This window comes from Aegilops tauschii, chromosome 4 (genome assembly GCF_002575655.3).
Source record: "Aegilops tauschii subsp. strangulata cultivar AL8/78 chromosome 4, Aet v6.0, whole genome shotgun sequence".
Classification (NCBI taxonomy): domain Eukaryota; kingdom Viridiplantae; phylum Streptophyta; class Magnoliopsida; order Poales; family Poaceae; genus Aegilops; species Aegilops tauschii.
The window spans coordinates 101068368-101212546 of record NC_053038.3 but is presented as its reverse complement, the minus strand read 5'-3'; the positions used below and the strand labels follow the sequence as shown (position 1 = coordinate 101212546).

The following is a 144179-nucleotide window of genomic DNA, read 5'->3' as shown; positions in this document are numbered from 1 at the left end:
TCCAGTTGCAAGTAATGGAGGCTTTGGGAGCTTTGGGAGGCATGGTGAAAGTCGGCAGTCTATGATAAAAGGGAAAACGTCCGGGTTAATTATAAGCCGGAAGAAATCTACAGTTCAATGCCAAGGTGGCGGTTTATGAAGGGGACTAATGGTATACACCTAAGTGCATCGGGCTATTTAAGCCGTCGAGGGATTGAGAGTAATTTGATTGCCTACAGGCCTTATCACAGCTAAGCCGGAAATTTTATGGCGCATGGTTTTCTTTAAGCCGGAAGGTTCTACGGCGCGTAGTTTCTTTAAACCGGAAATGTAAACCGCCGAGACTCAATGATTGCAGTTTTTACTAAGTGTGGTAAAACAGGTTTCACACATCGCAGTAAATATTTTGGATCAAAATGGTCGGGCAAAAGAAAAGTTTCTAGACCTAGAAACAGGCGCGAGGAAGTTCTTGAGCTCGAACAAGGCTCTTATGCAGTAAAAAGAGGGCTATTTACATGTGAAATGGGTCTTAAACATCTACCGCAGTGATTCTATACAGAGCTAAGATCAAAAAAGGGCAGTAAAACCCAAATCTACCAAGGGCCGCAACGAACTACGAAGAACAGAGGATGAACTACGGAACCCTAATGTAGATCTGTCCAATGGAGTATCGAGGACTTACTGGTGCTGAAGAGATGCAGAGATGGCTGCCGTTTGTCTGGACCGAGTCAGGGTGATGCAGCGGCCTGAGCTGGTGACGACGAGAAGACCCGCGGTGGCGACGGCGGCGGAGCTCGAGTGGCACGGGACAGTGAGAGGAAGGAGAGTGAGAAAGGCCCGTCGGGCCGGCCTATTTATAAGGCGAGCTCATAAGTGGGCGCGAGAATAAAGGAGACCACGGCGTGGTTATCTCCCCACGAAATGCCTCGATTTTCGGGATGACAGTAAATGTAAAGATCCGTTGCGAATCTGGCGGAGTAAAAAACGGGTTTAATGGAAGATGACGTCACGGCGGATTACCCGGAGTCCAGAGGATGATGTCACGCCGGGTTATGGCCTTCACACAATTGTGAGCCGGAGGTTTTCTGTCGAAGGAATGGGAGATTGGCATGAGCCGGCTCAAATCAATCTGGGGCCTAATGTTGAGGATATAGACCTTAGAGTCACCCGCCAGGAGGGGCCGGGTTACTCATATGGTCATTGTCAGAAGCCTGGCGCCAAGCTTGAAGACGGTGGGCCAAAGATGGGCTTAAGACCCGGATATGGCTTAAGGCCTGTAGTTGCAATCATTGTTATGGTAGAACTTGTAGTGTAAGGCAAGAATAGTTGAGAGTCCGAGCCGGACACTCTTATGAGCCGGCCGGGACTCTGAGAGCTGCAGGGCGTTAGCCTCCCTATATAAGGGGACGACCCGGCAGCGGTTTAAGGCAGAGACAATCTCATTGAGAGCCGGGGATAACAGTTTTGCTCCCTGGTGATCGTAACCCTAATCAATACCACCTCAAACTGGACGTAGGCTTTTACCTTCCACGTAAGGGGCCGAACCAGTATAAACCCTCGTGTTCCTTGTCCCGTATTAACCCCTTCAAGCTTCCTAGCTGCGATGGCTCCACGACGAAGTCCTAGCTCGAGGACATCTGCCGTGACAATTCCACGACATCCGGACCATTCCGGAACTCCTCGTGACGTCCGGGATCTCATCCGGGACTCCGAACAACATTCGGTAACCACGTATATCTATTCCCTATAACCCTAGCGTCATCGAACCTTAAGTGTGTAGACCCTATGGGTTCGGGAACCATGCAGACATGACCGAGACGTTCTCCGGTCAATAACCAACAGCGGGATCTGGATACCCATGTTGGCTCCCACATGTTCCACGATGATCTCATCGGATGAACCACGATGTCGGGGATTCAATCAATCCCGTATACAATTCCCTTTGTCTATCGGTATGTTACTTGCCCGAGATTCGATCATCGGTATCCCGATACCTTGTTCAATCTCGTTACCGACAAGTCTCTTTACTCGTTCCGTAACTCACATCATCCCGTGATCAACTCCTTGGTCACATTGTGCACATTATGATGATGTCCTACCGAGTGGGCCCAGAGATACCTCTCCGTTTACACGGAGTGACAAATCCCAGTCTCGATTCGTGCCAACCCAACAGACACTTTCGGAGATACATGTAGTGCACCTTTATAGCCACCCAGTTACGTTGTGACGTTTGGTACACCCAAAGCATTCCTACGGTATCCGGGAGTTGCACAATCTCATGGTCTAAGGAACTGATACTTGACATTAGAAAAGCTCTTAGCAAACGAACTACACGATCTTGTGCTAGGCTTAGGATTGGGTCTTGTCCATCACATCATTCTCCTAATGATGTGATCCCGTTATCAATGACATCCAATGTCCATGGTCAGGAAACCGTAACCATCTATTGATCAACGAGCTAGTCAACTAGAGGCTTACTAGGGACATGGTGTTGTCTATGTATCCACACATGTATCTGAGTTTCCTATCAATACAATTCTAGCATGGATAATAAACGATTACCATGAACAAGGAAATATAATAATAACCAATTTATTATTGCCTCTAGGGCATATTTCCAACAGTCTCCCACTTGCACTAGAGTCAATAATCTAGTTCACATCACCATGTGATTAACACTCACAGGTCACATCACCATGTGACCAACATCCAAAGAGTTTACTAGAGTCAACAATCTAGTTCACATCACTATGTGATTAACACTCAATGAGTTCTGGTTTGATCATGTTATGCTTGTGAGAGAGGTTATTAGTCAACGGGTCTGAACCTTTCAGATCCGTGTGTGCTTTACGAATATCTATGTCATCTTGTGGATGCTACCACGCGCTACTTGGAGCCATTTCAAATAACTGCTCTACTATACGAATCCGGTTTACTACTCAGAGTCATCCGGATTAGTGTCAAAGTTCGCATCGACGTAATCCTTTACGACGAACTCTTTTTCACCTCCATAATCGAGAAAATTCCTTAGTCCACTAGTTACTAAGGATAAGTTCGACCGCTGTCACGTGATCCATTCCTGGATCACTATTGTACCCCTTGTCCAACTCATGGCAAGGCACACTTGATGTGCGGCACACAACATAGCATACTGTAGAGCCTACGTCTAAAGCATAGGGGACGACCTTCGTCCTATCTCTCTCTTCTGCTGTGGTCAGGTCTTGAGTCTTACTCAATACTCACACCTTGTAACACAGCCAAGAACTCCTTCTTTGCTGATCTATTTTGAACTCTTTCAAAATCATGTCAAGGTGTGCGTTCTTTGAAAGTATCATCAGGCGTCTTGATCTATCTCTATAGATCTTGATGCCCAATATGTAAGCTGCTTTATCCAGGTCTTCCTTTGAAAAACTCCTTTCAAACAACCCTTTATGCTTTCCAAAATTTTTACATCATTTCAGATCAACAATATGTCATTCACATATACTTATCAGAAATGTTGTAGCGCTCCCACTCACTTTATTGTAAATACAAGTTTCTAACAAACTTTGTATAAACCCAAAAACTTTGATCACTCCATCAAAGCGTATATTCTGACTCCGAGATGCTTGCTCTAGTCCATGGAAGGATCGCTGGAGCTAGCATACCTTTTAGCATCCTTAGGATCGACAAAACCTTTCTGATTGTATCACATACAACCTTTCCTTACGAAAACTGGTAAGGAAACTTGTTTTGACATCCATCTGCCATATTTCATAAATGCAGCTAACGCTAACAAGATTCCGACGGACTTAAGCATCGCTACGGATGAGAAAATCTCATCGTAGTCAACTCCTTGAACTTGTGAAAATACCCTTTGCCACAAGTCGAGCTTCATAGACGGTAACATTACCGTCCATGTCCGTCTTCTTCTTAAAGATCCATTTATCTCAATGGCTTGCCGATCATCGGGCAAGTTCACCAAAGTCCATGCTTTGTTCTGATACATGGATCCTATCTCGGATTTCATGGCTTCTAACCATTTGTCGGAATATGGGCCCACCATCGCTTCTCCATAGCTCGTAGGTTCAGTATTGTCTAACAACATGATATCTCAGACAGGATCATGTACCACTCTGAAGTAGCACGCATCCTCGTCGTCCTACGAGGTTTGGTAGTGACTTGATCCGAAGTTTCATGATCACTATCATAAGCTTCCACTTCAATTGGTGTAGGTGCCACAGGAACAACTTCCTGTGCCCTGCTACACACTAGTTGAAGTGACGTTTCAATAACCTTATCAAGTCTCCACCATCCTCCCACTCAATTCTTTCGAGGGAAACTTTTCCTCGAGAAAGGAACCGTTTCTAGAAGCAATTACTTTTGCTTCCAGATCTGAATTAGGAGGTATACCCAACTGTTTTGGGTATTCTATGAAGATGCATTTATCCGCTTTGGATTCGAGCTTATCAGCCTGAAACTTTTTCACATAAGCATCGCAGCCTCAAACTTTTAAGAAACGACAACTTAGGTTTCTCTAAACGGTGTCGTCTCAACGGAATTGCGTGGTGCCCTATTTAAAGTGAATGCGGTTTTCTCTAATGCCTAACCCATGAACGATAGTGGTAATCGATAAGAGACATCATGGTATGCACCATATCCAATAGGGTGCAGTTATGATGTTCGGACACACCATCACACTGTGGTGTTCCAGGCGGTATTAATTGTGAAACACTTTCCACAATGTCTTAATTGTGTGCCAAACTCGTAACTCAGATATCTCTATGATCATATCATAGACATTTTATCCTCTTGTCACGACGATCTTCAACTTCACTCTGAAATTACTTGAACCTTTCAATAATTCAGACTTGTGTTTCATCAAGTAAATATTCTCAGCATCTACTCAAGTCATCTGTGAAGTAAGAACATAATGATATCCACTGCGTGCCTCAGCACTCATTGGACTGCACACATCAAATGTATTACTTCCAACAAGTTGCTCTCTTGTTCCATCTTACTGAAAACGAGGCCTTTCAGTCATCTTGCCCATGTGGTATGATTTGCATGTCTCAAGTGATTGTGAGTCCAAACGATCCATCTACATGGAGCTTCTTCATGCGTATATACCAATAGACATGGTTCGCATGTCTCAATCTTTTCAAAAACGAGTGAGTCCAAAGATCCATCTACATGGAGCTTCTTCATGCGTTCTATACCAATATGACTCAAATGGCAGTGCCACAAGTATGTGGTACTATCATTACTGTTTTATATCTTTTGGCACAAACATGTGTATCACTGCGATCGAGATTCATTTTAGGTGCAAGACCATTGAAGGTATTATTCAAACAAACAGAGTAACTATTATCCTCCTTAAATGAATAACCGTATTGCGATAAACATAATCCAATCATGTTTATGCTCAACGCAAACACCAAATAACAATTATTTAGGTTTAACACCAATCTCGATGGTAGAGGGAGCATGCGATGCTTGATCACATCAACCTTGGAAACACTTCCAACACATATCGTCGTCTCACCTTTAGCTAGTCTCCGTTTATTCCGCAGCTTTTATTTCGAGTTACTAACACTTAGCAACCGAACCGGTATCTAATACCCTGGTGCTACTAGGAGTACTAGTAAAGTACACATTCATATAATGTATATCCAATATACTTCTGTCGACCTTGCCTGCCTTCTCATCTACCAAGTATCTAGGGTAGTTTTGCTTCAGTGACCGTTTCCCTCATTACAGAAGCACTCAGTCTCGGATTTGGGTTCAACCTTGGGATTCTTCACTAGAGCAGCAAATGATTTGCTGTTTCATGAAGTATCCCTTTTGCCCTTGCCCTTCTAGAAACTAGTGGTTTTACTAACCATCAACAATTGACGCTCCTTCTTGATTTCTACTTTCGCGGTGTCTAACATCGCGAGTTGCTCAAGGATCATCATGTCCATCCCTGATATGTTATAGTTCATCACGAAGCTCTAATAGCTTGGTGGCATTGACTATGGAGAACCATCACTATCTCATTTGGAAGATTAACTCCCACTCAATTCAAGTGATTGTAGTACTCAGACAATCTGAGCACATGCTCAACGATTGAGCTTTTCTCCCTTAGTTTGCAGGCTTAGGAAACTTGTCAAAGGTCTCATACCTCTTGACGTGGGCAGTAGTCTGAAATCCCAATTTCAGTCTTCGAAACATCTCATATGTTCTGCGACGTTTCAAAACCGTCTTTGGTGCCACAATTCTAAACCGTTAGCATTGCGCACTGAACTATCACACAGTCATCAAAACGTGTATGTCAGATGTTTCGTAACATCTATAGACGACGCTCGAGGTTCAGCACACCGAGTGGTGCATTAAGGACATAAGCCTTCTGTGCAGCAATGAGGACAATCCTCAGTTCACGGACCCAGTCCGCATAATTGCTACTACCAACTTTCAACTAAATTTTCTCTAGGAACATATCTTAAACAGTAGAACTAAAGCGTAAGCTATGACATAATTTGCAAAGACCTTTTGACTATGTTCATGATAATTAAGTTCATCTGATTAATGAACTCCCACTCAGATAGACATCCCTCTAGTCATCTAAGTGATACATGATCCGAGTCAAACTAGGCCGTGTCCGATCATCACGTGAGACGGACTAGTCATCATCGGTGAACATCTCCATGTTGATCGCATCTACTATACGACTCATGTTCGACCTTTCGATCTCTTGTGTTCCGAGGCCATGTCTGTACATGCTAGGCTCGTCAAGTCAACCTAAGTGTTTTGCTTGTGTTCCGAGGCCATGTCTGTACATGCTAGGCTCGTCAACACCCGTTGTATTCGAACGTTAGAATCTATCACACCCGATCATCACGTGGTGCTTCGAAACAACGAACCTTCGCAACGGTGCACAGTTAGGGGGAACACGTCTCTTGAAATTTTAGTGAGGTATCATCCTTTTGGCCATATCACATCACATAGCATACCCTGCAAAAACAAGTTAGACGTCCTCTAATTGTTGTTGCATGTTTTACGTGGCTGCTATGGGATTCTAGCAAGAACGTTTCTTACCTACGCAAAAGCCACAACGTGATATGCCAATTTCTATTTACCCTTCATAAGGACCCTTTTCATCGAATCCGATCCGACTAAAGTGGGAGAGACAGACACCCGCTAGCCACCTTATGCAACTAGTGCATGTCAGTCGGTGGAACCTGTCTCACGTAAGAGTACGTGTAAGGTCGGTCCGGGCCGCTTCATCCCACGATGCCGCCGAATCAAGATAAGACTAGTAACAGCAAGTAAATTGACAAAATCGACGCCCACAACTACTTTGTGTTCTACTCGTGCATAGAAACTACGCATAGACCTGGCCCATGATGCCACTGTTGGGGAACGTAGCAGAAATTCAAAATTTTCTACGCATCACCAAGATCAATCTATGGAGTAATCAAGCAACGAGGGGAAGGGGAGTGCATCTACATACCCTTGTAGATCGTGATGCGGAAGCGTAGCAAGAACGCGGATGAAGGAGTCGTACTCGTAGCGATTCAGATCGCGGTTGATTCCGATCTAAGCACCGAGGAACGGTGCCTCCCCGTTCAACACACGTGCAGCCCGGTGACGTCTCCCACGCCTTGATCCAGCAAGGAGAGAGGGAGAGGTTGGGGAAGACTCCATCCAGAAGGAGCACGACGGCGTGGTGGTGATGGAGGAGCGTGGCAATCCTGCAGGGCTTCGCCAAGCACCGCGGGAGAGGAGGAGGAAGAGGGGTAGGGCTGCGCTATGAGGGAGATGTTCTCTCGTGTGTATGGCAGCCCCAAAACCTCAAGTATATATAGGGGAGGGGAGGGGCTGCGCCCCCATCTAGGGTTCCCCCCCAAGGGGTGCGGCCAGCCCTAGATGGGAGTTGGGGGGCGGCCAAAGGGGGGAGAGAGGGGGGCGCCCCACTAGATGGGCCTTAGGCCCATCTGAGCCTAGGGTTTCCCCCTTCCCCCCCTTCCTGCGCCCTGGGCCCCTTGTGGGAGGCGCACCAGCCCACCTAGGGGCTGGTCCCTTCCCACACTTGGCCCATGCAGCCCTCTGGGGCTGGTGGCCCCACCTGGTGGACCCCCGGGACCCTCCTGGTGGTCCCGGTACATTACCAATAGCACCCGAAACTTTTCCGGTGACCAAAACAGGACTTCCCATATATAAATCTTTACCTCCGGACCATTTCGGAACTCCTCGTGACGTCCGGGATCTCATCCGGGACTCCGAACAACATTCGGTAACCACGTATATCTATTCCCTATAACCCTAGCGTCATCGAACCTTAAGTGTGTAGACCCTACGGGTTCGGGAACCATGCAGACATGACCGAGACGTTCTCCGGTTAATAACCAACAGCGGGATCTGGAACCCATGTTGGCTCCCACATGTTCCACGATGATCTCATCGGATGAACCACGATGTCGGGGATTCAATCAATCCCGTATACAATTCCCTTTGTCTATCGGTATGTTACTTGCCCGAGATTCGATCGTCGGTATCCCGATACCTTGTTCAATCTCGTTACCGGCAAGTCTCTTTACTCGTTCCGTAACTCACATCATCCCGTGATCAAATCCTTGGTCACATTGTGCACATTATGATGATGTCCTACCGAGTGGGCCCAGAGATACCTCTCCGTTTACACAGAGTGAAAAATCCCAGTCTCGATTCATGCCAACCCAACAGACACTTTCGGAGATACCTGTAGTGCACCTTTATAGCCACCCAGTTACGTTGTGACGTTTGGTACACCCAAAGCATTCCTACGGTATCCGGGAGTTGCACAATCTCATGGTGTAAGGAACTGATACTTTGACATTAGAAAAGCTCTTAGCAAACGAACTACACGATCTTGTGCTAGGCTTAGGATTGGGTCTTGTCCATCACATCATTCTCCTAATGATGTGATCCCGTTATCAACGACATCCAATGTCCATGGTCAGGAAACCGTAACCATCTATTGATCAACGAGCTAGTCAACTAGAGGCTTACTAGGGACATGGTGTTGTCTATGTATCCACACATGTATCTGAGTTTCCTATCAATACAATTCTAGCATGGATAATAAACGATTACCATGAACAAGGAAATATAATAATAACCAATTTATTATTGCCTCTAGGGCATATTTCCAACAGGAGTTCGATGAGGAACGTGGTCGTTACTATGTGTCTTTTCCTGATGATCAGTAGTGGAGCCCAGTTGGGTCGATCGGGGATCTAGCATTTGGGGTTATCTTATTTTCATTTGGATCTTGACCGTAGTCGGTCTATGTGTGTATTTTGGATGATGTATGAATTATATTTATGTATTGTGTGAAGTGGCGATTGTAAGCCAACTCTTTATCCCATTCTTGTTCATTACATGGGATTGTGTGAAGATGACCCTTCTTGCGACAAGACCACAATGCGGTTATGCCTCTAAGTCGTGCCTCGACACGTGGGAGATATAGCCGCATCGTGGGCGTTACAAGTTGGTAATCAGAGCCATCCCCGACTTAGGAGCCCCCTGGTTGATCGAATCGCTGGCGTTGTTGAGTCTAGAACAAAAATGTTTTGAGTCTTAGGATTATATATATCGGAGAGTAGGATTCTTTTTACTCCTCAGTCCCTTCGTCGCTCTGGTGAGGTCTCCTGACGTAGAAGTTTTGATTCTTCTCTCCTCAAATTTCACTAAAATTTTTTTTAGGATCACGCGGGTTTCTTGGAATCATTCCGATGGTTTTGTGACGAGAACATTGTTCTTGGTGCCTCCTGACATTTAGGGGTTTTGGCAGTGTCCCGGGGAGTTGAGCTCCGAGGTGTTGTCGTCACAATTTTATCGTTGCAGTTCTGGAATACCTGAGTTTCGCCGACATCGAAATCTCTTTTATGCAGTTGTTGGTGAGATCACCTCGACGCCACCCAGTACTGGGGCGGGAGTTCGGGAGTATTGCCATAACTCGTATAACGGATGCTTTTCGAAGGTTGAGGTACACGATTTCCGAAGGTTTCTTGGTTATGTGTTGACGGATGGATACAGCTGGATCTAGGGATTGCTAGTTTGGGTGATATATTTTGTGTCCCCTGTATCCCCAACACTAGATTGCATAACTAGAAAGTTTCGGGAGTTTATAAGTGGGAATTCAAGTAGCTCTTAGGATATCTTTCCGATAGACGCATGATATGAGATTGGGGTTCGACGTCTAGTGGTCCGCCTTTCCACGGTTGGTTTTACAGTGGTCTCGTAGTGTCTTAAAGAGTCCTTGGCTATGCCGACTCGGGGACGCTTCGTATGTCATGTGCAAAGCCTTGTACATGATGGTGCTGTACGATCGAGCCCGTGTGGGCCCCACCACGAAAACTTCGGACGAAACCTTTATCATATGTTTGTTCCGGCTTATTCTACAAGCCAATACTTTGTTTTGTTTTGTATTGTGGTATTCGAGTTGCTTCGAAGCCAAATGTTGATTCCATATTTTTCTAAGTGGCTTCTCATTTAAACGGAAGTGCGATGATTTACTATGGAATTCATTCGTTCATCCTCGTTCGAATGTTTATTGTGAAGACTATATGTTGCAATTTCTATCCGTTGATTCAACTTGTCTATTTGTCTATCAAGATGCTAACGGATGTCACCCTCTTCAGGATGGCTCCGCCAACGCGTCAGAATCCGGAACGCAATAAAGGGAGTCAGGCGAACCCTCCGCCACCACCTCCGCCTCCGGAGGCATGGCAAGCTATCATGGCAGCCACTAACGCCAATGCTCAGATGATTCTGCAACTCTTGCAAGAACGCACCCAAGGGCAAGGCAATCAAGGGAATCAAGGTCAAGGCAACAATCAGCCTCACTTTGCTACCCTCAACCAGTTTCTCGCAAATCAGCCCAAGTCTTTCAGCTACTGTGCCGAGGCCACGGATGCCGATGATTGGCTCGTGGACATCAACAAGCATTTTGAATGTAGCAATGTCAGGCCTGAGGACTATGTCAAGTTCGCTTCTTTTCAGCTCAAGGACCAAGCTGCTGATTGGTATCAACAATACAAAGATTCCAGAGGAGGTCGTGTGATCACTTGGACTGACTTCTGTCGGGACTTCAAAGCGCACGACATTCCACAAAGTGTTGTTGAGAGCAAGCGTGAGGAGTTCCGCAATCTCAAGCAAGGCAACATGTCTATGTATCAATTCAACATCCAGTTTCAGAAACTTGCTCGCTTCGCTAAACAAGACGTTCCTGATGAAAAGAGCATGATCTATCACTTCAGAGGTGGCCTTAGAGAGGATCTGCAGTTAGCTCTCGTTCTTGTTGAGCCTACTCAGTTTGATCAATTCTACAATATGGCACTTAAGCAAGAGGCTGCTCAGCTCAAGTGTGAGGCTTCTAAGAAGAGAGTCAGGGACGCAGTTCAGTCTTCTTCTTCCTCACTTGTGGCAGCTAAGCAACAGAAGTTCTGGTTGCCTCCTCCTCCTCCGTTTCGTCAGCCTTACCAGCAGAAGAACAAAGGTGGCCATGGATCTTCCCACTCTTCCAACTCTGGCTATCAGAACAAGTCTCAGAATCAAGCTCCAAAGTCCAATGCTCCTTATCATCGTCCACTCTCAGAGGTGACTTGCAACAAGTGTCAGCAGAAAGGTCACTATGCTAACAAGTGCTTCAACCAAAGGCGCCTTCCGCCTCCTCCTCCTGTCAGATCTTCTAGCAATGCAGTGGTCAAGCATAATCCAAAGTCTGCAAAGGTGAACATGATGAATGCAGCTCAAGCAGAGGAGTCTACTGATGTGATAATGGGTAATCTTCCAGTTAATGATATTCCTGCAAAAGTCTTATTTGATACTGGTGCATCGCTTTCTTTCATTTCAAGACCTTTTGCATTCAAGCATGAGTTGGGTTTTCAAGATTTGCCTAGACCGTTATCAGTTGTCTCTCCGGGTAAATTCATGAATGCAAGCTCCATGGTTCCGGATGTTTCCATCAAGATGGGAAACTATAAATTTCTGTCTTCTCGAGTTGTTCTTGGTGACTCGGATATTGATCTAATTCTCGGGATGGACTGGCTTTCTAAGCACAAGGCTCAACTTGATTGTGCTGCCAGGGAAATTCAATTGACACACTCTTCTGAGGATGTTATCGTTTATGCCGCTCGTGATGAAACCATTCGGTTATTTTCTCTCAGTGAGAAGGGCGAATTGAATGCCATCTCTCAGATTCCAGTCGTTTGTGAGTACCAAGATGTCTTTCCAGAAGAGTTTCCGGGTATGCCTCCTCACCGGCCAGTTGAGTTCGTTATCGATCTTGAGCCAGGCACTGAACCCGTTTGCAAGCGTCCATACAAGCTTGGACCCAAGGAGCTGAAGGAATTGAAGAAACAGCTCGATGAACAAGAGCGTCTGGGTTTGATCAGACCGAGTTCATCTCCATGGGGTTGTGGTGTTCTGTTTGTCCAGAAGAAGGATGGCACGGACCGACTTTGTGTCGACTACCGTCCATTGAACAAGAAGACAATCAAGAACAAGTATCCACTTCCCAACATCAATGAGCTATTCGAGCAACTCAAAGGTGCTAAAGTATTCTCCAAGCTTGACCTTCGTATGGGTTATCATCAGATTCACATTCGTGAAGAAGATATTCCCAAGACAGCATTCAGAACAAGTTTTGGTTCTTATGAATATACTGTCATGTCTTTCGGCCTTGTCAATGCTCCTCCAACATTCTCTCGGATGATGAATTTCATCTTCAACCCCTATACCAATGAATTCGTCCTGGTGTATCTCGATGATATCTTGGTCTTCTCCAAGAATAAGAAGGATCATGCCAAACATTTGCGATTGGTGCTCGACAAGCTCAGAGAGTATCAATTCTATGCGAAGTTTTCCAAATGTGAGTTTTGGCTCGATGAAGTTCTTTACCTTGGTCACATCATCTCTGCCAAGGGCATCGCTGTTAATCCCGAGAAGGTGTCCGCAATTGTGAATTGGGAACCTCCTCAGAATGTCAAGCAACTCCGCAGTTTTCTTGGTCTTGCAAGCTATTGCCGAAGATTCGTTGAGAATTTCTCTAAGATTGCAAAGCCTCTTTCCAACCTCCTCCAGAAGCATGTGAAGTATGTCTGGTCTCCTGAGTGTGACGTTGCTTTCAACACTCTCAAAGAGAAACTCGTCACAGCTCCTGTCTTAACTCCTCCTGACGAATCCAAGCCTTTCGAAGTTTTCTGTGATGCTTCTCTTCAAGGTCTCGGTGCTGTGTTAATGCAAGAGAAGAAAGTTGTGGCCTATACCTCTCATCAGTTGAAGCCCAATGAAAAGAACTACCCCACTCACAATCTTGAGTTGGCGGCAGTTTTCCATGCATTAATAATGTGGAGACATCTCTTGTTGGGAAGACAAGTGGACATTTTCACCGATCACAAGAGTCTCAAGTACATCTTCACTCAGCCCAACCTCAACCTCAGGCATACTCGATGGGTCGAAATGATTCAAGAGTACAATCCGAGTATTGAATATACTCCAGGCAAAGCCAATGTCATTGCAGATGCTTTGAGCCGGAAGGCTTATTGCAACAGCTTAATTCTCAAGCCATTCCAACCGGAGCTTTGTGAAGCTTTCCGCAAGCTGAATCTCCAAGTTGTTCCTCAAGGCTTTCTTGCCAACCTCATAGTCTCTCCTACTTTGGAAGATCAAATTTGTGAGGCACAACTCCTGGATGCCATGGTGAAGAAGGTGAAACGTGGTATCGACAAGGGTCTTTCCAAATACAAGTGCTATCGCATTGATGACAGAGACACTTTTTATTCGAGGACCGGATTGTGGTTCCTAAAGGAGATCTAAGGAAAGTCATAATGAACGAGGCGCACAATTCTCTTCTTTCAATTCATCCTAGAAGTACGAAGATGTACCATGACCTCAAGCAGTCAATTCGTGAATGAATGTGATGTCTGTCGAAGAGTGAAAGCAGAACACCAACGACCAGCTGGTCTCCTCCAACCTCTTGCTATCCTAGAATGGAAGTTTGATCATATCGAAATGGACTTCGTGACTGGATTTCCCAAGTCCAAGCATGGAAATGATGCTATCTTCGTTGTCATCGACAAGCTTTCTAAAGAGGCTCATTTCCTTCCAATCAAGGAATCCATCACAGCAGCTCAGTTGGCAGAGCTATACACCTCCAGAATTGTCTCTTTGCACGGCACTCCATAATTGATTTCTTCAGATCATGGAAGCATCTTCACCTCTAAGTTCTGGGACTCCTTCCAGAAGGCCATGGGCACCAACATTCGCTTCAGCATAGCTTTCCATCCTCAAACTAGTGGCCAAGTCAAGCGGGTCAATCAAATTCTTGAAGATATGCTCAGGGCTTGTGTCATTTCTTTTGGCATGAAATGGGAAGATTGTCTTCCATATGCCGAATTCTCCTACAACAACAGCTTCCAAGCGAGTTCGGGCAAGGCCCCATTCGAGATTCTCTATGGCAGAAAGTGCCGTACTCCTCTCAATTGGTCAGAGACTGGTGAACGCCAACTTCTTGGCAACGACTTAATCACAGAAGCTGAAGAAATGTGTAAAGTCATCCGTGATAATCTCAAAGCCGCGCAATCGCGCTAGAAGAGTTACTATGATAGTAAGCACCGTGATTTGGCTCTTGAGATCGGAGATCGTGTCTACCTCTGCGTTCTCTCCAATGAAAGGCACTCGTCGCTTCGGTATCAAAGGGAAGCTTGCCCCTAGATACGTGGGTCCTTTCAAGATCATTGGCAAAAGAGGCGACCTCGCCTATCAACTTGAGCTTCCTTCCAACTTCGCGAACGTGCACGATGTGTTCCACGTGTCACAGCTCCGCAAGTGTTTCAAGACGCCTGAGCGCACCATCAACTTTGAAGAGATTGACCTCCACGAAGATCTGTCTTATCATGAGCACCCCGTTGCTATTCTTGAAGAAACTGAGCGCAAGACTCGCAACAAGTCAATCAAATTCCTGAAAGTGAAGTGGTCGCACCATTCCGACAGAGTAGCCACCAGGGAACGCGAGGACCATCTCCGTTCCGAATATCCGGAGTTCTTTCAGTCCTAGATCTCAGGACGAGATCCTCTCGTAGTGGTGGAGTGTTGTAACATCCCGGATGTAACTTTCCATATTTGTAACTCCTACTCTTGCCATTTCCGGCTATGTGTTATGATATTCCCTCCATGGTCGGGTTTTGTTTGTCGTTTTGCATTTTGTTCATGTCATGCATCTCATATCATGTCATCATGTGCATTGCATTTGCATACGTGTTCGTCTTTTGCATCCGAGCATTTTCCCCGTTGTCCGTTTTGCAATCCGGCGCTCCCACCTCCTCCGGCGCACCCCTCTTGTTTTCTTTTCGTGAGCGGGTGTTAAACGTTCTCGGAATGGACCGAGGCTTGTCAAGTGGCCTTGGTATACCACCGGTAGACCACCGGTCAAGTTTCGTTCCATTTGGAGGTCGTTTGGTACTCCAACGGTTAACCGGGTAACCGCAAAGTCCGTTTGTGTGTTGCAGAAAACCCCCTCTCTAAACAGCCCAAAACCCACCAAACTCTCTTCCATGCTCTAGGTCGTTCGATCACGATCGTGTGGGCGAAAACCGCACCTCATTTGGAGCCTCCTAGCTCCCTCTACCTATATATATATGCCTCCCCTCCCGAAATCATTCGCAGTCCAAACCCTAGTCCTCTCCCTCCGCGCCGCCGGACGCGTCTTCCTCAGCGCCGGACACGTCCGACGCCACCTCCTCGCCCAATCACACGCTGCCACGTCACCGCGCGCCGCCGCCCGGACGCCCGCGCCGCCCGCGGCCCGCCGAAGCCCGCGGGAGGCCCTCTCGGCCCGCGCGCCTGCCCGCGCCTCCCCCGCGAGCATGCGCGCCTCCGCCGCCAGCGTGCCTCCCCCACTCCCGTGCGCCACCGCCGCACCTCGCCCGCCTCGCCGTGCACGCCGCTGCTGCTCGCCGCCGTCCCCGCCGCCTCGCCCGTCGCCGGCGCCGCCCGAGCCGCGCCCGTCGCCGGCGCCTCCCTCCTCCGCCGCCCGCGGACCCGAGCGCCGCCTCCCTCCGGCCTCTCCCTCCTCTCCTCCGGCGTCGCCATCCACCGCCGGCGAGCTCGAAGCTCGGCCCCGGCCAGATCTGGATCGGACGAACCGTGGTTGACTTCTTTCTCCCTCTCCCGAAATCTCGAAGTCTTTAAGTTTTTACAATAACTTGTCCTGTTCATCGCATCATAACTCTCTGCATATAGCTCCGTTTCGCGCGTGTAATATATCAAAATGTTCACCTCTTGATGCTCTTCATTTTGTTCCATTGCAGCATGTTCATTAGAGTCCATCTTGATGCCCAAATCTCTGGTGCAAGAGTGCTAGTTGCTGTTAACTGCTGTTATTTATCAGAACTTGAGGATTTGTTATTTTTGTATCATTTAATCTGTGCATCTTATGGGCATAAGCTCTGCATGTGTTTTGTTTTATGCCATGCCATCTTTCCAGTGGTGTATGCCGTGTATTTTTTGTGATCTCTGTGGTGACTAGCACAAGCATGCAAACTAGGCTCCGTAATGTTTCTGATTTCAGGGACTTAGTAATTTCTTAAGTCCGTGACTGCTGTTATATTGTTGCTATGTGAACTTGTGGCTACAGAGAGATCCATGAATATTTTGGAGATGTTCCGTAAGGACGTTTTGTAGATATTGTTGTAATTGATCCATTCCTGCCCTTGCTTTCATTTATGGAGTGCCATAGAATGACTCAAGCTTGCTCTACTTTTGCTATCAAATATTTCTGGCAGATTGTTTACGTGTTATTCAATTTTGCCAAGCTTGTTGTAGTTGATCCATACATGCTATCCTCTTGCTCTTGCCATGGATAGCTTTATAAACATGCCATCTTGCTGTAGGTATGCTTGTTTTGTCATGAATTTCTTTGTGATGAGTGCATCAAGCTCACCAAGATGCCTTCATATTATTGTTTCTGCCATGCTCTGTTTTCTGCCAAGTCTGAAACCGGTTAACGAAACTTGCTATGTTTACATAGTTGCCATCATATCTTCTGTTCCTTTTTGGCTTATGGTCAGTAAGGGACTTTTGTGATATGCATTTAGTAGAATACTGCCATGCCTTGTTTTGCCATGTTAAGTTCTTGTAGCATGTTGATTTTGTGCTCTTAATATTGCTACCTGATGCTGTTTCTGCCATGTCCAGTAATTTCACCAAGTCTGTGAACCTGATATCTTTTTGCACTTTTGCCATGCTTGTTTGAGCTTGTTATGTTGTGATCTAGCCGTAGCTCAGTGTTCATCTTTTGTCAAGCATCTCCTGTAGATTACTGTCATATGCTTTGTTGATATGTTGGAGTGCTGTAGCATTGTTACTTGTTGCATTCTAAGTACTATCATGCCGTTTATCGCAGATTCGTGTCAGTCTTGTTTTGCTTGTCATTTGCAAACCGTGCATCCGTTTCCGGTGATCTTTATATCGATTTCAACCGAAATCATCTCATCTTTCCAGTGGCATGCTTGGTTCGCCAAGTAACTGCCTTGTTCATCATTTTCCTTCCGGAGCACGCATATGCATCGCATATCATACATGTTTTGCATCATGTTGCTTGTGCATTCCCCGTGATTGATTGTGGTTCCGTTGCTTGTGTTCTTGTTTTGGGTAGAGTCTGGAGACGAGTTCGTGAACGAGGAACCTGTTGAGTACGCTTACGAGGATCAAGCTTTCGACAACTCTGAGAACCTTGCAGGCAAGATGACCACCCCTCGAAATCACTTCTATCTTTGCTTTGCTAGTTGTTCGTTCTATTGCCATGCTGCGTTACCTACCACTTGCTATATCATGCCTCCCATATTTTGCCATGTCAAGCCTCTAACCATACTTTCCTAGCAAACCGTTGTTTGGCTAAGTTACCGCTTTTGCTCAGCCCTTCTTATAGCGTTGCTAGTTGCAGGTGAAGTTGAAGTTGGTTCCATGTTGGAACATGGATATTGTTGGGATATCACAATATCTCTTATTTAATTAATGCATCTATATATTTTGGTAAAGGGTGGAAGGCCCGGCCTTATGCCTGGTGTTTTGTTCCACTCTTGCCGCCCTAGTTTTCCGTCATACCGGTATTATGTTCCTTGAGTTTGCGTTCCTTACACGGTTGGGTGATTTATGGGACCCCCTTGACAGTTCGCCTTGAATAAAACTCCTCCAGCAAGGCCCAACCTTGGTTTTAGCATTTGCCGCCTAAGCCTTTTCCCCCGGGTTTTCGCGAGCCCGAGGGTCATCTTATTTAAACCCCCGGGCGAGTGTTCTTCTGAGTGCTGGTCCAAACTAGAGCGCTTTGCAACGCCACCTTGGGGAAACTCGAGGATTGGTTTTAGTTGTACGGACTGCTCATTCGGTGTGCCCTGAGAACGAGATTTGTGCAGCTCAATTCGGGATTTGTCGGCACATTCGGGCGGCTTTGCTGGTCTTGTTTTACCATTGTCGAAATGTCTTGTAAACCGGGATTCCAAGACTGATCGGGTCTTTCCGGGAGAAGGTTTATCCTTCGTTGACCGTGAGAGCTTATGATGGGCTAAGTTGGGACACCCCTGCAGGGTATTATCTTTCAAAAGCCGTGCCCGCGGTTATGAGGCAGATGGGAATTTGTTAATGTCCGGTTGTAGAGAACTTGTCACTTGACCCAGTTAAAATACATCAACTGTGTGTGTAGTCGTGATGGTCTCTTCTCGGCGGAGTCCGGGAAGTGAACACGGTTTGAGTTATGAATGACGTAAGTAGGAGTTCAGGATCACTTCTTGGTCATTGCTAGATGACGACCGTTCCGTTGCTTCTCTTCTCGCTCTCATTTGCGTATGTTAGCCACCATATATGCTTATTGCCTGCTGCAGCTCCACCTCATTACACCATTCTTTTCCTATAAGCTTAAATAGTCTTGATCTCGCGGGTGTGAGATTGCTGAGTCCTCGTGACTCACAGATTCTACCAAAACAGTTGCAGGTGCTGACGATGCCAGTACAGTTGATGAGATCGACCTCAAGTGGGAGTTCGATGAGGAACGTGGTCGTTACTATGTGTCTTTTCCTGATGATCAGTAGTGGAGCCCAGTTGGGTCGATCGGGGATCTAGCATTTGGGGTTATCTTATTTTCATTTGGATCTTGACCGTAGTCGGTCTGTGTGTGTATTTTGGATGATGTATGAATTATATTTATGTATTGTGTGAAGTGGTGATTGTAAGCCAACTCTTTATCCCATTCTTGTTCATTACATGGGATTGTGTGAAGATGACCCTTCTTCCGACAAGACCACAATGCGGTTATGCCTCTAAGTCGTGCCTCGACACGTGGGAGATATAGCCGCATCGTGGGCATTACACATCGACCACTTCGAGTGGACGGATTCGGCTACGGCCGGACTGGAAGAAATAAAGGCTCTTCTAGCAAGCAACCCAATCGTGGCCACGCCGAACGTCGGCGAACCCATGCTATTATACATATCGGCAACGCACCAAGTGGTGAGCGCGGTGCTCGTCGTCGAGCGAAAGGAGGACGGACACAAATTCTCGCTTCAGAAGCCGGTATACTACATATCCACCGTCCTCACACCATGCAAATCCCGGTACCCTCATTACCAAAAGATAGCATATGCGGTCTTCATGGCATCCCGGAAGCTGCCACACTACTTCCAAGAGTGCTCGATCACGGTGGCTTCCGAAGTACCACTGACTGACATAATAAACAACCACGATGCCACATGCCGGATTGCTAAGTGGGCCATTGAGCTCCTTCCATTTGACATAACATACAAACCGCGCCGAGCCATTAAATCCTAAGTACTGGCCGACTTCGTCGCCGAATGGACAGAGGCCGAACTCCCTAAAGAGTACGGCACATATTCAAACTGGGTCGTGCACTTCGATGGCTCCAAAATTCTGGCAGGCTTAGGAGCGGGAATTGTCTTAACAACCCCCACTGGAGACACAATTCAGTACGTACTCCAAATATTATACACAGACTCCAACAATGTAGCCAAATACGAGGCCTTACTGCATGCTCTTTGGATGGCCGTCTCCTTGGGCATACAACGCCTGGAGGTGCGCGGGGATTCAAACCTCGCAATATCCAAAATAAATGGAGACTTCGACGCCAAAGATCCGAAGATGGCGGCCTATCGTAACGCCGTTCTCAAAATGTCAGCTTGGTTCGAAGGGCTCAAGTTCCATCATGTGGCTCGAGAAAGTAATCAAGCGGCAGATGTCCTTGCTCGCATCGGCGCCAAGCGCGACCTCGTCCTGCCTAACATATTCCTGGAAAGGCTCTTCAAGCCATCCGTGGTGTGGCAAGGGGAGAGCGGCAACCCCACTCCAGACCCGATTATACCCCCAGATTCTGAACAAAATAACGATATCATCGGGGGCTCAACCACCGAAATAACACCATCGGCCCATCTTATCATGGCAGTCATTGCCCCATGGACCGAACCCTTCTTGGCCTACCTCAATAGGCGAGAGCTCCCGAGGATCAGAATGAGGCTCGCTGCATTGTCCGACGCTACAAAGCCTACAAGGTCCATGACGGAGAGCTCTACAAGAAAAGCGCTACTGGAGTACTCCAAAGATGTATCTCCGAAGAAGAGGGACGACAACTCTTGGCTGAAATTCATGCCGGTCTCGGTGGTCACCACGCCGCGGCTCAGGCCCTTGTAAGTAAGGCCTTTCGTACAGGTTTCTATTGGCCGACGGCCCGAGCAGATGCACAAGACCTTGTCCAACGTTGCGTCGGATGCCAACTTTTCGCCAACCAAAGCCATATGCCACCCACCGCTCTACAAACAATCCCCATCACTTGGCCTTTTGCGGTCTGGGGGCTTGATATGGTCGGACCCCTTAAAGGAGGAAGCCATAAGAAAAAATATCTGTTGGTCATGGTAGATAAGTTCACTAAATGGATAGAGGCCAAACCAGTCAAAACGGCTGAAGCCAGACCTGTGATAGACTTCATATATGGTGTTGTGCACCATTATGGCGTCCCACATAGCATCATCACCGATAACGGCTCCAATTTCACAGCCGATGAGGTGAAAACCTGGTGTGCTAATCTGGGCATTAAGCTCGATTACGCCTCCGTCTATCACCCGCAAACAAACGGTCAAGTCGAACGAGACCATGGTCTTATCATGAGCGGCATCAAGCCTAGACTAGTGCGGTCTTTGAAAGAATTAGACAAGCACTGGGTTGAGGAGCTCGACTCCGTACTCTGGGGGCTGCGGACCATGCCCAATCGCACTACCGGATACACACCCTTCTTTATGGTGTACGGCGCAGAGGCTGTATTACCCTGCGACATTATTCATGACCCACCTCGAGTGCGCATATATGAAGAGAGAGAGAGAGAGGCCGAGCTTGATCGGCAGGACTGCTTAGATGCCCTGGAGGAGGAGTGCGACGTCGCAAAAGCCCGTTCCGCATTTTATCAACAACAGGATCGCCGGTATCAAAGCAGAGAAGTGCGGGCCAAGACTTATAATGTTGGCGAACTCGTTCTACGCTTGCCAGAGAAGAAAAAGGACAAACTCAAGCCCAAGTGGGAGGGTCCCTTCATCATTGACGAAGTTCTGACAGGAGGAGCATACCACCTGCGTGATGCATCAGACAATCGCCTAGAGCCGAACCCATGGAACGCGGCCAGACTCCGAAGATTCTATGCCTAGAGCCGAACTCTTTGTTCGTCTTCTTCTCCTTTTTTCATTACTTTTTCCTCTCATTTCGCCTTTTTTTAGCTTTAAAGCTCTTGCGCAGCTAGACCACACACCTACGGCGTACACATCCTTAAATATGTACGCCCATAATACCTGGGGGCTTCTTGTACAGAAGCTTATTATTATTTTCTGGGCGTCAAGCTCACCACATATGTGTTCTTTCCTCATATGTACCTTTTCTCCGCCATTATATGCATCGTTATGACTTAAGTTTTGGCCAAGCTGGGTTGCCTGGCGCCTGTGCTTATGCCCTATGTTCCCGTTTGTTCGGCTAGGGCATAAAGGGAGCACCTCTGTGATTGTTACTGCCGGGTCATCCGGATGTGTACCTCAGACTGGGTGAAGCCGAAAGCTAGCGTTCTTAAGGGAATATTCGGTCGGTAGACTAAAGATGTTTTCACACTCATTACATTATGAACCCCCAGATGTCACATATACTGCGATTTTTCAATCACAGTTCAGACATGCATATTCACGCATGTTCACCCAGGGAAAGGAACCCTTAACGGAACTATTCTCTCTGGAAGATGTTTCTTACAATTACAATGTAATATAACATAGCTAGCCGGATACAACTTGTCTATTTAAGCAACTATGACCCCTACGCCTGGTTTTCACGCATACCACGGTCTATCTTGTCGCTCAGGTATTCGGAAACACTCCACACCTTCGGGTACAGAGGTTGAAACGAAAAGGTCTGCCATGACGATCGTTTTACAATCCGGCTAGGGACAAATATGTCAAGGAAAGTACATAGTCACCGCGACTCAATAATTTCCTCCTCTATGCCATCTAACAGGCTGTCTAACTTCCAATCCTGTTGGGAATATTTTGCGGCTACTTTTACTTGGTCATATACCAAACTAACGGGAATTTCCTTTCTGTCCGACCCTAGAGGTCCAACCCAGGCCATATGATTTGGATCAAGCTTGGTGTACCGTGTCTTCACCATGGCCCAGGCCTCTCGCGCACCTTCTCGGCAGGATGATATCTTCCATAATAGAATACGCCGCCGGGCTCCTTTGAATAGCTCCATGAGCTCCGCCACACTTCCTGGAGGGGAGGCGGATGGCCACAAAGCCTTGGCAACACTCCGCATTGCTTGCCTAACTTGTTCGTGCCTTTGGGAAAGCTCTTGTAGCAGGTCGCCTTGAGATCCGGACATTTCCTCTTCGGGACGGCCAGTGAGCATACCTGCAGACATAAATCTGTCAGCTCCTGCCCTCACCGAATTACAAGGAGATAAGTTCAGAACGCATACTGAATATGCCGCCTCATAGCTTTTTATTCTCCTTCACGGAGTCGGCTAGCTGGGCTCGCACCTCTTTTAGTTCTTCGCCCAGCAGAGTGTTGGAATCATGCAGCTTATTTTTCTCATCCCTGACCCGTGTCAGCACACGATCGCCTGCGGCCAGTTGCCTTTTGGCTTCTTGCGCGACTTGTAGGGCCTCCTTCAGTTGGTTTGATGATACTGCCATGAGAGATACAACAATTATTAATATTGTTGGTTCACGATTATATTTTCTCGATGGAGGGGAACATTACCAGGCGATGCCTCCTTGGATTTCTCCAGTTCGGCGGTAGCAGCAGCCAGCTGGGTCCGACATTTTTTCAGCTCTTGAGACAACAGGTTGTTCTTCTCTGTGAGCATCTGGGTATACAATGATCCTTAAAACAGTTGTATCACTTGCTTCAAGTCTCAGGGGCTACTGGTATATAATTATCAGATTTGTGCAAAAGTGTACTTACCCGCACATCTTTCAAATGCTGGTCGGTGGCTCTAGTAAGCCCGTGTCGAGCAGCTCGGATGTATGTATCAACTGAGCTGAAGGCATTGAAAGCCTCCTTAGTAAAGCCGGGGTCGCGAAGAGCGGCTCGCCGACGCCGATGGTTCATGGCGCTTACCACTTCAGAATTTGTGACGGATACATCATCCGACTCCTCTGCCGAAGGACAATCCGGCATCACTCCCGTATGAGCCCTCGCCTTTAAAGCAGGGTCGGGAACCTGGCTTGTGGAGGTACGGCCGGCGAGATCCCTGGATATAGTCCGGCGAACGTTTTTTCTGATAAGATATAACGGATAACGTCACAATTTGATGTAACTGCCAGGGGGCATGATCCGAAACCATACCTCTTTGTTGAAGGCTCTGCCGTTTTGTCATTCATTTTCTTCTTCGAAGATTTGCTTGGTGCGAGCGCCGCTCTCTTGAGATGCCTCTGGCGCACGTTGAGACATCGGGCGCCTCCCCTTTGGAGCACAAAATAGTGCGGTGAGTGAGGCATAATGAGGAAGCTCTCTCGAAGAAGGTGTCTCTTGATCACTTACATGCGAGGCAGGGAGGAGACCGGGATTGTCGGCGGTGATGGCCACTTCCGTGCTGTCATAGCTCGCCTGGTAGAACACCCCCTCCTAGAGCTCCACGAATATGTCCTGATCCTCTTCGAATCCGGGGTCAAGGTCCCGGTTGTGATCCTCTGGCTGTGGGGAGGGGCTATGGATCCCCTTGGTAACCTTCCGCCATTCCTGTTACAAGTGATTTAGGGAGAGGATTGAGTAACATAGTGGGATCAGAACTCACCCAGCTAGGAGGATTGTACATGGAAAATCCATCTCGATGCTTAATACGAGTGAACTCCTCTTCCTCCCCTTTGTACAGTTCGGCCAGTATTTTGGCTAAAGCGGCGGGGGTAACCGGACCCTTCCGACCACAGCGGGAGGCGTCATCTTCCCCATTATAGTGCCACATGGGAAGCCCTCTGTATTGGAGTGGCTGAACCCCTCGCACTATGGGAGTCGCCATTACCTCGACTATCGATAGTCCGGACTGGGCGAGCGCCTTTATCTTGCCCATGAATTGGCGGACCTCCACGCTATCTTCCTCCTCGAGGCTCCGAGGGCGCCAGCTGTGGCGTTTCTTCAACGGAGCGCTTGAAAATTTGGGAAGACCCATTCGGACTGGGTCGGAAGGGCGACGTCCTCAATATAGAACCACTTGGAAGGCCACTCTTCGGACGCCTTCTTCGGCGTGCCGGACAGGTATCCGGTCCCGGTGATGCGCCATACCTCGGCTCCACCCACTTCGAATATTGATCCCTCTTGGTTACGAGGGACGAGGCAGAATAGTTTCCTCCATAATTCAAAATGGGCCTCACAACCCAGGAATAGCTCACAGAGAGCAACGTAGCCCGCAATGTGCAGGATGGAGGCAGGAGTAAAATTGTGCAGTTGGAGGCCATAATACTCCAGAAGTCCTCGGAGGAACGGATGGATTGGAAATCCGACGCCTCTTAGAAAGTGGGGAACGAAGCACACTCGTTCCCCCCTGGATGGATTGGGGAATTCTCCGCTTGAGCCCCGCCGTTGAAGGAAGTCAATCCTGCTCGAACGGGGACTAGATCCGCGGGGGGAAGAAATCCCTATGTTTGCAGCTTCATTAGCTGACCGTGGGATATAGAACATCTCTCCCAATCGCCTTTTTCGTAGCCGTGGGGACGGGAGGAAGAACTGGGAGCGCTAGCCATGTTGGAATGGTTCCTCCTAGCCAGTTCTGAGGATTTTCCATGTGGTGGGGAATGGATCTAAGATCCAATCTCTTTAAATAGATGATTTTCTTACATGGCCGGGGTGTTATGTGCGAAAAATACCCTGACCTATCGTATTCACTCGACACGTGGAAGCTGAAGCCATGGATGCACAGAAGCCGAGGGGTACGACATTAAATGGAGGGCGGAATACAGCTCTTTGAAATCATCGGAGGAGGAACCCGCCTTGCAATGCCGAAGACAATCTACGCGCCAGACATATCGTCATTGAAAGCCCGGTTCGGGGGCTACCGAGGGAGTCCTGGATTAAGGGGTCCTCGGGCGTCCGACCTGTTGGACGTGGGCCGGAATGATGGGCTGTGAAGATACAAGACCGAAGACTCTCACCCGTGTCCGGATAGGACTCTCCTTGGCGTGGAAGGCAAGCTTGGCGACCGGATATGAAGATTCCTTTCTCTGTAACCGACTTTGTACAACCCTAGTCCTCTCCGGTGTCTATATAAACCGGAGGGATTAGTCCATAGGGATGATCATAATCATACAAGCTAGACTTCTAGGGTTTTAGCCATTACGATCTCGTGGTAGATCAACTCTTGTAATACTCATATTCATCAAGATCAATCAAGAAGGAAGTAGGGTATTACCTCCATAGATAGGGCCCGAACCTGGGTAAACATCGTGTCCCCTGTTTCCTGTTACCATCGACCTTAGACGCACAGTTCGGGACCCCCTACCCGAGATCCGCCAGTTTAGACACCGATAGTCATCAACAGGGAAGTAAACATGGTTGCTCCGGCAACAACGACATATTTGAAGTGGTCAAAGACTCCCATCACATTCGACCAGTCCGACCACCCTCCGCGCGTTGCCACTCCCAGGAGGCAAGCGTTGGTGGTCGACCCAGTCGTTTGGGGCACTCGACTGACCAATGTCTTAATGGATGGCGGCAGTGATTTGAACATTTTGTATGCTGAGACCCTCCAAGGGATGGGCATTCCGATGTCCAAGCTCAGCGAGAGCAACATGCGGTTCCACGGAGTCATCCCTGGAAAGAAAGCCGATTCACTCGGCCAGATCACTCTTGACGTGGTTTTCGGTGATTCAAAGAATTACCGTAAGGAAAAGTTGACATTTCAAGTTGTGGATTTTCACAGTGCTTATCATGCTATCCTGGGCAGAACTGCATATGCTCGTTTCATGGCTCGACCGTGTTACGTGTACCTCAAGCTGAAGATGCCTGGCCCTAGGGGCGTGATCACAGTCACTGGTAATCGGCAACGAGCAGAAGAGTGCCTCCAAAAGGGCTCAAAGATTGCCGATGAACAAATGGCAGCAGTAGAAATGGAAGAATACAAGAAGACTGCAGATCCGAGTGATTTGTTGAGAGCTAAGAAGCCTGCTTCAAACTCTGCATTTCAGTCGTCTGGTGAAACAAAGTCAGTTCATATTCACCCGACCGATCCCAATGCTGCTCCGACTCATATCTCAACAACACTCGACAATAAATAGGAAGAAGCGCTCATCCAGTTCCTCCGTGAGAACTGGGACATCTTCGCATGGAAACCTTCTGACATGCCAGGTGTACCCAGGGGACTGGCTGAGCATCGTTTGCGAGTCGAACCAAAGGCAAAACCTGTCAAAGAGCATCTCCGACGGTCCGCCGTGGAGAAAAGAAAGGCAATTGGCGAGGAAGTGGCTCGGCTTCTGGCAGCTGAGTTCATCAGAGAGATTTACCACTCCGAGTGGCTCACCAACGTCATCATGGTTCCCAAGAAAGATCATTCACTCCGTATGTGTATCGACTTCAAGCATATCAATCGGGCCTGGCCCAAAGATCACTTCCCTCTTCCCCGCATCGATCAGATAGTTGACTCGACTGCGGGATGTGAGCGTTTGTCCTTTCTGGATGCATATTCCGGGTACCACCAGATCCGACTGTATGGACCCGACAAAATAAAAACAGCTTTCATCACCCCATTCGGGTGCTTTTGCTATGTTACTATGCCCTTTGGTCTCAAGAATGCTGGTGCCACATTCATGCGCATGATACAGAAGTGCCTGCTCACTCAAATCAGTCGGAATGTGGAAGCATACATGGATGCCATCGTGGTTAAGTCATGTAAAGGTTCCGACCTGCTGACTGACCTCACTGAAAGCTTTGCCAATCTGAGGAGATATGATATGAAGCTTAATCCGTCGAAGTGTACATTCGGGGTTCCAGGTGGAAAGTTACTCGGTTTCCTTGTTTCTGAACGTGGGATCGATGCAAACCCAGAGAAAGTTGGTGCAATACTCCAAATGAAACGCCCTGTGCGCATACACGATGTTCAGAAGCTTACTGGTTGTTTGGCCGCTTTGAGTCGATTCATCTCTCGTCTCGGTGAAAAGGCATTGCCTCTTTACCGATTGATGAAGAAATCTGACAAGTTCGAGTGGACTCCTGAAGCTGACGCAGGGTTTGCAGAGCTCAAAACCCTGCTTTCCACCCAGCCGGTGCTCGCTGCTCCAATCAGCAAAGAGCCTTTACTGCTTTATATTGCAGCCACTAGACAAGTTGTCAGTACAGTACTCACGATCGAGCGGGAAGAAGAAGGTAAAGCCTACAAGGTTCAGCGCCCAGTGTACTATATTTCTGAAGTCCTAACTCCATCCAAGCAGAGATATCCGCATTATCAGAAGCTTGTCTATGGAATTTAGTCGACCACGAAGAAAGTTGCACATTATTTCTCAGATCATTCGATTACAGTCGTCAGCGGTGCTCCATTGTCAGAAATTCTGAACAACAGAGATGCAACTGGTCGAGTGGCAAAGTGGGCGATTGAACTCCTCCCGTTGGATATCAAGTTTGAGGCAAAGAAAGCAATCAAGTCCCAAGAAATAGCAAATTTCCTCGTCGAGTGGATTGAGCAGCAGCAACCGACTCAGATTCACTCAGAACATTGGACTATGTTCTTTGATGGATCCAAGATGCTGAATGGTTCTGGTGCTGGAGTAGTCCTGGTATCCCCGCGAGGCGACAAACTCAGTTACGTTCTCCAGATTCACTTTGATTCCTCCAACAATGAAGCCGAATATGAGGCACTTCTGTATGGGTTGCATATGGCCATTTCACTCGGCGTCCGTCGCCTAATGGTCTACATCGACTCAGATTTGGTGGTCAATCAAGTGATGGAGTGGGACATCAGGAGCCCAGCTATGACTGGCTATTGCAATGAAGTGAGAAAGTTAGAAAAGAAGTTTGAAGGGCTAGAGCTCCACCACATTCCCCGACTGAAGAACCAGGCAGTTGATGACCTGACAAAGATAGGTTCCAAGCGGGAGCCCATTCCCAGCAATGTGTTCTCGGAGCATCTTCACACACCATCAGTTCAAGAGGATCCCTTCACAGAAGAGCCCCCGCAGCCTAAGAGTTCTACTGATCTGACTGAAGTTGAAATCCCAGCCGTAGTCGACTTAATCATGGAGGTTTTGGTCACCATTCCTGATTTGACAGTACCGTATATTGCATATATTCTTAGGAAAGAGCTTCCAGAAGATGAAGATGAGGCACGCCAGATTGTTCGTCGATCCAAGGCCTTCACGGTAATAGGTGGACATCTTTATAGAGAGAGTGTTATTGGAGTTGCTCAGCGGTGCACCACGCCAGAAGAAGGTAGAATGATTCTCAACGACATCCACTTGGGGACCTGTGGTCACCATGCGTCCCCTCGGACCATTGTGGCCAAAGCATACCGAGCGGGATTCTATTGGCCGCGAGCAAATGAAATGGCAAAAGACATAGTCGACAAGTGTGAAGGCTGTCAGTTCTACTCCAACATGTCTCACAAGCCCGCGTCAGCCCTGAAGACCATTCCACTCGTCTGGCCCTTTGCAGTTTGGGGATTGGATATGGTTGGACCTCTGAGGACTGGCAGGAGTGGCTTCACTCATCTGCTTGTTGCAGTCGACAAGTTCACTAAGTGGATTGAAGCCAAACCCATCAAAAAACTCGACTCAAGTACCGCCATCGGCTTCATCAGAGAGTTAACATTCAGATATGGGGTCCCGCACAGCATCATCACGGACAACGGTTCAAACTTTGATTCAGATGAGTTCATGGCTTTCTGTGCTTCCCAAGGCACTCGGGTCGACTATGCTTCAGTCGCTCACCCGCAGTCGAATGGACAAGCAGAAAGGGCAAATGGTTTGATCCTCCAAGGGCTGAAGCCCAGGTTGATGCGTGACCTCAAACATGCGGCAGGTGCCTGGGTGGACGAGTTACCATCAGTACTGTGGGGTCTAAGAACAACGCCGAATCGGTCGACTGGTCGGACTCCCTTCTTCATGGTCTATGGAGCTGAAGCTGTGTTGCCGTCTGATTTACTCCACAATGCTCCGCGAGTAGAACTCTTCTCAGATGCAGAAGCAGAACAAGCCCAGCAAGATGTTGTTGATCTTCTGGAAGAGGAAAGAGAGATGGCCCTGATCAGGTCGACCATTTATCAGCAAGACCTCCGTCGATTCCATGCTAGAAACGTGAGAGGTCGAGCATTTCAGGAAGGAGACCTCGTGCTCCGAGTGGATCAGCAACGGCCTCACAAGCTTGCTCCCTCTTGGGAAGGCCCCTTCATCATCACCAAGGTGCTCCACAATGGAGCGTACCACCTGTACGATGTGGAACACAAGAAATACGAGCCACACACTTGGAATGCGGAGCTGCTCTGTCACTTTTATACTTAAGCATTCAGACTGTTGAGATGTAATAAGAAGTACCTTTCAGCTTGTTTATCAAAGACATGGTTTTACAGTCTCCTAAATGATTGTTGTTACTTATACATGCGTTCAAAATCCCCCAGTGGGTGGCTTAGCTGCGAATCCGATTCGCATAAGTTTCAAAAACAAACACCGAGTGAAGAGCAAGCCTCTAACTCGGGGGCTTAGCCGCGAACCCGATTCGCCTAAGTTTGAAAAATCCTACCGAGTGAAGAGCGACCCTCTCACTCCGGGGCTTAGCTGCAGTTCCGTACTCGCCTAAGTTTGAAAAATCCTACCGAGTGAAGAGCAACCCTCTCACTCGGGGGCTTAGCTGCAGTCTCATACTCGCCTAAGTTAAAACACGCCTCGAGTGAAAAGCGATTCTCTCGCTCGGAGACTTGGCCACACGCTCCATCCTGATCCGCAAGGACGACGAGGTGCAGGTTGTCTGCGACCTTCTCCTCAGAGCTGCACCACAAGTACAACGTGCGCTTCATCCCGATCCGCAAGGACGATGAGGTGCAGGTCGTGTACATCACCTAGTGCTCTTGTCCATGACCCACTCGACGGAGCAGCGCCACAAGTACAATGTGTGCTCCATCCTGATCCGCAAGGATGACGAGGTGCAGGTCGTCTGCGACCTTCTCCTCAGAGCCGCGCCACAAATACAATGTGCGATCCATCATGTGCAAGAACGATGAGGTGTAGGTCATCCGCGACCCTCTCCTCAGAACTACATCACAAGTACAAAAATCTGTTCCGAGTGAAGATGCAATTTCCACTCAGAAATGAAGGCAAACATATTCAAGGCAAAACCAAGATTCAGATAAATCCCAAGAGGTTCCGGACCGTGGATTAAAGTACTCAGGCATCAGACCCGAAGGAGTTTAAACGGATTACAAAACCACTCAGCATACCGAGGCAAATTTAATCAGGGCTTAAAAGTTTGTTCGCTCCGCAGGAGGAGGGCTAGCAGGCTCGACGAACTCGTCCAGGTCGATTCCGCCTGCTATGCGAGTGGCAGCAGCAATAAAGGTCTCCATGAAGGACTGGAAGTCAAGCCTCTTGGTGTTGGAAACCTTGATCACTGCGAGCTTCTCTTCCTTAGCTTCTTTGCAGTGGACACGGACCAAAGACAGAGCCACGTCAGCGCCACAGCGAGCAGACGACTTCTTCCATTCCTGCATTCGACCAGGGATCTCGTTAAGTCGAGTCATCAGAGACTCAAGATCATTCTGGAACGTCTCCCTTGGACAGAGGGCAGTATCAATCCGTGACACCGCCACTTTCAGTCGTGCAAGATAGTCCATGGCGCTGGAAAGGCGAGAGTCAAGCCGGAGCACATTCATGGCAGCTTCATCCTTAATGGGGGAGTTGATGGGATCCAAGCTCGTTTCAATTCGCCCAGTCTCTTCCTCGAAGCTCTGGCAAAACTCTGCACACACAGATGAATGGTGAGTCGACAGATTTAGGACGAGTCGACAATAGCAAATCAGTCGGAAGGGGAAAATACCTGCAAGCATAAGGAACAATTTCTTGGCGACTCCTCCCAGATAAGTCTCCAGCTCGTCTCTCCTCCGACTGAGATCACCGACCTTGTCAGTCAAAGCTCCCCTGTCCTTCTTCAGCCGAGTCACCTCCTTATTGGCCTCGTCAAGAGCAGTCTTCATCTTAGCATTTTCTTCTACTAACTTTCCGACTGAAGCCAGCTTCTGGTCAGCAAGTGTTGTTTTCTCTTCGGCCGATTTTTGTGTGGCCGCAAGGTCAAGATCCTTCTTCTCCAAAGCCTGTCTCATTTTTTCTGAAAGAAATAACGCTCGGTTCAGAGGAAGGAAATAACACTCGGTTCAGAAGAGAGTCAGTCGACAAGTTTTCCATACCAGCAGCATCATCCTTAGCCTTCTGCAAGTTCTCCTTGGCCAACTCCGGATCAAGATTGAGCTGGATTTGCTTCTGCTCCAAGTCAGCAAACCGAGCTCCAAGTTCACAAGATCTCAGCGGTCAGAGGATAGTCAGTCGGTAGAAACAAAGTTCAGTTGCTTCCGAGCAATAAAGTTCAAGTTCAAAGAGTTCTAAGACTACTACCGAATCAAACATTCAACAGTAGTCTCGGGGACTACACCCAGTGTGTGCACGGAGTGTGCCCCCACTAGTTTTGACTTTCCATTCGACTTGGTCCGTCCATTCGAGAAAAAAAGAGCAATAGTCATTCTCAGACCATAGCTGACTGCCCGCAGTCGACTGCGGTCTCGGGGACTACACCCAGTGGGTGCACTCAGCGTGCCCCCACTGGTCCGGATTTCACTTGACCAAGACATGTCTAGTCCGAGTGGAAGAACTGAACAGAGATATTTTTATCAAGACCCCCGCCGAATCACACATTCGACGGTGGCCTCGGGGACTACACCCAGTGGGTGCACTCTGCGTGCCCCCACTAGTTCAAAGACACAATTGACACAACCTAGTCGGATCAAGTGGAAAAACTACTCAGCGAAAATCAAAACACCCAGTGGGTGTACAGATGCAAAGTGCAGGCTGATAAATAGATGCACAATAAAGGTTTTCAGGTAGCATATCCTAACAGAACAAGCGTCAAGCTAGAAGATCAGTCGGAAATCAGCTAACCTGGACATTAGTCTAGAGTGCTGAGTTGGCGTCATAGGCAGCTTGACTGGCCTCACGCACCACCTTCATCTGTTCCATCATAAGGCCTGCCTAGCGTATGGCTTCCTTGGCAGCGCTCACTTGGTCCTCTGGGACATGATGGGCGGTGAAAAGTGGGGATGGTGGATCAGCTGCAGCAGCGTGAGAGTCTGAGGCATGGAGTTGCACAGATGAAACAGGGGCCTGTGCAGTCGACGCTGAAGGACGTTCACTCGACAAGGGAATCGCAAAAGTAACAGAAGCTCGGTTAAGGTCTCCGGACTGCTGGATCGCTGGTTCTGTCTCCGGCGTCGACTGGGGCGCCTTGCTAGCTAGTACCCTCCTGCTTGAGGTCCTGCTCCTCCTTCCCGTAGGCTTCTGTGGCTCATCTTCATCATCGTCTGGAAGCTCGATAACATTATGCGAAGCTACAAAAGAATCAACCACAAGAATTCAGTCGACGATGAAAGTAATCCGCAAATAAAGTCAAGATGGTAGGAGTCATACCCGCTTTGGATGTGACATGGAAGTCCCAGAAGTAGCAGCACTGCAAATTTCAGAATCCACTCGGTCAAAATAGGAGAGGGAGTCGACTGAGGGTCAAACTATGCAAAACTAAGAGATTGAGCACAATGATTACCCAAAAGCGATGGGGACGTCCACTTTGATGTTAGGCAAGGCCTTCCGAGGCTTTGAGGGTGCTACTTTGAGCTGCTTTGGAGCCTTTTTAGTCAGAATGGGAGAAGAAGTCCGAGGGCACTTTGAAGCATGCGCACTTTGCACGATCGCTTTGCCAAGAAAACTTGCTGGGTCTTGCCTCTGCTTGGAGCGTCTTTCCGAGCGAGGTGGAGAGTCGACCTCCTCACCACTACTTGAATCTTCACTCTCCTCGTCTCCTCCTTCGTCAGAGTGCCAGTCGCTGCTGCCACCTCCGCTCGCCTCTCCCTCCTGCTCCTGCTCCTGCTCTCCATTGGTCATTTAGTAAATCTCAGTGTAAATCTGCAAGACACAGAGTTGAGCGAATATCAATCAGTTTCGAGAACAATTACATGTCAGAACAAGAAGACACTCGGAAGTAAAGAGTCGGACCTTGTCTGGTTCGTTGGTGTTGTTGAGTGAAGGGATTCTCCTGGACCCCCTGGGGTTATCCTTGTTGCTAGTGATGCCCTACAACCACTGCGCCATCGTCTCCTCGTCAACTTCCTCCGGGTGGATCCGAGTGCTGTCATCAATACCCGATGTCACGCCCAAGATGTGACCCTATCCTAAAGGAACACGAAGGTCCCACCAAGGATAGAAGCGCATCTTGAAGACGCTTTTGCAAGGTGGATATCATTACATCAACATTACATAAAATTTGGGGATACATACAAGGCATACCAATGCCGCAAGAATACATCAATACATCATACAAGAAATCAACATCTGTCTACGGATGAAACATAAACAGAAACTCAAACGACATCCACCCTGCTAGCCCAGACTGCCGACTTGGAACCTATCCCCTGATCGAAGAAGAGGCAGAAGAATAACTCCAAACAAGTAAACATCGCTCTCGCGTCATGATCATCGCAAAACCTGTACCTGCAACTGGTGGTGTAGTAATCTGTGAGCCACGAGGACTCGTCAATCCCATTACCATGGGTATCAAGACTAGCAAAGCTTAAAGGGAAAGGAATGGATAAGGTGGTGAGGTTGCAGCAGCGACTAAGCATATATGGTGGCTAACTTACGCACACAAGAGCGAGAAGAGAAGCAAAGGAACGGTCGTGAAACTAGCAATGATCAAGAAGTGGTCCTGAACTCCTACTTACGTCAAACATAACCCAGAAACCGTGTTCACTTCCCGGACTCCGCCGAGAAGAGACCATCACGGCTACACACACGGTTGATGCGTTTTAATTAAGGTCAAGTGTCAAGTTCTCTACAACCGGATATTAACAAATTCCCATCTGCCACATAACCGCGGGCACGGCTTCCGAAAGATAATACCCTGCAGGGGTGTCCCAACTTAGCCCATGATAAGCTCTCACGGTCAACGAAGGATATTCCTTCTCCCGGGAAGACCCGATCAGTCTCGGAATCCCGGTTACAAGACATTTCGACAATGGTAAAACAAAACCAGCAAAGCCGCCCGATGCGCCGACATCCCGATAGGAGATGCACATATCTCGTTCTCAGGGCAACACCGGATGAGACATCCTACGAGTAAAACCAGACCTCGAGTTTCCACGAGGTGGCCCTGCAGTCTACTCAGTTCGGACCAACACTTAGGGAAGCACTGGCCCGGGGGGTTTAAAATAAGATGACCCTCGAGAGAGCGACTCCCTAGGGAAAAGAAATAGGCTGGACAAATGGTAAAACCAAGGTTGGGCCTTGCTGGAAGAGTTTTATTCAAGGCGAACTGTCAAGGGGGTCCCATAAATCACCCAACCGTGTGAGGGACGCAAAATCAAGGAACATAACACCGGTATGACAGAAACTAGGGCGGCAAGAGTGGAACAAAACACCAGGCATAAGGCCGAGCCTTCCACCCTTTACCAAAATATAGATGCATTAATAATATAAGAGATATTGTGATATCCCAACATAAACATAATCCAACATGGAGCAATCTTCATCTTCACCTGCAGCTAGCAACGCTATAAGAGGGGCTGAGCAAAGCGGTAACATAGCCAAACAACGGATTGCTAGGAAGGGTGACAAAGGTTAGAGGTTCATGACAATTTGGGAGGCTTGAGTAGCAAGTGAATAGGTAGCGCAGCAAAGCGATAGAACGAAGCAACTAGCATAGCAATGATAGTAATGAGATCTAAGGTGACGGTCATCTTGCCTGAAATCCCGCTAGGAAGAAGATAGAATCCATGAAGAAGATGAAGCCACGAAGACGAACGAATCCTCACGATCGCAACGACACGGAAACTATCGAGAAGAAGCACACAACAAGGTAAACACACCACACATGAACAAGGCATGATGCTCAAACAAGAATGATGCATGACAAAGCTACGTGAAGCTACTCGTGACAAGAGATGATGCATACAAGAACAACACATCAAAGCAAGTTTAAATGAGGCCGGAAACAACATATAACAATTCCGGTAAGTCCTCATATGCAAATTTCGAAATTGGTCCAGAACTGAACAAGCATTAAGTTGAAGTTGTTAAACAGCAAGTTAAAGAGCACCATGATGATCTACACGAAATTCTAGTCAAGTTACATATAAAGTTCATTAGATTCGGAGCTACGGCCTAGAAGATATGAGCAAAACAAGTTAAACATGGGATTGATGCAAAATTCATACAAACATCAAGCAAACACCTCAAAACAAGGATGCAACATGAGAATATGAGACTACATGCAAAACTAAGCAAGTTTCATATAGAGCATGCTCAAAACGGAGCAACGGTGCAACACATACACTCCAAACAAGACATAGCAACAATCTGTCCAAAACAGCAACTAGGCATAATGCAAGCATCAAACAATATGCTACAGCACTCAACTTGAAAACAAAAGGCATGGACATGATGTACAGGTAAAGCACAACAAAACATGAACACTGAGCTATCTCCAGAAATCACTAGAACATGCTCAAAAGGACATGGCAAGATTGCAAATAATAACAGGTTCACAGACTTAACAGAAATTACTGGACATGACAGAAACAGCATCAGGTAGCAATGTTCAGAGCACGAAACCAACATGCTACAGGAAATTAAGATGGCAAAACAAGGCATGGCAGTGTTCTACTAGATGCATATGACAAAAGTCCCTTAATGACCATAAGCCAAAAAGGACCAGACGATATGATGGCAAGCATGTAAACATAGCAAGTTTCGTTATCAGGTTTCAGACTTAGCAGAAAACAGAGCATGGCAGAAACAATAATATGTAGGCCTCTTTGTGAGCTTGATGCACTCACTACAGAGCAATGCATGATAAAAAAAGCATACCTACAGCAATATGACATGTTTAAGAAGCTAACCATGGCAAGAACAATAGCATAGCATGTATGGATCAACTACAATAAGCTTGGCTAAAATGAATATCATGTTACGAATCTGCTAGAAATATTTTATAGCAAAAGTAGAGCAAGATTGAGTCATGCTATGGCACTCCATAAATGCAAACAATTTCAGGAATGGATCAATTACAACACTAGCTACAAAACATCCTTACTGAACATCTCCAAAATATGCATGGATTTCTCTGTAGCATCAAGTTTACATGGCAACAAAATAACAGCAGACAAGGACTGAGAGAAATCACCAAGTTCCTGAAATCAGAAATATTACGGGGCCTAATTTGCATGCTTGTGCTAGTCACCACAGAGATCAAAAAAATACATGTACTATATCACTGGAAAGATGGCATGGCATACTTCAAAACATATTTAGAGCTCATGCTCAAAAGATGCACAGAATAAATGATACAAAAATGACAAATCTCCAAGTTCTGATAAGAACCAGAGATTAACAGCAACTAGCCCTCTTCCAACGAAGATTTGGGCATCAAGATGACCTCTAATGAAAATTGTGCAATTGAACAAAATATAGAGCATCACGAGACGAACAATTTGACATATTATACGCGCGAATCAGAGCTACATGCACAAAGTTACGGCATCGGGAACAGAGCAAGATACTGAGAAAAATTAAGACTTAGAAGAATTTTTGAGGCGAGAAAAGTCAACGTACGCAGAGATCTGGATCGAACGAGCTCTTCCAGCCCGAGCTCGCTCGCCGGCGGAGGAAGGAGGGAGAGGGAGCGGCGGCGCCGGTCGCCGGAGGAGCGGCGGGGCCGGGGGCGGCGGTCGCCGGCGGGGGCGGCGGCGGCGGCGGCCCAAGGCGCGGCGGCGGTGGCGATGGCGATTGCCGGCGGCGGCGGCGCACTGGCCGGCGGCGGGGAAGGCGCGCGGACACGGAGGCGCGAAGACGGCGGGCCGCGGGGGCCGGCGATGGGCCTGCGTGCCGGCGGCGGGGCGAGGCCGGAGGCGGGCCACGTGGCGCTCGCGGGTTGGCCGGGCGGCGCGGCGGACGTGTCCGGCGCCGGCGGACGCGTCCGGCGCGGCGCGGAGGGAGGGGGTTAGGGTTCGTCTGAGATTTCGTTTTTCGGGATGCCCACATATAAATAGGTAGAGGGAGATAGGAGACTCCAAATGAGGTGCGGTTTTCGCCCACACGATCGTGATCGAACGACCTAGAGCATGGAAGAGAGTTTGGTGGGCTTTGGGCTGGTTTTGGAGGGGGTTTTGCTGGATGCTCAAATGGACATCGCGGAGGCCCGGTTAACCGATGGAGTACCAAACGACCTCCAAATGGAACGAAACTTGACCGGTAGTCTCCGGGTGGTATATTAAGACCACTTGACAAGCCTCGGTCCATTCCGAGAAAGTTTGACACACGCACACGAAAGAAAACTAGAGGGGTGCACCGGAGGAGATAGGAGCGCCGGATTGGAAAACGGACAACGGGGAAAATGCTCGGATGCAAGAGACAAACACGTATGCAAATGCAATGCACATGATGACATGATATGAAATGCAGATGATGACATGGAAAAATGCAACGCGCAAGCAAATGACATGGCAACGACAGCGAATAACTGGCAGACACCTGGCGCATCGGATCCGGGGCGTTATAACACTCCTCCACTAACAAGAGATCTCGTCCCGAGATCTTAGGACTGAGACGGAAGGGAAAAAGGGGATGAGGTGAAATAAGAACAAAAGAGAGAGGATGAACAAAGTCAAGAACACTCGAGTAGGAAAAAGGAATGTTGAGTGAGACAAGAATCAAAAGCTCAAGGAATAAGGCTGAATTCGAAACCACTCCGATTGGGAGAAGATAGAAAAAGGAATAAGAACGCAAGAGGAAATCAAAGAATCGGGAGCACTCGAGAAGAAAGAAAACGACGAGAATGACGAGAATCGAAGGCTCACGGAATCAGATAGACTCTGAAACCACTCCGGTTAGACAAGATAAGAAACGAATAAGACTGAAAGGATTTAGGCAGCACGAGCTCGAGAAATGGGATGATACTTGACTTGAGGAACAACACAAAATCTCCGGGAGACTTGAAAGAGTGGAATGAGAAGAACGGGGAAGAAAATGACAACTTGTGCCACGAATGAAATAGAAAGCAACCTTAGAAGGAAATATTGAATGGAGTAGTTGATAAATTCAACCACGAAAGAATAAGCTTGTTGTGGACTTATTGATAACATCTCAAGATCATAAGGTGATAAACCGCCACAACGGAAAAAGAATGGATAGCTGGGAAGAACGAAGAAAAGCAAAACTCCACTTCGAGAGAAAACAGAGAATTATTTGCACTTCGAAAAACAAGAAGGACAGGTACTTGAGCTCCTTCGATAGGAATCTTGATGAACACTTAAGGAATGTATTAAATCATGACGAGCCACCGTGAAGAACTCCGGTACCAAAAGGATGCCGAGATAAAATAGAAGGAAGAATAGCATAAGCTCTGAGTCTTGCGATGATTGAGATGGAGGTTCCGACGAGATGGTCGAGGAAGCTTGGAACTCCGGAAAAGAAAAGATGAAAAACACTTTGAACCGAGAAGGTGATGAGATGATCAATCTCCGAAAAGGAAAGATTAATCCACATGAAGAAAGAAGAATAAGAATTACGTTATGCTTATCCTCCACCGATTAAATCGATGAGAAACAAAGGATTTCGCATACTACTTATTCTCGTTGGAAAGATTAAAAGGGAGATATAGCGTCAAAACTTGAGAAAGACTTCGTGAACCACCGGTAGGATTGGAAGGAACGAATTAATTGATATGATATCAACAGAAGGAATTCTTGAACGAGCCACTGTAAGAATAGAAACAAATGACGAAAAGAGAATGAATCACCGGGAGAAATAGGAAAAGCACGAATACACATGAGGGAATCAAGATGCAATTGAAAGAAGGGATCGCGAACTGATTGAAGCATACATGAACGCAGCACCGGAAGAATAAGGAGACGAACGAAAAAGGCATGAATATAGAATAACCGGAGAACGGATTAGAAAAACTTGGGACGAAGAAATCTTCTGAACAGATGGCCTCCGGATAATTGAGACGGAAAAATAGTTCCTGAGAAACTCCGGATGGTTGAAAATAAATGCACGGCTAGAAACAATTGGATAGGCTAACATCGAGTTAGCACTGCGAATCACCGGGAGAGCGGACAAGATTTAAGAGAAATTCTTCTCGGTCTTCGAATGTTGAGAAAGATGACGAGAAACAATACCAAAATGGTTGATATACTCCGGGAGAATGAAAAGCGAAGAGGTTGAGCCAACAATGAAAATAAATTGAAATTGGAAAGCGTCTGATTGATGAAATTCATACTTACGTCAAACTTTGAAAAAGGATTTGAGAATAACTCCGGTAAAATTAGAAGAGTCAGGTAAAATCCTGGGAAAAGACCTGTGGGTTAGGGCCCACCGAAAAGAAATACTGTTGAAAAAGGATTGTTGATAATATAGATGATGCACCGGAATAATTGAAATATTTGAATGAGGTGACAACCTCGAATAAATTCGAACACAGACGAATCTCCTGAGATGTCTTCATCACTCCGGAACGATTAAATGACGAGAGGGGAACGAGCAACGGGAGACATTTAGACCGAGGAAAGAATATAATCACTACCGAAAATTGGAATTGAATCCACCGGAGAAGAAGAGATGAAGAATGTCAAAAAGAGACGAGGATTCACCAGTTGAAATAACTGACGGAAGACTGAAGAGGCTCCGCACGAATGAAATTGCTGCTCGAAAGAGACTCAGACTCCGGGAATAAAAGGGTGGGAGGGCGGGAAAACAATAGCAACTTGGAAGGGAAAATCGACGAATAGCTTTGAAGGGAAAAACATCGGTTGAAATAATTGAGGCGAGAACGCAAAGATTTCGCACGAGTAGAATCGATACTCGATTACAGACTCCGGTTCCATGAAGAAGAAGGTAGGGCGGGTGGGAAAAACAAGGACAACTTCGGATGGTGTTGAGGATATAGACCTGGGGGTCACCCGCCAGGAGGGCCGGGTTACTCCAAAGATCATTACCAGAAGCCCGGAGCTAAGTTTCAGGATAATGGGCCAGAGATGGGCTGAGACCCGGATATGACTTAAAACCCGTAGTTACAATCATTGTTATAGTAGACTTGTAGTGTAAGGCAAGTATTGTTTTAGAGTCCGAGCCGGACACTCTTATGAGCCGGCCGGGACTCTAAGGGCTGCTGGGCGTCAGCCTCCCTATATAAAGGGACGACCCGGCAGCGGTTTGGGGGCGACAACAATCTCTCCGAGAGCCGGGATAGCTGTTTAGCTCCCTGGCGATCATAACCCTAATCAATAACACCTCGAACTGGACGTAGGCTTTTACCTTCACCGTAAGGGGCCGAACCAGTATAACCCCTCGTGTTCCTTGTCCCGCATAACCCCTCCAAGCTTCCTAGTTGCGATGGCTCCACGACTAAGTCCTAGCCCAAGGACATCTGCCGTGACAATTCCACGACAGTTGGCGCCCACCGTGGGGCCAGCGCACAGTGGATTTGAGTTCTTGAAGGGCAGCTTCGAAGGGCTCAAGGGATACGCTGTGGGCCGGATGACCAAGAGTCGTCGCGGCAGGCTCTACATCGACAACGCGGACTGGGGCCCCGACGCCGGCTCAGTGGAGTACGGGTACCGGGTCCCCTTTGGCGGAATTCATGTCTTCATTGGCAAGGTTGGTGAGCCGGGCCCCGAGCCGGGTCTCTGCGCCGATCTCATCGAAACGGCTCAGCGCGCACGACCCGCCCGGGCCCGGCCTGCCTTAAAACACGCTTTTGTGGGATGCATCCATGGAAGGCCCTCCGATCCATCTGGGTCTGGGGATGAGGCAGCCGCCGGCTCTGACGGCGAGTCGGCCGCTGATGAGTCAAACTCGTTGTACCAACTTCAAGATGGCAGGCTCATGAGTTATTCCGATGGCAACAGTATTCCGGACCTTTTTGAGCCGCCAAGTCAGGTCGGAGTTTTTATGGCTGGTGCGCAGCCTGTTCAGAACCCCGCTACCGGATCAGAAAACCCGGAGCCTTCCCCGGCTCAGATGCTGATGGATCTCACAGATAAAATGACGGCCCTGTTAACTGCCACGGTTGACCCGGCAGATCAAGCCCAGCATGACGCGGAGGTGGCACAGTTAAAATTGGATCTGATGAAAGCAAAAGAGGATCTTGCAGCAGAAGGGATCAGGCTGGCGGCGGAGCGGGCGGCTCTCGACGCCCGGACTCAGTTGATTCAGGCGCAGTCCTTCCAACTCACGATGGATCAGAACGCGGCCAACGAGGTCATGAGAAGGAGGCATCAGAAGGCCCAGTCTCGACTCCCGCCGGTTTATGATCCGCGCAATCTATTCAACACACCGGGTGCGGGATCCAGTAACCCACCAGGGGTCATTGCGCCCGGGTCGGGACCCCTTATTCAGCCACTAGTAATGGGGCCTCCCCAGGCGCCCCCTGCCCCGCCTCAGTATGTGCCAATACCCCCGGGTCATTACGATAACCCGCTGGAGAACATGGTAGCTGCGGCAGCACGACTGGCGGCTCTTCCCGTTGACGGCAATTCTCCGGCAGCCGTGGAAACCCGCCGGGTCAGGGAACTCCTGCAGACGGCCCTAGCGCAGCAAGAGGCGTACTCCTACAGCCGGGACAGGATCCACTCAACTCCTCGCCCAGGCCAGAGCCCGAGCTACAGCCGGCACATGGTCTCGGCGACCGGCTCAAGTAATGTCCGACGCCATGGCCCGGCTCATGTTGGAACCTTCTACGCCGCAGACCAAGCACGGCAAGAGGCGGAGCAGGTGCCGCAATTGACGGCTTATCAGACCCCCCCGGCTTATCCAACGGCGTCCGTTGATGTGGGTATTTCTACCAGGACCGGGGGTGTCCCTTGTTTGGTGCCAGCCATCCGTAATGAACGTTTACCTAAGGATTTCAAGGGCCCTAGGAAGGTGCCTAACTATACAGCTGACTTACAGCCTGCGGCCTGGATTGAGAGTTATGAGATGGCTATGGAACTGCTAGAGGTCAGCGAGGTGGCCATGGCCAAATATTTCACCATGATGTTAGATGGAACTGCCCGCACGTGGTTAAAAGGGCTGCCACCGAACTCCATTGGGTCTTGGACTGAGCTGAAGGCCCGGTTCATTCAAAACTTCAAGGATACCTGTAGGCAGTCTATGTCAATTGTGGATTTGACTAACTGTAAGCAGCAGGAGGGTGAGTCCACGACCCATTGGGTTCGTCGGGTCAAGGAGATCATACATTCGTCAGATAAGATGGACGCCGGCTCTGCAGTCTTGATGTTAGAACAGAACTGTCGTTTTGTGCCCCTAAAGATGAAGCTTGGGCGGCTTAAACGTGACTGCACGGATATGGGTACACTAATGGCGGCTCTTGTCAAATACGCTGATTCCGATGGTACCAAGGATCCCCCTTCAGATGATGAAAGGACAGGGAAAGGAAAGAAGAACGGCAATGGAAAGGGCCCTCAGTTTAACCCGGGGAATCAAGGAGGAGGCAAGCGCAAGGCCGATGGCAGCCTGGAGTTCGTAGCCAACACCAAAGGCAACAACCAGCGACGCAAGGGGAGGCCCCCTCCCCGAGGCGGCGGGTCAGGACCTTCTCTGGAGCAGCTGTTGAATGAACCTTGTCCAAGACACGGCTCTAGAGAGAAGCCAGCGACTCATCTGTGGAAGGATTGTGCTATCATGAAGGCCTTTAAAAACTACAATGGCCCGGGCGGCGGCCCAGGCGCAGGCGGCTCCGGCGCTGGCGGCTTTCATGGCCCGGGTGGCGGGTCAAATTCCGGTCCTCAGAACGGTCAAGGGGGCTTCAATCAACAGTCTGGTCAGGGTCATCAACAGCAACAGGGGGGCTATCAGACCAACCCGAAGCAACTTAGCGGTGGACAGTATCACGTGTTCACCACTAGTTTGTGCAAACGAGACGAGAAGCTTCACAAGAGGGCTGTTAATGCTGTTGAGCCGGCGGTTCCACGCTACTTACGGTGGTCGGAGCAGCCCATAGTGTGGAGTAGGGAGGATCACCCTCCCCGGGTAGATAACCCGGGCCACCTGGCCTTAGTAGTGGCTCCTCAGGTGGGAGGCTATAAGTTCACAAAGGTACTCATGGATGGAGGCAGCAGCATCAACATCCTCTATTATGAGACTTTCCGTCGTATGGGGCTAGTTGATAAGAACCTCGGCCAGTCAAATACTATCTTCCATGGTGTGGTACCCGGTAAGTCGGCTTATCCAGTCGGCAAGATCGAATTGGAAGTGGCTTTTGGTGATGAAAACAACTACAGGGTGGAGAAGTTGACCTTTGAGGTGGTCAAGATAAGAAGTCCATACCATGCTATATTCGGACGGCCGGCTTACGCCAAGTTCATGGCACGGCCGTGTTATGTGTACTTACAGCTCAAGATGCCGGGTCATAATGGGACCATTACAGTTCACGGCAGCCGGAAAGTGGCTCTGGAGTGTGAGGAAGGTGACGCGGCTTATGCAGAGTCTGTTTGTGCCACAGAAGAGTTGAAATTTTATAAAGACAATGTTGACCCAACAGATATGACCTCTCTGAAAAAGCCAACCACGGAGAATGAACCAGCAATGAAGTTTAAATCAGCCGATGAGACTAAACTTGTTGATTTTGTTCCAGGTGACTCGTCTCAGCAGTTCAGCATCAGTGCAAATCTGGACCCGAAATAGGAAGGCGCGCTCATCGAGTTCATCCGTGAGAATAGGGACATCTTTGCATGGAAACCTTCTGACATGCCAGGTGTACCTAGAGAACTCGCTGAGCACACTATCAATGTGGATCCAAAATTTAAGCCGGTCAGACAGTTCCTTCGACGGTTTAACGAAGAGAGGCGGAAGGCTATTGGTGAAGAAGTGGCCCGGCTTTTGGCGGCCGGGTTCATTGTTGAGGTTTTTCACCCAGAGTGGTTGGCTAACCCGGTGCTCGTACTTAAAAAGAACGGCACCTGGCGCATGTGTGTGGACTACACGGACTTGAACAAGGCGTGTCCGGCTGATCCTTTTGCTCTCCCCCGTATCGATCAAATCATTGACGCCACGGCAGGTTGTGCACGCTTAAGTTTCTTGGATGCTTATTCCGGGTATCATCAGATTAAGATGGCAGTTAAGGACCAGGAGTAGACGGCGTTCATCACTCCCTTTGGAGCCTTCTGCTATGTGTCTATGCCCTTTGGACTCAAGTGTGCACAGGCGACTTACCAGCGTTGTGTGCAGAATTGCCTTCATAAGCAGATCGGGCGCAATGTTCACGCTTACGTGGACGACATTGTGGTTAAATCCATCAAGGAGGAAACCCTGATAGATGACTTAAGGGAAACCTTCGACAATCTCCGGGTCTATAAGATGATGCTTAACCCGGCCAAATGTGTTTTTGGTGTTCCTGCAGGCAAACTATTGGGCTTCTTGGTCTCTGACAGGGGCATTGAGGCTAACCCAGAGAAGATCAAAGCTATCACTTCTCTAGCTAAGCCGGCATGTATAAATGACGTTCAGTGTTTGGCGGGTCGCATCGCTGCGTTAAGCCGGTTTATAAGCCGTTTGGGTGAGAAGGCTATGCCCTTATATCAATTGATGAAGAAAACTGATAACTTTGTCTGGAATGATGCAGCTAATACCGCCTTCGAGGATTTGAAAAATCAACTGGCAGAGCCCCCCGTCCTTGCTGCTCCGGTTGATAAGGAGCCCTTGCTACTGTATGTAGCGGCAAACGCACGAGCCGTCAGCGTGGCTATTGTGGTGGAGCGCAAGGAGGTGGGTAAGGAGCATCCGGTTCAGCGGCCGGTTTATTATGTCAGTGAGGTGCTCATTGAGTCCAAGCAGCGGTATCCGCATTGGCAGAAGCTCGTATATGGGGTGTTTATGGCAAGCCGGAAGCTTAAGCATTACTTTCAAGGTCATCCCATCACTGTGGTCAGTTCCGCCCCTCTCGGTGATATTATCCAGAACAGAGAGGCTACAGGGAGAATTGCTAAGTGGGCTATAGAACTTGGACCTCATGGCCTCAAATATGTGCCACGCACTACTGTTAAGTCTCAGGCCTTGATAGATTTCATCAATGATTGGACAGAGTCACAAGTACCCGAGCAAAAGCTGGATAACACTTATTGGACTATTCACTTTGATGTGTCCAGGCAGCTGGAGGGCTCGGGGGCTGGTGTGGTCTTGGCTTCCCCTAAAGGTGACAAGTTCCATTATGTGCTACGGTTGATGTTCCCTTGCACTAATAATGCGGCTGAGTACGAGGCTTTGCTCCACGGTCTTCGGGTGGCTAAGGAGATGAGCTTAAGCCGGCTGAGGTGTTTTGGTGACTCAGACTTGGTGGCTCAACAAGTATCAGGCACCTGGGATTCTAAGGATCCTCTAATGGCGGCTTATCGCCGCGAGGTTGATGCCATTGCCGGGCACTTTCAGGGATATCAAGTGGAGCACATTGACCGCAGGAAGAATGAGGCGGCTGATGCTTTAAGCCGGCTCGGCTCTCAGCGAAAGCCGGTGCCGCCTAACACTTTCCTGGATGTCCTATATAACCCTTCGGTTAAGTTGCCTACAGAGGAGGACTTGGCTATCCCTGACCCGGAGACACGACTGGTGGCGGCTCTTCATATCATACCAGACTGGACAATGCCATATCTGGCTTATATAACCCGGGGAGAGTTGCCTGAGGATGAAATTCTGGCCAGGCAAATAACCCGGCGGGCTAAGTCAATGATTGTTATCGATGGCGAGTTGCATCATCGCAGTGTTTCAGGGGCATTCCAGCGTTGTATCTCCCCTGAGGAAGGTCAAGAGATCTTGCGCGAGATCCATGAAGGGGATTGTGGCCATCATGCCGGTTCAAAGTCTCTTGTGGCCAAGGCTTTCCGTCATGGCTTTTATTGGCTGACGGCTCACGCTGATGCAGAGGACTTGGTCAGTAAATGCGATGGCTGCCAAAGATTCTCCCGACGGGCTCATGTGCCGGCTCAGGAATTGAGGATGATCCCGATCACTTAGCCCTTTGCGGTCTGGGGGCTTGATATGGTCGGGCCTTTTAAACGGTCCAAGGATAAGAAGACCCACCTCTTGGTGGCAGTGGACAAATTCACGAAGTGGGTGGAAGCTGAGCCAGTTAGCAAGTGTGATGCAGCCACGGCAGTTCAATTTATGAAAAAGGTGATCTTCCGCTTCGGTTTTCCACACAGCATCATAACAGACAATGGCACTAATCTGTCCAAAGGCGCTATGGAGGAGTTTTGTCAAAGAGAGCATATCCGGCTTGATGTCTCTTCAGTGGCACACCCCCAATCCAATGGTCAAGCTGAGAGAGCTAACCAGGAGATTCTGAAGGGCATTAAACCCCGGCTCTTGGTCCCTTTGCAACGGACGCCTGGTTGTTGGGTGGAGGAGTTGCCCTCCGTTTTATGGAGCATCAACACTACTCCCAACAGGTCTACAGGCTTCACGCCTTTCTTCATGGTTTATGGAGCAGAAGCAGTTCTCCCCAGTGACATCCGTCATGATTCACCTCGTGTGGCGGCTTATGTTGAGACGGATAATGAACAGGCGCGCCAAGATGCTCTGGACTTGCTGGACGAACAGCGTGATGTGGCAGCCGCCCGTTCAGCGATTTACCAACAAGACCTGCGCCGTTATCATAGCCACCGGGTCAAGTCCCGGGTCTTCCAGGAGGGCGACCTGGTGCTCCGGCTCATCCAGGATCAAACAGATGCACACAAGTTATCCCCACCTTGGGAAGGGCCTTTTGTGGTCAGTAAGAACTTGCACAACGGGTCATATTACCTCATTGATATCCGGGAGCATAAGGACTCGCGTAAATCTGAGGAGGAGACCCGTCGGCGTGGAACATAGCTCAGCTTCGGCCTTACTACACTTGAGCTTCCGACTCTTGTGATGTACATATTTATCTCAGCCATGTATATATTATGATAAAGCAATAAAGCAGGACCTCTGTCCTTTGCTCTCTTCCAAAAATGTGTGTCATGTTGACTTACAGAAGATCCGGCTTATGATCATCTTCGAATCTAGCTGTAAGCAGTAAAGTCGCTTGGGGGCTTCCTGTTCACACATGGGTCGTATTCGAACCAAAGAGAACATAGCTGTCGATACCCATTTGATTGGCAAAGTGCCGAGCTCATTGGGAAGTTGCCTCTGGTCATATTTGAATCATAGTGTAACCCCTCTGAGAACCTACGTGGATCGTATTCGAATCAGCGTCGTTAAACAAATTTTCAGAATCATTTGGGGGCTTCCTGTTCAAACATGGGTCGTATTCGAACCAAAGAGAACATAGCTGTCGATACCCTCTTGATTGGCATCGCCAAACCCACTGGGGGCTATATGATCGTATCCGAATCTTAGCTTAACCCCTTTGGACCGAGTTTCTGGTCGTATTTGAACCGGAAGCCCTTAAGTTTTTATATTTTACCACAACTTGCCTTGATCATGTCAAAGTATGTACTGCCGGGTTTCACTTGCCGGCTTAATTTTGGTTTATCTTGTTAGTTGAGCATCATGGATGTCATCAAGACAAATAAATTCGAGTTAAGGTACCAACCGTGCTACCCGGGTTATTTAACCCGGAAGCATGCTTACAGGCTGTTAAGTGTGTCATCACAGCTATGTTCGAGTATAGTTAAGGACCAATCTTTTTTGGTTCGTATCCCGGGTTATCCATCTCAAACACCTGATTCTCAGGGCGGTCAGCCGCCTTGCGACTTGTAATTTGCCTTTCCATGCAGATATTTGAAGGCACTTTTTAAGGTTGAGAAGGACAAAGGGATAATTACGACCCGGAGGAGCATCAAAAGAATGACTTCAAAGGATTTCAGCATTCATTACGTGCACGATGGCACGGCAGAGATAAATTGTTGCACCTACTCTATTACAAAAGTCTTCCACAGTTTCAAGGATGGGGCGTTGTTTGGTGAGCCGCTAGCCGGTTTATGACGCCTACTGAGTTGAAGTCCCCGGCTCATCTGCTGCTTCGGCTGATCCCAAGGCTTCGAAGGTCGACGACTTCCAGTTGATGCCGCTGAGAGCTTCGAACTGAGCTTCTTCGTCAATTAACCTGGCCGGGTTAATCTCCGGGGCGAAGGTGTGCTGGCGAGCCGGGGGAATCAGATTGATAGCTTCATAGCCAGGGGTTGGAATCCTCTGATTCTCCGCGTTGTATCCCGGCTGATACTTGGTTAAATCGGTGTCGTTCCCGATGATGGTGGCCACCGGGCGCACAGCCTTCACACAAGCCGCGAAGTCCTTCTGGTCGAACGCTGAGCCGTCTTCTTTCAGGCGGGGGTAACCCAGGGCGATATCTGCCGGGTCTAGCTCCGGCAAGAAGGCTTTTGCCCGGCTCAGTGCGGCGATTGCTCCGGATCTCGCGGATGCTCGTCGTAGCTCCTGGATCCGCTGCGGCAGAACTGCGAGCCGGCGCAGGACTTCGGCCAGATGAGTCGGCACTTCGTTTGACAGGGCCACCACAGCTAAGGCCCGCTGTGACCCGGTGTAGAGCTGTTCCACCAGGGTGTACACGGCCTTTAACTTGGTGACCACGCTCTGGTTCAAGTTGGTGCTTCTGGAACCTGTTTAACAACATCAGATGACCCGGTGATAAGGATGAGTTAAGAGATGTAAACATTCCAACTTGAATGAAAGCCGGTGAGGCAACTTACCGAAGATGGCAGCTACCATTTGGGACACTTGGCGCTTTAGACCGGAGAGCTCAGCGGTCTTCTCAGTGAGGGCCTTCTCCGCCTGTTCTGCCCGGGTCACCAGTGCAGCTTTCTCCTCAGCCCAGGCCTTCCGCCCAGCGTCGAATTCAGTCTTCAATTTCTCCTGAGCGGCGATGCTGGAGACAAACTTGGCATTTGCCTTCCGGGTCTCCATCTCTTGTGCCTTCAGCCGGCTCTTGAGATCCGCCAGGTCCGACTCTAATTTCTTGCCAACAGCCTGCATATATTTCCGGGTTATTAACAGTCATTCTATAAAGTCCCAAGTGCTTTCCAAGCAAAGACACTTGGCACTTGGGGGCTAATGCATATTGAACGTATCTATCTATGTACGGCCGGCTCAGTTCAGTAAGCCGGAATCTAAAGTCTACAACATATTCAAGTATAAGTCCTAGACTTGGGGGCTAGAATGGCAAGGATCACTATGCGGAAAGTAAGAGAACAGCAGAAGGTTACCTCAGATTTTTGTTGGATCTGGTTGACCATGGTGATCTCGGCGTCCCGGCTCTTGTGAACCTGGCTGATGTAGCCTGAGACGAGTTCTCCAATACTAAAGTCGGTGTAGCTGGAGAGATCCAGATTCACCCGGTGGGGTTGCAGCAACTCCCCCCTCGCGGAGCATTTGGCCAGCGCGGTTGGCCTCCCCGGCTCAACAAACTCCGTCCGGGTAATTACCACGTCCGGGTCGTTAGCTGGTGGGGCTGAGCCGGAGGCCTCCGGGTTAGCTAACGCTTCGGTCGTTGTCTTGGTGGTCGGGGCAGGGGCTTCAGGCGCCGTATCCATGGGAATGGTGGCTTCAGGGGCGGAGGCGACTGGCGGCTCTTGAGCCGTCGTCTCCGGCTCAGGCAAGTCGGGCACTCCGGCTGACCTGGTCTTCTTTACTCTTTTGGTGAGCTTTGCCTGGGCACTGAAAAGGCAGAAGTGTTAGGCATACAAAGGGTAAGTACAGACAGATAATATAAGGAGATTGTTATTACCCGGGGGCAGTCTTGAAGGCCGGCAGACTTGACTGCATGGAGTCACCCGAGGAGGGGGAGGTCTCCTGGTAATTGGAGTCAGAAGAATTGAGTGGCTGACGGATGACACCCGCCAACGGATGAAAAGGGTACAGGTGAGAAAAAACCTCAGTGCGGCGTTTCCTCGTTGCGTCGGGTAACCCAGTAGAGAGGTCGGTGTCCTTGCGGGCCCGGGTGTGACGCCGGCTCTCGTGGACTTGCTGCTTCAAAAGAAATTGAGGGTCTCGGTGAGCTAATCGATGGGAAAAGCTTACTTTCCGGGTTACCCTTCGGACTTTCAGCTGTGGTAAAGGCTCCGAGCCGGAGGAAAGTGATGTTACCTCTTCGACCACCGGGTTACTGGCGCCGGTGTCATCCTGTCAATAAGCAAGTGTTGATAAGGCGGACAGCATCAGACAACATATACTGCAAGAATTTAAAAGATTTAAGGGTTACCTCTGACTCGGAGCTATCGCTTAATTGCAGCAGCTCCGAAGCAGTGGGTCTGTTTCCCTTTTTGCGAGGGGCGGCTCTCTTGGCGGCTTTCTTCGCCTTCCTGGCCTTCTTGGCCGCCTCGTGGTCATACTTGACCCGCCAGAATTTATCATCAGCCTGAGAAATACAGTAATGAGTTCTTAGTAAGATGACAGGTAAAACAAAATGGAAAGGTTAAAGTCAGCGGCTTACCGCTGGGGCTGGATTGGTCTTGCAGAACGGGGCTAGCCCGGTTCTTCCACAGTCTGCCAGGCTCTCGTTTAAAAGGTCCTTGGTCTCTTCTTCAGCAACGTCTTCTGGAAGATCATTGCGACTGTGCCTTTGCGGGTCATCCTTTCGCCCGGTGTACTCACACATTAAGCCGGGGCGGCGGCTCAATGGGATCACCCGCCATGAGATCCAGACCCGGACCAAGTCAATTCCGTTCAGACCATTGCCTAGCAGGGCTTTGATCTTGTTGATCGTTGGAAGCAGAGGCTGGCGTTCTGCGGCAGTCACCTTGTCGGATAATGGATGAGTTGGCTCCAGGCGCGTTGGGCGAAAGCCGGGCAGCGGGCTCTCATCAGCCGGGGACGTGTCTTGGTAGTAGAACCAAGTCATGTTCCAGTCCTTGGGGTGACTTGGCGGTTCTGCGTAAGGGAACAGACAATCCCTGCGCCGTTGGATGGAGATGCCGCCTAACTCTAGACTTGGACCATTTGCGCACTCGGTTTGGCGGTTCAAATAGAACAGCTCTCTGAAGAGCAGCAGACTCGGCTCTTCTCCAAGATATACTTCACAAAAAACTTGGAAGTTGCAGATGTTGGATATGGAATTGGGTCCTATATCCTGAGGCCGAAGATCAAAGGAGTTGAGCACGTCCCAGAAGAATTTTGAGCCGGGCGGTGCGAAGCCCCGGCTCATATGGTCGGCAAAGATCACTACCTCCCCGTCTCTCGGCTGTGGCCTTTCTTCGGACGGGTCAGGAGCACGGTAGGACATCACTTCCTTCTTAGGCAGATATCCGGACTTAACGAAGTTGGCCAGGGTCTCTTCGGTGACGCTGGATTTCATCCAGTTGCAAGTGATGGGAGCCTTGGGAGGCATGGTGACGGTTGGTGGTCTACGAGGAAGAGAAAAGTGTCCGGGTTAATTATAAGCCGGGGTTTATCATTCAAGTTACAATGACGGCTTATGAAGGGGACTAATGGTATGTATTGATACGGTGGGTTATCTAAGCCGTCGGGGCTTTCAGGATAAGTTGGTCGTCGACGGCTTACTGCGGTTAAGTCGGAAGATACTACAGAGCATGATTCTCTTTAAACCGGAAAGTTCTACGGCGCGTGTTTTCTCTAAGTCGGAAATATTAGCCGCCAAGATTCAAGGACTGCAGTTTTTACTAAGTGCGGTAAACAGATTTCACATATTACAGTAACTTTTTTGGATCAAAGTAGTCGGAGCAGAGAAAGTTTTCTAGACCTAAAAAACAGAAGCAAGGGAGGTTCTTGAGATGGAACCCAGTCCTTATGCAGTAAAAAGAGGTGTTCTTGCAGAAGAAATGAACCTCAGATATCTACCGCGGTGGTTCTACACAAGCCTAAGGATCAACGGGGGCAGTGGCTACAGGGGTTACCGAAACTTGCGGTAACGGTGATGAACATGAAGAACACAGATGAACTCTGTCCTAGATCTATGCTAGTAAGGCAGAGGGGACTCACCGGAGCTGGAGAAGAGCGGAGGTCGCTGACGTTATCTGGTCCGAGTCAGGTTGATGCAGCGGCCGGGTTGAGGAAGACCAGGGGTGCGACGGCGGTGGCGGCGGCAGAAGCTCGGGCAGAGGAACGGCAGTGCGAGGAAGAAGAAGGAGAGTGTGAAGAAGAGAGTGCCGGGCCGGCCTATTTATAAGGCCGAGTCATAAGTGGGCGCGGGATTTGAGGAGGCCACGGCGTGGTTATCTCCCCCTCACGGCGCCTCGATTCTCGGAAGGACAGTAAAAGCAAAGATCCGTTGCGGATCTGGCGGAGTAAAAAACGGACTTAATGGAGGATGACGTCACGGCGGATTACCCGGAGTCCAGAGGATGACGTCACTCCGGGTTATGACCTTCACATGAATGATAAGCCGGAGATTTTTTCTGACTGCGGAGCTGAAGATTGACACAAGCCGGCTCAAGTCAATCTGGGGCCTAATGTTGAGGATATAGACCTGGGGGTCACCCGCCAGGAGGGCCGGGTTACTCCAAAGATCATTACCAGAAGCCCGGAGCTAAGTTTCAGGATAATGGGCCAGAGATGGGCTGAGACCCGGATATGACTTAAAACCCGTAGTTACAATCATTGTTATAGTAGACTTGTAGTGTAAGGCAAGTATTGTTTTAGAGTCCGAGCCGGACACTCTTATGAGCCGGCCGGGACTCTAAGGGCTGCTGGGCGTCAGCCTCCCTATATAAAGGGACGACCCGGCAGCGGTTTGGGGGCGACAACAATCTCTCCGAGAGCCGGGATAGCTGTTTAGCTCCCTGGCGATCATAACCCTAATCAATAACACCTCGAACTGGACGTAGGCTTTTACCTTCACCGTAAGGGGCCGAACCAGTATAACCCCTCGTGTTCCTTGTCCCGCATAACCCCTCCAAGCTTCCTAGTTGCGATGGCTCCACGACTAAGTCCTAGCCCAAGGACATCTGCCGTGACAATTCGACGACAGATGGGGAAAACGACATCGAAAGAGTAATAACTGAGGACTGATCTCGCAAAAGATGACGAGGACTGAAACACTCGAAGAGAAATGCACCGGATTGAAAAAGGATGGACAACGAACGAAAACTAACCACGAGATCCTGAAGAAAAATTTGAAGGGGAAGAGAAGTAGTTCAAAACACCTACGTCAAGATTTCTCACCAGAGCGACGAAGGGGCTGAGGAGTAAAAAGAATTCCTACTCTCCGATATAACTAGACTCAGAAAACAATTTTCTTCTAGACTCGACAACGGCCAAACTAGACGATCAGTCAAGGGGGGCTCCTAGGGTCGGTCGAGGCTCTGATACCAACTTGTCACGCCCAAGATGCGACCCTATCCTAAAGGAACACGAAGGTCCCACCAAGGATAGAAGCGCATCTTGAAGACGCTTTTGCAAGGTGGATATCATTACATCAACATTACATAAAATTTGGGGATACATACAAGGCATACCAATGCCGCAAGAATACATCAATACATCATACAAGAGATCAACGTCTGTCTACGGATGAAACATAAACAGAAACTCAAACGACATCCACCCTGCTAGCCCAGACTGCCGACTTGGAACCTATCCCCTGATCGAAGAAGAGGCAGAAGAATAACTCCAAACAAGTAAACATCGCTCTCGCGTCATGATCATCGCAAAACCTGTACCTGCAACTGGTGGTGTAGTAATCTGTGAGCCACGAGGACTCGTCAATCCCATTACCATGGGTATCAAGACTAGCAAAGCTTAAAGGGAAAGGAATGGATAAGGTGGTGAGGTTGCAGCAGCGACTAAGCATATATGGTGGCTAACTTACGCACACAAGAGCGAGAAGAGAAGCAAAGGAACGGTCGTGAAACTAGCAATGATCAAGAAGTGGTCCTGAACTCCTACTTACGTCAAACATAACCCAGAAACCGTGTTCACTTCCCAGACTCCGCCGAGAAGAGACCATCGCGGCTACACACACGGTTGATGCGTTTTAATTAAGGTCAAGTGTCAAGTTCTCTACAACCGGATATTAACAAATTCCCATCTGCCACATAACCGCGGGCACGGCTTCCGAAAGATAATACCCTGCAGGGGTGTCCCAACTTAGCCCATGATAAGCTCTCACGGTCAACGAAGGATATTCCTTCTCCCGGGAAGACCCGATCAGTCTCGGAATCCCGGTTACAAGACATTTCGACAATGGTAAAACAAAACAAGCAAAGCCGCCCGATGCGCCGACATCCTGATAGGAGATGCACATATCTCGTTCTCAGGGCAACACCGGATGAGACATCCTACGAGTAAAACCAGACCTCGAGTTTCCACGAGGTGGCCCTGCAGTCTACTCAGTTCGGACCAACACTTAGGGAAGCACTGGCCCGGGGGGGTTTAAAATAAGATGACCCTCGAGAGAGCGACTCCCTAGGGAAAAGAAATAGGCTGGACAAATGGTAAAACCAAGGTTGGGCCTTGCTGGAAGTGTTTTATTCAAGGCGAACTGTTAAGGGGGTCCCATAAATCACCCAACCGTGTGAGGGACGCAAAATCAAGGAACATAACACCGGTATGACGGAAACTAGGGCGGCAAGAGTGGAACAAAACACCAGGCATAAGGCCGAGCCTTCCACCCTTTACCAAAATATAGATGCATTAATAATATAAGAGATATTATGATATCCCAACATAAACATAATCCAACATGGAGCAATCTTCATCTTCACCTGCAGCTAGCAACGCTATAAGAGGGGTTGAGCAAAGCGGTAACATAGCCAAACAACGGATTGCTAGGAAGGGTGACAAAGGTTAGAGGTTCATGACAATTTGGGAGGCTTGAGTAGCAAGTGAATAGGTAGCGCAGCAAAGCGATAGAACGAAGCAACTAGCATAGCAATGATAGTAATGAGATCCAAGGTGACGGTCATCTTGCCTGAAATCCCGCTAGGAAGAAGATAGAATCCATGAAGAAGATGAAGCCACGAAGACGAACGAATCCTCACGATCGCAACGACACGGAAACTATCGAGAAGAAGCACACAACAAGGTAAACACACCACACATGAACAAGGCATGATGCTCAAACAAGAATGATGCATGACAAAGCTACGTGAAGCTACTCGTGACAAGAGATGATGCATACAAGAACAACACATCAAAGCAAGTTTAAATGAGGCCGGAAACAACATATAACAATTCCGGTAAGTCCTCATATGCAAATTTCGAAATTGGTCCAGAACTGAACAAGCATTAAGTTGAAGTTGTTAAACAGCAAGTTAAAGAGCACCATGATGATCTACACGAAATTCTAGTCAAGTTACATATAAAGTTCATTAGATTCGGAGCTACGGCCTAGAAGATATGAGCAAAACAAGTTAAACATGGGATTGATGCAAAATTCATACAAACATCAAGCAAACACCTCAAAACAAGGATGCAACATGAGAATATGAGACTACATGCAAAACTAAGCAAGTTTCATATAGAGCATGCTCAAAACGGAGCAACGGTGCAACACATACACTCCAAACAAGACATAGCAACAATCTGTCCAAAACAGATACTAGGCATAATGCAAGCATCAAACAATATGCTACAGCAACTCAAATTGAAAACACAAGGCATGGACATGATGTACAGGTAAAGCACAACAAAACATGAACACTGAGCTATCTCCAGAAATCACTAGAACATGCTCAAAAGGACATGACAAGATTGCAAATAATAACAGGTTCACAGACTTAACAGAAATTACTGGACATGACAGAAACAGCATCAGGTAGTAATGTTCAGAGCACGAAACCAACATGCTACAGGAACTTAACATAGCAAAACAAGGCATGGCAGTGTTCTACTAGATGCATATGACAAAAGTCCCTTAATGACCATAAGCCAAAAAGGACCAGACGATATGATGGCAAGCATGTAAACATAGCAAGTTTCGTTATCAGGTTTCAGACTTAGCAGAAAACAGAGCATGGCAGAAACAATAATATGTAGGCCTCTTTGTGAGCTTGATGCACTCACTACAGAGCAATGCATGATAAAACAAGCATACCTACAGCAAGATGGCATGTTTTATAAGCTAACCATGGCAAGAAAAATAGCATAGCATGTATGGATCAACTACAATAAGCTTGGCAAAAATGAATATAATGTTACGAATCTGCCAGAAATATTTTATAGCAAAAGTAGAGCACGATTGAGTCATGCTATGGCACTCCATAATTGCAAACAATTGCAGGAATGGATCAATTACAACACTAGCTACAAAACTTCCTTACTGAACATCTCCAAAATATGCATGGATCTCTCTGTAGCATCAAGTTTACATGGCAACAAAATAACAGCAGACAAGGACTTAGAGAAATCACCAAGTTCCTGAAATCAGAAATATTACGGGGCCTACTTTGCATGCTTGTTCTAGTCACCACAGATATCACAAAAATACATGGACTATACCACTGGAAAGATGGCATGGCATACTTCAAAACATATGTAGAGCTCATGCTCAAAAGATGCACAGAATAAATGATACAAAAATGACAATTCTCCAAGTTCTGATAAGAACCAGAGATTAACAGCAACTAGCCCTCTTCCAACGAAGATTTGGGCATCAGGATGACCTCTAATGAAAATGGTGCAATTGAATAAAATGTAGAGCATCACGAGGCGAACAATTTGACATATTATACGCGCGAATCGAAGCTACATGCACAAAGTTACGGCATCGGGAATAGAGCAAGATACTGAGAAAAATTAAGACTTGGAAGAATTTTTTAGGCGAGAAAAGTCAACGTACGCAGAGATCTGGATCGAACGAGCTCTTCCAGCCCGAGCTCGCTCGCCGGCGGAGGAAGGAGGGAGAGGGAGCGGCGGCGCCGGTCGCCGGAGGAGCGGCGGGGCCGGGGGCGGCGGTCGCCGGCGGGGGCGGCGGCGGCGGGCCTGCGGGCGGCGGCGGCGGCCCAAGGCGCGGCGGCGGCGGCGATGGCGATGGCCGGCGGCGGCGGCGCACTGGCCGGCGGGGGGGAAGGCGCGCGGGCGCGGAGGCGCGAAGGCGGCGGGCCGCGGGGGCCGGCGATGGGCCTGCGGGCCGGCGGCGGGGCGAGGCCGGAGGCGGGCCACGTGGCGCTCGCGGGTTGGCCGGGCGGCGCGGCGGACGTGTCCGGCGCGGCGTGGAGGGAGAGGGTTAGGGTTTGTCTGAGATTTCGTTTTTCGGGATGCCCACATATAAATAGGTAGAGGGAGCTAGGAGACTCCAAATGAGGTGCGGTTTTCGCCCACACGATCGTGATCGAACGACCTAGAGCATGGAAGAGAGTTTGGTGGGCTTTGGGCTGGTTTGGAGGGGGTTTTGCGGGATGCTCAAATGGACATCGCGGAGGCCCGGTTAACCGATGGAGTACCAAACGACCTCCGAATGGAACGAAACTTGACCGGTAGTCTCCGGGTGGTATATTAAGACCACTTGACAAGCCTCGGTCCATTCCGAGAAAGTTTGACACACGCACATGAAAGAAAACTAGAGGGGTGCACCGGAGGAGATAGGAACGCCGGATTGGAAAACGGACAACGGGGAAAATGCTCGGATGCAAGAGACGAACACGTATGCAAATGCAATGCACATGATGACATGATATGAAATGCAGATGATGACATGAAAAAATGCAACGCGCAAGCAAATGACATGGCAACGACAGCGAATAACTGGCAGACACCTGGCGCATCGGATCCGGGGCGTTACACCCGAGTACATCCACATTGGATGATCGCGAGCTTGGAGTGGCTGGATGCGTCGACTGAGAAACACCTCTAGCAAGTCCATGCCAGTCACACCGTCACGGACAAGTTGGACTACTCGCTCAACCAACATATTCACCTCCACTTTCTCAGCTGGAGTCACTTTCAAGGGAGAGGGCTTCTCAAATCGCTCCATGGAAAACGGAGGACGGCCAGTCGACTGACCAGGGTCGGTTGGTCCTTATAGTAAAACCAGGTCGACTGATACCCTCTAACTGAATCGGGAAGAATCATAGCGGGGAAAGTGCTTTTACCCCTCATCTGGATCCCTAGACCTCCACACATCTGGATCACATGCATCCTCTCATCACTCGGATTAGCCTTTTTCACAGACTGGGAACGACAAGTGAAGATGTGTTTTAAGAGACCCCAGTGCGGTCGACATCCTAGAAAGTTCTCACACATGGACACGAATGCAGCGAGGTATGTGATAGTGTTGGGAGAAAAGTGATGAAGTTGGGATCCAAAAAAGTTCAGAAAACCCCAGAAGAAAGGATGAGGAGGCAGAGAGAAGCCGCGGTCGACGTGAGTCGCAAGAAGGACACACTCACCCTCCTGCGGCCGCGGCTCGGTCTCGTCCTTCGGAAGCCGCCAGGAACCATGGGGAATCAAACCCCCCTCAACCAGATCCTCCAGATCCTCCTGCTGGATCGTGGATCGAATCTAGTTGCCCTGGATCCAGCCGGGCGGCAGTCCAGATCTTGACGACGACCCTCCCCGGCTCATCTTCTTGCCCTTCGCCTTCGTCGTCACCTTCTTCGCACGCTCCAAGGCCGCCGTCTTGTCCTTCGCCATTGCAGCGGGCTGCGCTCGGGCTGGGCGGCGGCGTCGAGGGTGGAGGCGGATGCAATGGAGAAGCAGAGGAGGAAGAAAGAGAATGGGACACACTATGCAAAATACACCGGACCCGATGCCTTATATGGGCCTATTCCCCGAGTGACTGACTCATGGGCGCAAGCAATCCTGTCAAATCCCGCAACAGTCGCGTGCTCGGTACGTGGCGAAAAAGGTGGCGCGAGAATTGAGGCGCCCCTGCCTAATCCTTTCCTCTTACTGCGGTCCTCTCCGCCCCGCGCGCTTCGCCAAACTTCGAATCCCGTGAGATCCGGGAACGGCAGTGCAGTCGATCGTGCCGAAGATTTTATACCATATCAGCAGTCGAAGCTTATCAGCAAAGTTCACTCGACAACCTCGAAATGGATCAAGGCGAATGAAAATGAGGTCGAAGTTTCTGCATGGTTCACCAATCTAAGTAAAATGCTTCCGAAGCACGAAAATTGGGTCGGAACCATCGTCAACTCCATCTCCACTCGGACCCTGAACCATTCGGGGGCTAATGACGATGACATGTACTTAGGGTAGGGTAATAGACCTGGTCTAGGCACCCTTCCCAAGGACACTGCCCTACAGTCAAAGACATTCAAAGGACAGCAACATCTACCGACTGAAATCACTTCAGGGTGCAACCCACTCGACCAACAGTTCCACTCGGATAACCCAATTCCATTCGACCAGGATATAGTCATTCAACCATATCAGAAACCACTCGAAGTACAGAAGATCTAAAGTCACTCAGGATGGCAACGGTTAGGCGTTCACTCCGTAGTCTTAATGATCATTTATATGACTTTATTACTGGCGTTACCAGTAACGTCTCACCTTTATGTACATTGAACCCCTTGTAAGGTGGGCTGGCTGGGGTCCTGACACACTCTATATAAACCACCCCCCTCCATTGGCACAAGGGTTTGCACCCCCTGTAACTTCGCGCATAATCCAATCGACCAGCCTCTGGGCACCGAGACGTAGGGCTGTTACTTCCTCTGAGAAGGGCCTGAACTCATAAATCTTGCGTGCACAACCTCATCGTAGCTAGGATCTTGCCTCTTCTAGCCTACCCCCCATTCTACTGTCAGACTTAGAACCACGACAGACGGTGATCGCTATGTCTGCACAACAATCATAATATTGCTCTGTTTCAATGTGCGAATCAATATTGCTCTGTTTCAATGTGCGTATGTTTTCCGTTCTCATATATTGTTCTGTTTCACTGTGTTTATGCTTTCCATTATGTACATGTGGATGGTAATGGCTAGATATAAATTAGTACAAAAACAGATAGAAATATGAAATTCATAATATATATTAATTGTTCAGTAGTTCATCAAACATATATATATATATATATACATATATATTGCGTAAAATGCATAGAAATTGAAAATGAACAATACTAAAACTAATAAGCCCTCCTTAGGGGGGCAGTATTCAGGGTTCCGGCAGCCCCTCGCCACCAGCTCCCTTGTGCGCGACGGCTTCCCAACATAGAGTGAGTTCTTCGCCTCCTCCTCACAGCGCTTGACGTGTCGATCAGCCTCTTGCTGGCGTACGCGCCCGACTGAAAGTGCAACTAATCCCTGGGTGGTTTTGGTAATTCTTAACAACATATAGCTCATTGAACTAATACTCTTTCAAGATGATCATTTCAGAAAGTTCAATGATTGGCATGGCATGGCCTAGATATGTGGACCCCCTCAAAATGCTAAGGACACATATTGGCAAAAGCTCAAGACTCTACATTTTCACTTTAGTGACCCAAGATCACATTGAGTCCATAGGAAAAGCCAATACTATTAAAAGGGGATGAGGTGTTGCTTAATGGCTTGCTTGCTCAAAATGCGTAGAGATATGCTCCAAAAGCCCTCAACCACTTTCTCATTTCCACATATGTCCTAAACCTAAAATCAAACTCGGCCCCACCGATTTGATCTATCCGGCGCCACTGAGTTCATTTGACATAACCACTGCCAGAAACCCTAATCAGTTCGGTCACACTGATAGGGATCTCGGTCTCACCGAGATGGGATTGCAAACTCTCTGTTTCCCTTCGTAACGTTTCGATCTAACCGAGATGAGTGATCGGTCCCACCGAGTTCTTAATGCACACTCTCTGTTTCCCTTTCGTAATGTTTCGGTCTCACCGAAATGAGTGATCGGTCCCACCAAGTTTGCCTGACCAACTCTCTGTTTGCCTATTACTGAAATCGGTCCCACCGAGTTCATGTGATTGGTCTCACCGAAATCAAGCTATGCCCTAACCCTAGCACATCGGTCCCACCGAGTTGATCATGTTGGTCCCATCGAAAATCCTAATGTTCACATTTTGAATTGAATTGGTCTGACCGAGTTTCACTATTCGGTCCCACCGAGTTTGGTAAATTGTGTGTAACGGTTAGATTTCGTGTGGAGGCTATATATACCCCTCCACCCTTCCTCCATTCGTGGAGAGAGCTATCAGAATGTACCTACACTTCCAGCATTCATTTTCTGAGAGAGAACCACCTACTCATGTGTTGAGACCAAGACATTCCAACCCAACCACAAGAATCTTGATCTCTAGCCTTCCCCAAGTTGCTTTCCACTCAAATCATCTTTCCACCATATCCAAATCTGTGAGAGAGAGTTGAGTGTTTGGGAGACTATCATTTGAAGCACAAGAGCAAGGAGTTCATCATCAACACACCATTTATTACCTTTTGGAGAGTGGTGTCTCCTAGACTGGTTAGGTGTCACTTGGGAGCCTCCGTCAAGATTGTGGAGTTGATCCAAGGAGTTTTTAAGGGAAAGGAGATCGCCTACTTTGTGAAGATCTACCCAAGTGAGGCAAGTCCTTCGTGGGCGATGGCCATGGTGGGATAGACAAGGTTGCTTCTTCGTGGACCCTTCGTGGGTGGAGCCCTCTGTGGACTCGCGCAACCATTACCCGTCATGGGTTGAAGTCTCCATCAACGTGGATGTACGATAGCACCACCTATCGGAACCATGCCAAAAATCTCCGTGTCTACATTGCGTTTGCTCCCAACAAACTCCTCCCCTTTACCTTCATATGCAATGATTTACATTCCGCTGCTATACTCTTAGAATTGCATGTGTAGGTTTATTGCTTGACTTGTGTAAGTTGCTAAAATCTGCCAAGACTTAAAATTGGGAAAAGGCTAGATTTTTATTTGGTCAAGTAGTCTAATCACCCCCCTCTAGACATACTTTGGATCCTACAAGTGGTATCAGAGCTTTGGTCTCCATTTGCCTTGATTTCCATAGCTTTGGTGATCATAACCTTGGTTTCACAACCTAGGAGAGTATGGCGTCTAGCGAGGGAAATTACCACCGTAGAGGTCCTTACTTTGATGGTACAAATTTTGCTAGTTGGAAGCATAGGATGAAGATGCATATTCTTGGACATAACCCCGCTGTTTTGGCTATTGTGTGTATTGGCTTGCAAAGTGACTTCTTCGATGGGAGAGAACCAAACCGTGAAGCTACCGCGGAAGAATTGAAGATGTTGCAATACAATGCTTAAGCTTGCGATATCCTCTTCAACGGATTGTGCCCTGAAGAATTCAACAAAATCAGCCGTATTGAGAATGCAATGGAAATTTGGGATACTTTGATTGATGTGCATGAAGGTACTGACTGCGTCAAGGAATCCAAATTGGATGTGCTTCAAAGTCATCTTGACAAGTTCAAAATGAAGGATGGTGAAGGTGCCGCTGAAATGTACTCTAGGCTTGCTCTCATCACAAATGAGATTGTCGGCTTAGGAAGTGAAGAGATGACCAACAAATTCATCATCAAGAAGATCCTAAGAGCCTTGGATGGAAAATATGATACCGTGTGCACATTGATCCAAATGATGCCCAATTACAAAGATCTCAAGCCAACGGAAGTCATTGATAGAATTGTTGCTCATGAGATGTCACTCAAGGATAAAGAAGAGCTTCACAACAAGTCTAGTGGCACTTAAAAAGCCTCATGTGTTGCTCCTACATCATCAAGTGAGAAAGAAGCCTTCAATGAGGAATTGAGCCTAATGGTGAAGAACTTCAACAAGTTCTACAAGAGTAGAAGCAAAGAAAGAAGTTCCAAGTCAAGGTCCTACAATGACAAAAGATCTTCTAGTCATGAGCATAATTGCTACAATTGTGGAAGACCGGGACACTACTCCAATGAGTGTATGGCTCCCTACAAAAGAGGAGAAGACTCACCTAAAAGGAGAAGCAAAAGAGAAGAATCGCCTCGAAGGGAGAGAAGGAGTAGAGATGATCATTATGAATGAAGAACCTCTCGTAGAAGCAAGGATTCGGAAAGGAAGGACAAGTCATCAAGGAGCTATACAAAACGAAGACATCAAGCTCATGTTGGTGAATGGGTATCCGGTTCTGACTCCGATAACCACTCTGAGAGAAGTTATCACTCCGACTATGAATATACTCAAGATGAAGGTGTTGCCGGTCTAGCACTTGTGTCAACCAACTCCTATGACATTTTTGATTCACCAAATGAAGGAATTGTAAGATGCTTCATGGCTAAAGGCCCAAAGGTATCACACCCCGAGTATGTTGATTTCAATAGTGATGAAGATGATTTGCTAGGTGATGATTTACTTGTTGACAACTCTAGTGATGAAAACTATGATGAACTTGCTATTAATCATGCTAATCAAGATAAAACGAATGATGATGATAAGAAGGAGATTGAGCGTCTAACTAAAGAACTAAACACTCTTAAGTTAGCTCATGAAACTACCTTAGAAGATCATCGAGAGATTTTAAAGACTCATGAGAAGCTACGCTTTGAAAAGCTCAATCTAGAGCAAGAGCATGGGTTCTTAAAAGCAATCAATGATGATCTTCATAAGAAAAGTTCTTCTTACATTGCCATGCGTTTACTCTTGTCTACTTACACGCCACAAGTAAAATCTAGCAACAAGAGTAAGAAATATTCTTCTTCTAGTAGTGACAATAATCATGCTAAATCCAATATTGTTGCTTCTAGTAGTTCTCTTGATTCCACTAGTGATTCTCTTAGCCAAGTTACACTTGAGAAACAAAATAGCTTATTGAAGGGAATTATAGAGAAAGATGTTTACAAGAGCCTTGCCGGAAGTAAGCAATTTGAGGAAATTGTACACAAGCAAGGAAGGCACTGGAAGAATCAAGGTGTTGGTTTTGAACGAAAGTTCAATGCCAAGGGAGTTGAGTGGGAAAGATCAATACCCCAAGATGAAGTTTGTTCCTCAAAAAGAGAAGTATGATCCTACTTCTTTCAAGGGGATACAAGCTCAAGATGATTTTCCACCACAAGACCACAAGCTAAAAGGCAAGGACAAGCTTCAAGAGGAGATTGATGCATTTGAAGAAGCTCCGAAGGCCTTGGTCAAGTGGGTTCCCAAGACTACATCAAGTTCTACTTCATCAAGTATGACTACGAATCCAAGGATTCCCATCAAGTTGATGTGGATCCCGAAGAAGAAGAACTAGAGAGTTCTTGAGGGTGATTCTGCCAACACACTTCACTCATATTCATTTTGGCAAGGACAAGTGCAAACAACTTCCACATCTTGCACTAGTTCAAGGAGTCACAAACCCTCTTGTTGGTAAGACACGGGACAAGGTAACCTAATGCTTTCATGGACATCATCTTGTGTGTACTTCACTCTATGTCTATGGATATCTTTGTTTGTTCCTTGTGGGAATAACCCATGTAGGTATTGAAAGTGCAACTCACTCCAATGGATTGCTCCAAATGATCTACATCAATATTGAGCATCCACATCTTCAACATCTACATGAAGTCATCATCGACAAAACCCAAGGTTAGTTCATCCCTCTTAGGGGGGACATCACATCTAGGGGGAGCTTTACTCTAAGAATTGAGCTAGAGCAACTCTAATGGTGTAAACACAACAATGCTTTATGTCAAAGTGGAAACCCCACTTGTGCCTAAACGATGAGTATGACCTACGATCAAATGTTCTCATTTGACTCCTCAATCAATATACTCATATATAGATGACCTAGTCATCGCCAATTGCTTGATAGATGCTAGAGTATTTGTGCATGCTTTGCCACATATTTCATTTGCCATCTTATTGTGTGAGCATGTTGAGTGCATATTTTCCCATTCGAGGGCATCCATTTGTTGCTTTGATTGTTTGGTTTCTCCTTTTGCCAAATGGATGGACAAGAATGCCTAAGAACTCCCTCTAGCTATCTATGCTTTTCTCGCCTCAAACTCTATTCATGCTACATCGCAAAGTTTGATCAAGTCAGATTCAAACCCTCTGCGTGAGGAGCACTCGGAGCCATCGATTTGTCATAGACTTAAACTTCCAAAACCTCTTTGTGTATTTCGGTCTGACCGATTCATTCCTTTTGGTCATACCGAGTTCATTGAGTTGATCTAGGTTTTCAATCTCGGTGCAACCGATTTGAATAGTTCGGTCACACCGAGTTGCAGTAACCGCTTGCGATTCTGCATCTCGGTGCCACCAAGTTGTTCCACTCGGTCACACCGACAGGGCCAGGATATATATACCCACGGGTCAAATTTTGGAAATTCCTCCAAAAACTTTTGCCCAGGCGTATCCTGCTCTACCGACTCAGGTCTCCGGATTGTCTCTTCATCGACAGCGAGCTCCTGTAGCTGGTCTCCACCGTCGTCAACGGGAATCTTCACCGCCGTTGTCGCCGTGGCGAGTTCACCGCCGAGTTAGGGTATGAACTCGACCACTATGTGCAATCATTACCTCTGATTCCTGCACTTAGGTCAATGCCATGATTCTTACCATGTATGAGATTACTCTATCCAGCAAAACCTTCCTTTAGATTAGTTTTGATTCAAAAATTTAGGGTTAGGTTTCCGCGAACTCATCTCGGACCGACCGAGTTGTAGAAATCGGTCTCACCGATTTGGCCTAGGCCATTGCACTTGTAATTTTCGGTCAGACCGAAACTTACAAATCGGTGTGACCGAGTTTGATTCTCAGTGAAACCCTAGCAATCTCGGAGTCACTGAACTGTGTCTCGGTCTGACCGATTCCACTAGTTTAGACTCTAACATTGCTTCGATGTCACCCAGTTTAACAAATCAGTAGATCTAAAATGCTTTCTGTAGAAAACTAAAACTAAGTTTTTGACTAAATTGTTTTGCAAAATCTCTGCACTTTGTGATGCTCATCCACTCTTTCTCAACTACATCTATTCACAGGGTCAGCTCTCAGTTTGCAGTGCCAGCCATGTCAGATCAGAGTGACAGCCAGAACAAGTCTGAGGAGCAAGTTAACGTGAGTGAGGGCACTAGTCCCTCTGACAGCTATGATGAGGGTAGCAGAAGCACCCCAAGCAACTTGCCCAAAGCAGCAACCAGGACAAGTAGAAAGAGAAACTCAGATTCTGAGGATGAAGATTATGTTTTTGTTGAGGAGGAGGTCAGCTCCAAGAAGAAAGTTGTCAAGAAAGAATTTGGCACAACAGCTTCAACCAAGCCTGGTTTGCACAAGAAATCTCCTGCCAAGAGAGTGCCCATGTCTAAGGCCAGAGCCTCAACTCTTGAAGTCTCCAAAGAAGAGGCTGCTGGTGAGGGAAAGAAAAGGAAATAAAGGGTCAAGAAGACTATGGCTAGAGTTATTGGAAAGCTATCAATGATGATCCAATCTGATGAAGAAGATGAAGAAGAGGATGCTGCACCAGCACCAAAATCTCAGAAGTTGACAGGGGATGCCATCAAGTCTGGGGATGCTTTATCAAAGCCCAAGACTGCCCCCAAAGCTACTGCTCAAGCCCCTAAGTCTGCACCAAAGATAAGCACTAGAAATATTCCTGCTACTGAGAAAAACAAGGCCCCAGTGCCTGAATTGGAAGAAGAAGATGAAGCCCAAGTGCTTAGAAAGTTGAAGCCAAAGTTCCGTGATGATGCTGATAATCATCCAGTGGCTGAAAACATGAAGGAGAGAAAGGATGCAGGTCTCAGATTGTGGAGACAATCAGACCCCTATGCTGCAAGGAGAAGAACTACTGTGGACTATAGATTTCACACCAAGGAACAACAAGACTTCTATGAGACAATTCTGTTGGATAAGAAGCCCATTGTGTGTGACATGAAGTGGATAGACTGGGAATACATTGATGAAAATGAAGACCACTTCCCTGGAGTACATGAGAGCTTCAGACTCAATGGAGTTGACACCTTTGTTGGTCAAAAGTTGACCAAGTGGAATGATGAGCTTATCATGCAGTTCTATTCAACAACTCACTTCTACCCAGATGGAAAAATTGTTTGGATGTCTGGGGGTACAAGGTACCAGTCTACTGTTGCTGAGTGGGCAAAGCTCATCAATGCTCCAGATGAAGTTGAGGATGACATTGATGTCTATCCAAAGCGCAAGAAAGATCACAACTCCATGGCCAACATGTACAAGGAGATACTGACAAGGCCTTGGAAACACACAACTAGGCTCAGTGTACTATTTGTTGTCTGGACTGGCCACCATAAACACCATCTTGAGGCACACCTTGTTTCCCAAATCAGGAGAACACGGGATGATCAGAGGCCACTCCATCAACTTGCTTCAATTGTTTGACGTGCCACAGAAATTCAAGGTGATGAGCTTGATAGTTGAAACCATCAAGAGAACTGCAGCAGACCAAAAGAGATCATGTGGGTATGCTCCACACATTTAGATGCTCATCAACTCCAAGATGGGCAAAGGCATATATCTGTTGGACAAACAACATCTTCCCTTGAGGCCTGATTTTGAGGACACCACAGTTGTCATGGATGCTGGAGAACCTACATCAGTAGAGGCTCAGGAGAAGAGAGAAAAAGCAAAAGAAGAGAAGGCAGCCAAGATGCCAAGTGATGAAGAGGCATCCCAAGTTTTTCTCAAGTCTAAACAAGACCAACTTGGCTATCTTATTCAAGCTACTTTGAGGATTGAGAAAGGTTTGGCCAACCTGACTCAGAATCATGACTTGGATGTCAAAGTGACTGAGATTCAGAGTTCAGCGGAGAAGATTCAATAAGAGCTTGAGGATAGGAGTGACAAGACCACCACTGATGCTTACCAAAGGGTGCCCAGAAGACAGAGATTTGTAGCAGTGCCAGTGACAGATAGTAGAGCTGCAACTTCAGCTCCAGCAGCCACAGCTTCAGTTGCCCCTCCAGTTGCAACTCCACCAGCTCCTACAACCCCTTCAAATGCATTTGTTGCAGGACTGCTCTCCACGCCACTTCGCACTCCGACGCTCCCGAAGATCAAGCTTAGAGAGCCGCATAGCACTATGCATTTTTGAGCTTTTTGGTAACTTGTTGCCAAAGGGGGAGAAAGACTATAGATCATAGGCTTCGAGAGAGAGAGAGAGAGCTTTGCTTCTTTTCTCTATATCTTGCTACTTAATTGTTTGCTTGTTTGGTTGATACGCTACTTATGTGTGTGTGAGATACTTGTATTGTGGCACCCCGGCTCAGAGCAACCGGTTTACCCTGCATTGCCAGCCCAGAGATCGAGTCTTCTGGCAATACACAACAACATGGAACAGAAATAACCGCTTTATTGATACTAGCGTGGTACAAAGGTCTGATATTACATCGAGGTTCGAGGCCAAGCGGCACACACAGTGCGGCTGGACAGTATGTACATTATTTAATGAACATGGCTGGGGCCTCGATCACACGAAACTACGCGGCAGCAGAAGAACGACGTAGCGGAACTCCATGGCATAGGGACGAGATGCGCTCCGATGCGAATCAACTAGCCTGAAAGCTGGCATGACACACCAGGTCAGTACATTGAATGTACTTGCAAGCTCACAACAAACATAAGCACGATGACAGACAAAATCATGATAATTAATCAAGTTAAATTAATGCAATAAATTACTACAAATGCAAAGCTATGCAAAGCAACCAAACAGCGCACCGAGTCACACGGACTCGCTTACCAGACGGTTACCTCGTAACCAAACGGTGACCACACTGGGGTCAGACCGAAAACCAATCACTCATGAACACCTCGAGTGTTCAAGTTTCACCACGAAACAATGCATCACAACAATTACTAGTTTGCAAGATTAATTATAAAAGTTGATCCATGGTGTGACTTACTCCCGAGTATTGCCCATAACCGAGGGCGCGGCTATCGATAGATTAAATACACTCTGCAGAGGTAGCGCACTTTACCCACACTACGGAATACCTGGCCTCGTACTCCCGTTCGGGTGGACCAAATTATTCCGACGAAACCCTCCCTTTGCCATGCACTCTCCCCGGCCACTCCAACCATCTCCCTCTCAGGGCTAGGTCTTGGTTGACCCCGTGTCTACCAAAGACACCAACGGCCACCGTCGTGGCAAAACGGTCCCAAACGGGAACAAGGTACCATAAAAACAAAACGAGCACACAAGGTTATGTCTGCCTACCGGGCCAGGGTATGCACGCCCATAACCTTCCCTCGCGGGAGGCACCGGTGAGAGCCACGACAAAGGACCGAATCAAGACCTTCCCATTAGGTAAATGTGGTCGCACTAAATTAAAAACCCGATTCAGTGGCACCATGATGTGATCAACATCATATTCAGGTTGAACTTAATCAAGTAATAACTTCCAGAAAAACTTTTTATTATTAACATGGCATCATACCGGAAATCATGCAACTACTCGTCACACAGAGCAAGCAACTCTTAAGCATGGATCAAAACAAGCAACATAACTATCTTGCAATACTAAGATCAGAAACTTCTCTGGTTATAACTCATTTTTATCTACAAACAACATTTTTATTAGTTCATCATTTAGTTGAAAACTATTACTAGCAAAAATAGCTACCATAACTTTCCATAACAAAATATCTAGTGCAAAATCTTACTCTACTTAGCCAAACAATTCTATGAACTCAACCAGAAACTAAAACAAGCATATCAAGCATCATAAAACAACTAGCAATTAACCATATTAATTTATCAAATTTTAAATGCAAATAAAGACTCATATTCAAGTAGAAAATCATAGATATTGAAATAACACCATCCAAATGATGTTGTGGCTTGCCTTAGTGCAGAGGAGGGTCACACTCCTCCTGGTTAGCTTCAAGGCAAGATCCTCCTTCTGAAAATATTTTAAAACCACAAAAATAAATGTCAAACACATTATGAAAATCACCAGAAATTCTAGACAGCAAGGAAAAATCCACCTTTTGGTGTGCTGCTAGAGCTTTCTGTAACAAAGACAATGCAAAAAGAATCAATTCATTTGGACTTATGATTTAGAAATGGTGGCTGGTCAAAGTTTAGTCAAATTTCTGAAATAAATTTGAATAAATAGAAAATCCTGGGGGGGGTGACGTCGAAGGCGTAAAGTGGGAGTGCGCCTCCGCTCGTACCGCTTCGGGCACGAGTGGTGAGGCTGACACTGGCCCCACCAGTCAGGAGAGCGGGAAGGGGATCGAGATAAGAGGGGAGGCGGTGCTTCGCCGGAGCTCATGCCGGCGACGAGAGGGTTTGGAGCTAGGCTAGAGGGATAGATCGGAAGCGGGGCTCGCGGCGCACCTGCCCGTACCCGTGGCTTGGCGACAGGTGGACGGAGTTGGTCGCAGTCGAGCTCGCAAGCTTCGGTGGCGGACGGGGTTCGCCGGAGAGGTGGAAGACGGTGGCTAGAGACAGCTCCGAGGGCTTGGCGGGGTCCAGGCAGATCCAGCAGACCACCAAGGCCCTGCCCAAGCAGCTGCTTGAGCTTGAGAGGCCCTGGAGAGTGGCAGCTGGCCTGCGGGGATCGCCGGAGTCCTCGGGTCGGGGCGACGGCCAGAGGCCTGCCCGACCGGGCTTCTGCTCGTCTATGTGTTCGTGGAGGTGGTGTGGAGTGGTGCATGGCTAGCAAGGGAGGTGAGGTGGCTTTATATAGCTGGAGCAGAGGGGGGGGACGTGTCGCCACCGGAGCGCTCTGGACACGCGGTGAACGTCGACGAGAGGCTCCAACGCGAGGGGACAGGGTGCAGCGTCAACGCCGGCGCTTGCCCACGCTCGAGGACGAGCACATGAGGCAGTTTGAGATGAGGACAAGCACACGCGCGCACTGTGCCGTTTGGCCGCGACTTGACCGGGCTTGCTGCGGCGGCTCCAGCGGCGGCGAGCGCCAGGGAGGGGTCATGGGTGATGGTTCGAGGGTTGTGGCACGTGGCGGCAGTCGAAGGCGATCGCTTGCATGCACACGCGCGAAACAGAACGCAAAGCGCCAGCCAGAGCGCGTCGAGACGCTGCCAGGCACCGTGTCCTCGCGCGGTCACCAAGCTGGCATGGCCAAAACGATGGCGAGGAGCGGCCAAACCTTGTCTACGAGCTCGACCGTGCAGTGCTACGTCTAGGAGAGGTGATAGATCATACCCAGGCCGACGAGACGCGACTCTACCAAGCTGGCAAGTTTCTGGTCAAAAACTTGGTCGCCAAGTTTGGACACCTTCTAGAAGGCCATTGGGGCTAATATCTTGGGGTTTAGGGTTTCTTAGGAAGGTCTTTAAGCTCAAGAAATCTCAAGGCCAAAAGCTCAAGGAAAAATGCACTTGCTGTACAAAGTGCATTTCTGGTCCAGAAGTGAAAAGCTTTTCTACAGCAAAAATATTACAAAAAGTGATGCAATATTTTTGCATGGGAACATGTGCCATGGTCCTAAGAATATTTAGGAATTATCTCAGATTTTTCTGAGCAAGGAAATTGAGGTTGCTTTGGAGCACAAAGTTCTGAAATGAGCTTAAGACAGAAAAATGAATATTTTCCTTTTAGGAAAAATATTCATTTTATTATTTTGGGAATTTGTGGGAGGAATAAGGTAGATAGGTCACTTGGTTGAAAGCCAAGGATATGCCCAAGTGACAAGTCCATTTGAATTGATCCAAAAATCCAAATCAAATCAGGGCAAAAACCACGATGAAAACCAAGTCCGGAAAGAGAGAGAAGGCAAGTCCGGTAAAAAGAGAGAAGGCAAAATCCAGGATGTCACAAACCTCCCCCACTTAGGATTAATCTCGTCCTCGAGATTCGGTTGCTTGGGAAAACCATTCTGGGTATGTAGTCCTTAAAAATTCCTCTCTTTCCCAGGTTGCTTCTTCTTCGGTGTGATGCTCCCACTGAACCTTATAAAATCTTATCTCTTTGCTGCGAGTGACCCTTTCTGTCTGATCCAATATTCTGATTGGCTTTTCCTCATAAGTCAAATCCTTAGCCAATTCTATCTCTGACATATCAGTCTTTTTTTCGGGTGGCGAGATGCATCTTCTTAGCTGTGAGATGTGAAACACGTTGTGTACTTCTGACAGTTCAGGTGGCAATTCCAACTGGTAGGCTTCTGTTCCGACTCTGGCCATGACGGGGAATGGACCGATATATCTGGGTGCCAATTTTCCTCGGGTCTGAAACCTCTTGACTCCTTTCATAGGGGTGACTCGGAGATATACGTGTTCTCCGGGTTCTTAGCTGATCTGACGATGTTTGGCATCATAGTAGCTCTTCTATCGGGATTTGGCCAGTTGCAGTCTGTCTCGGATTTCCTTGACTTGCTTCTCTGCTTCGAGCATTAAATCAGTCCCGAAAATGCGGCTATCTCCGGTTTGAGACCAATTTAATGGGGTGCGGCATTTCCGGTCATACATGGCTTCATAGGGTGACATCTTTAAGCTGGCCTGGAAACTGTTGTTGTAGGAAAACTCGGCGTAGGGCAGACAGTCTTCCCACTTGGTTCCTTGGGCCAATGTACATGCCCGGAGCATATCTTCGAGTATTTGATTTACTCGCTCAGTCTGTCCATTTGTCTGAGGATGGTAAGCCGTGCTGTACTTCAGAGCGGTCCCCAAGGCTTGATGAAGTCGGGACCAAAATGCGGATGTGAATAGAGATCCCCCTGTCGGAGGTGATAGTCTTGGGTACTCCATGCAGACCGACGATTCTTGATACATACAGCTGTGCAAGTTGATTTGCACGGTATGTGGTCCGGATGGGTAGGAAGTGTGCCACCTTGCTTAGAGTGTCCACTATGACCCATATCGCGCCGTTTCCTCGATGAGACCTTGGTAATCCGGTGATGAAATCCATGCAAATATCGTCCCATTTCCATTGGGATACCGGCAGAGGCTAGAGGAGTCCGACGGGTTTTTGGTGTTCCGCCTTTACCTTATTGCAGATAACATAGCAGGCCACAAAATACGCGATGTCGTTCTTCATTCCATCCCACCAAAATATCTGACGAAGATCCTCATACATCTTGGTACCACCGGGATGAATTGAGAATGGTGCTTCATGTGCTTCCGCCAATATTTTCTTTTTCAGACTGTCTTGGTTGGGTACGCAAAGTCTTCCTTGGAACCTTAGCGAACCTTGCTGATCCGTAGTGAAATCCGGTATTTGCCCTTGGTGCAACTTCTGAACATATATCCGTAACACCTTATCATCCGCTTGAGCTCTGCGGATTTCTTCTTCGAGAGTAGGAGCAACTTCCAATATATTGGTAAGACGGGCGTCGGTGATTACTAGATTTAGCTGCATGATTTCTTCATAGAGCTCTGGAGGCAAGGAATCCATTAGGGCATTGCGGTTGGCTGGTTTGCGGTTGAGGGCGTCAGCCACCACATTAGCTTTGCCTGGGTGATAATTTATTCCGAGGTCATAGTCCTTAACCAACTCGAGCCATCTTCGCTATCGAAGGTTCAAGTCGGGCTGAGTGAATATGTACTTGAGACTTTATGGTCGGTGAATATCTGGCACTTCTTTCCAATCAGGTAATGTCTCCAGATTTTCAAAGCGTGCACCACTGCGGCCAATTCCAAATCATGAGTAGGATAGTTTCCTTCATGTTGTCGCAGTTGGCGAGATGCATAGGCCACCACTTTTCCATCTTGCATGAGTACACACCCCAGTCCTTTTCTGGAGACGTCGCAGTAAACATTTAAACTGCGGTAGATATCTGGAAGAGTAAATACGGGTGCGATGTCAGTCTGGTTTTTAACTCATTGAAGCTCCGTTCGCAGTCTTCAGTCCATACGAACTTCTTGTCCTCCTTGAGGAGCTCAGTCATTGGCTTGGCGATCTTGGAAAATCCTTCAATAAAACGGCGATAATATCCGGCCAGTCCAAGGAAACTCCGGATTTCTGAGACGGTGGTGGGTGCGGACCAATCAAGTACATCTTTTACCTTGCTTGGGTCCACCGAGATTCCTTCTACCGAGAGGATATGTCCGAGGAATCCCACTTGCTGGAGCCAAAACTCACATTTGCTAAATTTGGCATACAGTTGATGATCGCGAAGCTGTTGTAGAGCGCGAAGATGTTCCTTATGTTCGTCCTTGCTTTTGGAGTAAATGAGGATATCATCAATGAACACCACCACAAACTTGTCCAAGAAGTCCATAAACACCTTGTTCATCATATGCATAAAGAATGCAGGAGCGTTGGTGAGGCCGAAGGACGTAACAGTTTATTCGTAAAGACCATACCGAGTGGTGAACGCGGTCTTAGGAATATCTTCCTTCTTAATTTTGAGTTGATGATATCCTGTCCTAAAATCAATCTTTGAGAATACTTTGGCCCCACTGAGTTGATCAAACAGATCGTCAATCCTCGACAGTGGATACTTGTTTTTAATGGTGACGTCATTCAGCTGTTGGTAGTCTACACAAATTCGTAGACTGCCATCCTTTTTGTCCACGAAGATTGCTGGTGATCCCCATGGGGAAGAGCTTGGACGAATGTATCCTTTTTGCAGCATCTCATCCAGTTGTTTCTTCAATTCCACAAATTCTGAGTAGGGCATCCGATAATATTTCTTATGTATCGGGGTGGTTCCAGGCACTAGGTCAATAGCGAACTCCAATTCCCGGTCTGGTGGCATGCCGGGCAATTCTTCAGGAAATACATCTGGATACTCACTGACCACTGGGATTAATTCCACCTCTTCTGTCACGGCTGCGAAAACCATATCCTTCGTGGGGATGCGCTTGCGGACATAAAAACTGGTAGTGCGACCTTCCATATTTTTCATGGTAACTTCTCTGGTCGCACAGCTGATGCAGACTTGGTATTGGGTTAACCAATTCATGCCCAGAATGACATCCAATTTGTTGGAATCGATGATTAGCAACGATGTTGGAAACTTGACGCCCTTGATGTCAATCTCCAAATTTTGGCAGACAAGATTGCTTCTGAGGAGGGATCCCGGGGATTGTACCAGCATGTGTTTTCCCAAAATCAAGCAAGAAAAATTGTTTTGGGAAGCAAAACTCTGCAAAATAAAAGAGTGGGAAGCCCCAGAGTCAAATAAAATTACGGCGGGTATGTCGTTAACGAGAAACATACCAATGACGACTTCCGGGTCATCTTGGGCTTCATCTGCGGTGATGTGATGAACTTGCCCTTGGATTATATCGGGGGCGGAATACTGCTCCATGTAGTTGACTTGCGGCTGAAATGGAGTGACGTGCTAGGTGTTCTTGGAACACTGTCGGGCGTAGTGTCCGGTACCACAGCTGAAGCACGAATTGTTGCGCTGGCAATCGTCGCGCACCGGGCTGGTCACGACATTCTTGACTTGTGTAGTAGTCTTGTTGACGTTCTGCTGCCAATTGGGTTTGTACTCCACCTGAGTCTGTTGCCATGTACGAGCATTTTGCACTGGTTGCATATCCTTCTTGGGCTCGAATTTGCGCTTGTGGTCATTAGCAGCTGGATTGTTGTCGTGTAGGAGCTTGTGTTCCCTCTCGGCGATGAGGGCCTTGTTCACCAGAGTCAGGAAGTCCGGGAAATCAAACATACTAAGAGTGCACCAGAGATGTTGATGTAGGCCTGTAGCGACCAGACCTCAAATGGCCTGTGCTGCTGTGCACCAGTGTCATCCCTGGATCAGTAATGCTGACACGCACAGTACAAATGGAGGATTTATAACAGAGTAGAAATCACACACTTATTACATCGAAAATCTCCGAAGAGATTAAGAATGAATAACATGGCTTAAGGCCATCTAATAACGATAACAGCGGAAGACTTGGAAGATAAGTGAGTCCATCAACTCCAGCGGCATCACTGAGTATAAGACCACGACCTAAGGCACCTTACTCGTCGTCTGAAAAGTCTGCAACATGAAACGTTGCAGCCCGAAAACGGGTCAGCACATAGAATATGCTGGCAAAGCAACACATAGAGAACAATGAACAATGATAATGCTATACTATATGCATATATGGCTGGTGGAAAGGCTCTATGGTTACAGTTTTTGCGAAAAGCCAATTTTATCCTACTGCAAAGGAATAAATTTTATTTAACTATCATGGTGGTTGAAACATTGAGAAGGTACCCCCAACTCAATCCCAATTAAGTAACATCATTAACCCAACAAAATTAATTATAAGTATCACGGTGATGAGATTCAAATGATAATCCAGGTACTAGATACTCAAGTTGTCCATAACCGGGGACACGGCTAATCATGATCAGTTTGTACACTCTGCAGAGGTTTGTGCACTTTTCCCCACAAGACTCGATCGCCTCCGCTTGATTCTCGCACTACATGATGATTGAGAAACGGATGACCAAGACACAGTCTTTCAGAAACAGTCACTCTCTACTCTGGATGGACCGGTACACCTACTTTCCCCTACATCTGCTAGTCCACCACTTCAAGAGATCCTGTAACCTACTCAGCTATGCTAGAGCCCATAATAGCTTGCGGCTGCACACGGAAGTTTCTAGCATGAATAATCTTATGATCCCTTTGAGCCTGGGTGGCGGACCTTATACATACAGACAACACTGGGTTCTCCAGGTGCCTCAATCCACCCAGATGTGAGTTTTAGTTGCTACCTTAAGTTGAACCATTATTAAAGAACTCACATCTGTCATGAATATCTCTCAAACCCAATCCACGTCTACGAGCATAGCATGGCAATATAAAAGCAACGTAGAAGTAACTCCCAAGGGTTTGATAATGAAACAGGTAATAGGTACTACCTCAACTACTTCCCAATACCCACAGTTTAATTAGATCCTAATCATGCAATGTGTTTGAGGAAATAGATCTAATGCAATAAAACTGGGTATGAACGGGGTATGATCAAAGTGTTACTTGCCTTGCTGATGATCCGCAAAACCTAGCGAGTCGAAGTAACAAGCGGCACACTCCGGGTACTCTATCGCAAACAAACAAGCATACAATCAGTACTAATCTAATGCACAGGTAAAACTCGAATGAAAGATCCAACCAGAAAGTTCAACTTAAGAACTCCGGTTTGCAAAAAGAATCAACTCGAAAGAAACAACGAAAGTCAAACGGCGAAAGAAAGAAACTTCGTTTGCTAATCTGGATCTAGGTCAAATTTTACTGTAGCAAAAACTTGTTTGAGTAGGTTAAACGGAAAGAGAATTTCGAGACGAAACTCTAGGCGCTTGAATCACCTGATTCCGATAAACGAGCGAAAAGTTAAACAGATTCGAAAATTCGATCGGAAATCGAATATGAGAAAATAACGAGAAAATCTGACGAAAAAGAAAAACGGACGAACAGTTAAATAACGGACGTTCGTTAACAGAGAAAAACCGACGAACGCGTTCGTTAAAACGAACGGTTCGGTGAACGCTCGTGAAATAAGAGAACCGAAAAAAAAACGATCTAGGGTTTTTTTTAAACAAAAGGTTTTTTTTCTTCAGAAAACCGGTCACAACGGGACGGGCAGTACCTCGTCGGGCTTCTCCGGCGAGGGGCTCCGGCGGGGCTCCGGGCTCGGCGCGAGGGGCGGCGGGGTGCGGGCTCAGGGGGGGCGGCTCCGGCGGCGGCGGCGAGGCAGAAAGGCGGCGGCGGCGGCTAGATGCGGGCGGCGGCGGCGTGCTCCTCCGGCGGCGGTGACGAAGAAAACGGAGGGGGGGGAATATATGGAGGGGGGGCGAGGGCGGCTTGGGGAAGGGGCTACCGAGGCGGCGGCGGCGTCGTGGCGCTCCCGGACTCCGACGGTGCGTGCTCCCGTGCGGGAAGAGGAAGCCGCGAGGCGGGCCGTCGGCTGGGCCTTTGGCCCAGTCGGCGCGGGCGCGTATTTTTTTAAAGTTCCCGGGAAAACATTGCGTAGAAAAAGAAATAAAAATCAGAAAAATATGAAATAAATTTTCCCCGTCTAGTTAGAAAATCTAGAATAGGGTGAACATTTTTAAAATCAAAAATAAATATTTTGAAAACATGCATATTTTTAAATGCAATAAAAATTGCAATTAAGATCCAATAAATTTCAAATAATGATTTTAACATTTTTCCTCCAGTACTTCAATATTTTGGAGAAGTCATATTTTCTCCTCTCGTTTATTTAAAATCGAAATATTTTTCCGGAGAGAAAAATAATTAAAATCCCAATCCTCGTTTGAAAAAAAATCAAATAAGAAAATTCGAGAAAATCCCCAACTCTCTCCGAGGGTCCTTGAGTTGCTTAGGATTTATCGAGGATTTGTCAAAATGCAACAAAACATGATATGCAAATGATGATCTATGTATAACATTCCAAATTGAAAATTTGGGATGTTACAAACCTACCCCCCTTAAGATGAATCTCGCCCTCGAGATTCGGGTTGGCTAGAAAACAGGTGGGAGTGGTTTTTCCGTAGATCTTCCTCTCGCTCCCAGGTGGCCTCATCTTCTGTGTGGTGACTCCACTGAACTTTGCAAAACTTGATAACCTTGTTGCGGGTAACTCGACTGTCATACTCGAGAATCTTAACTGGCTTCTCCTCATAGGTCAAATCACTTTCCAACTGAATCGCTTCCAGTGGAACAGTATCTCTCAATGGTATCTCAGCCATCTCTGCGTGGCACTTCTTCAACTGCGAAACATGAAATACATCATGTACTTCAGACAATCCTTCGGGCAATTCCAGCTTATAGGCAACTTCTCCCATACGTTCCAACACTCTGTATGGTCCGATAAAACGGGGCGCTAACTTTCCCTTAACTCCAAAGCGCTTCACTCCTCGAAGTGGTGATACTCGAAGATACACTCGGTCTCTGATTTCGTGAACTGTCTCCTTGCGTTTAGAATCAGCATAACTCTTCTGCCTGAACTGGGCTACCTTGAGCCTATCGCGAATCAACTTCACTTTCTGTTCAGACTCCTTAATCAAATCTGGTCCAAACAACTGACGGTCTCCAACTTCGTCCCACAACAACGGTGTTCTACACCTCCTTCCGTACGAAGCTTCGAAAGGGGCCATCTTCAAACTGGTTTGATAACTGTTGTTATAAGAAAACTCCGCATATGGCAAATTGTCGTCCCAACTTGATCCATAATCTAGTGCACATGCTCTCAACATGTCCTCCAAAATCTGGTTGACTCTCTCGGTCTGTCCATCTGTCTGCGGGTGAAATGCTGTACTAAATTCCAGCCTGGTTCCCAACGTTTCATGTAACTGCTTCCAAAACTTCGAGGTAAATTGGGTTCCTCTGTCTGATACAATGGTCCTCGGAACTCCATGCAAACATACTATCCTGGTCATGTATATCTTTGCCAACTTAGCACTGGTGTAGGTGGTCTTCACTGGAATGAAATGAGCCACCTTCGTCAAACGGTCGACTACAACCCATATCGAGTCATATCCTGAACGGGTCCTGGGTAATCCTGTGATAAAATCCATGCCTATCTTATCCCACTTCCATTCGGGTATCGGCAATGGTTGTAGCAATCCTGCTGGCTTCTGATGCTCTGCCTTCACTCTCTGACATACATCACAAACTGCTACAAACTCCGCAATATCCTTCTTCATTCTGGTCCACCAGAAAGTATTCTTCAAATCCAAATACATCTTGGTATTCCCTGGGTGAATCGAGTACGGTGAATCATGGGCTTCCTGCAAAATCAACTTCCTGATCTCCGGATCATTTGGCACATATACACGGTCCTCGAACCATAAGGTATCGTGCTCATCCTCACGAAATCCCTTGGCTTTTCCTTTGCTCATCTTCTCCTTTATCTCTTTAATCTCCTTGTCTGTCTTCTGAGCTTCTCTGATCTTTTCCATCAAGGTAGACTGAATCTCCAATGTCGCTAAATAGCCTCTAGGGACTATCTCCAAGCATAGCTCACGTATGTCCTCGGCTAACTCCTGAGGTAACTCTCCTGTCATGAGGGTGTTGATATGACTCTTGCGGCTCAACGCGTCTGCTACTACGTTAGCCTTTCCGGGGTGATAATGCAATCTCATATCATAGTCTTTGATGAGTTCCAACCATCTCCTCTGTCTGAGGTTTAACTCCTTCTGCGTGAAAATGTACTTCAAACTCTTGTGATCCGTGTACACCTCACAATGGTTTTCTATGAGAAAATGTCTCCATGTCTTCAATGCATGCACCACGGCTGCTAATTCCAAATCATGCGTAGCATAATTCTTCTCATGGGGTTTAAGTTGTCGTGAAGCATACGAAACAACTCTTCCTTCCTGCATAAGCACTGCTCCAAGTCCTCGACGAGAAGCGTCGCAGTAAACTTCATAGTCCTTGCGTTGATCTGGCAGAATCAACACTGGTGATGTAACCAATCGTTTCTTCAACTCCTGGAAACTAGCTTCACATTCCTCAGTCCAATTGAATTTGGTGTCCTTCTTCAATAGCTCAGTCATGGGCTTAGCAATCCTTGAGAAATTCTCGATAAATCTCCGGTAGTATCCTGCAAGTCCAAGAAAACTCCGGATTTCTCCAACTGTAGTGGGCGATTCCCAACTTGTCACTGTGTCAACCTTGGCAGGGTCTACTGCTATTCCTTCTCCAGAAATAACATGTCCAAGGAATCCAACTTCTTTCAACCAAAACTCACATTTGCTGAACTTGGCATATAACTGATGTTCCCTGAGCTTCTCAAGTACCATTCGTAAATGCTCCTCATGCTCTTCTTCATCCTTGGAAAAGATTAAAATATCATCAATGAACACCACGACGAACTTATCCAAAAACTCCATAAACACTTTGTTCATCAGGTTCATGAAATAGGCCGGTGCGTTAGTCAGTCCAAATGACATAACGGTATACTCATACAATCCATATCTGGTGGTAAATGCCGTCTTGGGTATATCCTGCTCTCGAATCTTTAACTGATGGTATCCTGATCGTAGATCGATCTTGGAAAATACTTTAGCTCCTTGCAGGTGGTCAAACAAATCATTGATCATCGGCAGTGGGTACTTGTTTTTGATGGTCACTTCATTCAATCCTCGGTAATCAACAACCATCCTTAGTGATCCATCTTTCTTCTCCACTAGAAGTACTGGTGATCCCCAAGGTGACGAACTTGGGCGAATATAGCCTTTATCCAGTAACTCCTTGATTTGCTTCTTAATTTCCTCCAAATCCTTTGCGGGCATCCTGTACGGTCTCTTAGATATTGGCCCTGTGCCTGGCAAAAGTTCAATCAAGAACTCAATGTCTCTATCTGGTGGCATGCCTGGCAGCTCTTCTGGAAATACATCCGGATAATCCTTCACCATTGGTACTTCCTCCTGTACAACTCCTGATAAGGAATTCACTTGAGTCCTCTTCGGCATATGCCTGGATACGTACTTGATCCTTTTTCCTTCTGGGGTGGTAAGCAAAATAGTCTTGCTGGCACAATCGATGTTTCCTCCATACAACGATAGCCAATCCATTCCCAAAATCACATCCAAACCTTGCGATTCCAAAACAATGAGGTCTGAGGGGAAAACATGCCTTCCAATGGCCAACGGTATCTGAAAACATCCTTGGGTGGCCATATACTCTGCTCCTGGCGAGGTTACTAACATGGGGCTTTTGAGAACTTGGGTGGACATCTTAAACTTGTTTACGAATCCCCTTGATATGTATGAATGCGATTCACCAGTATCGAAAAGAACAGTTGCAGTAAATGACTTAACCAAAAACTTACCTATTACTGCATCAGGCTGAGCTTCAATCTCCTCCACGCTCACGTGGTTCACATGTCCTTTGTTGAACGGGTTCGGCTTCTTCCCAGAGCTTCCATTGCCATTTCAATTTTGGGCTTCGGGACAATCAGTTGCATAATGTCCCGTCTTCTGGCACTTGAAACAAGTAATGTGACTTAGATCTCTCTTAGTTGGGGTAGATGGGTTGGTGCGGTTCTGTCCGTTTCCTCCTCCATTCCCATTACCATTCTTGGAGCCATTATGGTTGTGCGAACTACCTCCTCCATGGGTATGCTGAAACTGTCCTCCCGGCTTAGGGGTAAATCGTGGCTTCTGCTGGGCTCCAGAATTATACTTCCCTTGTCCATACTTCCTCGTGGGGTTTTCAATCTGCTGTCGCTTCCCTTCTATCATGAGAGCTCTATCTACCAGCTCTTGGTAGTTGTTGAAAGTTGCTACCATCAACTGCATACTCACCTCATCATTCAATCCTTCCAGAAACTTCTCCTGCTTGGCAGCATCTGTAGCAACGTCATCTGGTGCATAACGTGCTAACTTACTGAATTCCTCCACATACTGGCCTACGGTGCGTCCTCCTTGGCGTAGGTTACGAAACTCATGCTTCTTCATAGCAATAGCTCCTGCTGAAACATGAGCTGTACGGAAAGCTTGCTGAAACTGGTCCCATGTGACAGTGTCAATAGGGTGCGTGGCTGTATAATTCTCCCACCATGATGCTGTGGGTCCATCAAGCTGATGTGCGGCAAAACGCACTCTTTCCGCATCTGTGCATCCTGCAGTGGTCAACTCCCTTCCAACTTTGCGGAGCCAATCATCTGCAACAATCGGCTCGGTGCTACTGGAAAACACCGGCGGGTTTAGCCTTAAGAAACGGGCTAAGTGGTCAACAGGTGGTGGTGGCGGTGGGTTGTTGTTGTTGTTGCCTTGGTTCTGAACTAACACTTGCATCAGGGCATTCTGTTGCTGAATCAACTGGGTGATCTCTGGCGGGAAAACAAATCCGGGGTCGCGTCTCGGAGGCATCTGATAGGTTTTAGAAAAGATGAGAGTTAAGAATAGATTGAGGTCTAGAGAGAAAACACTACCCATATGCTCATGAGGCAAATTCAATCAATATCACTCAATCAATCCAAACAAGGCAAAACAATCGATCCAACTAGCGTTACAAAGTGCTTGAGCTATACTACTAAATGGGGGAAAAACTACTACTGATATGGTAGTCTACTAAAAATTCTGATCCGTTGAAGACTCCATGATGTCTGCTCCAGCTTCATCAATCCATTCCTCTTCACTTGGTTCCGAGTCGGTGTCGTCGATGATGATGTAGTTATCCGGACAAGTGCATTCGTCGACTTCTGCTTTTGGCACTGGATTTCCCACGAATGTTCCAATCTTATTCTCCAGGTCGTCAATCCTCCCGAATAGTGCGTTGATTTCTTCCAAATAATCTTCGCGGTTAGCCTTGAGTTCTTCTTGGAGTTCCTTGATCTTCGTGAATGCCTTCTTCAGTTCTTCCTTGTCCGTGCACATCTGATTCTCCTGGCGTCGAATATGTTGGTTCTGCTCCTGGATGAAAGCTGCAATTGATCCATCCTTCTTGGTCTTGATCATCTCCCATTGCGCGTCTCGACGTCCACAAATTTGATAAATGGTATCCTTAAGCTCCTGGTGATAGACTTCTCCAATACGTCCCATGGCGATATGTGCGGCCATGCTCTTCCCTAAGCTCCAAGTTGGTGCTTCGAAAACCAATCTCATGGGTTCCGTAATTGGCGCAAACGTCCTTCCGCTTCGCCAATTTTATCCTACTGCAAAGGAATAAATTTTATTTAACTATCATGGTGGTTGAAACATTGAGAAGGTACCTCCAACTCAATCCCAATTAAGTAACATCATTAACCCAACAAAATTAATTATAAATATCACGGTGATGAGATTCAAATGATAATCCAGGTACTAGATACTCAAGTTGTCCATAACCGGGGACACGGGTAATCATGATCAGTTTGTACACTCTGCAGAGGTTTGTGCACTTTTCCCCACAAGACTCGATCGCCTCCGCTTGATTCTCGCACTACATGATGATTGAGAAACGGATGACCGAGACACAGTCTTTCAGAAACAGTCACTCTCTACTCTGGATGGACTGGTACACCTACTTTCCCCTACATCTTCTAGTCTACCTCTTCAAGAGATCCTGTAACCTACTCAGCTATGCTAGAGCCCATAATAGCTTGCGGCTGCACACGGAAGTTTCTAGCATGAATAATCTTATGATCCCTTTGAGCCTGGGTGGTGGACCTTATACATACAGACAACACTGGGTTCTCCAGGTGCCTCAATCCACCCAGATGTGAGTTTTAGTTGCCACCTTAAGTTGAACCATTATTAAAGAACTCACATCTGTCATGAATATCTCTCAAACCCAATCCACGTCTACGAGCATAGCATGGCAATATAAAAGCAACGTAGAAGTAACTCCCAAGGGTTTGATAATGAAACAGGTAATAGGTACTACCTCAACTACTTCCCAATACCCACAGTTTAATTAGATCCTAATCATGCAATGTGTTTGAGGAAATAGATCTAATGCAATAAAACTGGGTATGAACGGGGTATGATCAAAGTGTTACTTGCCTTGCTGATGATCCGCAAAACCTAGCGAGTCGAAGTAACAAGCGGCACACTCCGGGTACTCTATCACAAACAAACAAGCATACAATCAGTACTCATCTAATGCACAGGTAAAACTCGAATGAAAGATCCAACCAGAAAGTTCAACTTAAGAACTCCGGTTTGCAAAAAGAATCAACTCGAAAGAAACAACGAAAGTCAAACGGCGAAAGAAAGAAACTTCGTTTGCTAATCTGGATCTAGGTCAAATTTTACTGTAGCAAAAACTTGTTTGAGTAGGTTAAACGGAAAGAGAATTTCGAGACGAAACTCTAGGCGCTTGAATCACCTGATTCCGATAAACGAGCGAAAAGTTAAACAGATTCGAAAATTCAATCGGAAATCGAATCTGAGAAAATAACGAGAAAATCCGACGAAAAAGAAAAACGGACGAACAGTTAAATAACGGACGTTCGTTAACAGAGAAAAACCGACGAACGCGTTCGTTAAAACGAACGGTTCGGTGAACGCTCGTGAAATAAGAAAACCGAAAAAAACCGATCTAGGGTTTTTTTTTAAACAAAAGGTTTTTTTTCTTCAGAAAACCGGTCACAACGGGACGGGCAGTACCTCGTCGGGCTTCTCCGGCGAGGGGCTCCGGCGGGGCTCCGGGCTCGGCGCGAGGGGCGGCGGGGTGCGGGCTCAGGGGGGGCTCCGGCGGCGGCGGCGAGGCAAAAAGGCGGCGGCGGCTAGATGCGGGCGGCGGCGGCGTGCTCCTCCGGCGGCGGTGACGAAGAAAACGGAGGGTGGTATACATGGAGGGGGGGCGAGGGCGGCTTGGGGAAGGGGCTACCGAGGCGGCGGCGATGTCGTGGCGCTCCCGGACTCCGGCGGTGCGTGCTCCCGTGCGGGAAGAGGAAGCCGCGAGGCGGGCCGTCGGCTGGGCCTTTGGCCCAGTCGGCGCGGGCGCGTATTTTTTTTAAAGTTCCGCGGAAAATATTGCGTAGAAAAATAAATAAAACTCAGAAAAATATGAAATAAATTTTCCCCGTCTAGTTAGAAAATCTAGAATAGGGTGCACATTTTTAAAATCAAAAATAAATATTTTGAAAACATGCATATTTTTAAATGCAATAAAAATTGCAATTAAGATCCAATAAATTTCAAATAATGATTTTAACATTTTTCCTCCAGTACTTCAATATTTTGGAGAAGTCATATTTTCTCCTCTCGTTTATTTAAAATCGAAATATTTTTCCTGAGAGAAAAATAATTAAAATCCCAATCCTCGTTTGAAAAAAAAATCAAATAAGAAAATTCGAGAAAATCCCCAACTCTCTCCGAGGGTCCTTGAGTTGCTTAGGATTTATCGAGGATTTGTCAAAATGCAACAAAACATGATATGCAAATGATGATCTATGTATAACATTCCAAATTGAAAATTTGGGATGTTACAAGGCCTCCAAGGAATCGGTCCATCTTCCGCTCTTCTGTGGCCACATCGTGGAGAGAATAGCGGGCCAGATGGTTGAATTTATTCAGATACTCGGCGACGGTCATGCTGCCTTGAGTGAGAGCGAGAAATTCATGTTGCTTGATCTTCATGACTACGGTGGGAATATGATATTTGCGGAAATGATCCTTGAATTTTGTCCAAGTAATTTCCTCGTCAGCAGGCCATATTGCTTTGGCATTATCCCACCATATAGCGGCAGCTCCTTCAAGATAATGCATTGCGAAGGGAACCTTGTCTCCATCGTCTGTGCGAGCAATTTCCAGTTTTCTTTCAATAGTCCTTAGCCAGTCGTCGGTGTCCAAAGGATCAGTACCATGGCTGAAACTGGGAGGCTTGGTTCGCTAAAAATCTGATAGCTTGGAATGATGGCCATTCTGGTTTCCATTCTGCCCAACCATAACTTGTACACTTTTCAGTATTTCCAGCAGATCGTTGCTCCTTCTTTCTTCAAACATTCGCAGGATTTGCTCGGTGGAAGGCGGTTGTGGCGGTGGAGACGGAGGTGGCTGGTATGGTTCAGGGGAATGTCCTGCCTGTCTTGCGGAACGACGGACAGGGACATCCTCACCAGCTTGACTGCTGCTGCCTCCACGTGGCATCCTATTTTTCGTCTCCTGAGCTGGACCCAGATCCTGAACTGATAGTAGAGACCTCCGGGGGAAGAGAGGTGCGATGGCGCTGCCTTGAGGGCTCTCCCTCAGGGGCAGGCGGGGATGGGATCTAAGCATAGGAGCGGCAGGAGTAGCGACAAGAGAAGACCATGCAGTAGGAGCGCTGCGAGGGTTCACCGTCAAAGGGTTAACGGTACCCTGCGAGGTCATCGTAGGAACGGAGGTGGGAGGAGCAGAAGTGTAGATGATAGCGGGAAGAGGGTTCCTTATACGAGCAACAGCGAGAGCGGTGCGAGCGCGTGAGAGCTCCCGCGCTAACTCGTAGTTAAGGAGATAGCTAGCGTGATGTAGTGTGCAAGGTGGCTAGTGGGACGATCGCACGCCGGATTAATCAAAGGAAAGTGGATACGCCCATTCTCGTGCAGAGATGGGTAGAAGAAAAGTCCAGGGTGGGTGTGCATGCGAACCTCATTGTAGCGCAAGTCTACAAGAGCCTCGATAGCAGCAAACTGAACCGCCTGAGATGGCGTAGAAGCAAGACCACCCTTAGACGAACGAGTGTAAGCGCCGGATGGGGAACTGTGGTGTAGAGTGACCTCAGCATAATACTCATACAATGCACCGGCCAGATGCTCGCGATACACCCGATACTCTGGATCAGCACCCTCTGGATAGAGTCGTCGCCACACGTTCTGAAGCAGGTGCGGCGATGTGTACGGAGCTGGCTCAGGATGGTACAAGATCGGTACTGGTGCCATCTACACTCACAAACCATACGGTTAGTAATAACAACAATAAGTCATGCATGCAATGCAACAACCAATTCCTATGTCTACCGGCACAAACGAAACTATCTACCGTTTTACTAACGCACTACCGGTCTAGTGTGTCCTACAATCAGCGCGGCTCTGATACCAAGCATTGATTGCACCCCAGGCTCGCGGCGCACCTGCCCGTACCCGTGGCTTGGCGAAATGTGGACGGAGCTGGTCGCAGTCGAGCTCGCAAGCTTCGGTGGCGGATGGGGTTCGCCGGAGAGGTGGAAGACGGTGGCTAGAGGCAGCTCCAAGGGCTTGGCGGGGTCCAGGCAGATCCAGCAGACCACCAAGGCCCTGCCCAAGCAGCTGCTTGAGCTCGAGAGGCCCTGGAGAGCGGCAGCTGGCCTGCGGGGATCACCGGAGTCCTCGGGTCGGGGCGACAGCCAGAGGCCTGCCCGACCGGGCTTTTGCATGTCTACGTGTTCGTGGAGGTGGTGTGGAGTGGTGCGTGGCTAGCAAGGGAGGCGGGGTGGCTTTATATAGCCGGAGCAGAGGGCGGGACGTGTCGCCGCCGGAGCGCTCTAGACACACGGCGAACGTCAATGAGAGGCTCCAACGCGAGGGGACAGGGTGCAGCGTCAACGCCGGCGCTTGCCCACGCTCGCGGACGAGCACAGGAGGCGGTTTGAGATGGGGACAAGCACACGCGCGCACTATGCCGTTTCAGCCGCGACTTGACCGGGCTTGCTGCGGCGGCTCTGGCGTCGGCGAGCGCCAGGGAGGGGTCATGGGTGATGGGTCGAGCGTTGTGGCACGTTGCGGCAGTCGGAGGCGAGCGCTTGCATGCACACACGCGAAACAGAACACAAAGCGCCAGTCAGAGCGCGTCGAGACGCTGCCAGGCGACGTTTCCTCGCGCGGTCACCAAGCTGGCATGGCCAAAACAACGGCCAGGAGCGGCCAAACCTTGTCTACGAGCTCGACCATGCAGTGCTACGTCTAGGAGAGGTGATAGATCATACCCAGGCCGACCAGACGCGACTCTACCAAGTTGGCAAGTTTCTGGTCAGAAACTTGGTCGCCAAGTTTGGCCACCTTCTAGAAGGCCATTGGGGCTAATCTCCTGGGGTTTAGGGTTTCTTAGGAATGTCTTTAAGCTCAAGAAATCTCAAGGCCAAAAGCTCAAGGAAAAATGCACTTGCTATACAAAGTGCATTTCTGGTCCAGAAGTGAAAAGATTTTCTATAGCAAAAATATTACAAAAAGTGATGCAATATTTTTGCATGGGAAGATGTGCCATGGTCCTAAGAATATTTAGGAATTATCTCAGATTTTTCTGAGCAAGAAAAATTGAGTTTGCTTTGGAGCACAAAGTTCTGAAATGAGCTTAAGAGAGAAAAATGAATATTTTCCTTTTAGGAAAAATATTCATTTTATTTTTTTTGGGAATTTGTGGGAGGAATAAGGTAGATAGGTCACTTGGGTGAAAGCCAAGGATATGCCCAAGTGACAAGTCCATTTGAATTGATCCAAAAATCCAAATCAAATCAGGGCAAAAACCACGATGAAAACCATGTCCGGAAAGAGAGAGAAGGCAAGTCCGGTAAAAAGAGAGAAGGCAAGATCCAGGCTGTCACATGTATGGTCATGTGCTTGATCATATCATACTTTAATTTTTGTGCTTGGATGATAATGTTCTCTATCTTTCATGTATGATCATTCACACGTTGTCTTGGTCATGAGTGTATATTTCATATTCTATCATTTTGAGCACTCCACCAAGATGTATGTGACATGGAGGAGTATCCTATGATCCTAATCGATTGTGCATTTGCATTCAAAAGCAAATTTTAAATAATGCACAAATTTAGGGGGAGCTCTTGCGTATCACATACTTCTCAAAGCGACGATGTATTTCATTCTTATTATCATTTGTCGAAGCTTTGATCTATATGTTCTCATCAATTACCAAAAAGGGGGAGATTGAAAGTGCAACTAATCCCTGGGTTGTTTTGGTAATTCTTAACAACATATAGCTCATTAAACTAATACTCTTTCGAGATGATCATTTCAGAAAGTTCAATGATTGGTATGGCATGGACTAGAGATGTGGACCCCTCAAAATGCTAAGGACACATATTAGAAAAAGCTCAAGACTCTACATTTTCATTTTAGTGATCCAAGATCACATTGAGTCCATAGAAAAGCCAATACTATTAAAAGGGGATGAGGTGTGGCTTAATGGTTTGCTTGCTCAGAATGCGTAGTGATATGCTCCAAAAGCCCTCAACCACTTTCTCATTTCCACATATGTCCTAAACCTAAAATCAAACTCGGCCCCACAATTTTGATCTATCCGGCGCCACCGAGTTCATTTGACATAGCCACTGCCAGAAACCCTAATCAGTTCGGTCGCACCGATAGGGATCTCAGTCTCACCGAGATATTCCAAACTCTCTGTTTCCCTTTGTAACATTTCGGTCTAACCGAGATGAGCGATCGGTCCCACCGAGTTCGCAATGCAAACTCTCTGTTTCCCTTTCGTAACATTTCAGTCTCATCGAAAGGAGCGATCGGTCCCACCGAGTTTGCTAGACCAACTCTCTGTTTTCCTATTACTGAAATCGGTCCCACTGAGTTCATGTGATCGGTCTCACCGAGATCAAGTTATTTCCTAACCCTAGCACATCGGTCCCACCGAGTTGATCATGTCGGTCCCACCGAAAATCCTAACGTTCACATTTTGAACTGAATCAGTCTGACCGAGTTTCACTATTCGGTCCCACCGAGTTTGGTAAATTGTGTGTAACGGTTAGATTTTGTGTGGAGGCTATATATACCCCTCCACCCTTCCTCCATTCATGGAGAGAGCTATCAGAACGTGCCTACACTTCCAATATTCATTTTCTGAGAGAGAACCACCTACTCATGTGTTGAGACCAAGACATTACAATGCAACCACAAGAATCTTGATCTCTAGCCTCCCCCAAGTTTCTTTCCACTCAAATCATCTTTCCACCATATCCAAGTCCGTGAGAGAGAGTTGAGTGTTGGGGAGACTATCATTTGAAGCACAAGAGCAAGGAGTTCATCATCAACACACCATCTATTACCTGTTGGAGAGTGGTGTCTCCTAGATTGTTTAGGTGTCACTTGGGAGCCTCCGTCAAGATTGTGGAGTTGAACCAAGGAGTTTGTAAGGGCAAGGAGAGCGCCTACTTCGTGAAGATCTACCCAAGTGAGGCAAGTCCTTCATGGGCAATGGCCATAGTGGGATAGACAAGGTTGCTTCTTCGTGGACCCTTCGTGGGTGGAGCCCTCTGTGGACTCGCACAACCGTTACCCTTCATGGGTTGAAGTCTCCATCAACGTGGATGTACGATAGCAGCACCTATCGGAACCACGCCAAAAATCTCCTTGTCTACATCGCGTTTGCTCCCTCCAAACTCCTCCCCTTTACCTTCATATGCAATGATTTACATTCCGCTGCTATACTCTTAGAATTGCATGTGTAGGTTGACTGCTTGACTTGTGCTAAGTTGCTGAAATCTGCCAAGACTTAAAATTGGGAAAAGGCTAGATTTTTATTTGGTCAAGTAGTCTAATCACCCCCTCTAGACATACTTTCGATCCTACACCGGCCGATCTTTCAATTTCATTGTGCGCCCACCAGAGCTCCTCGGCGGTAGCACGCTGGAGCTTATCGGCCCACGTTCATGCAGCGATGAGGCACCTAGCGCCTTTGGCCCTCCTGGTGTTGTACCGGCCGTCTTCGAACACCTCCTCCGCATGTCGACGCACCTGCCGCCAAAGTTCCAGCCCTCATTTTCCAAGGCGGCCCTACGGGCATCACATGCCTCAAGGTACCTCATGCGCTCCTCCGCCAACTCCTTCTTGAATGTCACTTGCATGGCTTTGTCATCCGGCGGCAGCGCCTTCTACAAAGCTAGATTTTACTGGCCCCAAAACCACTCTTCCGTTGGGGTGGGGGGGTCCGGCGCAACCTCATCTGGTAGCGCATAGGGACATCCTGGTCGCTGCTCTGATCCTTGACGCCCTCGCGGGGCGGCGCCTCCTCCTCAGCGCGTGGGCAGATCGGCGGTATCATGGCAGGGTTTGGTGAGGGAGAGGGGGAAAGAAAGGAAAGAATGCAGATGAGAATGCAGGTGGGACGACATGGGCGGGGTAGTATTTATTGGCGGCCATAATCTAGATTGTCGCGAGCAGTACATGCGCCAGTCGTCGGAATTCAGTAATGTACCTTGAATAACGCACAATTTCTAGAGCAAAAGTCGTGTGTGACTTACATCACCAACGGTTCCCAATACAAAATCACGTTTGATTAATAACCTGCGCCACTCACCTTCCAAACCTCGAGACGCGAAACAGAGTGCCAATCATGTGGGACTCTATTGTCTTGCCAGATATTTACATCTTCTTTCCAAATGTAATGCATGAATGCTTATTTGTGTTAGTACGATATTATTGTAAAATGTAATACACAAATGATTTTCCAACCTATGATGGTTTGTTGTTGCATGTACATGTAGTTGAAATTTGAATTACGACCATTAAATGGCTAGAAACTCAGTTAATGTCTTAAAAAGGTCAAATGAACCCTGAAAATTTCCAAATTTTAACTTGAAAGTTGTATTCGTTCATGTTAACGGTACAAAAAATTTCAAGGTCATAAGAGGCAGCGACCACCGATTCGTCATCAAATATGCATATTGCTCCCCTCTCAGAACCATGACTCTTCTCATGAGATGCTCTGATTTGTAAGAGGTATGTGTCAAAACTTTCATGAAACATGCCATTTTTTTACCACGACATCTTTGTACCATGTCATGACATCAAGGAAAGTTTCATGTATTTCATGTCATTTTTGACTTTTTTTGGGAATTTAAAAGCCATGGTTCTCAATGTTTGTGTCCGAGCCGTGACACCAATAAGTTTGAAAATTCTTTCCAATTTACTACACAGGGCGTAAACTTGCACACAAGAATACAAATATGATTTCCCAACCCATGATGGTATGCTGTTGCATATACATGTAGTTCAAATTTGAATTACGACCATTAAATGGCTAGAAACTCAGCTAATGTCTTAAAAAGGTCAAATGAACCCTAAAAATTTGTAAATTTTAACATGAAAGTTGTATCCGTGCATGCTAATGGTGGGGAAAAATCAAGGCCATAATAGGAGAAAACCATCGGTTCGTCATGAAATATGCATATTGTTCCCTCTCAAAACCATGAGTCTTCTAGTGAGATGCTCCAGTTTGTGAGGGGTGTGTGTCCAAACTTCTGTCAAACATGCCAACTGTCTTTGACAGAACATCTTGGTGCCATGCCATCATGTCAAGCAAGGTTTCATGTATTTCTGATCATTCTTGAATTTTTTGAATTGAAAAGCCATGGTTCTCAATGTTTGTATCCAGGCTGTGACACCAATGTGTTTGAAAATTCGTTCCCATTTACTGCATAGGGCATAAACTTGACACAAGAACACAAGTGTGATTCCCAACCCATGATGGTACGCTATTGCATGTACATGTAGTTCAAATTTGAATTACGACCATTAAATGGCTAGAAACTCAGCTAATGTCTTAAAAAGGTCAAATGAACCCTAAATTTTTCTAAATTTTAACATGAAAGTTGTATCTGTGGATGCTAATGGTGGGAAAAATTCAAGGCCATAAGTGGCAGTGAAACGTCTCCAACGTATCTATAATTTATGAAGTGTTCATGTCATGTTTACAAAAAATTTATATGGTTTTGTTATGATTTGAATGGAACTAACTCGGACTGACACTATTTTTAGATGAACTACCGTGGTGTTGTTTTTTGTGCAGAAATAAAAAGTTCTCGGAATTGGACAAAACTTGTTGACATTTTTTTGGAAGAAAGGTGAAATAATGGAGCAAAGAACCACCAGAGGGGCCCCCTGCTGCCAACAAGACACCAGGGCACGCCCCGGTGGGTGGTGGGCCCCCTGAGGCCCATCTTTGCGTGATTCCAATGTTGAAAAATCCTATATATTAAAAAAACCGAAAGTTAACCTAGATCAAAAGGTCCGCCGCCACAAGCCTCTGTAGCCACGAAAAACAAATCTGGACCCCGTCGTGGTTTTGTCATGGCAGATGCCCTAGTGAAAGGACTTAGGTGTGGAGCCATCACAACGTAGGTTAGCTTGAAGGGGTTGAACGGGACCAAAGGCACAGAGTTTACTGCTACCTCTTGAGCTTGCTTTGGTTTTTCCCTTGAAGAGGAAAGGGTGATGTAGCAAAGGAGCATAAGTATTTCCCTCAGTTTTGAGAACCAAGGTATCAATCCAGTAGGAGACTATGCAACAATCCATCGAATACCTGCACAAACAAACACCAACTTGCAACCAACGCGACAAAGGGGTTGTCAATCCCTTCACGGTTATTCGCAAAGTGAGATCTGATAGAGATGGATAAACGGTAAAGTAATATCTTTGGTATTTTTGGTTTATAAAACGGAAAGTAAAGATTGCAAAATAAAGTAAATAGGAAACTAGAATTGTAGATCGGAAACTTATATGATGGAAAAAAGACCCGGGGGCTATAGGTTTCACTAGAGGCTTCTCTCAAGATAAAAATTATTACGGTGGGTGAACAAATTACTGCCGAGCAATTGATAGAAAAGCGCAAAGTTATGACGATATCTAAGGCAATGACCATGAATATAGGCATCACGTCTGTGTCAAGTAGACCGACTCCTGCCTGCATCTACTACTATTACTCCACACATCGACTGCTATCCAGCATGCATCTAGAGTATTAAGTTCATAAGAACGGAGTAATGCATTAAGAAAGATGACATGATGTAGAGGAATTAACTCAAGCAATATGATGAAAACCCCATATCTTTATCCTCGATGGCAACAATACAATACGTGCCTTGCTTCCCCTACTGTCACTGGGAAAGCACACTGCAAGATTGAACCCAAAGCTAAGCACTTCTCCCATTGCAAGAAAAACCAATCTAGTTGGCCAAACCAAATTGATAGTTCGAAGAGACTTGCAAAGATATCAAATCATACATATAAGAATTCAGAGGAGATTCAAATAATATTCATAGATAACTTGATCATAAATCCAAAATTCATCGGATCTCGGCAAACACACCGCAAAAGAGTATTACATCAAATAGATCTCCAAGAACATCTGGGAGAACTTTGTATTGAGAATCAAAGAGAGAGAATAAGCCATCTAACTACTAGCTATGGACCCGTAGGTCTGAAGTAAACTACTCACGCTTCATCGGAGAGGCAATGGTGTTGATGTAGAAGCCCTCCGTGATCGATTCCCCCTCCGGCAGGATGCCGGAAAAGGCCCCAAGATGGGATCTCACGGTTGCAGAAGGTTGCGGTGGTGGAAAAGTGGTTTCGTGCTCCCATGGATGTTTTTGGGGTATAAGAGTATATAAAGGCGAAATAATTAGGTCAGGGGAGCTACGAGGGGCCCACAAGGTCGGGGGCGCGCCCCACCCCCCTAGGCATGCCCTCCACCCTTGTGGCCGCCTCGAGGCTCCACTGACTTGCACTCCAAGTCTCCTGGTCCAAGAAAAATCATGGCAAAAGTTTTATTCCGTTTGGTATTCCTTTTCTGTGAAACTCTAAAACAAAGAAAAAACAGAAACTGGCACTGGGCTTTAGGTTAATAGGTTAGTCCCAAAACTCATATAAAATAGCATATTAATGCATATAAAACATCCAAAACAGATAATATAATAGCATGGAACATCAAAAATTATAGATACGTTGGAGACGTATCAAGCATCCCCAAGCTTAATTCCTGCTCGTCCTCGAGTAGTTAATGATAAAAACAGAATTTTTGATGTGGAATGTTACCTATCATATTTATCCATGTAATTCTCTTTATTGTGGCATGAATGTTCATATCCGTCAGATTCAAAACAAAAGTTTAATATTGACATAAAAACAATAATACTTCAAGCATACTAACAAAATAATTATGTCTTCCCAAAATAACATTGCCAAAGAAAGCTTATCCCTACAAAACAATATAGTCTGGCTATGCTCCATCTTCATCACACAAAATATTTAAATCATGCACAACCCAAGCAATTGTTTCATACTTTTGACATTCTCAAATGTAACATCCCAAAATTCTAAATTTTGGAATGTTATATTAAATAAATAGTTTTCATTGATTGTATGATTGCTTGTGTGAAATTGAGTGGAATTTGAAACTTTTGAAAGTTAAATGAGAGGGAATGAAATGACTTTCCCAAACTTTCACCCATGCTTTCTGATCTCCATGAATACAAATTCTTTTCAGATACAAAACCCTAGAGAGAAGATGACATGACTTCTTCCATTTAAATAAAATGAAAAGGGTTCTGAAAATATTTGAATTTCATTTGGAAATATTTCAAATTCAGAAACTTTAAGCAACTCAACGATTTTCATGAGAGAAGATAAAATGACTTCTTCAAAACATATGAAATATGAGTTGGGAGTTTCAAAGAATCAAATTTAAAGTCCTTTTGGAAATTATTTTTCAATTTGGAGTTATTTGGTTTTTATTCAAATTATTTTTCTCCAAAAATAAAATATATGGAAAATAGGGTAAAATGATTCCCTACAGTAGAAAATTGGAGAAAATGGTTTTGAAATCATTTTGGTATTTTAAAATATTTTTATCTGATTTAAAATGAGCCAGTAGCACTGTTTGATTTATTAGAATTTATGTGTATTTTATTTGATGCTACAAAAATGTTCATGTTGTAAAAAATCTTTTTCTGAAAATATTGATATATAATATTCCTATATAAAATTTTATATTTATTTTCGTTATTCAGTTTTTTTCCTTTTCTGTTTCTATTTAAAAAAACAAACGGCGTGTGCGGCCTATAACTACCCGTAGCCCACGTGCGCAACATAGTCAGCAGACAGGCCCGTAACTGTTTTTATTTATTTTTCGGTTATGCTTGGAGAAAAAAATTATTTTCAGAAATATTTCTTTTTATTAAAAAGAGTTAAAAAAAACTGCAGCGCGCGTCCGGCCGGCCGAACACTTTAGCCGTGCGTTTTTCTTTTCGATTTTTTTACGTCTATGTTTAGTCCCGAATTGCCTAGCCTTTGACCGCTAAACCTCTTTTCCACCTATAAATATAAACTCATAGAGCCTCCAAAAATCATCCGATTCGGGTTAAATCAATATTTTGGTTTGACTAGATTCGTTAAAAAATTATTTTTCTCCTCTCCGGCGGGACTTCTCGAAGTTGTCTCCTCTCTCCGAAGTCGTCTTTTCTTCGCATTTTTTTTATAGTTTTGTAGTTTATCATTTCTAGACTAGTACGGTAGAATAAATAGATTATCAATTAGTCTCTGTATTTATACATTAGACCTAGGATTTTTTTAGCCATAGCTATTTTTCTTCCGTAAAACAGATTGGCCCTGATTTTTTAAATAGCCATAACTTTTTACTCGTTCGTCTAAATTAGATGAAACTAGCGCCTATAGTTTTGTCTTGTTTTCACCTATCAAGTGAACCTTTTTGAAATTTTCAAATTTCAAATTTTGTTCAGATTCATATTCAAACTTGTTTTGTTCATAACTCGAGTTCTATAACTCCGATTTAATTGATTCTTTTTGTTAATTGAAGCTCTTGACCTAAACTTTCTGATAAGGCCAAATTCACTTAATTTTGGTACTGTTAGAAATTGTTTGTTGTTGCAAGAGTTAATTGTTTGTTTTCAAAGTTTTCCGAGATCTTTTCTTTGATTCTTTTGCATGATTGCTTATGTGTGGTTACTATTGCTTGCTTACGATAGATTGAACGGAGTGTGACGAGTAGAACTATCAGGAGTTATGAGTGTGAATCATCTTCATCAACAGTACAAGGCAAGTTCACACTTTGATCATATCCCTTTATTACCCAGTTTTTATGCATTAGTTTCAACCCCTCAAACATTGCATGGTTAGGATTTGATAACATGTGGGTATTGGGAAGTAGTTGATGAGGTAGGAACCTATTGTCTTGCATTCAAACCCAGGGTGTTACTACGTTATGCTTAGATGGCTATGCTATGCTTGTAGACGTGGTTTGGTTTTGAGAGAATTCATGAAAGATGTGAGAGTTAATATATTATCTAAGGGAAACTTAAGGTGGCTACTTTAATACACATCTGGGTGGAATGGTTGGGGCACCCTGGAGCACCCAGTGGTTTGCCTGGGCACCTGGAGAACCCAGTGCTTGCCCAAGGGAATCCCGGAGTACCCGTGTGATCACCCTATGGAATGCCACTCAGGCTTAAAGGGATCATAAGATTATTCATGCTAGAAACTTCCGTGTGCAGCCACAAGCCATTATGGGCTCTGGCATAGTTGAGTATGTTGTGTGACCTCTTTCAGTGGTAGGCTAGCAGATGTAGGGGTTGTATGTGGTACTGTCTACCCAGAGTAAAGAGTTAATGCTTCTGAAAGACTGTGTCTCGGTCATCCGTTTCTCAAACATCATGTAGTGCGAGAAATCCAACGGAGGAGATCGAGTCTTGTGGGGAAAAGTAAGCAAACCACTGCAGAGTGTACAAACTAATCATGGTTAGCCGTGTCCCCAGTTATGGACGTCTTGACTCTCTGGTAGTTGGATTATCATGTTGATCTCAACACTTTACTTAATTAATTTGTTTGGGTTAATGATTACTATTTTGGGATTGAGTTGGAGGAACCTTCTCAATATTTCAACCAACTTTGTAGTTAAATAAAATTTATTCCTTTGTTGTAGGGAAAAAATAGCTTCATGCAAAATTAAACTTAGAGCCTCCACCAGCCAAATATGCATGTAGTGATAGTCATTATTCAGCATTGCTCAATAGTGTGAAATTGCCAGTACATTCAATGTACCGACCTATATGGCTGCAACGTCTCATGTTGCAGGATTCTTACGACGAGTACGTGATACGTTAGGGTTACGATTTCTACACTCAACTTTGCCGTTGGTGTTGATGGGAATCCACAACCTTGTTGTTACTTCCGCTATTTGGATTGAGGTAATAGTATTTACATTACTTTATACATGTGATTTACCTCTGTTATAAATCCTTGAGTACTGTGTGTGTCAGCATACCCATCCAGGGATGACACTTAAGCACAGAGACTTTGATCCATTTGGGTCGGGTCGCTACAAGATGGTATCAGAGCACATGTTGACTATAGGACGTGACCCCTAGAAACTGGCAAGCCCATAGGAAAGATTTTCTCTAAAACTTTATTTTTCAGAAAGATCTTTTACCTCTCTTCTTTTCTGAGCTTTATCAAATATTCCCTTTAGTTAGACTATACCCCCTTTTCCCTTTTGACCACACGAAGATTCGACTGATGAGACCACTCCAAGAAGTACAAGATATCGGATAGATAAGACCACTTCGGAATGAAGAGGATTTTACCGAGCATTATAGTAATGGAAACTACAATGGTTGAAGACTCCGAAGACTAGGAGAATTTGAAGGCTCTGAAGAATTTCCAGATTGATATGACCTAGGAAGGCTACCCTTATGGAACTTGTCAGATTATCGAAGCTGTCAATACCCGAGATCAAAGTGTGTCGGAGAAAGACCAGAACATGGAGCGTTAGAACTTAACGTTTTTGTCAAGAAAACCCTAAGGCAGGAGATATCAACTATGGAATGATAGATTATGGCAATGGTGGGCATAAACACGGTCCATGATGTTATTTTCCGCTTATGCTATTGTCACTGTGTTGAGTTAAGCATGCATTTTTCGGAAGGATTGGATGGTAGAAGGCTGATGGAGCACCTATCAGCAAAAGGTGAAGTTTTATCCTTAGCTGGTGTATCACCAGGATCTGTAGTATTACATCAAGAATTTTAAGATGGACCTGCAGGAAGCCGTACTTGACGAGAAAGCATTTCGTTAAGAACTGAGGACCCAGAAGATGAAGTAGCCAAACTGGAGGAACAAAACCTCGAGATACCAGAGATTCGTCAGGAACTGAAGGGCAGTAGGACCATGGTTCATGCCAAGTATGTTGAAATCCAAAAGTTTGGAACGCAACTCTTAAAGGACGTCACGAGAGACTTCGCGTCAATAGAGATGATCTGGCAAAAGAACTTGAGAAGGACAAGCACGATCGGAAGAAGCCATCGGAGACATGAACAAGACTTGAAGAGTTTGGTGACTTTGAATATTTGTTGACCTTTAGAAGACCAAACCCCTGTTATATACCTACGTTAGATGCGACGATTGTGAGATGTCATTTGTTTGATGTTCTTCCGACAGCAACAAAATAAAAATCTGTCTTTTCAAAACTATTGTTTGTATTGTGTGTATCCCTCTCTATCTCTCTCATCTCACCCCAAAACCCATGGACCCAATAGAGGATGAATGGAGATGAACTCACATTTCCGAGGCCGACAAGTCAATTGGAGACGGACCGATGGATTCATAACATGGAGGATCACATGAAGAATAAACACTATAGCCGGAAAGGATATGACCAAAACATGCTCTTCAGTGCTTTGAAAGAGGTGCTGCTACTTGGTGGAGGATGTACCAAACCATCAATGGATGGCAAGGTGTGACTGTCGGTGTCAAAACCGGCGGATCTCGGGTAGGGGGTCCCGAACTGTGCGTCTAAGGCGGATGGTAACAGGAGGCAGGGGACACGATGTTTACCCAGGTTCGGGCCTTCTCGATGGAGGTAATACCCTACTTCCTGCTTGATTGATCTTGATGATATGAGTATTACAATATTTGATATACCACGAGATCGTAGAGGCTAAACCCTAGAAGCTAGCCTATGGTATGATTGTTGTTGTCCTACGGACTAAACCCTCCGGTTTATATAGACACCGGAGGGGGCTAGGGTTACACAGAGTCGGTTACAAGGGAGGAGATCTACATATCCGTATTGCCAAGCTTGCCTTCCACGCCAAGGAGAGTCCCATCCGGACACGGGACGAAGTCTTGAGTCTTGTATCTTCATACTGCAACAGTCCGGCCAACGGATATAGTCCGGCTGTCCGAGGACCCCCTAATCCAGGACTCCCTCAGTAGCCCCTGAACCAGGCTTCAATAACAATGAATCCGGCGCGCAGATTGTCTTCGGCATTGCAAGGCGGGTTCCTCCTCCGAATACTTCATAGAAGATTTTGAACACAAGGATAGTGTCCGGCTCTGCAAAACAAATTCCACATACCACCGTAGAGACAATAATATTTCCACAAATCTAATCTGCTGACAGCTTTTCATAACGTGACATACTGCCGTGGTCTGGTCATGACAAACCGTTTTTTTATCCTGCCACTGCACGTGTTGCGAGGCGGTTTTTATTGGCACGTCCTGTCGAAGCAGAGATCGTGTCCCCTTTTTCACGGGATTCTCATCAATACGGGTATGGGCAACCCAAACGTGCCTGTTGGTATGACTCCTCGATTTTATGCGAGTCCCAAACGGCCACGCGGAGGACGCTTGATATTCATCCTCTTTATAAAGGGGCCTAGGCCTGTCCCCTTCTTCTCGCGCTCAATCGAATCCTTCCCCCACCTTGAGTTCCAACACCCAAGGCTCAGGCTAGGTGCTTCGGACCTACAATCATGTCCGGATCCAACCTTCAAGGTCGGTGGATGCCCTCCTCTGTCATAGAGGAAGACATCAAGAAGCTAAGAGAAGCTAGGTATTTGACCGGTGAAATCTCGCACAGGCTGCCTGCTCGAGGGCAGGTCATTCCCGCTCCTGAACCTGGCGAGAGTGTCGTATTCGTCTCCAACTTCCTCCGAGGGCTAGGTTTTAGTCTGGATCCCTTTGTCAGAGGGCCCATGTTCTACTACGGGCTCGATTTCCATGATCTGGCTCCGGATTCCATCCTTCACATCTCGTCGTTCATCGTCGTGTGTGAAGCCTTCCTCCGTATTACCCCACACTTCGGCTTATGGCTCAAGACCTTCAATGTGGAGCCGAAGATGATTGAGGGGCGACACGCAGAGTGCGGAGGTGCCGTAATAAGCAAAGGCGCCGATGTTCCATGGCCACAGGGTTCCTTCCCGGAGGTGTCCAGTTTATGGCAACGGGAGTGGTTTTATATCACAGCTCCCCGGGGTACTAAGTGGGTAGCCGCCCCTGCCTTCCGCTCGGGCCCCCCGCCACAACTGGTGTCATGGGTCAACAAGGGGCTGGACTGGGGGCCAGTAAATGATGTGCCAACATTGTAGAGTCGCATCCGAGATCTCCTAGAGAGAGATGTCAGCCTTGTTAAGGTAATGCAAGTCATGCTAGTTCGTCGAGCCCTGCTTTGCAAACGTCGACCTCTCCGTATGTGGGAGTTCAACCCAGAAGGACCGTGAACTATTCAACACTTCTTCGGCGTGACGCTCAAAGAGATGTATAGATCGTTCTTCGGATCACAAATAGAGTGTCCGGACACCTCCGAGGATGCGGGCCTGAACTGCAATCGTCCAGACACTCAAGTAAGTAATTCCGCGGCCGAACACATTGTCTTTTAACTTATCACAACATCATTCTGAAAAGTCGCCTTTTGACCAGGACTGGATAAAAAAGGTGAAGATGATCAGGTGTCCGGCCCCCCTTCCCGAAGGCTCACCGGATCCTGTACTAGCCAGGATCTTGAGCTTGCGCCTTATCAAGCGCCATCAGGGGAAGATAAAGGGAGGAACAAAGAAGCCGAGAGCGAGCCTCACTCACTATTCATCCAAACCGGGGGAATTAGTGCCTCCGCGAAGGAGGATAACCGGGGGGGAAGAGTCTAAAATTCCCTCTCCCCAGGGAAGGAAGAGGACCGCCTCTGAAGACTTGGAAGTAATGGTCTCCAAGCGAGGGAAGAAACCTTTGTCAGGGGGTCCTACCCCCGAGGGCATCCTTACCATACAGTACCCGCAAGGGGACCAGCCCTCCACCAAGCTGTGAGTAAACAAAAGTACTTTCGATAAATATATCCTGCTTCATCTCTCAGAATGATAACCGAGACATATGTCGTGCAGTCCGGATCGTAGCCCTTCTCGACAGAGTTCGTCTTCAGGGGATCTTCTTCCGGAGATGATGGAGAGCGAAACGCCTCCCCATGCCTCCCCGCCTCATGAAGCGGACGACCCTGAGGTGTCGTCACGGAGGGTTTCTCCTGATCCGTCAAGGCCAGAAGGTAACCCTTCAGCCACCCGAAGTCCGGAGTATCCGGTTCCTAAGGAGAGCAACAGAAAGAGTCCGGGACCATCCGGTGCGCGACCAGACGCACTGATGAATCATCTGGAGCGAGCGGCTATCTCAGAAGCGCATTGTACGCTAATGGGTACGATGGTTGAGAGGATTTCATCCGCCGAAAGCGGGTTGCATGAAGCTTTTATGAGCCTGCTGAGAGGCTTTGAGGTACGCAAAGTAATATATATTTTGACAGTACCGCACACGCTAGGTGTGCCCTATGCAGATAGTAGCCCCTGAGACTCTGGTTGCTGTCGAACAAGACGTCAACTAGAGGATCATAGTCCCAGGTAATAACCGCGCTGCCTTTACGTGCAGGCGGCCGAGGGTCTGGTGGCTAGCCGGACTGGTGAATTTGCCGAACTGAAGCGGCAACTTGATGCGGCAGATGCCGACATCGTGCTTGTAAACAAGCGGCTTGACGAGGCACAGGGTATGTATTCTCCTCTGATCAACACATATTAAGAGGAGCATGATGCTAGTATCTATAATATGATGTGACTGGAGATGGAGCTGTCGCAGTGGAGACCCTTCGGACGGAACTTGCCCGGGCCAAGGAACAAGCCAGGAAGAGTGATGCGGCCGCCCTAAAGGCGGTCGAAGAGCTAAGTGCCGAACAGGCTGCGCATTGCCAGAGCAAAGAGAAAATAGCCAAGATGGCTGTTGAGCTGAAAGATGCCGCCGACCGGTATGAGCTTCTTGAAAAGGAAAGCCAAGCGAAGGTGGCGGACCTGAAGGAGGTCATGGAAGCGGCCAAAGAAACCCACTCGCAAGTCAGAGCGGCGAAGGAGGAACTCCGTCAAGCCAGAGATATCACGGCTGGGAAGCCCTTTTTGTTGTGGACGAGGTTTGGAGACCCGAAGTATGCCCCTCTGGATAAATTATGGAGTTCTGCAGACGCGTACCTGGATTTAGCAGCGAGTGACGCTGATGCGACCAAGCTTTTCAAAGATCAGAAAGATCATGTAGTGGAAAGGTTGTTCTGGTCACAGTTCAGCACTCCAGCGTGTCCGCTGCTGTTAAATGAACAAATGGCCGAGTGGGCCGAGCTCCATAGGTTGTCCGGACTTGCTATGAGGTCAGTCGTGGATCACCTTTGGCTGGAGGGACCGAGGCCGGATAGTTATTTTGGTCTAGTGCAACAATTCCTTGGCGCCGTAACGCAAATCGACGCTATAAAGAGGTTGGCGTGCATAGAGGGTGCGCGGATGGCCCTTGCCCGTGTTAAGACATACTGGGCGGAGATGGAGGCCACCACTATTGCAACCCGAGGCCCGGCCGCAGGCCAGGTCCCGGCCGAGCACTATTTTGAAGAAGTCCTAGAAGGTGCTCGTGTAATAGAGGCTCAGTGCTCGAAGAGGATCATGTTCAAGTGACATGTATCCCGATTGTAAAAACAATGCTATTAAATTATAAAGGCTGTGTTTATACTTTTGCCTGAAAGTATTATGATGCCTCATGTGCGGCCGTTTATGTATATATGTATATAACCTGAAAGTCTGCAGTCGTCGGCTTCAGCCCCCACGCATATAATGCGGGGGTGTTCGCAAAAACGCGTAGTCACACTTGATCCAACGTCTTGGTCGGTTAAGGAGGTGATAGCGCAGTGAACGAGGCAATCGGACTATATTGCTTTAACACTTTCACTTAGCCATAGGAGTTTGACGGTGGGACTACTATATAGCCCCTGGTACCTCCGCGCTCATCCGAATACGGGGCGCGTACATACATGACTGGAAAATGGCCCTTCGTTAATGCGGAGGAATCCCGAAGATTCCGTTAAGTCATCAAGTGGTTGACCAGTCTCGCGCTTTATCATGACAGTCAGTTTTCGGCTTTCTCTACTGAGGTGCTCATCCGGATGAACCAGGGCACAATCGCAGTAGTTCTCCCGGTGCCACCTTAGCTGATAGAGCGGAACGTAAGGTAGAAAAACGCGGGAGCCAGGCAAACCCAACATTTGACCAAAGACATGATTCGGAGCTGATGCATATAAGGCCAAACTCGCGACGCCGAACACTCCCTAAGGTATTCGGTCTTTACAACATATAACGGGCTGAATATCGCCCTTGATAATGATCCCTGAGTGTCCGGGTACGTGCATCATTCTGATGTAGCGAAATGCCAATAACGTCAGCATCGCTCTCGGTTATGCTGAGTATCCGGAGGATTGGAAGCAACAAGAGACAGTAAAAAAGGTTTACGCAGGGTCTTAATCTAAAAAGAAACCTTTGAGTGGGGCCCTGCTACACGTCTGTGCCTGTGTCTCCGTTGTGCCGTATCCTGGAAGGGTGTAGCACGATTACCATCTGTAAAAGAGAAGAACTTAGGTGAAAGTTCTCGTGCGAAAATTTGGTTATTCTCAATAAACCATTAAAAATTAAGATAAGTAAGGTCGAGCCGAACTGTAGTCCTTTTAAATGCGGAAAGCCCCTGGTACCGCCTATGAGGGTAAATCCATCGAACCAATCCTAGGTATACCTAAGCTGTTACAGCTAATGATGCGCCGGACTCGTCTAGCCGTGTCCGCGGTCTTGACGACCGATCGTTTATTCTGGTTGGAGAGGCCGTTTAGTGTTCGGCTGCTAAAGCCGCCACACGTTCTTCCACGCGTAAGGCACGCTCGATATTTCCGCTAATTGTGATGATGCCACGTGGACCGGGCATCTTAAGCTTAAGAGAAGCGTAATGCGGTACTGCATTAAAACGAGCAAAAGCTGCTCTTCCGAGTAGTGCTTGATAGCCACTTCGGAATGGAGCGATGTCGAAGGTTAACTTTTCGCTTCGGAAGTTGTCGGGAGAACCGAATACAACCTCTAGTATTAGAGAGCCCATACACCGGGCCTCTGGGCCTGGTATTACTCCCTTAAAGGTAGTTTTACTTTGGCTGATTCTTGTCGGGTCTATCCCCATTTTGCGGACTGTGTCCTGATATATCATATTAAGACTACTGCCGCCGTCCATAAGGACTCGTGTGAGATGGTATCCATTGATTATTGGGTCTAACATCAAGGCAGCCAATCCTCCGTGCCGGATACTTGTCAGGTGATCCCTGCGATCAAAAGTGATCGGGCAGGCCGACCAGGGGTTGAACTTAGGGGTGACGGGCTCTACGGCGCGTGTGTCTCGGAGTGCCTGTTTGCTTCTCCTCTTCGTCAAGTGAATCATGTTCACTGTTTTGACCTCTGGTGGGAATTTTTTTTGTCCCCCAGTGCTTTGCTAGCGAGGCTCGTCCTCGTCTTCACTTGGTGGCTCCCTCCCCTTGTGTTCGGCGTTTAGCTTACCGGCCTGCTTGAAGACCCAACATTCTCTGTGGGTGTGATTTGCAGGTTTATCGGGGGTGCCATGAATCTGACATAATTTGTCTAGAATCTTGTTTAGGCTGGACGGTCCATCTCTGCTGCCTTTGAAAGGCTTTTTCCGCTGACCGGGTCGAGAGCCCCTGAATCCGGCGTTTACCGCCGTGTTGTCTGGGCTGTCTTCGTTATTTCAACGCTTGCTTTTACAGCGTCGTGGTTTTCCATTTCCATCCCTGACTTCGGATGTGCCTGGGTCGCTGGTGCTACTACGGGCTAGCCAGCTATCTTCGCCCGCGCAAAAGCGGGTCATGAGGCTTGTTAGGGCTGCCATTGTTCTCGGTTTTTCTTGGCTGAGGTGTCTAGCGAGCCATTCGTCTCGGACGCTGTGTTTGAAAGATGCTAAGGCTTCGGCGTCCGGGCAGTCGACGATTTGGTTCTTCTTAGTGAGAAATCTGTTCCAAAGCTTTCGGGCTGACTCTCCGGGCTGTTGAATTATATGACTTAAATCGTCTGCATCCGGAGGTCAGACATAGGTCCCTTGAAAATTAGCCCTAAAAGCATCCTCAAGCTCCTCCCAGCTTCCAATTGAATTTTCGGGGAGGCTCTTCAGCCAGTGCCGAGTTGGTCCTTTCAGCTTGAGGGGCAAGTACTTGATGGCGTGGAGATCGTCTCCGTGAGCCATATGGATATGGAGGATAAAGTCCTCAATCCAGACCCCAGGGTCTGTCGTTCCGTCGTACGCCTCTATGTTCACGGGTTTGAATCCTTCTGGAAATTCGTGATCCAGCACCTCATCGGTGAAACATAGGGGGTGTGCGGCACCCCTGTATTTGGATGTGTCATGGCGTTCTGACGGTTGTAGTGTTCGGTTTTGGTTGTGCGCTAGAGCGCGCTTCCTAGATCCGTAGATGGATCTGGTCACGCCGGCCTTCTGATGCAAGTCCTCACGTGAATCGTGTGCTGACTTATGTGCGGCCTTGTTAGCCGCTCTATCGCGGCCAAGAGGTGGTCGATCCGACCGGTCGGCCGTTTTATTTTTCGGCTGTGTGGGATCTAAGGCCTCATCATCGAATTCAGGCAACAGCTTGCGCTTTGGATAGCTCTTTGTGTGGTAACTACCACCATACTTTTCTTCAGTGTCGAGCACTTTGTTCCATCTACTGTTCAGCATATTCTGCACGGCCTTAAGCCTTTGCTTCTGCTTCTTTAGACTCCTCGCGGTGGCAATAAGCCTTCTGCGGAGGTTCTCTTGTTCCAAGTGCCCTTCCGGGATGATGTGTCCATCGTCTTCCGGACTGTTTTCCTCTCCGGAGAAAGGTGGATTGGCTGTATCCTCAGCGTCGCCCTGATCGGACAGCGGCTCCGTACTATGTTCGCCGTTCGCTGGTTCGTCCTGCTCTGTCGTTGGGTCCGTGTGGTCGTCGTTTCCTCTGGAGTCGACCGGGGTATTATTTTTTCTTGCGCTGTTATCACTGTTTTTGCCGAGGCGGGATTTGGAACGGCGCCTACGCCGTCGCTTTGGTTGCTTCTCGAGGGAGCTATCCTTCGCTGCATCCTTCCGTTCCTCGTCATTGTTTTCTTTGGGTGTATCCACCATGTATATGTCATACGATGAGGTGGCAGTCCAGTGCCCTGTGGGCGGTGGTTCCTGTTCGTCTCCTGCATCGTCGTCCATAGCGTCGATATCTTTGGAGTCGAAAGCGAGCATGTCGGTTAAATCGTCGACAGTGGCTACTAAGTGGGTGGTGGGTGGGGCGCGAATTTCTTCGTCGTCCGCATCCCATTCTAGCCGAACATAGTTCGGCCAAGGGTCTCCTGACAGGGAGAGAGACTTCAACGAGTTTAGTACATCGCCAAAAGGCGAGTGCTGAAAGATATCCGCGGAGGTAAACTCCATGATCAGTGTCCAATCAGATTTGATGGGTACGGACGCAGGCGGCTCGGAGTCCGTGGCCGGGGACGAATCCAACGGTTCGGCAACACGGGTCTCGTAGGAGGTGAAGTCAGTATTCGGCTCTATCTCTACTGAGTGTGCGGCCTCCGTGGCGGGGTCCATCCACCCGTCCTCAGATGGCGCAATTTGTTCCGGATTGAGGGCCGGAGTAGTTGCAGGTGTGATCTCCCGAACACTGTCCGACGGCAGAGCTAAATCATGCTCGTCGTGATTGTGCGGCGCACCTGACATGGGCTCGAATCCGTCGAAGATCAAGTCTCCGCGGATGTCGGCAGTATAGTTCAAGTTTCCCAACCTGACCTGATGGCCAGGGGCGTAGCTATCGATCTGCTCCAGATGGCCAAGCGAGTTGGCCCGCAGTACGAAGCCGCCGAATACGAAGATCTGTCCGGGGAGGGAAACCTCACCCTGGATCGCATCGTTGCTGATGATCGAAGGAGCCATCGAGCCTTATGGTGACAGCACAGTGGAACTAGCAATGAAAGCACCAATGTTGGTGTCAAAACTGGCGGATCTCGGGTAGGGGGTCCCGAACTGTGCGTCTTAGGCGGATGGTAACAGGAGGCGGGGGACACGATGTTTACCCAGGTTTGGGCCGTCTCGATGGAGGTAATACCCTACTTCCTGCTTGATTGATCTTGATGATATGAGTATTACAAGAGTTGATCTACCACGAGATCGTAGAGGCTAAACCCTAGAAGCTAGCCTATGGTATGATTGTTGTTGTCCTACGGACTAAACCCTCCGGTTTATATAGACACCGGAGGGGGCTAGGGTTACATAGAGTCGGTTACAAGGGAGGAGATCTACATATCCGTATTGCCAAGCTTGCCTGCCACGCCAAGGAGAGTCCCATCCGGACACGGGACAAAGTCTTGAGTCTTGTATCTTCATAGTCCAAGAGTCTGGCCAACGGATATAGTCTGGCTGTTCGAGGACCCCCTAATCCAGGACTCCCTCAGTGACCACTTGGAAAGAATTTAAGTTGACTCTGCTAAAGTCTCGTCTTGTGTCCCCGAATTTGAAGCCTTATGGAAATGATATGAAGAAAACCCTGTGCATGCAAGTTTTGTGGAGAAATAGGACACAACCATAAAGAACACAAGGATGAATGCCCTAATTGTGAAGGAAGTCACCCAACTGAAGAATGCCCCACTAGTCAGATCACTTGTTTCTTGTGTGAAGGGACTACTCACTACCCTGCTCAGTGTCACATTTACCCCATGGTACAAAGAACCATCTAGCAGAAGAAAGAAGAAATGAAAGGAGCCCTCATGGAAATTTTAGAAGAACCGGTGATGAAGGAAGATGTCAAGGACACACACAAAGGAAATAGAATTAAACCCTGCACCAAGTCATGTTATTCATGTGGAGAAGAAGGACACATCTCCCAGAATTGTTTGAATGGGGATCTAGTAGCATTCCCGACAGAGAAAGTAGAGTATGACCCACAGGAAATAGAAGCCCTGATTGGCACGGAAAAGTCCAGGAAAAGAAATAGATTGGATCCTAGGAACAACCCAATTTCTACAAAGAAGGACCTAAGTCATATCACATGTTTCAGGTGCAAAGATTCATGGCACTACTTCAATGATTGCCCAAAAGGGAAGATGAGGACCCAAGGAGGCTATGTAATCATGAGGAAACCTCGAGACTTGTCAGAAGTAATATGTTTCCGTGGTAATGAAGCAGGGCACTTTGGCAGAGATTGTCCCAATGAGGAGACTTGTGCTAAATAGTTGTGTAGAAAAAGAAATATAGTAGTAGTAGTGGGAACAATTCTTTTATATTGAGGTGTTAAGTTTTTTTTGAAGGTCAACGACAGTGGGAGAGGCTCCCACTGACTTTTGTATTACTCACAAAGAACCAGTTACAACATTGTTACAAGTGGGTTTGTGTGGCCCCCCGGCCAAGACTCTTATGAGGCTACGAAGGCAAGTATTACAATTGTTGTATGTATGAATCTAGGAAAGGACGCAACTCCTCCCTACAAGTCTGAACCAACAGGGTCAAAAGCTCTTTGAATCTAGCCAGCCATGAACCAAAAGAGTGTGGAATCCCTCTGAAATGCTGATTATTCCTCTCCTTCCACAAGCTCCATGCAGCCATCAAGAAGATGTCCATAAACAGTGGTCGCTGCCAATGATCTCTGCCAGCGTGCAGTAGAGCGAGCCTGTTCCCAGTGCTTGGCCAAAGCATACCAACCTTATCCCAGCATTGTTGGCTGAACGGGCAAGTGAAGAAGAGGTGTTCCATCGTTTCCTCAGGAGGGTTCTGACAAAGCATGCATGTGTAAGTGTTGCCCGCCACGACAAAGTGCCTGCGTCTCAGCATGTTCCTAGTGTTAAGGCGATCAACAAACAACAGCCAGCCAAACATTTTAAATTTGGTCGGGCTTTTAGCCTTCCATAGCCAACGGAAGGCATCATCAGCAACTCTATCTCTGAAGCAGTGATCATAATATCACTTGGAGGAGAAAGCCCCACCAAGGTTGCATTCCCAGGCATCGGTGCATCCCCCATCAAGAAGCACATGCATCGTTCCTTGTTGGATATCTCTGACTTCCTCTCTAGCTTGTGTGGACAGCGGCAGGTGGAAGATCAAGCTCGGGTCCGTAGCAGTGAGAATATTGGCAACCGGCTCATCTTCGTTTAAGCAAAAAGAGAAAGCTCTGGGGTAAATCTCCATTAATGGGGCGTCACGGTGGTCAAACCAGACGTCTTTCAAGAACAGGGAGGAGGATCCGTTGCCCAGAGTGACTCTGGTGATCCCACGGAAAACATCGCTGAGCTGCATTACATCACGCCACCAGAAAGATCCAACAGGGTCCATCGCATGCGGTACTCTATCCGTGTAGTAAGTATCCCAGATCATAGTCACCCAAGGGACGTCATGGTGATTATAAAACTTAAACAGATGCTTCAGAAGCAGTGCCACATTCCGTGTCTTTATATCGATGATCCCTAGCCCACCTTTGCATTTGGGCCTACAGACCAACTCCCAGGCTGCTAGGGAGTTGTTTTTGACACCATCTTCAGAGTTCTTCGCCCAGAGACAGTATCTGCGCAGCTTATCAAGGTGCTCAATCACTTTTGGGTGAAGCTTGATTGTACACATGGCATAAATTATCATCGACGTCACTGTCGAGTTTACCAAAGTGAGTTTTTCCCCAGAGGACATCAAAGACAGAGTCGTGGACATTTTCCTCTCCACCCCATGCACAAGTGGCATGAGCTCAAGCAATGTTGGCCTGGTCGTGCCCATGGGGAGGCCGAGATAGGTGAACGGCATTGAGCCAACCGAGCAGCCAAAAACCTGAGCCAATTGCAACGCGCGCTGTTGATCAAGATTAATAGGGATGAGGGTGGATTTGTGGAAGTTAATCTTCAGACCAACCAAAGCCGCATAGTCCTCAAGGATTGTTTTCATGCGGGCAGCTTGACCAGGGCAGGCTGGCATCACCAGGATGGTGTCGTCCGCATATTGTACCACTGGGTAGTCACTGTCACGATTGCATGGGATGGGCAGCTCGATCATCCCACGAGCAAACGAGTCATTGACCGCGGCTTGGAGGAGATCAGCAGCGAGAACAAAAATCAGTGGAGAGAGGGGGTCGCCTTGTCGCACCCCACATTTGCACTGAAACTTTCTGCCAGGGACCCATTAAGGAGGATAGACGACACCCCAGATCCAAAGATTGTTTCCATCCAACCCAGCCACTTGTCATCAAACCCCATGTGTCTCATGATCTCCATCATTGGGATGTGCTCTATGGTGTCGAAAGCTTTGGCAAAGTCTAGCTTGAGCAACATAATCTCTCGCGGCGACCTCTGGCATTGGTGAATATATTCAAATGACCATGCAGGACAGTCTTGGATGGTTCTTCCCTTAATGAAACCGTACTGGTTCCTGTGTATGATTTTCAAAATAACTTTCTGCAGACGATTGGCCAAGATCTTTGTGACAATTTTGAGACAACAGTTTACTAGGGTTATTGGCCTGTAGTCATTTGCAGTTCCAGGAGATGATGTCTTTGGTATCAAGGTAATATATCCCTCGCTAATGCTGGTGATATCAAGGGTGCCCTCATGGAAATCCTGACACATGTAGAAATCCTCCTTAATAATCTGCCAACAACTCTTAAGAAAGCAGCCATTAAAGCCATCGGGGCCCGGTGCCCGGTCTGCCGAGTTGATGCATGTAATGGAAATGCAGGAGATTATAATGATCGGAGAATCAATAAAGTTAGCATCATTGGTACTGATTTGGATTTTATGAGTAGTTATTCTATGAAGAAAGATTTTGACCATTTTCGAGGATATGAGAAATATGGTCTATGGAGGAATTTGTGCGTTTCAAGGGTGGAAGTACTCTGTGAGGACCCTTGACCCCTGGAAAAGATGTTGATATTCCACGAAGTGGACTACGGGCAAAATAAGTACGAGTTTTGTCTCGATATGTGGGATACCCCAAGAATATGAAGGGATGAAGTACTATTGGATATAAAGGAGGTATAATGTTGGTAATATAGAGCAATTGTAACTCCATGATGAGTCTGAGTAATCCCGTCTTAGTATGGTACCAATAGAAGGAAGAGAGACAGTACAATTGAATGAATTTAAGAATGCTAGGAAGCTGGATGTTGGAATAATGGTGAGTTGGCCCGATGATGAGTTCAAGGTTTACAAGTGATGAGGTGGGCCCATAACCCACAGGCCCCAGGACCTGCCAAGAAGCAAGCGCACTCTTGCTGAAGGAAAAACCCTGGAAGAGGTTACGACTTTATCAACAGACGATCTTATAGGAGTAACGCAAAACCTGAGGGTTGTGAAGGAACGATAGATGTTGTTTGGCTTGCAGAATCAATGGATTTTTCTGAACTTAGTTCGTCGACAAGACAAATTCTGCAATGCTTGTGAGGATGACCGAGTGTTAGAATGCGAGATTCGCTAAACCATATACAAGGTAATGATTTGGGTGCGGGATGGATTGATCACCATACCGACTTACTCTTATTATTCGCCTTGCTATATGGGATGGTAAATCTGAGTGACTTACCCATAGTAGAGCGACAATGATCAAAACCTTGTTTGAACCTTAGAATGGTATGACAATTTCCCCTTGTACAAGGCAGCTATTGCCAATCGTAGGATATACGGTGAGAATGAAGCCCAGACCCATTTCCTGTAGGAGAAACCATAAATTGATGACCACCATGAGATATCGATAGTTGTTTAGTATTGGCGCCAGACCCGTCAGCTAAGAAGACCCAGTCACAGGACGACCGTACCCAGATAAGAAGACAGAAGAATTGAGGAAAAGGTTATGCCACTACCGGAAGAGCCCAGAGAAGGAATTATCCTGAAGATCTGAGAAGACTGACACTGTCAAGAATAAAGACGGAGTATATGCGTATTGATGGAACCGTAACAATGCTTCTAAGGGTGGTAGCACCCCAGACCCAGTGTGACGATCGATGGATTTTGAGAAGACCCCCGAACCTAACCTATTTCTTTCTAGCCTCTCCGAATCTCGAGGACGAGATTCATTTTAAGGGTGGTAGGTTTGTAACATCCCAAAATTCTAAATTTTAGAATGTTATATTAAATAAATAGTTTTTATTGATTGTATGATTGCTTGTGTGAAATTGAGTGGAATTTGAAACTTTTGAAAGTTAAATGAGAAGCAATGAAATGACTTTCCCAAACTTTCACCCTTGCTTTCTGATCTCCATGAATTCAAATTCTTTTCAAATACAAAATCCTAGAGAGAAGATGACATGACTTCTTCCATTTAAATAAAATGAAAAGGGTTCTGAAAATATTTGAATTTCATTTGGAAATATTTCAAATTCAGAAACTTTAAGCAACTCAACGATTTTCATGAGAGAAGATAAAATGACTTCTTCAAAACATATGAAATATGAGTTGGGAGTTTCAAAGAATCAAATTTAAAGTCCTTTTGGAAAAAAAATTCAATTTGGAGTTATTTGGTTTTTATTCAAATTATTTTTCTCCAAAAATAAAATATATGGAAAATAGGGTAAAATGATTCCCTACAGTAGAAAATTGGAGAAAATGCTTTTGAAATCATTTTGGTATTTTAAAATATTTTTATCTTTTTTTAATGAGCCAGTAGCACTGTTTGATTTATTTGAGTTTATGAGGATTTTATTTGATGCTACAAAAATGTTCATGTTGTAGAAACTCTTTTTATGAAATTTTTTATATATAATATTCCTATATAAAGTTTTATATTTATTTTTGTTATTCAGTTTTTTCCTTTTTTGTTTCTATTTAAAAAACAAACTGCGCGTGCGGCCTATAACTATTCGTCGCCGACGTGCGCAACATAGTCAGCAGACAGGCCCGTAACTGTTTTTATTTATTTTTCGGTTATGCTTGGAGAAAAAAATTATTTTCATAAATATTTCTTTTTATTAAAAAAAGAGTTAAAAAAACTGCAGCGCGCGTCCGGCCGGCCGAACACTTTAGCCGTGCATTTTATTTTTGATTTTTTTACGTTTACGTTTAGTCGCACATTGCCTAGCCTTTGACCTCTAAACCTCTTTTCCACCTATAAATATAGACTCATAGAGCCTCCAAAAATCATCCGATTCGGGTTAAATCAATATTTTGGTTTGCCTAGATTCATTAAAAAATTATTTTTTCCTCTCCGGCGGGAGTTCTGGAAGTTGTCTGCTCTCTCCGAAGTGGTCTTTTCTCTACCTTATAAAGGTATCTTTCTTCGTATTTTTTATAGTCTTGTAGTTTAGCATTTCTAGACTAGTACGGTAGAATAAATAGATTATCAATTAGTCTCTATATTTATACATTAGACCTAGGAGTTTTTAGCCATAGCTATTTTTCTTTCGTAAAACAGCTTCACCCTGATTTTTCAAATAGTCATAACTTTTTACTCGTTCGTCTAAATTAGATGAAACTAACGCCTATAGTTTTGTCTTGTTTCACCTATCTAGTGAAAAATTTTGAAATTTTGAAATTTCAAAATTTGTTCAGATTCATATTGAAACTTCTTTTGTTCATAACTCGAGTTCTATAACTCCGATTTAATTGATTCTTTTTGCTAATTGAAGCTCTTGACCTAAACTTTCTGATAAGGCCAAATTCATTTAATTTTGGTACTGTTAGAAATTGTTTTCTGTTGCAAGAGTTAATTGTTTGTTTTCAAAGTTTTCCAAGATCTTTTCTTCGATTCTTTTGCATGATTGCTTATGTATGGTTACTATTGCTTGCTTACGATAGATTGAACGAAGTGTGACGAGTAGAACTATCAGGAGTTATGAGTGTGAATCATCTTCATCAACAGTACAAGGCAAGTTCACACTTTGATCATATCCCTTTATTACCCAGTTTTTATGCATTAGTTTCAAACCCTCAAACATTGCATAGTTAGGATTTGATAACATGTGGGTATTGGGAAGTAGTTGATGAGGTAGGAACCTATTGTCTTGCATTCAAACCCAGGGTGTTACTACGTTATGCTTATATGGCTACGCTATGCTTGTAGACGTGGTTTGGTTTTGAGAAAATTCATGAAAGATGTGAGAGTGAAACTTAAGGTGGCTACTTTAATACACATCTGGGTGGAATAGTTGGGGCACCCTGGAGCACCCAGTGGTTTGCCCGGGCACCTGGATGTAACATCCCAAAATTCTAAATTTTGGAATGTTATTTTAAATAAATGATTATGATTGTTGTGTGAAATTGAGTGGAATTGAAACTTTTGAAAGTTGCATGAGAGGGAATAAAAGGACTTTCCCAAAACTTTTCATCTTGCATTTTGATCTCCCTGAATTCAAATTCATTTCATCACAAAACCCTAGAGTGCAGATAATATGACTTCTTCCATCTAAAGAAATGAAAAGGGGTTTTTAAAAAAAGATTTGAATTCCATTTGAAAAATAGTCCAACTCAGAACCTTTATGCCACTCAAGGATTTTCATGAGAGGAGATAATGGGACTTCTTCAAAATATATGAAATAGAGTGGGAAGTGATGAGGAGCACTTTTCAATTTCACTTGGTATACTTTTGAAAAGTTTTTCATTTTGAGTTTCAAAGTCATTTCCATTTATTCAAATAAAATAAAGAGAGAAGGAAATATGACTCCTTCAAATATCAGAAAGAAAATATGGAAATGGATTATGAAACCAAGAGAAGTTATTTTTAACAATATTTGAAATCATTTGCATCTCATGATTTATTGCATTTTGGAGTTTTCTGGGATATTCAAATATTATTTTCCACCCAAGAGAAATAAAGGAGAGAGGATAGAATGACTTCCTCAAACAAAAAGGAGCTGGAGAATTCATTAGAATATTATTTGGTTTTGTGGAGCTTATTTGGTATTTATTTTCTTGGCAAAAAGTGCATTTACTGCATTAGATAAAAAATTCAAAATTATGTGTGCTAGGATTAATGTTCATTATTCTATATATTATCAATAGTGATTTTAGGAATTACTATGGAATTTTTATGAATTCGTTGGAGTTGTTTTTGACCTCACCACGTTTTCTGTAACAAAAAAACACGCACGCACACCGCACCACCTAGACCGAGGCCACTTCAGCCCAGGGGCGCACCAACTAGCCCACCGGCCGATAGGCCGAGGCCATCGCCCGTGCCTCACCGCCTCCTCGCCCGCTCCTCGTCTCCCTCGCACGTATGCTGCTCCCGCTGTCAGGTATGTCAGGTAGGCCCCGCCCGTCATCCTCAACCTCCGCTCGTTCCGCTCGGAAGGGCACGCACTCGCGCTCCCGCAACCACAGGCGCCATTCCCCCGGGATAAGGCCTATCCGCCGCGACCCCGAGCCCCTCTCCGCGCCTATAAAACCCCCGTGGCCTCCTCTCTCCATTCTGCCACTTCGCATCGTCCCTCGCTCCTCACAGCCGCCGCACTGCCGCGTTGGATCTCGCCAGAGCCGGAGTATCTCGCCGGATTTTTCCGTCGCCGTAGACTCCCCTACCTTCATTTTGTTGCTGTCAATCTTCGTTACTCGCCGAGGCGCACCTTGTTGACATGTTTTTGCCGTCTAGGTCTCGCCGGAACCGCCGCCCCAACGACCTGCGTCCTCGCCGGAGCACGGAGGCACCGTCCCCGCGCAGCACCATCCCGGCCACCCCGACACGCGCCACCACCACCACCGCGACCCCACGCCGCGCTGGTCCTGTTCGCCTTCTTCCCCGCCGCCGAGAAGCACCGCAGCCGCCGCCCCGTCCGCCGCCTGAGGCCAGCGCCGCCGCCCCTGTTCGCCGTCCTCGCTCGCTGTGAGCCGCCCGCTTCTCCCCGTTCGTTTAGTTTTTTTAGTATTACCAGATCGGTTTAGTATTAGATCGGGTAACCCGATTTTAGTTAAACCGAATAGTTTTGATTAATACCGATTGTTGGTTTTTTTAGTTAGCCACCGCATAGTGTTTTTCTTATTTAGTGGTCGTTCGCCGTATAAGCTTCCACAACGAACGCTGCTCGGCCAGCCACGAGCTGCCACGTGGCCGAGGACCTGCTCGCAATTATTTTCTTCTCTGTCTAGTTCATGTAATTAGCAGATTAGCCCTAAACTTAGAATAGCCACAACTTTTTAACCGTAGATTCAAACTTGATGAAACCAGCGGCAAATTCTTCGTCATGTTTAGATCTATCCAGTGATATCTTTTTTGTAAACTTTTGGCCAATTCCAAATTTGAAATTATTCAGATTTGAATTCAAACTTCAAATGGCCATATCTCCTAAACCGTAGCTCCGATTGAGTTAATTCTTTTTGCACTTTGTCATGGTAGCCAAACCATATGACTTGGATCAATATCATGGTATTTTTACACAAGTAGGATATGTCCATGATGGACTGACCGCGATGCCTTGTATGCACCATAGTTCACGTCACATTTTTGAACCTCATGTCATATGTTGTTTTGCACTTAGAATACTTTTATTCTAGGGAAAAACTAGCTTTATGCAAAAACTAAACTTAGAGCTTTCCACCAGCCAAATTGCATGTACAAATAGGTTCATTATTCTTATGATGTGACTTGCCAGTACATTCAATGTACTGACCTACAGGGCAACGTCTTATGTTGCAGGAATTTCTACGACGAGTAAGAGTTACGTTGTAGGGTTACGGTCTACACTCAACTTGCCATTAGCGTTGATGGGACTCCACACCCATTCGATTGTTTCCGCTGAGACTTATGAGGTATATACCAGTTTTACGTTATTTATACATGTGATTGCACTCTGATATATATACATCGATGTACTGTGCGTGCCAGCATACCGATCCAGGGATGGCACAGATACACAGAGGCTTGACCGTTTGAGGTCGGATCGCTACAGAGATGGTATCAGAGCCAGGTTGACTGTAGGATGTGACCCTAGAAACTGGAAAGCCCTTTGGAAAGGATTTCTCTAAAACTTTATTTTCAAAAAGATCCTTTACCTCTCTTCTTTTCTGAGCTTTATCAAATCTTACCTTTTACCCCAAATAGTTAGACAATACCCCTTTTCCCTTTGACCACACGGAGGATCAACTGATGAGACCACTCCGAGAAGGACAAGGTATCAGACTTCACCATACACTAGAAGAATTAATGCTACGACAGTCGAAGACTTGAAGAATATGAAGACACGGAAGAATTCCAAGATTTATATGACCTTTAGAAGACCAAACCCTTGTTGTATACTCACGTTAGATGCGATGATTTGTGAGCTGTCATGTTTTGTGTGTGTTTTCCGACAACAACAAATAAAACCATTTACAAAACTATATTGTTTGTATTGTGTGTATCTCTCTCTATCCCTCTCCCATATCTCATCCCAAAACCCTTGGACCCAATAGATGATGAATGATGATGGGCTTGTATTCTCTGGACCGATCACTCAGTGGGAGGCAGAGCTATGGATTCAAAACATGGAGAATCACTTCAGGAGCAATTTAGTTGCAAGGAAGTATGAGGTTCAATATGCTCTTCAGTACTTTACAAAAAGTGGTGCAACCTGGTGGAAAATGCATCAGGCCATACAAGGATGTAATGGAGCAAAAACTTGGGAGGAATTGAAGAAGACTCTGTTGGGATCCCGTCTTATCCGGAAGCATGGTTATAACCCGACGAAGAAACCTTGTGCCTGCAAGATATGCGAAGAAATAGGACACACCCATGAAGAACACAAGGATGGATGCCATCATTGTGAAGGAAATCACCGAGCTGAAGAATGCCCAACAAGGCAGGTTACTTGTTTCTTGTGTGAAGGAACGACGCACTACCCTGCCCAGTGTCATATTTACCCCAAGGTACAATAAATTACCAAGCAGCAGAAGGAAGCAACGAAAGAAGCCCTCAGGGATAGTTTAAAAGAACCTGTGATGAAGGAAGATGTTGACGACCCTAATGGAGAAGGCCTAAATAGATTTTACTCCAATGCGTGCTATTCATGTGGAGAAAGGACATTTTTCACTGTATTGCATGAAGCAAAGCCAAGAGTATCCGGGAGACTTCCCGACAGAAGAAGTGGAGTTTGATCCACAAGAGTTAGAAGAATTGATCGGGAAGAAGAAATCCAGGAAGAGAAGGAGCATGTGTCCCCAGAACAACCCAATTTCTGCAGGAAAGGACCTGAGTCATATCACTTGTTTACAGGTGCAAGGATTTAGGTCATTACGCTAGCAAATGCCCATCAAGGAAGCCAAGAACCCAAGGAACCAAGATAGCCACCAGGAAGCCCCTGGATTTGTGTGAAGTCATTTGTTTACGCTGCAAAGGAGTAGGACATTTTGCCAGAGAATGTTCAGACCCAAGGAAAGCTTGAGCAGAGTAGTTGAGATCTTGATATTGGAATAAAGCATGTAATAAATGTGGAATATACTTTTATTTTCATTGAGGATGTTGAGTTGAGTTATGAAATGGAAATTGTAATAGCTCATGAAGCAATAAAAGTTGATATGGTTGGAATCTCATATGAGATGTTATGAGTTCTTGTTGATTGTGAGTGCCTCTCTCACTATGTCATCCAGACTTAAACCTTGAACCCATGGACAAGCTGACCCAAACCATTCCCAAAAAAAACCCCACATTTCACCTAAGGAAATACATACAGTATCCTGAGTACCCCTTCTATATTATACCTGTAGATGACAACCATTTACGAGTCTTTTCTCAAGGGCCCGGAAACGATCATGACCCTGACTAGTGATCAGGATTACCCGAAGATCCTGAAGGACATGATGAAGCATATTCATCTTGAAGGAGATGCAGTCTACAAAGGTTATCCTTTCATGGAGAATGGAGTTGAACTTTGGTACGTGGAGGTACACCTCCACCGTGTGAAGGGAGTTTGCCCAAAGACTATGGGGCAATACTTTTTCATTTCTCGAGTACCACGAGCAACATTCTTCGACTCTGTTCGTGAAGCTGCTATGGAAGCCATACATCAGATTGGAGAAATACTAGAAGCAAGACTCCGTCACACTCAGGAATACCTGAGGGAAGTGCATGCAGAGATGATGGAGATGAAACTCATGGCCACCAAGATGAAGCAAAACATCAATGATCTGAAGGATCACATCGCACAATTCCAGTGGGACTGAAGCATCTTCAAGTAGGGTAGTAATGCTTGACCATACCAAACTATGTGGATGGCAACATTTGTAATAAAGTACTTTTGGAACCTGAGTTTTGAGTAGTGGTTAAGGATGTAATAAAGGATTTGATATGAAGAGAATATGAATTATGGATGAACCAGTACATTTTGTTTTAATGGTAAAACCCTGTGTGAACACTAGACCAGTGGAAAGGAAAATGTATTCCATAGAGTGGAGTTTGGACAATGAGTTGGAGTTTGGTTTTAGTTATGATGGTTACCCCAAGAATATGAAGGAATGAAGTACTATTGGATTTAAAGGAGATGTAATGTGGGAATATGGAACAATAGTAACTCCAAGGATGAGTTAAAGATATACAAGTATTTAAGTGGGCCATAACCCAGAGGACCCAGGATTTAAAAGGAACAAGCACAACCTTGTTGCAGGAAGAATTATGGAAGAAGCTGTGATTTCATCAACGGACGTTCCATAGGAGGTTACGTAAACCCGAGAGTTGTGAAGAAACGATAGAGGTTTTTTTGGCTTGCAGAACCAATGGATTACCTGAACCCAGTTCGTGGAGAAGAGAAGGTCTGCAATGCTTGTGAGGATTCCCAAGTGTTAGAATACATGATTCACTATCTGCGTATGTAGTAATGATTCAAGTACGGGATGGATTGGCCCCCATACCGGAGACTTCTATCATGAACCATCATATGTTGATGGAAAATCAGAGAGCCTTAAAACTCTAGATGAGTGTCGACACGACAAACCAAAAGCCTTAGAATGGAAGGACGATGGAAACCCTGTACAAGCACCTGTTGCCAATCGTAGGTTATACGGTGAGATTCAACCTAGACCCATTTCCTGCAGGAGGAACCAGTAATTGTTGACCACCATGAGATTTTCGATAGTTGTTTAGCATTGGCGACATACCTGTCAGCTAAGAAGACCCAGTCTCGGAAGGATCATATTTTGATGCAAGGACTCAAGATTTTGAGGAAAAGGTTATGCCCTACCGGAAGAGCCTCAAAGAAAGAGTTACTCCAGGGAGTATGAGAGGATCGACACTTTCAACCCAAAGGACGGAGTACATGAGTTTTCTTGGAACCATAACCATGCTTCTAAGGGTGGTAGCACCCCATACCTTGTGTTGATGAATGGATTTTCAAGGAGACACCCCCAAACCTAACCTTCTTTCTAGCCTCTCCGAATCTCAAGGACGAGATTCATTTTAAGGGTGGTAGTTTGTAACATCCAGAAATTCTAAATTTTGGAATGTTATATTAAATAAATGATTATGATTGTTGTGTGAAATTGAGTGGAATCGAAACTTTTTAACGTTGCATGAGAGGGAATAAAAGGACTTTCCCAAAACTTTTCATCTTGCATTTTGATCTCCCTGAATTCAAATTCATTTCATCACAAAACCCTAGAGTGAAGATAATATGACTTCTTCCATCTAAAGAAATGAAAAGGGGTTTAAAAAAAGATTTGAATTCCATTTGAAATATAGTCCAACTCAGAATATGCCACTCAAGGATTTTCATGAGAGGAGATAATGGGACTTCTTCAAAATATATGAAATAGAGTGGGAAGTGATGAGGAGCACTTTTCAAATTGACTTGGTTCACTTTTGAAAAGTTTTTCATTTTGAGTTTCAAAGTCATTTCCATTTATTCAAATAAAATAAAGAGAGAAGGAAATATGATTCCTTCAAATATCAGAAAGAAAATATGGAAATGGATTATGAAACGAATATAAGTTATTTTAACAATATTTGAAATCATTTGCATCTCATGATTTATTGCATTTTGGAGTTTTCTGGGATATTCAAATATTATTTTCCACTCAAGAGAAATAAAGGAGAGAGGATAGAATGACTTCCTCAAACAAAAAGGAGCTGGAGAATTCATTAGAATATTATTTGGTTTTCTAGAGTTTATTTGGTATTTATTTTCTTGGCAAAAAGTGCATTTACTGCATTAGATAAAAAATTCAAAATTATATGTGCTAGGATTAATGTTCATTATTCTATATATTATCAATAGTGATTTTAGGAATTACTATGGAATTTTTATGAATTCGTTGGAGTTGTTTTTGACCTCACCACGTTTTCTGTAAAAAAACAAAAAAACACGCACGCACACCGCACCACCTGGACCGAGGCCACTTCGGCCCACGGGCGCACCGACTGGCCCACCGGCCGATAGGCCGAGGCCGTCGCCTGTGCCTCACCGGCTCCTCGCCCGCTCCTCGTCTCCCTCGCACGTACGCTGCTCCCGCTGTCAGGTATGTCAGGTAGGCCCCGCCCCGTCATCCTCAACCTCCGCTCGTTCCGCTCGGATAGAGCACGCACTCGCGCTCCCGCAACCACCGGCGCCATTGCCCCGGGATAAGGCCTATCCACCGCGACCCCGAGCCCCTCTCCGCACCTATAAAACCCCCGTGACCTCCTCTCTCCATTCTGCCACTTCGCATCGTCCCTCGCGCCTCACAGCCGCCGCACTGCCGCGTTGGATCTCGCCGGAGCCGGAGTATCTCACCGGAGTTTTCAGTCGCCGTAGACTCCCCTACCTTCATTTTGTTTCTGTCAATCTTCGTTACTCGCCGAGGCGCACCTTGTTGACATGTTTTTGCCGCCTAGGTCTCGCCGGAACCGCCGCCCCAACGACCTGCGTCCTCGCCGGAGCACAGAGGCGCCGTCCCCGCGCAGCACCATCCCGGCCACCCCGACACGCGCCACCACCACCACCGCGACCCCACGCCGTGCTGGTCCTGTTCGCCTTCTTCCCCGCCGCCGAGGAGCACCGCAGCCGCCGCCCCATCCGCCGCCTGAGGCCAGCGCCGCCGCCCCTGTTCGCCGACCTCGCTCGCTGTGAGCCGCCCGCTTCTCCCCATTCGTTTATTTTTTAGTATTACCAGATCGGTTTAGTATTAGATCGGCAAACCCGATTTTAGTTAAACCGAACAGTTTTGATTAAAACCGATTGTTGGTTTTTTTAGTTAGCCACCGCATGGTGTTTTTCTTGTTTGGTGGCCGTTCGCCGTATAAGCTTCCACAGCAAACGCTGCTCGGCCAGCCACGAGCTGCCACGTGGCCGAGGACCTGCTCGCGATTATTTTCTTCTCTGTCTAGTCCATGTAATTAGCATATTAGCCCTAAACTTAGAATAGCCACAACTTTTTAACCGTAGATCCAAACTCGATGAAACCAGCGACAAGTTCTTCGTCATGTTTAGATCTATCCAGTGGTATCTTTTTTGTAAACTTTTGGCCAATTTCGAATTTTAAATTATTCAGATTTGAATTCAAACTTCAAATGGCCATATCTCCTAAACCGTAGCTCCGATTGAGTTAATTCTTTTTGCACTTTGTCATGGTAGCCAAACCCTATGACTTGGATCAATCTCATGGTATTTTTACACAAGTAGGATATGTCCATGATAGACTGACCACTATGCCTTGTATGCACCATAGTTCACATCACATTTTTGAACCTCATGTCATATGTTGTTTTGCACTTAGAATACTTTTGTGATGGTTGAGTGTGTTGGATTTTCATTTGGTTTTTCCGAGTCTTTCAATGTTGCATGTTATTTGGTTCTCTAAAATGATTGCTTATGTGAATGCAATGTTTGACTTTATAGATTTTTCAATGGAGAGTGACGAATAGTTCTATTAAGTAAATTTCTGAGAGCGATATAATCTTCATCAACTATTATCAGGCAAGTTCACATTTGACCATTCTTCCAATTACCTATGTTTATATTATGCACTTAGTCCTTTTGTGGTAGGATTGCATTGTAGGATTTATTGTTGCCAGATGGCTATGCCGTTACCTAGTAGTTCATTTGAGGTAGGTCTGATCTGTACATCCTTGTCACCACCGTGTAAGTTTATTTTTGCCTCGCTAAATGTAGACGTGGTTTGGGAAGTGAACATGGTGAGACATGAGTGACAAAGTAGTAAGCAGGACAAAGACTTGTAAATGAACTACCTGGGCGGTACTTGGTTTGAATGGTGGCGAAGTACAGTGGGAGCATGCATGGTTAATCCATGGTGGTGCACCACTAGTGGTCGGCCGCCCAGGCTCAAAGAGATCAATCGTATTCTCATGTCTAGAAGCTTACGTGTGCAGCCACAAGCCAATATGGGCTCTGTTGAGTAGTTAGTGTGACCCCTTCTGTGATGGGCTAGCAAATGTAGAATGAGTAGGTGTACCGGCCTATCCGTGGGTTAAGGGGAAATACTTTCGAAAGACTATGTCTCGGTCATCCTGTTCTCAAACACCAGGCAGTGCGAGAATTTCTAGGGAGGCGATTGAGTCTTGTGGGGAAAAGTGCGCAAACCTCTGCAGAGTGTTAAAACCTAATCAATTAGCCGTGTCCCCGGTTACGGACAACTTGAGCATCTAGTAGTGAAAATGCCGGGAGATCTCCTCACCTTTAATTAAACAGTTGGGTTTTAAATGAAACTTGGGATTGGATCGAGTTGGGTTTGCCAACTCATCCTATGCTATACTATAGTGATAGAATAATATCTTTTATTCTAGGGAAAAACTAGCTTTATGCAAAAACTAAACTTAGAGCTTTCCACCAACCAAATTGCATGTACAAATAGGTTCATTATTCTTATTATGTGACTTGCGAGTACATTCAATGTACTGACCTACAGGGCTGCAACGTCTTATGTTGCAGGAATTTCTATGATGAGTAAGAGTTACGTTGTAGGGTTACGGTCTACACTCAACTTGCCGTTGGCGTTGATGGGACTCCACAGCCATTCGATTATTTCCGCTGAGACTTATGAGGTATATACCAGTTTTACGTTATTTATACATGTGATTGCACTCTGATATATATACATCGATGTACTGTGCGTGCCAGCATACCGATCCAGGGATGGCACATATACACAGAGGCTTGACCGTTTGAGGTCGGGTCGCTACACTGGAGAACCCAGTGCTTGCCTAAGGGAATCCCGGAGTACCCGTGTGATCACCCTATGGAATGCCACTCAGGCTCAAAGGGATCATAAGATTATTCATGCTAGAAACTTCCGTGTGCAGCCACAAGCCATTATGGGCTCTGGCATAGTTGAGTATGTTGTGTGACCTCTTTCAGTGGTAGGCTAGCAGATGTAGGGGTTGTAGGTGGTACTGTCTACCCAGAGTAAAGAGTTAATGCTTCTGAAAGACTGTGTCTCGGTCATCCGTTTCTCAAACATCATGTAGTGCGAGAAATCCAACGGAGGAGATCGAGTCTTGTGGGGAAAAGTGCGGACACCTCTGCAGAGTGTACAAACTAATCATGGTTAGCCGTGTCCCCGGTTATGGACGTCTTGAGTCTCTGGTACTTGGATTATCATGTTGATGTCAACACTTTACTTAATTAATTTGTTTGGGTTAATGATTACTATTTTGGGATTGAGTTGTAGGAACCTTCTCAATATTTCAACCAACTTTAGTTAAACAAAATTTATTCCTTTGTTGTAGGAAAAAATTAGCTTTATGCAAAATTAAACTTAGAGCCTCCACCAGCCAAATATGCATGTAGTGATAGTCATTATTCAACATTGCTCTACAGTGTGAAATTGCCAGTACATTCAATGTACTAACCTATATGGCTGCAACGTTTCATGTTGCAGGATTCTTACGACGAGTAAGTGATACGTCAGGGTTATGATTTCTACACTCAACTTTGCCATTGGTGTTGATGGGAATCCAGAACCTTGTTGTTACTTCCGCTATTTGGATTGAGGTAATAGTATTTACGTTACTTTATACATGGGATTTACCTCTGTTATAAATCCTCGAGTACTGTGTGTGTCCGCATACCCATCCAGGGATGACACTTAAGCACAGAGACTTCGATCCATTTGGGTCGGGTCGCTACATCAAACCTTTTCAACTTTCACGCAATACATGAGCGTGAGCCATGGACATAGCATTATAGGTGGAATAGAAGGTGGTTGTGGAGAAGACAAAAAGAGGGAGATAGTCTCACATCAACTAGGCGTACCAATGGACTATGGAGATGCCCATTAATAGATATCAATGTGAGTGAGTAGGGATTGCCATGCAACGGATGCACTAGAGCTATAAGTTTATGAAAGCGCAAAAAGAAAACTAAGTGAGTGTGTGATACGTCTCCAACGTATCTATAATTATGAAGTATTCATGCTGTTATTTTATCATTCTGGGGTGTTTTACAATCATTTTATAGCAACTTTATATCATTTTTCGAGACTAACCTATTGACCCAGTGCCCAGTGCCAGTTGCTGTTTTTTGCCTGTTTTTTACATCGCGGGAAATCAATATCAAACGGAGTCCAAACACCACGAAACTTTTTGGAGATTTTTTTTGGACCAGAAGGAACCCAATGGGCCAGAGCTGCAACTGCGGGGTGCCCCAAGGGGGGCACAACCCACCAGGGCGTGCCAGGGCCCTCTGGCGCGCCCAGGTGGGTTGTGCCCACCTCGGTGGCCTCCTGCACCCCCTCTTTGCACTATAAATTCCCAAATATTCTGAAACCCTTCGGGGTTAACCTAGATCGGAAGTTCCGCCACTGCAAGCCTCTGTAGCCACCGAAAACAAATCGGGAGCCCATTCCAGCACCCTGCCGGAGGGGGAATCATCTCCGGTGGCCATCTTCATCATCCCGGCGGCCACCACGATGAGGAGGGAGTTGTCTACCCTCGGGGCTGAGGGTTTGTACCAGTAGCTATGTGTTTAATCTCTCTCTCTCTCTCTCTCTCGTGATCTATATCACAGGCTTTGTTAATATAGATGGATCATATGATGTTTCTTCCATCTATACTCTTGTTGTGATGAATTGAATCTTTACCCTTTGAAGTTTTGTCATGTCGGATTGAATGTTCAGATTTGAGAACACATGATGTATGTCTTGTGGTATGAATACTTGAGGTGACATTGGGGTATCTTATTGATTCACTTGATATATGTAATGGCATTCAACTTGCGGATTCCCACGGTGATATTGGGGTAATCTTTGCAGAGGGGTTGATGCACGTTTTTATTATCTTTTCTTCGATAGAAACTTTGGGGTCCCCTTTTTTTTTGACTGGAAACTGTGAGGCAACAGCCCCACAGTATTTTATTAAAGCTCAACCACCAAAATACAAAACGTTCTGGAAGATAAACTAGGGGGGAAACTACTTACCTTTTTACCAATGTACATATTTACGGGTAAAGATACATAAATACAAAGAGCCAGCTAGGGCAAAGAATTGATCCAAAGCAACAGCAAAGGTTTTAGACTAGACTTGAATCTGTGGGACAGCAGAGTAACATCATGGATGAAGTTCCTCCTCCAAGCTGCAAATGTGGGCCTTTCATGTCTGAAGATTCTGCCATTCCTGAGCAGCCATACATTCCATGCAGCTAGATAAACAACCTCTTTGAAGAAAGGTTGTCCAAAACTCTTCCTTGCAGCAATTAAACACTCAGTTGGGGATAAACCAGCTAACCACTGAATGTGCAAGTAGTTCCAAACTCTTGTGCTGAATTGACATGTGAAGAAAAGGTGGTCTCTGTCCTCATGACCATGAGCATAGCATAAGGGGAAAGTGTTGTCCTCCTGAGGCGATCGCTAGTGTCTCCTGACTAGCAAATCTCTGGTATTGAGCCTGTCATTGAGCATTAGCCACGCAAACACCTTTGTCTTCATGGTAGCCCTACTTTCCCAAATCCATTTGGCTGGTGTATCAGTGGGGAGATGAGCATGCATCACTGTATAATAACTCTTGGCAGAAAATGTTCCTTTGCCAGGTTTCAAAGACCAAGAATCATTGATCCTTTCATCAGCATTTAGGTCTAGGAGACCAGCCTGGACAGTGATCATCTCATCCATTGCTTCTGGTGACAAGGGCAGATGAAAAAGCTCAGACATATCATATGTGTTAATAACATCTCTTACAGATACGTTATCATCAATGGCAAAAGAGAATAGCCTAGGAAACCTTTCCCTGAGTGGAACAGAAGATCCTAAAAGGATCCAAGCATCAAACCAGAAAACAACAGAGTCCCCCATGTTTATGGTGACCTCAGAGTAGAGTCTGAAAACTTCATTGAGTTTGAGCATATCTCTCCACCAATAAGAACCACATAGAACTGTTCCATGAGGTAAAACACCATCATAGTATGTATTCCAAATAAGAGAGACCCAAGGGATGTCAGCTTTGTTATAAAACTTGGAAAGGTGCTTGGAAAGGAGAGCTCTGTTCTGGATGTTCAGATTTATTATCTCCATGCCACCTTGTCTTTGGGCCTATTAACAAGAGGCCAAGCTGCTTTGTGTGGATTGAGTATTATGAATATGAATATGCTTTGGTGTTATTCTAGTACGAACTCTAGGATAAATCGAACGGAAAAAATAGCTTTGTGTTATTTTAGTACGTACTCTTGAATAGATCGAGCGGAAAGAATAGCTTTGAGGTGGTCTCGTACCCTACAAACAATTTCTATCTTTTGTTCTCCGCTAATAGGAACTCGGGAGTGATTCTTTGTTGCACTCTGAGGGATAATCATATGATCCAACTATGTTAGCATTGTTGAGAGGTTGCACTAGTGAAAGTACGGACCCTAGGCCTTGTTTTCAAGCATTGCAATACCGTTTTTGTGCCCATTTACTATTTTCTACCTTGCTTTTTTATTTATTCAGATTATAAAAATATATTTCTATCATCCATATTACACTTTTATCACCATCTCTTCGCCGAACTAGTGCACCTATACAATTTGCCATTGTATTGGGTGTGTTGGGGACACAAGAGATTTCTTGTATTTGGTTGCAGGGTCATTTGAGAGAGACCATCTCAATCCTACACCTCTCATGGATAAACCTTAGGGCATCCACTTGAGGGAAAATTGCTACTGTCCTACAAAACTCTACGCTTGGAGGCCCAACACGTTTCTACAAGAATAAAGTTGCATAGTAGACATCAAGCTCTTTTCCGGCGCCGTTGCCGGGGAGGTGAGTGCCTGAAGGTATATCTTTAGATCTTGCAATTGAATCTTTTAGTTTCTTGTTTTATCACTAGTTTGGTTTATAAAAGAAAACTACATAAAAAATGGAATTTAGGTTGCATCATATTGTTGATCATCTTTATAATATTTTTCTTGAAAATGATGGTTTGGAAAATTGTGCTCAATTGTTAGAAGAGGAAGTCAATAAAATGATTTGCACAAAATATTTGAATGATGAGCATGCTTGCAATGTTGTTAGTGTGAATTCTTTGAATATCCAAAATGCTAATGATGATTGCACAAGTCATGACAAAAATGTTTCTTATAAGCATGTCACTTTTTGCGGAGTGAATTGGAAGTGCCTTTGCACACAAAAAAGGGAAGATTGATTTTGTAAGAAGCATAAATATTTAGAAACGAAAAAGTTGGAAGAGAGGCTAGATGATTGTGCTGAAAGATGTTATTTTTTTCGCCATCCTTGTGAACTTTGCAATGAACTTGGTCATTTAAATCTCCAATGCAAATTATTTCATGATCAAATCGTGTCCAAAAATTGTGATGACTTGATTACCCTTGAGCATCATAAAGAGCTTAGTCTTCTTTTGGGGTATGAAGAAATGAAGCGTATAACTAAGGGTTTTCCAAATCCCGAGAGATTTCTTGATTTTGATCTAAAAGAAATTTATATGTTTTGTACGGTAAATTGCATTGAGAATCCTTATATTGACAACTACTTAAAGACAAGAAAACAAATGGAGTATGAAGAGAGTACTAATGAAAGGGAAAATGTTTCCCAATACCCTCCTAGTGTTTATTATGATAAATCAGGTAACGAGGAGGAGCTTCCTATCCAATCAATCTCTTCAACAAGAAGCTTAAAGAAATTAATTAAACCCACACATGATGTGGTGAAGAAGAAGAAAAGAAGAAAGAATAAAGGTAAAAAGGTATCTCTCCCAAATAATGTTGCTCCTATCACCATTGTGCCTCATGAAAGTGAATCAAATATGTTGATGGAGGATGATGATTTTGTGATACCTACTACTTTTTGTAATGATTATGATTGGGAAGACAATGATATGCCTTATGATCTTGAAAATCTATTTAGCACTTGCTTGGAAGAATATGATAATAATGTTTGCTATACTATTGGTTCCATTCATGCTATTGATAAGAATGATTGTGATGATATGCAAAACCACAAGCTTGGGGATGCTATGTTTAATGAGTATGATATGTTTGAAAATTTATTTGCTGGAAAGCTTGTCCTAAGCTTGGGGATGCTTTTCTTAATGAATATGATCCTTTGATTCCTTCTACTTTCGATAAGAAAATTTATTATGATGATAGCATGCCTCCTATTTATGATGATTACATTGATGAAAGTGGGTTTGGAAGAGTGTCAACTTTAGGTAGTAGTGGTCCCACTATTTTGGAGGGTGTTTAATCTTATTAAAATATCGATTAAAGTGGATTTGGAGAGGTCATGACTTTATTTAGTGATACATCCACTATCTTCGAAGAGGTTTCAATTGATTATGACAATGAAGTTGCTATCTATGATGATTGTTATGATGACATGTATGCCATAAAGAGTGACACATCTTCTATGCTTGTGCATCATGAAAATAGTGCTGTATGTGATAGTTATATTGTTGAATCCATTCATGATGCCTCTGAAAATTATTATGAGAAAGGAACTTATGCCCTTACATATCTCAATAATATCAAGTTTCTTTTCTTTGTGTTGATTGTTTTGAAGTTACACTTGTTTTGCCTTCCTATGCTAGTTGATTCTTGTTCCCATAAGTTGTTTGCTCACAAAATCCGTATGCATAGGAAGTGGGTTAGACCAAAATGTGCTAGTCATATGCTTCATCATGCTCTCTTTATGTTTCAATTCTTATATTTTATGCGAGCATCATTAAAATCATTATGCCTAGCTTAAAAGGCATTAAAGGAAAGCGCTTGTTGGGGGACAACCCAACACTTTTACCTACTGTTTTTGTGTGTTCACATGATTATGCTAATGTATTGATCATGTATTATTGCTTTTGTTTCAATAAAGTGCCAAGTAAAGCCTTTGGGATCATGTTGGGTGATAGTTGATTTGATCTTGCTGAAAAACAGAAACTTTTGCGCTCACGAAAATAATTCTCATTTTTAACAGAAGAGTGCTTTTGAGTTGATTATTTTTGCAGAATTAATATACAAATTTCTCACGTGGTCCTAATTTGTTCATAATTTTTGGAGTAGCAGAAGTATGGTAGTTATCCAGATCACTACAGACTGTTCTGTTTTTGACAGATTCTGTTTTCATTGCATAGTTTGCTTGTTTTCTAGTTTCTATGGCTTATATTGCTCAATATAAATTGCGGAAATGATGTGCTACAGTAGGCATTGTGTGAGAACAATTATGAATCTTGTCTTTTACAGTACCAAAAGTGGAATGGTTTGCTCTTTATCATACTAACGTATCTCACAAAGTTCCGTTAAGTTTTGTGTGATTGAAGTTTTCAAGTTTTGGGTGAGACGTCGATATGAGGAGAATAAGGAGCGAAAATAACCTAAGCTTGGGGATGCCCAAGGCACCCCCAAGGTAATATCCAAGGACGATCCAAGCAACTAAGCTTGGGGATGCTCCGGAAGGCATCCCCTCTTTCGTCTCCAACAATATCGGTAACCTTACTTGGAGCTATGTTTTCATTCGTCACATGATATGTGTTTTGCTTGGAGCGTCAATTTGTTTTGTTAGGATTTGATTGCTTTTATTTAGAATAATGTTTTGCATCTTTTATTTCAATAAAAGTGGTAATGATAGCCTTTACTATGCTTATTTTGCAAGTCTATTTGTTGCTGTTTGAAAACAGAAAGTTTACCGCTGTTGCAAAAATTCCCTAGAAAAGTCAGAACATGATAAAATGTTGAATTTTTTTTCACAATAAGCTCTGATAAATTTTCTACAGTGTGTTAAATTTTCAGATTTTTTTGAGTTGAATAAGTATTGATACTCTTGAATTCTTGATAGACTGTACTGTTTTGGCAGATTGCTGTTATGTTTGCATTGTTTGCATATGCTTGCTTGTTTAATGAATCTATTTGAGGATAGGAGTATTAAATATGCAGAGGCATTTAGTATGCAATGCTAAATAATAATTTTAGTGTTTTGCTACAGTAGAGAATGATAAGGTTTTTGCATTGGTTTATACTAACTTATCTCACGAGTTCTTGTTGAGTTTTGTGTGGATGAAGCTTTTGAGATTTAGGAAAACCATGATATGAGAAGAATTAAGGCGACAAAAAAGCTCAAGCTTGGGGATGCCAAGGCATCCCAAGATAATATTTCAAGAAGTCTCAAGCATCTAAACTTGGGGATGCCCCAGTAGGCATCCCACCTTTCTTCAACAACAATTATCGGTTAGTATCGGTTGAGCCTAAGTGTTTGCTTCTTCACATGATGTGTGATATCCTTGAAATTTCATTTCATTTTTGTTTTTGCTTTCTGTTTTAATAAAGTACTTAGATATGAAAGTTTTTAAATAAAATAGAGTCCACAAATAGTTGTCAGGAAGGCTAAGTAAGCGGCATTCACATCCCGTCAACAAAGCTCTTTTCAATGTCATTTACTCATGTGCTTCACTTATATCCTATGAGTCATTTGTCGAATAAATTGAATGTTATGAATTTGAAATCATATCATGCCTAGTGGTAACTTCACATTGGGTTTAGAAAGTGAAATCTTTTGAGGCTTGACAATCACAATATTGGTCATACAAGCAATTCACGAATAATTAGTATAAGGAAGAGAACTTTCACATGAAAATACGCTATCTTGGAAATCTTTTGTGATTGTGAGCCCCCATCAAAGTATTATATGCCAAAATTGTTGACATTGGACAAGGAAGACAACGTAATGATTTATGTTTGCTCATATTCACATAGAAGTTATATTGTCATAGATCCTTCAACATGTGGTGCTTTCCCCCTATCTTTGTTAGCCAAAAATTCTGCACTAAGTAGAGATACTACTTGTGCATCCAAAAACCCTTAAACCCAAATCTTATTATGAAGTGTCCACCATACCTACCTATGGATTGAGCAAGATCCTTCAAGTAAGTTGTCATTGGTGCAATAAGGCAATAAAAATTGCTTCTAAAAGTGTAAGATCATTTAGTGTAAGAGAAAATTGAGCGTTGTACGAACTTGTGATGGTAAAGCAATAAAAGCGACAGACTGCATAATAAAGGTTGCCATCACAAGGGGCAATATAACGTGACATTCTTTTGCACTAAGGGGTTGATCATACAAACAAATAAGCGTATGGCAGCCTCTGCTTCCCTCTGCGAAGGGCCTATCTTTTAATTTTATGATTTACTTTTATGCAAAGAGTCAAAGTTTTTCTCTCTATTCCTTTTTATTTTTCTCCTTTGGCAAGCATCATGTGGTGAGGAAAGATCTAGGCACATATGTCCAGTTGAATATGGGTAGCATGAGTTATTATTGTTGACATCACCCTTGAGGTGAGTACGTTGGGAGGCAAAACAATAAGCCCCTATCTTTCTATGTGTCCGGTTGAAACGTTTTGCTCATGTGTATGCGGTGAGTGTTAGCAATCATAGAAGACTATAAGATGGTTGATTATGTGGAGCTCTTACTTACACTCCGTTGAATAAGTTGAATTGCAATTTCTTGGTGACTAAGAACATAGGTTGTTGAGTCTCAAGAGAGTTCATTGGTTGAACCTTAACATGTGATTTGGTTGCTACTATAACATCAGAAGTTTTTAAGAAAGAATTGCTGTTATGATGCTAGAAAAAGTGATTGAAATTACCATTGATCAAACATATGCACTTTGCTAGCATTCACACTTCATAAATTATTTCTTTTACCATTTACCTACTCGAGGACGAGCAGGAATTAAGCTTGGGGATGCTGATATGTCTCCAACGTATCTATAATTTATGAAGTATTCATGCTGTTATTTTATCATTCTTGGGTGTTTTACAATCATTTTATAGCAACTTTATTCATTTTTGGGACTAACCTATTGACCCAGTGCCCAGTGCGAGTTGTTGTTTTTTGCTTGTTTTTTACATCGCAGGAAATCAATATCAAACGGAGTCCAAACACCACGAAACTTTTTGGAGATTTTTTTGGACCAAAAGGAACCCAATGGGCCAGAGCTGCACCTGGGGGGGGGGTGCCCCGAGGGGGGCACAAGCCACCAGGGTGCGCCAGGGCCCCCTGGAGCGCCCAGGTGGGTTGTGCCCACCTCGGTGGCCTCCCGCACCCCCTCTTTGCACTATAAACTCCCAAATATTCCAAAACCCTTCGGGGTTAACCTAGATCGGAAGTTCCGCCGCCGCAAGCCTCTGTAGCCACCTAAAACCAATCGGGAGCCCGTTCTGGCACCCTGTCGGAGGGGGGAATCATCTCCGGTGGCCATCTTCATCATCTCGGCGGCCACCACGATGAGGAGGGAGTTGTCCACCCTCGGGGCTGAGGGTTTGTAGCAGTAGCTATGTGTTTAATCTCTCTCTCTCTCTCTCGTGATCCATATCATGTGCTTTGTTAATATAGATGGATTATATGATGTTTCTCCCCTCTATACTCTTGTTGTGATGAATTGAATCTTTACCCTTTGAAGTATTGTCATGTTAGATTGAATGTTCAGATTTGAGAACACATGATGTATGTTTTGCAGTATAAATACTTGAGGTGAAAGTGTAGTATATGTTATGGCATTCAACTTGCGGATTCCCGCGGTGATATTGGGGTAATCTTTGCATAGGGGTTGATGCACGTTTTTATTATATTTTCTCCGATAGAAACTTTGGGGTCCCCTTGTAGTTCTTTGTGTAGATTGAGTATTATGAATATGAATATGCTTTGGTGTTATTCCAGTACGAACTCTTGGATAGATCGAACGGAAAAATAGCTTTGCATTATTTTAGTACGAACTCTTGAATAGATCGAGCGGAAAGAATAGCTTTGAGGTGGTCTCTGATGTCGCTTGAAGCTACATCGGTATTTCCCCAAAGAGGAAGAGATGATGCAGCACAGCAGCGGTAGGTATTTCCCTCAGATATGAAACCAAGGTTATCGAACCAGTAGGAGAACCAAGCAACACAACGTAAACAGCCCCTGCACACAAATAACAACCACTCGCAACCCGACATGTTAAAGGGGTTGTCAATCCCTTTCGGGTAACGGCGCCAGAAACGGTGCGTGGACGGGAGAAAGTTGTAATAGATTGAATAAATAGATCGCAAATAAAATAAAGTGCAGCAAAGTATTTTTGTATTTTTGGTTTAATAGATCTGAAAATAAATGCAAGGAAAAAGCAGATCGCAAAGGCAAATAATATGACAAAGTGACCCCGGGGCCGTTGGTTTCACTAGTGGCTTCTCTCGAGAAAAATAGCAAACTGTGGGTGAACAAATTACTGTTGGGCAATTAATAGAACTTCAAATAATTATGACGATAGCCAGGCAATGATCATTATATAGGCATCACGTCCAAGATTAGTAGACCGACTCCTGCCTCCATCTACTACTATTACTCCACACATCGACCGCTATCCAGCATGCATCTAGTGTATTAAGTTCATGGAGAAATGGAGTAATGCAATAAGAACGATGACATGATGTACACAAGATCTATCTATGTAGAGATAAACCCCATCGTTTTATCCTTAGTAGCAACGATACATACGTGTTGTTTCCCTTTTTGTCACTGGGATCAAGCACTGTAAGATCGAACCCACTACCGGGCACCTCTTCCCATTGCAAGATAAATTGATCAAGTTGGCCAAACAAAACCCAAATATCGGAGAAGAAATATGAGGCTACAAGCAATCATGCATATAAGAGATCAAAGAAACTCAAATAACTTTCATGGATATAAAAAGATAGATCTGATCATAAACTCAAAGTTGATCGATCCTAACAAACACACCGCAAAAGAGTTACATCATATGGATCTCCAAGAGACCATTGTATTGAGAATCCAGCGAGAGAGAGGAAGCCATCTAGCTACTAACTACGGACCCAAAGGTTTACAAAGAACTACTCACGCATCATTGGAGGGGCACCAATGGAGGTGGTGAACCCCATCCGAGATGGTGTCTAGATTGGATCTTGTTGAGGATATAAACCTTAGAGTCACCCGCCCAGAGGGGCCGGGTTACCCATAATGGTCATCACCTGAAGCCCGGCGTCAAGCTTGAAGACGGTGGGCCAAAGATGGGCTTAAGACCCGGCAATGGCTTAAGGCCCGTGGTTACAACCGTTATTATGGTAGAACTTGTAGTGTAAAGCAAGAATAGTTGAGAGTCCGAGCCGGACACTCTTATGAGCCGGCTGGGACTCTGAGAGCCGCTGGGCGTCAACCTCTCTATATAAAGGGACGACCCGGCGGCGGTTTAGGGACAAGTAAGATCTGATCGAGAGCCAGGCATAGCAATCAAGCTCCCTGCTCATCGAAACCCTAATCAATACCACCTCAACTGGACGTAGGCTTTTACCTTCACCGTAAGGGGCCGAACCAGCATAACCCTCATGTTCCTTGTCCCGCTTAACCCCTTTAAGCTTCCTAGTTGCGATGGCTCCACGACTAAGTCCTAGCTCAAGGACATCTGCCGTGACAATTCCACGACAGTTGGCGCCCACCGTGGGGCCAGCGCACGGTGGATCTGAGTTCTTGAAGGGCAGCTTTGAAGGGCTCAAGGGATACGCTGTGGGCCGAATGACCAAGAGTCGTCGCAGCAAGCTCTACATCGACGATGCAAATTGGGGCCCCGACGCCGGCTCGATTGAATACGGGTACCGGGTCCCCTTCGTCGGAATTCATGTCTTCATTGGCAAGGTTGGTGAGCCGGGCCCTTAGCCGGATCTCTGCGCCGACCTCATCAAGACGGCTCAGCGTGCATGACCCGCCCGGATTCTACCTGCCTTGGAGCACGCTTTTGTGGGATGCGTTCAGGAAGGACTCTCTGAAGGGTCTGGATCTAGCGATGAGACGGCTGCCGGCTCTAACGGCGAGTCGTCCACAGATGAGTCAAACTCGTTATATCAACTCCAAGATGGCAGGCTCAGGGGCTGTTCCGATGGTGACAGTATTCCGGACCCTTTTGAGCCGCCGAGCCGGGTTGGAATCTTTATGGTCGGTGCGCAGCCTGTTCAAAACCCTGCCGCCGGGTCAGGAAACCCGGTGCCCTCGCCGGCTCAGGTGCTGATGGATCTCACGGACAAGATGACGGCCCTGTTGACCGCCACGGTTGACCCGGCGGATCAAGCCCAGCATGAGGCGGAGGTGGCACAGTTAAAGTTAGATCTAGTGAAGGCCAAGGAGGATCTGACGGCGGAGGGGATCAGGATGGCGGCGGAGAGGGCGGCTCTCGACGCCCAGACTCAGTTGATTCAGGCGCGGTCCTTCCGGCTCACGATGGATCAGAACGCGTCCAATGAGGTCATGAGTAGGAGGCATCAAAAGGCCCAATCTCGACTCCCTCCGGTCTATGATCCTCGAAACCTCTTCAACACGCCAGGTGCAGGGTCTAGTAACCCGCCGGGGGTCATAGTGCCCGGGTCTGGGACCCCTGTTTAGCCACAAGTGATGGGGCCTCCCCGGGTGATCCCTGCCCCGCCTTAGTATGTGCCAATACCACCGGGTCATTATGCTAACCCGCTGGAGAACATGGTCGCCGCAGCAGCACGGCTGGCGGCTCTCCCAATTGACGGCGACTCTCCAACGGCTGTTGAGACCCGCCGGGTCAGAGAACTCCTTCAGACAGCGCTGGCGCAGCAAGAGGCGTATTCCTAGAGCCGGGACAGGATCCACTCAACCCCTCGTCCAGGCCGGAGCCCGAGTTATAGCAGACACATGGTCTCTGCGACCGGCTCAAGTAATGTCCGACGCCATGACCCGCCCCCTGGCCATGGCCCGGCTCATAACGGAGCCTTTCATGCGGCAGACCAAGACAGAGCGCGACAAGAGGCGGAGCAGGCGCCTCAGTTGACGGCTTACCAGACACCCCCGGCTTATCCGACGACTTCCGTCGACGTGGGTATCCCTACGAGGACTGGAGGTGTCCCTTGTTTAGTGCCGGCTCTTCGTAATGAATGTCTACCCAAGGACTTCAAAGGGCCTAGGAAGGTGCCTAATTACACAGCTGATTTACAACCCGGAGCCTGGATCGAGAGTTACGAGATGGCCATGGAATTACTGGAGGTCAGTGAAGCAGCGATGGCCAAGTACTTCACCATGATGTTAGATGGGACTGCTCGCACTTGGTTGAAAGGTCTACCACCGAATTCCATCGGGTCTTGGGCTGAGCTGAAAGCCCGGTTCATCCAAAACTTCAAAGATACCTGTAGGCAGTCTATGTCAATTGTGGATTTGACTAACTGTAAACAGCAGGAGGGTGAGTCTACGACGCATTGGGTTCGCCGGGTCAAAGAGATCATACATTCATCTGATAAGATGGATGCCGGCTCTGCAGTCTTAATGTTAGAGCAGAATTGTCGTTTCCTGCCCCTGAAGATGAAACTCGGGCGGCTTAAGCGCGACTGCAATGATATGGGTACGCTGATGGTGGCTCTCGTCAAGTACGCCAATTCTGATAGTACCAAGGACCCCGCTTCAGATGATGAAAGGACAGGGAAGGGAAAGAAGAACGGCAATGGCAAGGGTCCTCAACATAACCCAGGAAACCAAGGAGGTGCAAGCGTAAGGGTGACGGCAGCCTAGAGTTCGTGGCCAACGCCAGCTCACAGGGGAATAACCAGCGACGCAAGGGGAGGCCACCTCCCCGAGCCGGCGGGTCAGGCCCGACGCTGGAGCAGCTGTTGAATGAGCCTTGTCCAAGGCATGGCTCTAGGGAGAAGCCAGCTACTCATTTGTGGAAGGATTGCGCAATCATGAAAGCCTTTAAGAATTCCAATGCCTTTAATGGCAACCATGGCCCGGGCGGCGACTCAGGCGCTGGCGGTTTTCATGGCCCGGGCGGCGGCTCAAATTCTAATCCTCAGAACGAGCAAGGGGGCTTTAATCAGCAGTCTGGCCAGGGTCATCAACAGCAGCAGGGGGGTTATCAGACCAATCCAAAGCAGCTTAACGGTGGACAGTATCACGTATTTACCACCAGTCTGTGTAAGCGAGATCAGAAGCTTCATAAGAGGGCTGTGAATGCTGTTGAGCCGGCGGTTCCACGCTATTTAAGATGGTCTGAGCAGCCTATTGTGTGGAGTAGGGAGGATCACCCTCCCCGGGTTGATAATCCGGGTCACTTGGCCTTGGTGGTGGCTCCTCAGGTGGGAGGATATAAGTTCACGAAGGTGCTCATGGATGGAGGCAGCAGTATCAACATCCTCTATTATGAGACTTTCCATCGTATGGGGTTGATTGATAAGAACCTCAGCTAGTCAAACACTATTTTCCATGGTGTGGTGCCTGGTAAGTCGGCTTATCCAGTTGGCAAGATAGAGTTGGAAGTGGCCTTTGGAGACGAGTACAACTACAGGGTGGAAAAATTGACCTTTGAGGTGGTCAAGATAAGAAGTCCGTATCATGCCATATTTGGGTGGCCGGCTTACGCCAAGTTCATGGCTCGGCCGTGTTACGTGTATTTACAGCTCAAGATGCCGGGTCACAATGGGACCATTACGGTTCACGGCAGCCGGAAGGTGGCCTTGGAGTGTGAGGAAGGCGATGCAACTTATGCAGAGTCTGTTTGTGCAACAGAGGAGTTGAAATTTTACAAGGACAATGTTGACCCAACAGATATGACCTCTCTGAAGAAGCCGACTACGGAGCATGAGCCGGCAATGAAATTTAAGTCGGCTGATGAGACTAAACTTGTTGATTTCGTTCCAGGTGAGTCATCTCAGCAGTTTAGCATCAGTGCCAATCTGGATCCAAAATAGGAAAGCGCGCTCATCGAGTTCATCCGTGAGAATAGGGACATTTTTGCATGGAAACCTTCTGACATGCCAGGTGTACCTAGAGAACTCGCTGAGCACACTCTCAATGTTGATCCGAAATTTAAGCCGGTCAGGCAATTCCTTCGGCGGTTTAATGAAGAGAGGCGGAAAGCCATTGGTGAAGAGGTGGCCCGGTTCTTGGCGGCCGGGTTTATTGTTGAAGTCTTTCACCCAGAGTGGTTAGCTAACCCGGTGCTCGTGCTCAAGAAGAACGGCACCTGGCGGATGTGTGTGGACTACACGGACTTAAACAAGGCATGTCCGGCTGATCCTTTCGCGCTTCCCCGTATTGATCAAATCATTGATGCTACGGCGGGTTGCGAGCGCTTAAGTTTCTTGGATGCTTATTCTGGATATCATCAGATTAAAATGGCAGTTAAGGACCAGGAGAAGACGGCGTTCATCACTCCCTTTGGAGCCTTCTGCTATGTGTCTATGCCTTTTGGACTCAAGAGTGCACAGGCGACTTATCAGCGTTGCGTACAGAACTGTCTTCATAACCAGATTGGGCGCAATGTTCATGCCTATGTGGATGATATTGTGGTTAAGTCCAGGGAGAAGGAAACCTTGATAGATGATCTGAGGGAAACCTTTGATAATCTCCGGGTCTACAAGATGATGCTTAACCCGGCCAAGTGTGTTTTTGGTGTTCCTGCAGGCAAGCTCTTGGGTTTCTTGGTTTCTAACAGAGGCATTGAAGCTAACCCGGAGAAGATCAAGGCAATCACCTCCCTGGCTAAGCCGGCGTGTATAAACGACGTCCAGCGCCTGGCGGGTCGTATCGCTACTTTAAGCCAGTTTATAAGCCGTTTGGGTGAGAAGGCCATGCCATTATACCAGTTGATGAAGAAAACTGATGACTTTGTCTGGAATGATGCAGCTAATACTGCTTTTGAGGATTTGAAGAGGCAGCTGGCAGAGCCCCCAGTCCTTGCTGCTCCGGTTGACAAGGAGCCTTTATTTCTGTATGTAGCTGCTAACGCACTGGCCGTCAGTGTGGCTGTGGTGGTGGAGCGCAAGGAAGAGGGCAAGGAGCATCCGGTTCAGCGGCTGGTTTATTACGTCAGTGAAGTGCTCATCGAGTCCAAATAGCGGTATCCACATTGGCAGAAGCTTGTTTATGGTGTGTTCATGGCAAGCCAGAAGCTTAAGCATTACTTCCAAGGTCACCCTATCACTGTGGTTAGTTCTGCTCCCCTTGGAGATATCATCCAAAACAGAGAAGCTACAGGGAGAGTGGCTAAGTGGGCTATAGAGCTTGGGCCTCATGGTCTAAAATACGTACCACGCACTGCTATTAAATCTCAAGCTTTGGTGGATTTCATCAACGATTGGACAGAGCTACAAGTGCCCGAGGAAAAGCCGGATATTGGACTATTCATTTCGATGGGTCCAGGCAATTGGAGGGCTCGGGGGCTGGAGTTGTATTGGCTTCCCCTAAGGGTGACAAGTTTCATTATGTGCTATGGTTGATGTTTCCTTGCACTAACAATGCGGCTGAGTATGAGGCCTTGCTTCATGGTCTTCGGATGGCTAAAGAGATGAGCTTGAGCCGGGTAAGGTGCTTTGGCGACTCAGACTTGGTGGCTCACCAAGTATCAGGCAAGTGGGATTCCAAGGACCCTCTCATGGCGGCTTATCGCCGTGAAGTTGATGCCATTGCTGGACACTTTCAGGGTTACCAAGTAGAGCACATCGATCGCAGGAAGAACGAGGCGGCTGATGCATTAAGCCGGCTGGGCTCTCAGCGAAAACCGGTGCCGCCTAATACTTTCCTGGACGTCTTGCATAACCCTTCTGTTAAGGTACCTACAGAGGAAGATCTGGCTGTCCCTAACCCGGAGGCACAGTTGGTGGCGGCTCTCCACATCACCCCGGACTGGACGGTGCCATACTTGGCTTACATGACCCGGGGAGATTTGCCTGAGGATGAAACTTTGGCCAGACAAATAACCCGGCGGTCCAAGTCAATGGTTGTTATCAATGGCGAGCTGCATCGCCGCAGTGTTACGGGAGCGTTCCAGCGTTGTGTCTCCCCTGAGGAAGGTCAAGAGATCTTGCGAGAGATTCACGAAGGGGATTGTGGCCATCATGCCGGCTCAAAATCCCTTGTGGCCAAGGCTTTTCGTCATGGTTTTTATTGGCTGACGGCTCATGCTGATGCGGAGGACTTGGTCAGTAAATGTGATGGTTGCCAGAGGTTCTCGCGACGGGCTCATGTGCCGGCTCAGGAGCTGAGGATGATACCAATCACTTGGCCATTTGCGGTCTGGGGGCTTGATATGGTTGGGCCTTTTAAAAGGTCCAAGGACAAGAAGACCCACCTCTTGGTGGCAGTTGACAAATTCACAAAGTGGGTTGAAGCAGAGCCAGTTAGCAAGTGTGACGCAGCCACGGCGGTTCAGTTCATGAAAAGGGTGATATTTCGCTTTGGCTTTCCACACAGCATTATAACTGACAATGGTACCAATCTGTCCAAGGGCGCCATGGAGGAGTTTTGTCAACGAGAGCATATTCGACTTGATGTTTCATCAGTGGCTCACCCTCAATCCAATGGTCAAGCTGAGAGAGCTAATCAGGAGATTCTGAAAGGCATCAAGCCCCGGATTTTGGTCCTTTTGCAACGGACGCCGGGTTGTTGGGTGGAGGAGTTACCCTCCGTGTTATGGAGCATCAATACTGCTCCTAACAGGTCTACGGGTTTCACGCCTTTCTTCATGGTTTATGGAGCGGAAGCAGTCCTCCCCAGTGACATCCATCATGACTCGCCTCGAGTGACGGCTTATGTTGAGGCGGATAATGAACAGGCGTGCCAAGATGCTCTTGACTTGTTGGACGAACAGCGTGATGTGGCAGCAGCTCGATCAACGATTTACCAACAAGACCTGCGCCGTTATCACAGTCGCCGGGTTAAGTCCCGGGTCTTCCAGGAAGGTGATCTGGTGCTCCGGCTCATCCAAGATCAAACAGATGCGCACAAGCTATCCCCGCCTTGGGAAGGACCCTTTGTGGTCAGCAAGAACTTGCACAACGGGTCATATTACCTCATTGACATTTGGGAGCACAAAGATTCACGCAAGTCGGAGGAGGAGACCCGTCGGCCATGGAACATAGCTCAACTTCGGCCTTATTACACTTGAGCCACCGGATCTCATGATGTACATACTTCTATAAGCCATGTATATATTATGATAAGCAATAAAGCAGGACCTCTGTCCTTTTTTCTCTCCTCCAAAGGTAACTGTGTTGTTTCCATTACAAGATCACATGGTAACTTAGAGGTGGATCCGGCTTATGATCGTATTCGAATCTAGCCGTACGCAATATAGTCACTTGGGGGCTTCCTGTTCAAACATAGGTCGTATTCGAACCAAAGAGAACATAGCTGTCGATACCCATTCGATTGACAAAATGCCGAGCCCATTG

At 46.4% G+C, this 144179-nt stretch overlaps 1 pseudogene; it reads left to right on the top strand.

The window, feature by feature from the left end:
• The first annotated feature begins 66536 nt into the window (after positions 1 to 66536).
• Positions 66537 to 141845, top strand: LOC120963281 (uncharacterized; annotated as a pseudogene).
• Positions 141846 to 144179: the final 2334 nt, after the last annotated feature.